Source organism: Aythya fuligula, chromosome 1 (assembly GCF_009819795.1).
Source record: "Aythya fuligula isolate bAytFul2 chromosome 1, bAytFul2.pri, whole genome shotgun sequence".
In the NCBI taxonomy this organism is placed as follows: domain Eukaryota; kingdom Metazoa; phylum Chordata; class Aves; order Anseriformes; family Anatidae; genus Aythya; species Aythya fuligula.
In genome coordinates, this window is record NC_045559.1 from 142,205,382 (window position 1) to 142,349,560 (window position 144,179).

The 144,179-nt window shown below is 40.8% G+C and overlaps 2 protein-coding genes across 3 annotated transcripts; one reads left to right on the top strand and one right to left on the bottom strand.

Moving 5' to 3' along the window:
* The first annotated feature begins 39,918 nt into the window (after positions 1 to 39,918).
* ECRG4 (ECRG4 augurin precursor) lies at positions 39,919 to 44,049 on the top strand. Its single transcript, XM_032197721.1, has 4 exons — positions 39,919 to 40,117; positions 40,560 to 40,607; positions 41,584 to 41,741; positions 43,665 to 44,049. Exons 1-4 carry the CDS (start codon positions 40,027 to 40,029, stop codon positions 43,824 to 43,826), a joined length of 459 nt encoding a protein of 152 aa, XP_032053612.1. The 5' UTR covers positions 39,919 to 40,026; the 3' UTR covers positions 43,827 to 44,049.
* Positions 44,050 to 49,432: 5,383 nt separating this feature from the next.
* UXS1 (UDP-glucuronate decarboxylase 1) lies at positions 49,433 to 105,041 on the bottom strand. 2 transcript variants are annotated; one of them, XM_032181109.1, is made up of 15 exons: positions 104,866 to 105,041; positions 93,480 to 93,507; positions 90,831 to 90,879; positions 88,803 to 88,846; positions 85,274 to 85,334; positions 80,509 to 80,689; positions 74,114 to 74,218; positions 72,635 to 72,694; positions 70,744 to 70,865; positions 61,271 to 61,390; positions 56,538 to 56,581; positions 55,283 to 55,343; positions 53,795 to 53,852; positions 51,660 to 51,763; positions 49,433 to 49,643 (listed from the first exon to the last, which is right to left on the bottom strand). In XM_032181109.1, exons 1-15 carry the CDS (start codon positions 104,960 to 104,962, stop codon positions 49,512 to 49,514), a joined length of 1,266 nt encoding a protein of 421 aa, XP_032037000.1. In that variant the 5' UTR covers positions 104,963 to 105,041; the 3' UTR covers positions 49,433 to 49,511. The 2 variants fall into 2 exon arrangements, with proteins under 2 accessions (XP_032037000.1, XP_032037008.1); XM_032181117.1 differs by having other exon boundaries at positions 104,877 to 104,906.
* Between the last annotated feature and the right edge of the window lie 39,138 nt (positions 105,042 to 144,179).

Genomic DNA, 144,179 nt, shown 5'->3' on the forward strand with positions numbered 1-144,179 from the left:
AAAGGAAAGCACTACAGTTACACATTTTGATTAAAGATAAATTGAAATACTTAAAGACGTGGTATTTAACTTAGATGCTTCAGGGCTGAAAACCTACATCCTGGTACCTGTTAAGAAATACCTCGCTCCCTAAATGATCTCTATTCCAGGCATTTCTGACATGACTAAGGACAGTCGTGGAATGTGGCCCGCGGTAATTACTGTTTTGAGACAAGGGGGACGCTTTCTGCTCACCCAGAAATAAATCATTTTGATGGCTCTTCTCCTGTCGCAGAGCTCTGTTTGTATAATTTAAGATGCACAGCACAGTAGGGAAGCCTTTTAGGGTTGGACCATGCCAGCAGCAAGGCAGCTAATGCGAGCGATGGGCGATCAGAGCAGCAGCGATGGCTTCTGGAGCCGACTAGCCTTGGGGATGCTGCGTGGTGCTGCACGCCCTGCATCGTTCAGGAACCAGCACTGATCCTACTGGAGGTGAGAGCCACCTTGCCCCCATGTGAGTGGGCTCCTGAAGCAGCTCAGGATCGTGGCCCCTGGAGTGGTCTGGGAGCATTGAGAGGAACCGCGGTCACGTCAAGAGAAACCGCCTGTTGTGTCAAGTGCCAATAACGGGAATTAAGTCATTCTGCGAGCACAGTTTTGAAGTATGAACACGTGTAATTGGTTCGGCGTCTCTTAACAGGCCTGTATGCCATGACTGAGTGCTGCTGGAGAGGCTTTTGGAGAGGAAGGAGAGAATGCCCCCTTTGAGAGCACATTTGCTGAAAGCTGTGGATGGATCCGCTCCATACACCCATGGGGTAGGCTCACAAGCAGAGCGCTTCTTGCTGAGGTATTAACCACCCCCTTGGGAAGGGTTTCTAAAAACAGCTTTTTTTTTTTATTACACAGAGAGCATTTGAAACAAACCGTTTAAGGCAAAAATTGCTGATGTGCTTGTATTGATTCCCTTTCTGGGGCTGTTTCTTCTTTCATTAGTCTTGAAACTGAAATGCTCTGGGAAATCTGAGGGCTTTTTCCTTCCTGCCTCGATACAAAGGAGTCAAGTGGGCACCCAGCATCTGCCACAGGCAGGATTACTTCATCGTCTTCTCTGTGTCCATTTGAAAAAGCAAACGTGTTTTGCAGGTAGTTTGCATGTCTAATGCAACTAAAGCAGGCAGAAAGAAAAGATCAAAAAAGGTGTCTTTCATTTCTGTTTCATTTCTGGAGCTAGTCTGCTATTGTGTAAAATTGTGTGATTGAGGCATTCTTATTGTAATTTTGCAGATACGTGTCTGTAATGTGAGGCATTCTACACCTTTTTTTTTTTTTCCTCTTATAAAATTTTTTGCTTTCAGTTCTGAAGTAAATTAAAGGTTTCAGATTGACAGTTCCCGATTTAGATGCTGTCTGTTTGTAACACAGGCGCTGTACAGTAGCAGAATTGAGCTGCCAGTTTAATTTCACTTGAGCATCTCTCCCCTGATCCAAAGAAACCTTCATGTCAGCAGAGGATGTTAGCAATTGTGCTTTCAGCGTGAGCATGAACTTTTATGAAGCAGAAGTTGTGCAGCTGACTGAAGCGAACTAACTGGTAGCATTGCTCTCCTTCCATCACTTGCTGGTCATAAAAACCTGCTTCTTACCCCTCTTCATAGCAGTTTTCTAACTTTCTCAATCTGGCTTCAGTAACACATGAAAATGTGAAAATTTTGTGTTGCCTAATTCTTAAGGCTCATGCATTTTAAGCATTTTTTTGGTTTTGGCGTTAAAGAGAGGGCAAGGAAAAAAAAGAAGAGAAGAAGGAGGAGAAGGAGGAGAAGGAGAAGAAGAAAATAATAATAATCATCATCATCATCGTCATCTTGGATCCTAACAGAAAGGTTTAAGCTGTGAGTGTAACTTGGGGGCTAAACCAAACCTTTTCCTTTTGAACCATTCCATGGGTTGTGCTGCTTCCGTTCAAGCACGTTCTGCTTTAAGTACACTTATAATGCAAAATTATTTCTAGCAAGAAGAGTGCAAATAGGGCCAATAATCAGTATTCATTTCTAGGCTCTTTCTATCTTCCCATGAGGGAAAAGAAAATCTTTCCAGAGTCCATTTGAAGCTGAGTATGATGGAAAAATCAGGCAGACCTTTTGTCTTCTTTCTGTCCTGACGCTGGCCATCATCTATGTCAGAACATGGGGACAGTGGCACACATCCAGCATGCGAACCAAGGTTTCTGCATGCAGGGCCTCAAGTCCTGCCATCCCTGGGTACCGGCTGGCACCGGGTCACGTGCATAAATCTTGATCTAGACCAGAGGAGAGAAAAAAAATTCCTCCTTTAAGGAAACCTGGAGCTAGAAGAGACCTCTGCTCCCCATCCTGAGGCTGGCTAGCCACCAGGCAGGCTTGCTGCATGGGGTCCCCCTGCCTCCTTGCCGGGTCGCTGGCAGCACCCTTATGCCACCCACTGGAAACATGCTGGGTCACAAGCAGAAATAACAACTTTTGGGTTTAAAAAAAAAAAAAGCATGTGTTCCATCAGATTAGGCAGGAACCGTGCGCTGTCTTCAGAGTCATTTAAAACCGAATTAATGGAGTGCACTTGTAAGCTGAGGCGCAGGGAGGCAAGGAAATCCTTTTTCCCCAGTCTCAGAGGAGCTGCTGTTTCCCTGAAGCATGTAGTGCCTCGTGCGTGCCTAAAATGTCCTGGATCAGTCACAGAGCTGCTGTTGAGATGGCACCACGGTAAGCATAAGGGTTTCATCCCTCTTTACCTAGTGATGTGTGCTCCCTGTCATCGTCACCTCCATTTTGGTTTAATAGGGACTAGGTTACGCCAGCAGCATGATAATTTGTTTCACAGAGGTTTCCACTTATCTGATGAAGACATTTAGAAAAAAATTGGGGTTGGATTGACAGAGGAGAAACTACTAGAGGAGGGTCTGGCCTAGCCCATCTAGCCATCAATGCTAGTGCTGCTGCTGCTTTTTAGGATCAATATCTGGCAGATGCTGCAGGCTGGAATGGAAAGAGGGCGAATGGAAATGAGGTATAGGGGGTTCCAAGGGGAGGCAAAAATAAAAGCAATTTCATTGTGAAATAAACGTTTGTGTTGCAGAAGTAACTAACATGTTTCAAGCAACTGTGCTTTTAGGATATAAACTGGAAGAATGAACTGTTTTATGGAATGAAAAGATTTTTGATAGATTCTGAGTGCGAGACTTTATGCTAGAATAAATTTGTACCATCTGTTTTGTTCAGAAAATGAGATTTTTGTGAAGGAACCAATAGCAGGACATTGTCTCTTAGAGACCGTGATGAAGGAGGGGCTTTCTCTCACCCTGGATTTACATCCAGATTTTTTTTTTTTTCCCCCCAGCAAGTATCTTGACCAAAAACCCAAACATTTTTAAGGCATGCTCTGCACACTGCTCTGCAGTATGCTGCACGGAGTAGGGGTAGCTGACTGAAGTAGACCGATGGGGAAAGCATAAAAGTTATTGTACAAAGAGAGACTGTTTAGATATCTTTATTTAGCAAGTGGAGGACGTTGCCAATAGGAAGGAGAAAAGTGGAGACTCAGCTGTGTTTACAAAGGCGAAAGAAATTTTCCTGAAGCGAGGCCAACTCTGATATGAGCTATTAAGTTTGCTTGATTCTGTGGGGCTAATTCTGAATAGGATCCCGACGCTGTGTTTTTGAGCAAGGGCATAACCGACAGACCTGCGGCTCATGTTGGCTTTGCACCCGAGCTTCTAAGAAACTCCTCTTGGTTTGGTACCTGCAGGGCAGTCCCGATGACTGCAGCACACCCTGAGACAGGTCGCTCCCTGCGTGGGATGCACCCATTCTGCGTGCTTTGGGGAAAAGCTGAGGTTGTGTGGCTGCAAAACATGCTCAATGCTAACCCTGCAAGTGCCAAATGCCTCGCTTTGATCACCTGCTTTTCCTCCTTCTCCTCTCCCATCCCAGTGAATGCTTTCCTTGTGGCCTCAATCCAACAAACCGTTTAAGTGCACGCAGGTGCAAGTACAAGACAGGATTACTAGCACATCTTACTGTGTAATAAACTGTCTTTCCAATGAAGAACAACCTACAAAACAACCCCTGTGCCCACCTGCCCCTGCCATCCCCGTCCTTTTTTAGTGCTGAGCTGTGAACATCTTCCCAAAGCACCATGCTCAAAGAGGCAAACAAGGAAATACTAATTTAAGGTACAAGTCCCTAGAGTGCTAGCTCTGACATCTGAAGGTGGCGAAGGCTGTTGGGAATCACTTTGGCTTTCTCCATGAGGGTGGCTTTACCAGGTGCTAGAGGAGGCAGACCTGTTCCTGGGCCTCATCGTGCCATGAGCACGGCTGTCCAAGCACAGTTGGGCTGGTCATGCAAGGCCACCTGCGATGCTTGCACCATCGGTGATCTGCATTGTGGAGGTTGTCAGCAGCAGGCACAGGTGGTGGTGACTTGGAGATTGCCATCCATGAAAAGCTAGATGAGGGTGAGCATTTTTTTTCACAGGGTTTCCTATTAATCACATTTTTTTTTCCTGTTACCTAGGATCATGTAGGTAGTTGCTGACCTTATGTAGGTGTGTGCGTGAGATACTGCAGCAGTATGGTGAAGATAAAGGATGCTATGTGTTTCTGAGTGAATTTTAACATTGCTTGTGCTCAGCCTTCTAAATGTTTTGAGTATGCAGTTTCTGATAAAGAAGTCATCCGCCATTTTATCTGCCATGAAAACCTGGCAAGTTGTTCCCCAATGGTTTAGATATCTTCGAACCCATAGGAGAGACAAAATCTATTTTTGCCTCCAGCCTGCCTCAGGTAAGTGCCAGACATGAGCATCCTAATCTTGTCACTCACACTTCTGACCCATTTGCTATTAGCTTGGGAGCCTCGTTCTTTGGCCCCTTTCCTACTGCAGATGCAGGTGAGGAGCAGCAGTGGTTCTGAGGGGTCTCCTCTGTCTCACACCCTCTCTAATCATAGCATCATAGAAAGGTTTGGGTTGGAAGGCACCTTAGAGATAGCTAATTACTATCCCTTTCCTTAAACATGAGCCCTTGGCCTTCTTGTTTCCCATACTGATTCCTTTCCTAATAATTTCACCCTCCGTATTATTCCCTCATTTCTCCTTATTCCAAAATTTTCTGCCAGGGAAAATTTATTCAGCTTCAAGAGCTTTTTGGATCTCTTGCCGTACTCAAATTACAGCTCCTTGAAGTAAGCCATGCCCCTCCTCACCACCTTTGCAGTAGTGCCAGACTGTAAGAGCACGCTATTATTTTTTTTTACTTCCTTCCACTCCCTGCTTGAACACGCAGCAAATATTGTTTAGGTTTCAGGGCTATTGAACCCTCCCAATGAAAGAAAAAAGTGGAAGGCTTCTCATGACCTACTCGAATACATGTGCTGTGGCCTGTTTTCTTGAATGTCTTGCACGTATGACTGCCCTGGAGTGCTCTGAGCTATAACCCAGATCAAGAAGCTATCAGGGGGAAGTATTTTTGCAGCCTCGCTCTTCAGCCCCAACTGGACTTCTAGGATTTGTCCCTCTCCTAACCCTAAATGCTGGCCTTGCCTTGAATGTCATCGAGGAAGACAAGCCACAGCAGAGATGACAGAGTTGCAAGTGGCAAAATCCTAATGAAACCAGTCCCTCCCCCTGAGGGAGTGCCTTGGCACCCCACACCACATGGAGCTTTAGGCTTTCACCTGGTCCCAAAATTAACCCCAAATCTGAGCATTTGCCTAGGAGAACAAGCCATTGCCAGGATAAAGATGTAGTCAGGAGAGAAAGCTCTTTGCAGCCTCCCCCTTACTTCTGAAGTGAATTGACAATCCCATGCCAGCTGGAGCTGTAGATCTTGTAGGTTTCCCAACTCTAAACTTAAGCTGCGGTGCAGGCTGCCCTGTAGATGTGAATACTCAGCCATAACAGACAAAAATTTACCAAGCGAGTAAATTCCTCACTGTTTAATCCAGCCTTTTTCCAAACCGTTTGCAGACCCATGCCAGATGGACCTCTAGACTTCATCCCTCCTCCATCCCTAGCCCCATTCTAGCCCTAAAGCCTGAGCAAGGCTGATCCATAGCCAGGCACCCTGGGGCAAAGTTCCAGATGAAAAAGCAATCAGAGGATGTCTTTTTGCTCTTGCTTTCAACAGCCTTTTAGCCTTTCTGAGCTCAGTGGAGCTTTAAACTTTGCCCCTTTCCCTACCTTTATCCCAAATCTAATGCTGTGGGGATGAGCCCTTTACCAAGGACCCAAACCAAGAAGCTGTCAAAGGAATGGAAGAACCTTTTGGAAGAACACCACTTCTTTGGCAGCCTGTGAGAAACCCAACATCAACTGAAGTTTTAGGGTTTCCCTCTCCTAAAGCAAAAGCCTGACTGTGATTTAACTGTAGCTAGGACAACCAGCCGTGGTCATGATGAAGATGTCAGATGCACAGTCTTTTAGAAGTCTAACTCATACCTTAACCCTAACACCAGACATGGAATGAGCCCTGGGCCAAGACCCTCAGCCATCATTTAAAGGAACAAAAATTCAGAACAGAAATATTTTTGTTGCCTGCTCCTTACTTTAGAAGACCCATGGCAGCCCCGTGCCTACTGGAGCTCCCCTCCCAAACCTACTCCAGCCCCATGCTCTTACCTGAGCTTATCTACAACCAAAGGCCTGCATCCATGGCCCAGATGAGAAAGTTGTCAACAGATACATTTTTTTCAACCTACACACTGCTTCAACAGTCCAATGCCAGCTGCATCTGTAGGCTTTGTCCCTCTCCAAATCGTTAGTGTTACAGTAACCCAAATTTTGACTTTAATCCTATTCTGGTGCTGAGATATTGACAATTTCTAGCCTTCATACTAGTTATGAGGTGACACCCTTTTACGTTTTAAGGCCTGTCTTCCTTTTGACTCTGTTTTAGTACCACAGCTATGCTATAAAAGTTATAGGTTATTAACAGAGCTGGGTGTTGGCAGTGCTTTTGTGACTGCTGTTTATAGTTCATTCTCTCTAATTAAAAAAAAAAAAAAAAGAAAAAAGAAAGCCATCTGCCAGGTAGCACTGTTGTGTCTGTGATTAATTGTAGGGAGGATGGGAGACTGGGTAGCAAGGATCATCCTGCCTGTTCGGGTGTGGGGCAAGCACCACTCACGCCTCTTGAAGACCCTCTCCTGGCATTCAACTGGGCAGAACAGAAGGATCTAACCAGCTCCGTGTCCTTTTTTATCCATCTCTCGTTTTTCCTACTGTTAGAGCCGAGAGGAACAGCCTGTTTATTTACACATGGTGTCTCCCACCCATCAGCTGGAGCAAGCCACGGATCCCTGCCATCTGAATCCTGAGAGCAATTTCCCTTTCTCCCTCTTGGGCTCTATGTGCCCGTGTTGGAAAGTAACTTAAAAATAATAATAATAAAAGAGAAGGCTTCCCATATTTGGAGAGAATTATTATTCTCTGCAGCTCCTGGTACAACATGTTCCAACAGGCTGAAGGCACAGCAGTTCAACAGGGGGCCTCTAGATTGAGCTCACTATTTCCTCTGCTGTGTTTTAGTGCTGGGAAAGCCAGGGCATCCATCCCAGTGTGATGTACTGAAGCCTCAGCACCCGTCTGCCCCAGGTGGTAGCCACACGAGAAGGCTAGCAGGAGGTGACACCAGTGAGTCATCCATGAACAAACACCCTAATCTCCCCCCTGCCCGTCAGGAACAGGGCTGTGGAGAAGTTTGGGCCTTTTTGAGGTCTACTTGTGAGCTGTGATCCCTATCACCAGATGAGAGGGCTGCTTTCCTCCACAACCACAGAGGTCTTCTCTCCTGTGCAAGCAAATCACCAAATCCTACGTACTTCTGCAAGCAAAGTCATCCGTTCCCAGGATGAAACTTGTAGGGCCATGAGTTACCTGTTATTCTGAAAAAAAGGGAACCCAGGAGATGGTGTTGGGCAGCCACAAGGCAAAAGTAAGCATTAAGAGAAGTAGTTTCCAGCAGGAAAATGAATGCATCACATGTAGAAAGTGGAACAGCAAATGTTAACAAACCCTTGCCCTGTTGGTGTGCCTGGTGGAGATTATTGTTTCATGTTTCTCCAAGTAAAGGTTATCTCCTGTGGCTTCTCAGATCCTTATCAAAACAAGGAAACCTGGTTCTCCAGATCCACCCAGCTGTATTTAAAGCTCTGAGTCCCTAAATCTGAGCCCTGACGCAAGGCTTGAGGACTGAACCTAGACCAACACAATGGAAATCAGCATAAGCCTGCAGCAAATGCAACTGCTTTTTCAGAAAGCTTGAGGGTGTGAGGCTAGGAAGGGAAAATGAGTCTGGAAGTTGGAGGAAAAATGGCAAAATTCATTGTCATGAAAGAAAAGTGCTTCATCAAGGGTTCCTGTAGGCAAATACTAAGTCAAGTAGTGATGAACGGTAACTGCCCACGCCTCACTCATGGGCTGTGGTGGGATGGAAATTAATAGACTACACGGAGCGCACTCATTCAGCAGGGAGAGCCCTGCTGCACTTTCACTAGGCACACAAGGGCTTGCCTGAGTGTTTTCGGTGGTGCCTTACATACATCTGTGATAAGTGAAGCAGGACAGCCCTCTGGCATGGGTGCAGTCACACTGGCAGCACCCAGTTCCCATGTGCCTAGCAGAGAAAGCTACACGGACACGAACAGCTCCCAGCTGATCCAGCTACAGCCCGCACGAAGGCTCGTACTGCGGCGGTGACACCGGCAGTAAATCACTGCTCCCTACCCAAAGGTAGTAAAACTGTTCAAACAACAAAGGAAACACAAACAACCCATGTATCACGGTTTGAAAAAAAAAAAAAAAAAAAAAAAAAAAAAAAAAAAAAAGAAAAAAGCAATCCTTGTTTTGCTGCATTTTTTTATCTTTTCAGCTCCTCGGAGCCAAGAGCCAGACTGATGCATGGATCCACACATGCCGTGGGAGAAGGGTAGGGTGCAAGGCAGGGTTGGAAGAGACCGGAGGTGCCGTAGGGCTGGCTGTAAGAGGCAGCGATGGGAAAGGCAGGGAGGGGAGTGATGTGTGATGGAGCAGGCGTGCAGGTAAACAGCTGGCAGGGTATTGGAAAGCAGTAAATCTTCAGCCCCGGCACGTGTCTGACTGTTTCATTTGCTCACTAGGTCGATGGTGAAAGGCTTATTCATCAGGCGGTTGCATCCTGAAATGTGCTGCGTTTTAATAGAAATAAGACTTTGGAGCAAGATGCATTATTTACTCCCAGTCCTTTCACCGCAGCCAGAACACTTTTTTGTATGATGGAAGTGAATTAACAAGCAGGCTGTGATCTGGTGAAGCAGAGATTTCATCCAGGGACGAGGTTCTCCTGTCCCAGGGCAGCTCGACACCATCTCTGTTGTGCTGACCCCACTGCTAGGGATGGGGCTGTGCTTTGACGGTCAGAGAGGGAAGGGAAGGGAAGGGAAGGGAAGGGAAGGGAAGGGAAGGGAAGGGAAGGGAAGGGAAGGGAAGGGAAGGGAAGGGAAGGGAAGGGAAGGGAAGGGAAGGGAAGGGAAGGGAAGGGAAGGGAAGGGAAGGGAAGGGAAGGGAAGGGAAATAGATGAGGCCGCAGCAGGAATAACATTTTGCTAATAGTTGGCACGACAGATTTCAGTTGTCAGCATTTGCAAATGCTCACAAAAGATCACAGCCTACTCATCGGACCAAATCAGCTGAGGAACATTTTGTCTAGAAGAGCAGAAAGGCTGAGGGGAGTGGCTGATAAACCCACAGCAAGCAACACGCCTGTTGTCAGTGCAGAGGTCAGGTGTATGTCCAGAGATCCTGCTGTATTGTTTTAATTATTAGGAAGCTTATAAATTGCACTTCCAGCGGGAGGCATGAAGGACTGATGACCACCACTGATAGTACAAGTTGAAAATGTGGTAACCATTGGGTTTGCAAACACCGACAGCTGCAGGGGTCACGCTGTCATCTGACTGCTTTTCTGATGTGTTTTTTTTTTTTTTTTTCTCTGAGGGAGCAGGAGATTTGACAGTCCAACAGCGATGGGTCCCCCAACTCCCTTCTTCTTCCTCTCCATCAGAAATGGAAATGAATGGGGAGAGCCTGTCCAGCCCTGCCTGGGAGAGAGCAAAGCTGGTGCTCACAGAATCACAGCATCAGTGAGGTTGGAAAAAACCTCTGGGATCACCCAGCCCAACCATCACCCCGACCAAGTTAGTGCCAACTCTAAGACATGTCCCTTAGTGCTATGTCCACATGTCTCTTAAATACCTCCAGGGATGGGGACTCCGACACAAATTTCAAATGCAGGGAAATGAGAAGAAGGGAATAATATGGAAAGGTGCTGGAAATGATCAGTTTTTTCAGGCACAGAAGTTTCCTGGAAGGTAAATGGTTGGGCTAAGATGGACGCTGAGCTGAGACAGCACTGGGAGTGAATGTTTTTCCAGCTTCGCACACCACCACCCTGGATTTGAGGAGGGAGCAGATGGGGAACATTGGCAGCAGTGGCTCTTACAGCCAAAAGCAAAACCAAAAGAAACCTCTTACAGAAGCCGAATCCTGGTCCTGCTCTCCCCCTGCCCTCGCTCCGAGATCGCTAACCATCGATCTTGGCTGCTCGATGTTCAAAGGGGAAAACGCTGAACTCAGGCGACTCTTGTCCCTGGAGATTTATTAAAATAACATCTCTATCATTCAAAATATTTGAACAAGTGGCAGGGTGGTTACCTCCCTCTCTCGGAGGCCTGCTGGTGCCAGCCATAACACACGAGAACAAAGCAGAGGCTTTCGCCCAGCACAACATTTCTTCCCTCTGGTGTTTCCTCCTGTGAGAAACGACCTCCGATCAAGGGCAGGTGAAGGCCGGAGCTTCAAAATAGATTATTTTGTTCGCCGCTGGAATTGAAAGCAAACACTCCTGATTCCCCTTTGATGCCAGCTGACCTGAATCAAAGCCCGGAGACCTCTAGCTGATAATGTTTACCAGATGCCGCAGCGAAGGAGGATTTCCAATTTGGCTTCTGGCTTGCTGGACACCCCTGCTGAAAAGCCAAGCGCCCAAGGACACGGGTGGGAGTTCGGCATTGGGCTGCTGCCACGTGAAATTCGCACGGGAGAGAGAACAAGTGCAAAACGAAGCGTTGATCCTTCTGCCCAGCCCAGCACCTCTGGGTACCTGGTTAATCCCTGCAATAGTGGGGGAGAGTGCAAAAGTCCTTGTGACGGATTTTGCAGCAATCGAGTTTACACTAAAATGTAGTTTGCCATTTCGGGGAGGGGGAGAGCTCTGTGCAGCAAACACGAATCGGCAAGAAAGGCAGAGCTGAGTGAGGGAAAGGAACAGCAAGAGCAGCACGAATGTTTCTGCTGACGGCAGCACAAGGAAATGGGAAGCGGCACCTGCGGGATGCTCAGGCATGGGCAGGGCAGGCCCTGGAGGAGCTGGGGTATCGACATCTCCATCTTCTGCTGCAGGGAGCAGGTGGTGACAGCCCCACGACTGCCACCGCCTGCTGAACAAAGCCACCCGGGGCAGAGGTGGCTTCAAAGCCAGCAGCTGCCTTCCCTGCTGCTGGGAGGAACAGCAAGACGGAGATTTTGGGGTAGCAGGAGAAAGCTGAGCGCTGCACAAGGGGATGAGGCTGCTGCCAGGAGGGCTTCTTGTGGAAAAAGGCTTCACACGAGCAAAGCACCCGTGCCCCTCTCCTCCCGTGTGTCCATGTCCCCTGAGGCTGTGCCTGAGCCCCAGGACATGAGGACTTGCCATCCCCCCAGCCACCTCTGTCCCCAGGCTCTTGGGGCAGAGACGCTTGGCCCCAAAACTGCCCTCCCAAAAAAAGCAGCCATGTGAGGGCTGCTTGTCAGCCGGTGCTGCTGGATGTCACACAGCTGGGGACAGGGAGCATGACTCAGGGCTGATGCCCTCCCATCCTCCTCCTCCCCGGGGCTTTTTTCCTTTTTTTTTTTCAGTGCGTGTGCACCAATTACAGATTAATTGTCATTCCCCAGAGAGCGTGTCAGGCTAGTTTGACCCAGGATACGACCTCTCATCTATCTTTGCTTTTTAAAGATTCGTCGCCTAACCAGCTCATGCAGCCGGAGGGCTTTACGCTGCCCTCCTTTCCCCTGTGCTTTGCTGTTTGGAAAATCATTAACTCGCTACAGCTGCTGGGGCACCCCGTGTCCCCTCCTGCACCACTGAAATGCAGGGGCTGTGTCCTCGTCCCCCTCACTGGTCCCAGGTGGGTCCTGCTGCCACCTCCCCCCAGAGATGCTTTTCCCTCGTGCCGTCCCTTTGCCTGAGCAGGATCCTGATGCTTTGGGATGGAAGCAAAAATGGCACATCAGTTAGAAACCACACACGACCCTGTCCATCGCAGGCTGTAAATCCATTCCTTACAAGTGCCAGGTGGCCAGACCCACTTCTCCTCTCCCAGGTGCCCACTCCTCTCACCCTCTGCAGTGAGTGTACTTCGTGATCCCTAGCATGCCGGTGGAAGGCAGAGGCTCTCCCTGATCCTGGAGACCTAAACCAAATCACAGATGAAAGGAAAAGCCAGGTGTCCTCGCCACCAGTGAGCAGTAGCACATCTGCTTTGACAGGGACTCTTAAAGGCCCCCAGTGAGCACACCCTTGCTCAAATTCCGATCAAAGGGAAATTCAGTCTCAGGAGGATTTTTTTTTCCCAAGAATTTTTCCAGCCATATGTTTCAAGTCTCAAAAATTCATGTCTGAATCATTTATTTTTAATAGGCAAATATCTTCCTTCTGCCTCTCCCTAACTCACACTTCCTCAGAGGGAGCAGAACAAAACGATAATACAATTTTCTTTCTGAAGCAGGAAAGACAGCGAGCCTCCCTCCCTGCCCCCTGCAGATGTGTGGATGGTTTCCACGAACATCTCCCCAGAGAGGGAAGGCGGCCGTGCTCTTCCCATCCCCGGGTGCTGCTGGAGGAAGCTGCTCCTGGCTGCCCTGGTGTGGAGGAAATCAGAAGTGGTGAGGGGTCAGGGGAGTCCAGGAGAAGCAAGCTGAGGCTGCCAGCCATGGTATGGTGCCCTACTCCTTTGGCATAAGCAAGGAGAACAGCAGGCCTGCATGCTATTTTTCCCCCTCTTTCCTCAGCTCACTTTTGTCCTACATCATTCCTGAGTGTGGGGTAAGTCCCTCAGAAATTACATTTAAGAAATAACATACTTATGCCACAATATATATCATTGCACTGTGTCCAGCTCGTGCAAAGTTCGGTGTGTTTTCTTCTGGCTGTGTTGCAGCACCTTTGGCAAACATGCTTCATCACTTCGGGAAGCGTGCTTCATCACTCCAGCGAGCCTATCTGTTCTCAAAGTTGCCTGCAATCATCCCTTGCTAGCTGGATGTGAAACTGTGCTTTCTATCTCTCCGTTTATCTTGTGGAAGCCAATAATGCAGATGCGTATGTGCTGGATGGGTGTGGTGGTGTAAAATGCATTGCTTCTGAAGAAGCTGAGCAAGACAACCATCACCGTGGCTGTCCTGTTCCTGCCCTTCTAACCAGGCTCTGACATTTGGCCCTAAAACACCCTCCTGTTGGGGGACTGATGGGAAGGGGCTGTTCATTCAGCCTCGTGCATTTCATCCAAGGCTGACAAGCTCAGTGGAGTTTCGTACAGTGCCCACTTTTGAGAACAAATCACCTAAACTGCATGTGTATCCAAATTACGTGCTGGAATCGGGTTGTCCTCTGCAGCAATTAGGTGTGCAGGAGCATGTGTAAGCAAGCGGATGCATCCAACCTCGGAAAAGATTTTTAATAGGCAGTTGAGGCAAAGTCCTCTGGCTTTCTCTCGACATCAGGATTTTCTGCTTTACTGGTTTATTTTTAGAAATGCACACTGCAGAAAAGGGAATTTTGCTAATAGTGGCTTGCGGTCTCATTTGTGAAAGTAACTTTTCAGAAGTATGAGAGAAGATTGTGCAGTTATATTTAAATCTATACATGTTTTGCTGACTTGGAAATTGGTACCATTTTTTTCAAAGACTTGCTCACTAAGCCTGATTTGTGCCCTTTATCTTTTGATGTTTAAGAAGCTTTTCTTCCCAAAGTCTCCTTTTCTTTCAAGGCACTTCAATGAAAGTCTTCTTTTGCCCACCTTCAGAACTCCACACAGGATCTTTCTATCCTCCCTGATTTATCTTATGTATTCTCTTGACTAGAGGCAAATCATAAATTTGTCCTCATTTCATAGCTTGTGTTCTTCTTTTTTTTTTTTTTTTTTTTTTTTTTTTTTTCCACAGTTCTTCCATTTTCTGAGACATATGTTTCACACTAATGAAATACTTGGGTGTAATCATTGCTCTGAAAGCAAACTACAAAACTACAGTGGTCTTTCTGCTACAGTAAGGACATTAAATCATTAAATGCATCAACATGAATCAGAATCAATGGATTCCTTGCTTTTTTTTTTTTTTTCTCTTTTCTTTAAACTATTACGACTTACATGTTCAAATGCAAAAAAGGGTGTTTAAAAATAAAGTGAAGGGTCAGACTCTGACCTTGTCTTCTGTGGGAACTGTACTGATGTGGTGTTTAAGTCCATGGGCTGCTCAGAATTCCACAGTAGAGAGCAGAATATTAATTGTTTTGGTGTGTTTTTGTTGTTGCTGGTGGTGTTTTGTTTTTGTTGTTGTTGCTGTTATTTTTTTTGGAAGAGGTTGAGGCAGTGATAGCTGCAGGGTAAAAGACCCACTTATGTCTTCTTTGGAGGCTTTAAAACAAACCAAGTGTTCAGTGACAGTTCTGGGACTTGTATATTGTTTCATTTCTCTATTTCTCTTCTAGCTTTTTGTTAGCAGAGGTATTTTTAGGAAAGGAGATTTTATCATTATTATTATGAATTATTAATTATTCTTTTAAAGAGAGAATCTGATCCTGCTTCATCTTTCTCTTTCTCCTGGAATCATTATTTTCTCTTTGTGACATCAAAATCATTGCTTTGGAAGTGTTTATCATCTCAAAAATAGAAGAACATGACATCATTCACGAAAATAACAACAGGAACTGAAAAACTTTTAAAGGTGACCTAATTTTAAAATCTGATGTAAACTGTTTTCCTCTCAATAAATTAATTTGGTGGGCAATAGGCCTCTTACCTACTCTGTCTCTTGCTAACGTGTATGACCTCTTAAAGCTTTCATGGTTAAAACTTTAGATGATCATTAATGACTTAAGACTTAAACTTCCAAATCAGGGTTAATTACAAAAATGCAACTAGATCCTCAGCAACAGATTCCCTGGTAAAAAATAAATAAATAAATAAATAAAAAATGTTCCTTTGATTATGACTCCTGCCAAGTTGGAATAAAGATGAATTTACTTCCTGCTTCTTATGGTCCTTTGAGGGACCCAGGGCACATCGTGGCTTCCCTTGACGCTTGATTTATCTGGGGGGAATAAGAAAAGTTTGGACAAAAGGCCATATTCAATGTTTCTCCACATTCTGGAGGTCAGAGACTGGCTACAGCAGGAGGGGATGGGGGGGGTGGAAGGCAAACTTCTCCATGCAGGACCAAGCAGTCTCTTGAATGGCTGGGTCACCTCTCTGGTCCTCAGACTCAGAACAGAAATGATCACAAAGTAAGAAACAGAAATCAAATGGAATAACAGTGGGGCATTTCCTTACAAAGGTAATATAAAATACAGTCCGCCTTGGATGATCATCTGGTTTTGTTTTGTTTTGTTTTGTTTTGTTTGTCCCCCTGACAGACTTTGTCTGGGATGGTCCTAGAACATTAAGACCCTTTTTTCTCTCCTCCTCCCTCTTGGTGGTAGTTCAAATTGGCTGTCATGTGTTTTATTTTTGCACCAAAGATCCTAAGTTTTTCGTGGATTCATGAAATGTTTTGTGGCAAAGCACAAAAGGGGTGTGGATCCTTTCATTATATGGTTGCTTGTGACTGGCAAAGACTGGATTTATTGGTTTCTTCCAGTTGCATTACTGATACTAGTGGTTCAGGCCGAGCCTGTAAAATAATTTGGACAATTGCCTTGACAATGTTTTACTTGCATTTAGGTCTGGGTTCAGTAGGGCTCTTGTAATGAGCTCTGAAAGTTGAGAGTTGGCCCAGGTAAAGTATCTGAGGAGAGAATTCTACTGTCTGAAGTTGGCAGCCTTAGTTTATTTGAAGACTCTTTACTTTAAATCTGGTGTTCTTCTGAATTTGCTTTTTTTTTGGAGAAAACCTTTATCATTCTCCATGCAGCAATGGAGTCCTTTTGCATATCACAGTCCTAAACTTGCCTGAGGCCTTTGGATGCTTTAATGATCAAGCAATAGTTCAAGATCCAACAGGAAAGGCTCTTGGCAGCCACCACAACCCTGCAGACCAGGTCCTCTCCTCATTTGGTGTACCTGCTTGCTGCAGAGTTTGGCTGAAATTGTTGTAGGACAACTCTGTCATGCCTGTTTTCCTTCTGGGGTTTTGGAGGCCTGCACAGAGTTCGTGTCTCAACTCCACCTTGAGCTTGTCTCATCTGTTCCACCGAGTAGGATCTTGCAGTCTCTCAGGCAGTGGACGTGCAGGAGCTGTGTGAGAAGCAAGATGCTTACGTCCTCATCCAACAGGCTTTTAATGAACCTGCATGGCTGCATCACTCTCCTGACCAAGCTATCAGAAAATTCACACTTGGTCACCTGGGCTTAGTGCCTTTTCTGATACCAAAAGCACAGGGGACCTTGATGCAGACTTCTCACAGAAGAGAGTTTCCATAGAGGGCCTAAGGGACACAGAAAGACCCACTCTGGTCCCACGGTGAACAGCCTTACTTGGCTTCTTGAATGATTTATAAGCAAGGAAGCCATCCCTGCCTACCAAACAAGAGAAGAAAATACAAGGTAAAATGTTGTCACAGCAGTTTTAGGGGTCTGCCTTACAGAAATCTTGATAGAAAAAGCAGTAAATAAATACACACAGGATAAGGGGAAATAGAAGATTTAGAAAATAACCACTGTTATGAAGAGATAAGGAGATGCCAGCAGACATGATTTAACAATGGGAACTTTATCCTCATCTTTTTATTTAATAGAAAGCTGATTACCTTTTCTTACATGTGAGAAATAAAACAAACAACTGAATAGGAGCGAGTGGTATATTGTTAGCTGCCTATTTAAAAACACAAGAGCTACAAAGAGATTTTCCAAACACATTTTCTTCGTGTGGCTCACTAACCCAACTCAACAGGAATAGCTAATGAATTTGAGGCATTCTGAAATGTGAAAGCATGCTTCACAGCATCTCTTATAATTGACCGCTCTATAGGGAGATGATTAATTTATCAAAATTAGAAGTTCTTGATAGGGCTGTTTCACATTTCCTCTACCTGTAGAGAGAAAAATAAAACAATGAATTTAACAAAAAAAAGAGATTTTTTTTTTTTTTTTAAAGATGTCTCCCCAGCCAAGTAAGATTGAACCCATCATAATAGTGAATTTATCTTGGCATTGGTAAGGAAGCTGGTGAGCTCAGAAGTAAAGCACCATACATAAACACCAGTGCCTAGAAAGTCTTAGGCTACGCTGGTATTACACGGCTGATGCCAGGTCTCAGCATTTCATCTCAAGCCATCCAGCAGCACTTTGAAGCACCTGCTCACTTCTAAACATATTGACTCCCTGATTAACCAACGAGGTGCATCTGCACAGAACTTGTGGCCACAGGTACTGGAAATGTGACCATCCACTCCCTCTGCAGGTTGGCATTCCCCACAGGATGTCCTGATGGTCCCAGTCCCTGCAGCAGCCCCTGTGGCTTTCCTCCTTGCCCCAGTGGAGTGGGAGCCACCAGGTCCGAGGCCACTCACATGTGGCTGGAGCATCACACCCAACATTTTGCAGACTCCTGCAACCAGTAGGTGAGTGTTTGCTGACAAAACCTGATGTCTTCGTGCACGCTTGTACTGAGTTAAGCATGGTGGGATCCTGATCTGGAGGCTTCTGAGTGTTACTACAGCTCAAACTCAGAATAATAATTCCTAAAAGTAAGAATAGGAAAATGAGCTAAACAAAAGCTTGGTTCAAACTTGACATCAGTAGGGCCTTTCTTTTGAACCCATTAGGACTCCAGTCTGGCTCTTTAGAAAAATTATACTTTTGCATGAAAGAAAAACTGTAAGTATATTTTTTGTAGTTTTTGTGGTCAGACTATGGGACTACCCCATGTTTTCTCTGCATAATGAAGAATTACAGACTTATTCCTAATGAGTTAACAGCAAAGAGTAAAGCAGAGATTCTATTCACTAGATATTATCAGAGAGAGAATGAAACCCAGGTGACATTTCAGGAAGAACTTTGAAATCCCATTTCCTTAGATGAACTATCTGCTCTGTAAGCAAAACTGTTGTGATTGTTTTTCCCCCTTGGTTTTCTTCAACAGAGCCATTTGCATAAAAAACAAGACTCTTGTTTCTGAAAAGTTCATATTCTCTTGCTGTTGTTCCCCCCTCCCCAAAGTTTTCTTTCTCTGTTAGCAACCTGATAAATCACTCCCACTAAACTCAATTACAGTATCACCAACGAGCCTTTATCAGTTTGGGTGATAAAGAATAAGCAGCAAGCACAGCCACAAAACCTGCAAGAATACAGATTATGTTTCCGTGTCATTTGTTCCATTAACAGCTTGTATGGCATGTTTAAAAAATAGGAACAAAAAAGAAGACATGATAGAAAGAGATTATATTCTTTACATATCTCAGATGCTTGCAGCCGAGGTAATGCATAGATTATGAGCCTCAAGTTAGGCCTTCTGAGACCAGTGGAAGGCCTTTCATCAGCTTCAGTGAGTTTCAAATATGGCTCTGCATTTAGAGTGAGGCAGAGTGCCACTGTGTAATCAACACTGACAAAAATTGAAAAGGAAAAAAAAAAGGCAAGCAAGAATAGAAAAGAAAAAAAGGCTGCAGGCACTTTTGCTGACTTGGATATGAAAGTTCACGGTGGAATCCATTGAAGCCTAAATAGATCTATATCTAAATGGAAATAAGGAAACCACTACTTCTGAATGAGATTTTGCTGATCCTGTCTAATTAACCTGGTAAATGTTCAGGTACTTCGGTAATTAAACTTTAACTTTAGAAGCTAAATTGCTTCTAAATAAGCTACTGGGATTTACCTTTGGCAGGGAGATCAACAGTCTTCTCATCTTCTACACTACAAGAGCCTGGAGCATCATTATGACAGCCAGCATTATAAACCAAGCCATCACCAAAAACAGATTTTAAGGAGACAAGGCTCATATTAACTACAGTCAAGAAGGCCTGTGAAATAAAAATCAAGAAGTTTAATCAGCAAAATTTCATCTAAGATTCAAATCATAGAGTGTTACAATCAACCATGCTGCAAAATGAAATGTGCTGTGGGAAAGTTAGTGGACGAAACTGTGATGATAATGACAGGTTAGGGAGAAAGAATAATGTCTGGTTAAATAATCACCATCCAAAACATGTTTAAATATTTCTAAAACAGAGGCAAAATGCAGACTGATAAAATATAAGGAATACAAGTAAGAGAGGAGAAAGGCTGCCAGCATCGTTATGAATAACCTTCTTGACACGACTTCCCGAGGCGAGGCTGTGGAAAGCCCCCACTGCATGGAAGGGGTGCATCACACAGCCACAGCCACATCACCCTGCCTCTGTTCAGCACTGGCAAAACCCTTCAGGAGTCAGACACCCAGTCTGGGGGCCCACACTGCATGGAGAATGAGGAAACACCAGGCAGGGTCTGCAGGAGGGCAGCCAGAGTGAGACACCGAGCCTTTACAGGTGTGACTTCAGGTACATGGACTGTCTTTTCTATTGAGGAGGCAGCTGAGAGGTGACTTATGTTCCTAATAATACATATAAAGTATATCCATACATATTCTTTCATACACTCTATATAAAGTCTAAGTCTAAACTTGCAGACAAGGGCATAAGAGGAGCTGGTGAGTAGAAGTTGAAGTCAGATTAATTCAACCTTGACACAAGATGTAATTTCCTACTGCTAAAATTAATGGGATGTCAGAGGACCTGAGGAGGGGAGGAGGGAGTTTAGTATGTTTAGGATAACACGTGCCCCCTCCAAAATGTTGCCCTTCTGAAATCAGCACCAGTTAATCTGCAAAAATGTCATTGAGGGGCAAAAGAGGCGAGAGGGAGCAAGCTGCAGGGAATCAGGTGCAGATTAGGAATTGGGACAGAGGAGGTCCTGGCACTGACACAGGCATATGATCTGCACTGCTGCGGGTGGCTGCAGCCACCAAACTGTGACATTTCCCCTCTTTTCTCTCTCTCTCTTGCTCCACAGAGGGGCTGGGGTGAGCTCCCATTCTCCTCAAGCCATCAGCACCAGGAACTCCCCTGCCTCCTGGCTTCACACAGTTGCCTGAGGGGCTCTGGAGGGATATTATTTTTCCTGCCAACATGTGACTACGAGATATAGAGTTCACGTGAAGGCAGAAAGAAGAAATATAACTGTAAGTGGGCGCAAGGAAGGACGACAGCACACCAAAGCCAGGAGGTGGTACGAAGAACAGCTTTTGCACCAGCGGCAGTTCATCTGATCCATCTCATGAATTAAACCAGGATAAACGTTTGGGCAGCTTCTGCACCCCACCTGCCTCCTGCTGCCCACCCCAGGGGGCCTGGGCTTTGTTCACGGCTCAAAACGGGGTGGGAGAGGCAATTCAGTGCCCTGAAGGGTCGCACCAGGCCTGGTGCCTTCAGCTGCCTGAAAGCTGAACCGAAATGAAAAGCTGCTGGTTAAGGACAGAGCTCCTCAGGCTTCCTGCTGAGCCTGGTTGCAGCCCTTTAATTAGAGTAGGCTAATTACGCTTGACGGAGGAAAAGAGGCTGTCAAGTAGCATGGGAGGAATGCTTTTTGATTCGGCAGAAAACATTTTAACTGGAGGTGTCCTGCAGGCCGATGGGAAGCCGCCGCGTCTGGGATGTGTTGTCTCCTCAAGAACATTTCCCCCCCGCTGGGGACACGTTGGGCAGTGGCCGAAGGACAGATGAAAGGCTGGTCAGGCCTAGGGCTCAGACCAACCTCTTCCCAGCTCCTCAGTTCCTTGGGCATCCTTGGCAATCCCGAGCCTCCTCACCCCTCCTGTAGCTGGGGAGCGGGGACTGGCTCTGGCTACCTGCTCGTGAATTATTTCCTAGCACAGTTAAATAGTTGTGGCGTCGCAGAAACCCCCTCAAAGCCCAACGATGCGGGATCTGAAGGGCTGGCGATCATAAATGGTTAACTAACGAGTGTTTACAGTTCCTGATGATAGTTGCTGGCACTAGGACAAGGGCAGTAAAAAGTGGATTAGATGAAGATAAATGTGAGACGCAGGCAGAAACAAGTACTCCAGCAGATGTGTGTGGAAATTAATGGGGTGGTGATAATAACAAATTCTGATTCACCACACAGTAAATGTGTCTCCTGATGATCAGTTTCCAGTACAATACCAAGTGGGTATGCATGGAACAGGAATCCGAGCAGGATGACATCTCAGCATTGCAAATGCATGGGGTAGACGCTGAGGAGCTTAACGAAGACAGCTGGGAAAGTGGTGCTTATTTCGTCCCCTGCAGTCTTTTCCCCCCTCAGCATTTTATCTTTGATGAGAGCAGATCCATGATCCGCCCTCCTCACAAACAGATCAGCTGGGCCGTAAGGAAAGACACCTTCCCACTCCAGCAGAAGGCTGGTGGTCAGGAGATCTTGGTCATGGTCCAAGTGCTGCCAAAGAGAGCCCATCTCAAGTCCTTACTGTCCCCACGTGCTTGCTCATCCACCAAGCTGGGACGGGAAAGCTCCCTCATGGCACACCGCTTTGCCAGATGTGTTGTTGAACTTAATGTGTTTATGTTTGCAAAGAGAAAATAGGATGAAAGGCATGACAGAAATGCAAGGGATGATTTGTTATGATTTAAAAGCCATTTCATTTTAGCAGTGCTACTTTAAAATATTTGCACCCTGGAGGCATTTCCAGATAAGGACGCGAACCCATCTTCTCCTTTCCAGTCCCATTTTTTAAAGAAACAGAGAGGTTTGCAACCCTTGGAAAATGGCTCTTTGCCTGCTGCAGCCCATGGGACAGCGCAGCACAGGCTGTGGCCCCACGCCATGATGTGCACTCCAAGGAGGTCAATGCCAGAGGACATTTCCCATCGGTCAGGGAAAATGACCTAGGACTGAAAAAGATTGCTGGCCTTTCTGCTTGTTTTTAATCCAGACCCTTTTACTTGTCCCACACTAAGAGCATAAGCTGCACGCCTGCAGTGCAGAGTGAGGATGTAGGTCTGCGATGCAATTTTCTTGGCAAAGAAACCATTCAAAACAGACCCATTGGTCCATCTTTCATGTCTTGCTCACTGTTATCGTGTCCTGAATCACAGCTGCTGCTGCCTGCACAGTGGGGATAAAAAAGTGGGCCTGTGCACCAAGACCTTGAGAATCTCCATCATTGCAATAGAAAATGGAGGTTGTTTTTTTTTTTTTTTTTTTTTTTTTTTTTTTTTCTCGCTTTGTTTGAGGAAAGCTTCTTTTCCTTCTTTTTTTATTTTTTTTTATGTTATTGTTGGAGTCATGTGGGTGAAGCTGTTCACAGAACAATGCTCTAAACACCTTCCCCAGTGGTGCAGTGGAGGCTGGGGAGATGAAATTCAGCTTGCAAAGGCCACCAGGGCTGCCCATACGCTCATTTTGCCAATTTGTCTGGAGCTCAGGCTGTATTTGGACAGGGACAGGAAGGCAGGAAGATTTGAGACCAGTGTTACCACTCAGGTAGCCGTGAGAAGGAACAACCTCATCACTTGTGTTTGGTATTTCTGCCCTGGTCCCCAGAGTGAGATTGGGTGGGTTGAGAATAACCCCCACAGGCATCACTGAGCACCTGCTAGAAGCCAGTGATTTGGAAAAGCAGAGGGCTCTAGAGACATTTACGAATTAAGAATTAATTAATTTTAGAATTTATGGACTTCTGTCTTCTGTCCTGAAAGAAACGTGATGCTTTCAGACCCCAGAGGCGTCCAGCAGATGCCCCACTCTTCCCTGCTAGCCCTCAGGCCAGGTGGGACGGCGCTGCTCAGATGCTCTGTGCCCTGGCCCCTCTCCATCTCTCCACCCTCAACTCTCCAGCCCAGCTCCCTTGCTTCTCCCCATTTCAGAGGCAGTTAGACCCCAGGATCAGACATCGAGGATGATTTTTCCTCCAGGACATGGCTCTAGAAGAGGGCAGCGGGTTTCTCCCGCGGAGCCCCCAAAAGCAGCAAGCAGGGACCTGCCAGGGCCAGGTGAGGGACGACTGAGCCCAGCTGAACGTGTCTAATTTCTCAGTCCCCACTTCATGTGCACATGACCTGTTAAAAGGATTAAATTAAAGGAATTCCCAGAGCTAATCTAGTGATGATATTATGAGAGACAGGAGCTCAAGTGCATCCCGGGGATGGCTGATCGGGTTGCCTGGGATGTATTATTTATGGGGCCATCTGTTTTAGACAAAGATTGAAGTCTGAAGGGGAGGAAGGTTTTGATGGAATTCAGGCATTTAATTGAGGCAGGGGGGTAGCAGCTCCCCCCAAATAAATAAATAAAAAAATAAATAGATCTGATGTAGTTACTTAGGGAATAAAGCTGGCAGCAGTGTACCTGTGTGCTGATCTCTTCCCAAAAAAATACTTGCCCACAGAAGGGGCATTCACAGTATGGTGTGTCAGTGCAGGGGAGAGAGGTGTGTAAAGGGGCTCCAGCCTGAGTTCCTGGTACACAGGCTGTGAAAGGCAGAGGTAGAAACAGATCTGCAACTGGAATGTGAGGAGACAAGGGGGGCAGCCAAAAGAGGCAGTGGCTGCAGGCAAACAGGAAGAATTTCCCCAAAATAGCCAGTTCAGTTACTGGATAGCTCTGTAAACGTAGGATCTGTGCCCAGCTATTAGGGGCAACACAAATCCAAATCACAACTGTGAGAAATAAAATGTCTCTCTTTCTGATTCAGGGTGACACGTTATTTAAATAATATGGGTCAGGAAATATGAAATAAAATATCTCAATGAACAGGATTCGAGTCCTTTCCCTTCTTGCCCATCTCCCATGGTGCCAGAAGCAGACACGTTCGTCTGAGTTTTCCCCATTGCAGTTGCCTCGTCAGATTTCTAAATATCAGCACTTCCTCGGGCTAATGTCTAGGCCCATCCTAGCGATCAGGAATGAAACTCATCTCAAAGCTTTGTTTGGAAAGGATCTGCTAAGCCTTTCCGTGGAAATTTGCTGGAAGCTACCTGTCAGTTTTCTGCCTGTTTTCCAGTAATTCAGACTAATGACTCGTCAGCCTCCTTTTTTCCTTCCTTCTGAATCTGTCTAGAAGGAGGTTTCTGCTCCAGTTACTGGTTTAATAACACAATGCTATACACCGAGGCAAAATTCTCACCCAGTCTTACTCGATTTGTCTCATGGCTGTGTTCATAATCCTTATTTTATTAGTTATTACAAAAATAAATAAATAAATAAATCTGAGGAACTGGTTTTAGTGCTCAAAAATGTGTGCCTCTGAGCTGGAACAATGCTTAAGACCTGTTGTTCTGCACAGGAAACTTTGCTTGTGAAAACAAAGAACCTGGTCACAGACTGTAAGAAAGACTGACGAGTACAAAATCATAAATCCTTTCATACACAATTTTATTTAGCTGAAATTTCAGTTTCTGTATTACAGAAGATACTGTCTGTGTTTTATCCTTCAGGGGAGGGATGAGGTTTCTGTCTGAGGTGCGACTTGTCCTATGACCCACATGCCAAAAGTTCAGGCACCAGGCAGGGAGACCCATCCCACAGGAGGAGACCGACTGGGAGGATGTGCCAGGACTGCTTGCACTCACCAGCTGCACAGTGCAGTGCAGCAAGCTGTGTGCAGTGCAGACCAGATGCAAACCTGCACGAAGATTAGTGCTTGGGGACACAAAGGGACACGTACCATCTTCTTATCTGAGTTAGCACAGTGATAAAAAGCAACTGAGCCACTAGAGTGCCTTTTTGTCCACTTTGCTGAAAGGCTGACAGCAGCAGCAGGTTTGCCTCTCCTCCTGTCAGCCCCAGAGCCTCATGAGGACTGGATCAACTCTCCTGGGACAGCTCTGGCTGACAGCTCTTGTCTTGCTGCAGGGAAATGACTGGCTTGCCATGGACAAGACCTTTGGGCAAGAAAAAGATTTCCAAGTCCTTGCAGGACAAAATGCTGAAGGGGATGAAATCAAGTGGCTTTTGAGTAGGTGTCTCTGCAGAGGCTTCTTCATTTTTCCTGCTAGCAAAGCAGAAGAGTCATGAGAGCCTCTTAATACCTACAAGCCAGAAGTCACATCTCCTTGTGTGTTGTACAGCCCTTATCACAAAGCGTCTGGCTGCTGCCACCCTGCAATTAGCTCAAGGATGGGAGCAGCCTGCTGACTACGCTGTCATTAGCTGCTGCTGCTGTGGCTACATGGCTACACGGGGTGGCAACACTTCTCAAGTTGCCTCTCCTGCTCAGGACAATGTCCTACCAGGCAGTTGACACAATCTAGAATAGCCCCATTGCTCAAGTTCAGCTCCTCTTTTCCATGTCCTCCCTTGTCCCGTGTCTTTTTGCATGTTGGGTGCACCACTGAGTTCACTTCACAAAGCTAGTGCATGGTGACAGCAGCTCCCAGAAGGGCCGAGGGAGGTGTCTGTGGTGGTGGTGAACCATCAGGGTCTCATCTAACTGCATCCCCATTCCTGCTCGGTGCCCTCTGGTCCCCTCTGCTGATGGAGTGGATCAGGAGGTGGATCCAGGTGAAGTGCTGGTGGGGTTGTTTGCCTTTTATCCCTTGGGGCACTTTGAGCTAAAGCCCCTTTCTGGGTACAGGTTGCTGTGTGGCTCCACGGGGAGCTGTGTGGGCAGACACAACACGAGGGGAAAAAGCTGGGCAGGGTCTGCTTATCTCATCACACTGTTGAAAGGTATTCACTCAATCAGAGCCTCACTTGAATCCCAATTTTAGTTATATGAGAGAGTAGATCTCTTAAAATGTGTGCTGATGTTTATTGTGGAGTCAGCAAAGAACCACCACCACCACCACCACCAAATCCTTTGGAGGCTTCCAGGTCCCATTCCTTTAGTTTTAGAAGCCTGCCCTAGGTGGACTGGGCTTTGCACAGTACATGAGCTGCAGCAGTGACATTGCTGAGGTCTGCACGATTGTGTTACTTGCTAGTGACTGCAGTAAGTACAGCCCCACATCTCAGCACTCCTGCATGAACATGGATGCCACGGGCTGCCTACAGGTGAGCCATGTGCAGGGTACCCAGGCTCTTACGGACTGCAAACAGACACAGTATGTACAGATACGGGCCATGGCTGCAAACATACAGCCTCATGTGGCCAGGCATCCTGAGGTGTGATCCAAGGGGCTACATCCATTTCCATCAAATCCCAGGGCATGTCTTGTCCTAGCTGTTCTGCATTGCTAACCTCCAAAGCACAGCTGTAACTGCATCAAGAGCTTCTTTAAACTGACTGTGATTTCCTTGGGCTGTTTGCAGTGCCACTGGGATGTCCCATTATAAGCCAGAATTTTTTAACATGTAGATGTTATGAGCCATGCTCATTGTCTGTCCCTGATTTGTAATGGATTCAGAGAAATTATATTGAAACTACTATTTCAATCCTGTTTATTCCTCCTGGATTTCCATATCAAGAAATAAGAAACTCTGTGCATAAGATAAAACACAGTTCTGCTGCTGCAGCCTTGTGATGTTTGGAGTCCATCTGGTATAAACCAAGAGCATAAGCCACAGAGCCACAGAATCAGTGGGGCTGGAAAAACCTTCAAGATCACCAAGTCCAACCACCAACCTGACCAACAGCGTCCCACCACTAAGCCACATCCCTTAGTGCCACGTCCTCACGTCTTTATAAGACAGAGCCCTCCATAACCAAGCCTGCCTAGCCCTGCAGGCCATTCCTTCTCCCTCTGCCCTCCTGCTAGCCCTCACCATGCAGCTCCTCCACACAGACCCTGGATGGCAAGGCTCAGCTCTGCAGCCCTGTGATACACCAGCCTCCAACACCTGCAAGGAATTAAGGGAGGCCAAAATACTCCTGGGAGCCCATGGCGCATCGCACAGCCTCCACAAAAGACCGAATTCCTTTTGCATGAGAACACGGGTACATCTGCTTGCGATCATCCTTCTCCAGCCAGCCGGCCTGCTGAAGCAGAAATGTGATTCTCCACACTTCGGTTGATGTTTGCAGCTGAGAGGTTGGGATTTGGGAGGAGCAGAATAAGCCTGCCTTTCACCCGCGGCTTCCCCAGCAGCCTGCCCACCCTGCCGCTCACAGTCCTGGGCGCCTCTTGCCCTACTTTCAGGATTTGAGAAATGATTAAATAAAGAGAAACTTGTTCTGTGGCAGAAAAAAATAAAAGGTCTGTTTTTCTGGCCAGGCACTTGGGATGGAGACAGGAAGAATATTATTTTAAAGGTAAAATGATAAAATATTTGTTTGCTGAAGGAATGGGACGAATGTCAAAAACATATCTTTAGGTATTACCATACAAAAAGTTATTTGAGGACTGTATAATTCTGCCCTGACAACAGCTGTGGGGTGTCGTGAAGAAATGTTTTAGCCTTCAGTTTCCTGCAAACTCATACAGGGTGTTTTCCTTGCCGTAAGAAGGCTCTTTGTCAGTGTGCGCATGCACGTGTGTGTGTGTGCATGAGTGTGTGAATGCACGCTCTGTAGCCAAGGAAATGGCTAAAAATAATGCAAGTAAAGGGCAGTGAGTAGACACAGAGGAATACCATCAGAGTCTCTGGTGATGCTACTGTTTATTTCTTAATATTTTCTCCATTTCAGCTGACCAACGAGGAAACAACTCGGATTCCCTACTGTAATGAAAGCTCCATATTCCATCCCACTCCAGGCTGTAGCACAGATGCATCATGGTTTAGGTACTTCTATAGATCTGTCAGATTAGATTTAAAAGTTTGCCTTGCATGCTGCTACACAAAAGGACCAAAAAAAAAGTAATTTATAAGTGCAATTAAGAATGTCATGCCTAGAGAATAAAGGGAAGGTATTTTTAACAAAAGAAACCTCAACTGTTGAGTAGCTCAGCTTTAGAATGATAGAATCATAGAACCATTTAGGTTGGAAAAGACCTCTAAGATCAGCTGGTCCAACCTTTTACCTAGCATTGCCTGGTCCTCCATTAAATCATGTCACTAGGCACTACATCTGCACATTCCTTGAAGTCCTCCAGGGATGGTGACTCAACCACTTCGCTGGCAGCTTGTTCCAATGCACCACAACCCTATCAGTGAAGAAATATTTCCTAATACCCAACCCAGAACTCCCCTGGTGCTTCTTAAGGCCATTTCCCCTCATCTTATCACTTGGGAGAATAGGCCGATCCCCACCTCTCTACAACCTCCCTTCAGGTAGTTGTAGAGGGCAATAAGGTCTCCCCTGAGCCTCCTTTTTTCCAGTCTAAACAACTCCAGCTCCCCCAACCGCCCCTCGTAAGACTTGTTCTCTAGACCTTTCACCAGCTTTGCATCCCTTCTCTGGACATGCTCTAGCACCTCGATGTCCCTTTTGTATTGAGGGGCCCAAAACTGAGCACAGTATTTAAGATGTAGTCTCACCAGATCTGAGTACAGAGGGACAATCACTTCCCTAGTCCTGCTGGCCACACTATTCCTGACACAGCTGTATGGGGGAATGCTGTAGTGGGCATGGTCTTGGCTCTCCACAACTTCTTCATGCCCAGTGCTCACCAGCCTTTTAGCTCTGTGCTTGCTAAGGGACAGAGCCTGCTCTTCCACCCTGCCCTTACACGACTTTCAGAGCTCTATCTCTCTGAGAGAAATACTGCTGTGAAACCCATCAGAAAGTGATTCTGAGAAAGAGGACGATCCTGGTATCCTTTGGCAGCTCTGCTAGCTGTAGTCACTGAAACATAGATAACAAGGTATTTAAAATTTCAACACATTTGAAAAAATTGGAAGTCTTTTTGTAGCAGTTTCTGGTGGGGGAATACCCACATATACACAGCTCTATGGCTGGCCTCTAACATCTTGTACTTTAGCCATGACTTAGCTGAAGGGAAGATGAGGTGCAAGAATATAAGTGAGAGCACGTCCCTGCAGTCTGGCAGGAAAGCTTTGCATATGGGGCAGGTGTTATTCCTAATTCCCTCTTCAGGAGCCTGTCACTGCAAATATCTGTTTTGTGCGGCACTTGTTCAGCTCTCCAACTTGACTTCCTTATAAGAACCATCCCCAGTCAGTGGGGATGGTGGTGGACAGGCACCATTTAAAAAAATGTGCAATGCACGTACTTATTCACTGGTATGCATATTTAAACATTGTGATTTATCCACATGCACTCACAAACACACAGGCAGAACTTTTATCTACCAGCAGAACAATCTATGTTAGTGCATGAAGATCCAAAGGGAAACATCTGTCGTTAAAAAAACATTAGGAAGAAACATTTATTTAGCACAGGCTGAAATGCAGAAATGTTTTCATGCTGTGTTTGGCTTCACTTACTGCAGGCAAGACGTAATGATGTACAGAAGGGTTGTCTGAAAGAAACTGTGTGGGATCTGATGTTTTCTGGGGCTTCTCCCTATTGTCTGTTCCTAAACGTTCATTCAGATGTTGCAGACCACTGGCACTCTGTAATAAATCCATTCTGGTCCTATTTAGAGATCTCGTACTCGATGCTTTTTTATTTTAATACAGCTTCATGCCTTGTGAATGCTAATGCCAGTCTTCTTGACCGACCTCTTCCTAATGATGATAGATAGAGATGAGGACCTCTCCTGTGACAGACACAGATGGGATTCCTTTAGCTGTGTCAATAGCCTCTGAAAGCATTGATCACACAGTGTGGAACTGCCTGTGGAAATGATCAGTTAACAGAGCGTGGATTTTCAGTTACAGGAAGGAACAGCCCTCATGTCAGTGCATCTCCATGTCAGACAGCCAGAATGATGCTTGAATCTCAATGTAACAATGGGAAAACTCACCTCCATTTTTCTCTTCTTATTAAAGGCTGTTCTTGTAGAGGCTGTTCTAACCACTTGCCATGCAGAGTTCATCCTCAGCAGGCGGCACAAGCACAAGTGTTTTACTTCTGGGAATAAATGTGCTTTGTCAAGACCTTATGCAATTGTGTCTTACTCCCGCCTCTCGGTCTTCATGATCTGCTATGCCCTTTTCCTTGCTCTGCTGCTTACCTGCAGGCCCTCAGTTCCGTGTAGCCCTGTAATCAGCCATTTGTCCTTTTCCAGATAATGCCTGAAGCCACTGCTGTGCAATCGATGGGAAAATGGTAACAGCTAGGTGGAAGAAAAGTTGGTTTCAGCTGACATTTCTGTGTAAATTTGAAACAAAGAGTTTCTATAGGTGATTTGTAAATGTACAGAGTCTTGGCTACCACCTGGCTTTTCCTTCCTTTCACATCAGAGAGAGGTGCATTGATTTTAAGACTGGAAGACATATATCTGGTCTGACCACCTGCATAATTCAGATCCTCTGACATCCCTGTATAAACACATCTTTCAGGATCATGAGGAGTACTTCTGACAGAGATTGTCTTTTAGAAAGAAAAATAATCTCCCGTTGATTAAGAAAGACCTACCTACTCCAACACTATCCCTCTTAAATTCTTCCTGTGTTGTCCAAGAAAAATGCCTTATACTTTCCACATGTTTGTTAACCCTCATCTGATATTTTTTAAACTGAAGTTAGACTCTGAAGCTATTAAACAGCCACTTAAATTGTATCTTCTTCTCCATCTGCACATACCTCACCAGTGCACAGAATTCTAATATCAGTGAAAAAAAAAAAAAATCTGACACATTTCATAACTGTCATTGTTCTTGTCACAAACTAATCCTTAGATAATTTTAGATAATTTATTCCTAAAGCTGTTCACATATTCTGGGAAGGGAAAAGACAGATATATTTTCCCATATAATGCTATGAAGAGAATATGCTAGACCTTTGAATAATATTTCTATTTTGTATTTATATATATATATATATATGAGAGTTTAGTCCTCTGTATGTGACAGCCTACTTTTAAATGAAAATACATGACATTTCAATGGAAACCAGAGATAAATATGGGAGAAAAAACCTCTGACGAAACATGAGGAGATTAAATTTGCCCATAACGAATCCAAAATGTAAGTGTTCTGTTGGCCTTTACTTTTTTCTCTTTTAGCCTAGTCTAGAGCTGTCTGTGCTCTTACAGGTAAATTAATCTGTGCCTTGGGCAGCAAGGACTTTCCATGGCTAGAGGAGGCTGATTGATTGTCTCAGATATTGAGACTGTGGGTTTGATGGGAACTGCACAGCAAAGCTGACAGTAGTGGAGATTTGTGGATTTTGTCTTCTTTACTAAAATGTATACCTTACAACAAACAGTTTTGTTTTTTTTTGTTTGTTTGTTTTGTTTTTCAGGTAAAAAGAAAAGACATCTCCCTGTTATGTATTTCTTTCCTTCCTCTCCAAAAGTTTCAGTATGATTTGTCTTAAGCACAAATAATAAGGCAAGAAAGATTACTGCTATGGAAAAATTTTCCATATTTTTTTATTTAGTGGCTTTGTAATGATTCAGTGATTTGTTTATATTGTGTTGTGGTTTTCTTTTTTATTTTCTAAAGTGTAGAAGAATTTCTCATGAAAGGTCTAACCCAAACCACACAATAAAAATTTCATGTAAAATTGTCAAGGATAAAATGTTGACCTTATTAAAACTAAGGGCATTTAAATCAGAAGGACCTGGATTCTTTTCCAGGTGCCTAGAATTTTCTCAGCAGAGTGTCAGGCAGGGAAAACTGTGCTCCCATATTGGGTGCTTCTCACCTCAAAGGATGAACCGCCTGTGTACCCCTGTTTTTCTTGTCACTGAGAAAAGGCATTGAGCATCCTATCTTCCTGTCTCCTATAAACATGTGATTACCAGCAACAAGTTGCATTGCATCTAACTTGCTGTCACTGCTTCTGCATTAATCAGTAGCAAAAATAAAATTTTAACTGACCATCTTTGAGAAGATGTTCCCATCCCAGCTACAACATGAACAAAAATAATCTGGGACTAGATGACCTTCAATGTTCCCTCCATCCCAAGCCTTTCTATGATGCCATGAATCTCATCCTACTGCACAGCCTCTCCTGCACCACTGTACAAATATCCTGCTCAAGTCCTCCCTAGCTTCCAGGAAATTCCAATGTGTGTTAGAGCTTTCAAAGCCTCCAAAGTAGTAATTACCAGGTGCAAGTACCTTTCTGTTGCCACCATTAGATGGTAACATTATCTAATAGAAAGACAGTATTTGTAATCAGAGGAAGGTATGGGGCATTAGAGGCTGGGTATTGCTGAAAAATGAAGCCACTCTCATTTGCCTAGGAAGGGTGTTACGGATATGCAGTGCAGGATGTGCAACAAAAAGATATGTTTAAGGAGGCAGATGTTTTCTAAGAAACTATTATTGCAGTTTCATGGAAAAGGCGGTTTTTATTGAGGGGGAATAAGGAAGTGAAAGGGAACACAAAGGTTTATAGTAGCAGATCTGAAGAAAGGAGGAAGCAAAATATTTTGGTCTTGGTTTTGGTAGCTGTAAGCTATTGAATTACTCACCCCAGAATTCCCATTTCTGAAGCAGATTAGCTTTCTGGTTAAACTGTATTTGATCTGGCCCAAAGTTGAATGATCAAGCCCCAAATTGGTTTGTTTCCCAAGGGGGCATTTTTGGTCAAGAAGGAACAACATGTTGATGATAGATGGTAGCTCTTCAGTGCAGCAGCCATCCCCGAGGGCAATAGCTCCAGCACATAAGAGCAATTATGTCCATGCTTAGAGGAGCTAGCAGAGACTTTATAGGCTTGTCTACATGAACAAATGTGGGCAGGTTCTTCTGCCTGAGTGAATGAGAGCCAGCTTTAGTCCAGAAGGTGTGCGGCCCTATTAGCACACATTCATGCACCCAGTGCAACCTCAGGAGAACAAAGAGCCGGGGATGAAATGCGTGCCTTCACATGGCAACTACATTTCTGTACAACAGCATTTCGCAAGACGCAGGCATAGCAGCAGCAGACTGGAATTTAATCGCTCTGAGATGAATGGGATGCCACACTGCTCTTATGATTCAAATTGAATATCTGTGTGGCTATTTGCAGGACAAGCACTTAAATGATCGCAACAGGCAAAAATGCCCCCTCAAATGCTCATAGTCGGTGGCGGTGCAGCATTGCGCTGCCAGCTTGGTTAAGATTGCCTTTGAAGCCGCTGGCATCCAAGCGTGGCTTGCTGCAGCGGGATTTCATGCTGGAAGATTAAAGATGCCATGATCTCTTACTCAGCAGCAGCACGCAAGGAGTACAAAAGGTGCACTCTCCTGGAAACAAACTGAACTGTAAATCAGAAATGTAATCCAGCTTCAAACGGGCAGAGGCACAGCCTCCATCACAGGGAGGGCTTGGGCAGGGTGCTGGTGAAACAGGAAAGCACGGACACAAAGCAGAGCTGGTGAAAGTGGCTGCACAGCAAATCAAGGGGGGCATTGGGTCACACCTGATAACATCAGAAAGACAAGAGCAGCTTCCACTCCGATAACCTCGGAGTTGTACTCAGAGCTGAGATGCTCCTGCTGCTGTTAAGGCTCCCAAAGCCTCGTGCTCAAACCCAGGGGACAGAAACCACCTGTTCTCAGTGTCAGGTGACTTTGCCTTATTTCTACTCTTTGTGCAGAAATTTTCCATGCCAGCCTCCTGTCTCAGTCAGGCCTCTCCACACTGTCTGGCTGCTGTCTGCCTATGGAGGAGGCCTGACCCTCGACTGCTCCTCGGGGTGGGGTGGACATCATACACTTCCCCAGCAAAATGGAGAAGTTCGGTTTGACCAGTTTCATCCCATTCTCTCTTCTGGACATACCGAGGAGAGTATACTGACTTCTGGACAGCCTGAGGACAGGCCAAGCAAAAGTAAACCTGAGCACAGCCCTGCTGGTTTAGCAAACACCAAATTGGATCCGACAAGTAGCAGAGACAGTGCTAGTAAGAGAGGGGAGAGCCAAATAACATGGGAGGAGAAAGGGTGGTAGCAAGCCACCACAAGAAGTTCAGCTCTTAAGGATAGGACAGCTGCCTGGAGAATACAACCCAGCCTCCATCCATCCTCCAGTTTGTGCCAGATTCATCATAACATGCTTAACTGTGTGCTGGAAAGGCTGACTCCTCATATTCTGTTTTTTGGAGGGGGAAGGACATGTGTGCTGCTCTGCAAAGAGTTGTAGGGGGGCCAGTGGCAAGTGGAGGGAGGATCCTTCAGCATGAGAAAACTGCCCCAGGGATCTGAAGGTGCCGGGAGCATGTTCTGTTGCTTCCCCTGATCTAGCTGTTGCTGATGTGATGGTGCTGTGCCCCCGGACCAGCTTTCTGGTGAAGCACAAAGGAGGAAATAATGATCTCATGATGAGAATTTGGTTGGGGGCCTCGGAGGACAGGAAGACCATGGCAGGTGGGAATGAGCAGCTATGTGGGGAATGGTTTGGTCACCATGAACAGTTAACTGGCAGCATCAAATAGCTGTTTTATTATAATATATATATATATTATTATTATTATATGAGTACCACCCACCCCATGAGTAAGTCCAGAGTTTTGGGGAAAGAGCGGAAGGGTGTACAAACCATTAAGACAGCATTATAGTGTGGGAAGGGGATGCTAAAGGCAAACTGCTAAAATTAAGACATCTAATACTTTGCATTTACTAATCTTTGAGGATTTGCAGTGTCTCTTCTTTTAACAGTGTACGTGCATTCTGGATGGGTATAATAAAAGAAGGGAATGAATATAAGTCAAAAATAGCTCAGAAATATGAGTTCAGAAAAAAAAAAAAGTTCTAAAGCATTAAGAGAAGAGCCCTTGGAGACAGCAGTAAAAGAAAGAATGATTTGAAAGAGATCAGTCTGTGGTAAAAAGACACATTTAAATGTACTACAGTCTCTCTCCTTTCCTGTTAGACCCAACTTGCAGACTTGCTATATGCTTGCAAATATGTACTGGAGGCAGTGGACGAGAAAAAGGAGAATGATTTCTTAGGGAGAACATTTTTTGTATCTCTCTATTGTGTGTCACCTAACGAAAGGAGGCAGTTGTGGCCAGATAACATTGCTGAACTAACCTGTTTCTCACTGTGCTCATCATGAGAGCAATAAGGTTAATTTTATAGTGAGGGAAGCAAATTACTGTCAGTAAAGGGGGAAAGACAAACAGACTGACAGACACAACCTCATATCTGACAGAGTCAGCCAGAAGGTGCAGAAAGTACCAGCAGTAACCAAGGTCGGGGGGATGGGGGAGAGGAATGAAATACTTTATTTTAATCTATTTTCTATAGAAAATATAAAGGTTAATGTTTATTAATAACATTGATCAAAGTACTGCTGCTACCAAGCAAGTTGCAATAGATCAAATGCTCTTGTTCCTATCAGTCACAGACCACGCATCAAGGCCAACAAAACTCGTAGCCAGTGAAAAATAAAATTTCCCTGAAGCAAAAGGGTTTGTCCTGGGACTTGGGGCTGGTTCTGTCACTGTTGGGAAGACCCTGGAGCAGGAAACGATTTAGTGTGAACCTCAAAATATTTTGGGAGTAACTGGATGATGACTTAAATGTTCTTCCTTCTGTTTGGCAGAAAAACACGACTCCTGTGGTTTTCTTGGAACAGGCTCCAGAAACAATTTGGAGTGCCAAGTGCCTCCATCCTAAGGCTAGCTACTGGGGCAAGATGGTTGGGATGTTTTGTAAAAAACTCATTAACAGGAAACAACAATTTTCTCAGTGTTGGAAAACTTTGGCTCTGCCATGTTCTCAATCCAACAGGTCTTGTCAGTGGACCATCAAAATTTTCATGGTGCTTCTCTGCATGAGAAGAAGTGTTGCCTCCTGCAGTCCTTGGCCAGCGTCCACCCTGTCTATTTACCTACTTAGTTATGCTGAAGCCAGGTCTCTCCATTTTATCATGTCTCATTATATTTATTGGTTTTCCTCCTTGAAAATTCAGCCTCAGGAGTCCTTTGATTATAAAATAATACACTATATTTAAAAACATAACTGTGTTGAAAATCTAGAAAACATGGAGCCTAATAAAGGAAAAAGGAAGGAAACCAAGATCAACCTTTTCACATTTTTTTTTGTGCATTGTATTTCTGGATATCCTTGAATGGCGATACTGATGATCTCTCTTACATTTTAATGAACATAACGAGTTCTATCAACAGCTGCTGTGATGAGATACAAAAGCAGGGGTGTCTCTCTGTTATTCATGAATCTGTCTATACTTAATTTTAGTACAAATGTACAATAATAATAAAGGAATGTAGATGCTTTAAAACCCAATGATGCTTCATGACAGAGATATGTCCATGTCACTTTAGGTAGAAGCCACTGGGTATAAAAACATTAAGCATAAATGTAGAGGTCACACAGATGAAACAAGGTCACTCAGACTGGTAGCAGACTTGTAGTGAGCTGCAGAACCATTATAAAAATAAACAGAAAAAAATCAGATGGGATCTTATTTGCTTACCTCCTGAAAAGGTACACGGTGTGCCACAGGCTCTGAAGAGAAGGCAAGCTGGCAGGAGGCAATTGGCAGGAGTTCCTCAGACTCCAAACCATAAGCTGGGCTGAAGAAAAGGGCAATTTAAAGAGAGCAGTGCTGTTGTTAATGAAGAGAACCCTGAAGAACACTGCACTGTCAAGGCAGCATGCAGAGTGATTGTGTTTTTAAATGGCAAATACCAGAAAGGGGCACCACAGGTGCATCAATAAACTTGAGTACTCATCTGAAGGTACACAATTCCAGTAATGTTGCAGTAGTCACAAGCTCAGCAGAAAAGTGTGTCTTACTGCAACGCCAAGACAACAATGTGTTAGTCCTTAAAACAACCTGGGAGAGAAATAAAGATTGCTGCTGGAAAAAATAGTGGTCACCTTTCAGCACTGGCTTTGAAAAGAAACTGTGTTATATTTTTAACAACTTTTTTTTTTTTTTTTTTTTTTTTTTTTTTTTAATGTTGAAAACTTCTATCCCCTGAACTGAGAAAGTGACTTTTTCTGGAAAGATGCAGCATTCAGTTTAACCTTGAGCATTATATTCTTCTGTCAATCATTTCTTCCACCAATGGAGCAATGATTTTCTACAATAACCTTGTACTCAAGTCAATGCATTCTCTGAGTTTCACAAGATACCATTTCATCTGGGCAGTTTCTTGAGCCACGGTGATATATCCAGTGCACTGATGAGATTCACTGCATTGTATTCCCTTGCTCCAGATGCACCAAGTACCTGAAATTCTGCAGAGAATCAGCTCACACGCAAGATTTGTTGTGAACTGACCAGCTGGACAAAATAGTGGTTTGCCATTATCGAATATAGCAGCGGGATGTAAATGATTGCAAGTTATTGCCCAGTTTTTATAAATTATCTACTTCATGTGTATTTCATGCAGCCCTGCATATGTACTCTGCTTGTTGTGCTCCTAGCTATTTTCTGCAGCCAGCTTTCCAAGAAAAGCCAAACGGTTTTAGTAAAGAGACCATCAAAGTTAAGCTACTGAAAGAGCACATTGATGCTGAAGAAGAGGCGCTTGCTGCAACACGGCCTTACACGCTGAGAGCACTGAGGCTCAAAACATGGAGCAATAGGGAAGAAACACTCAAAGGCAGTGATAAAATGGACAATAATTTTGATTCTCAGCTGCACAGGAGTTGGCCCAGGGGACCTGGCTCCTGTGTCAGCACCTCGGTCACTGGGATCGCTGCTCGGAGGAAAAGCTTTAGCCCTGCTCTTCTTGCTTGCCCTCTCCTTTAAAACCTCCTGTATTCCTCCCTGTACCCTGGCACGGCTTCAGCAGGCAGTGAGAAGACCGTGACCATCTCCTGAGAGCTGTGGGTCTCTGCTGCAAGTCAAGAGAGAGGTTTCTGTCCGGGGCAGACAAGGATTTCACCGCGGTTAATCTGACGTGTTTTGGACATTTGTAGAGGAAGATGCTGAGAGAAGCTGAATTCACTGAGGGGAACTTAAGCCTGAAATGGGAAAATGCACAGTAAGCTTAGGAGCCATTACAGATCTGGTCCTGCTGAGTGGGGACTTCTGGTTAGTGAGTTTGGATTTTGGACCCCCAGTTCTTATTACACGCTAAACCTGTCTATCTGAAGAAAAATAAATCCTAATGGTTTTTAAAGCAGCTCAGTTTAACTGAACTGCAGTCTTCCATGGACCTGGGAGGAGGAAGGGAAGGAGGACAGGAGAGGACAGAAAGCAGAAAAAAACTTAACCTTTGGTTAATTCTGATTTATTTTCCCACCAAGACAAGCTCTCAGTTTCATCCAGTATTACAGGCAAATGACAAACTGACTTAATACGTAGAGAAATATTAAATGACATGTTACGGCCATTTTTTTTTTCATTTCCGCTGTAACAAAAAACCTGTATGAATAGCTGAGAAGTCTTTGTCTGCTAATACTGGATTACATGTAACCACAAAAATAAATGCGGCTGGAAACTGGCAAGCTGTGCAAAGCTAAAAAGAAGAGTGCATGCCTTGTGCTACTGAAACACAGTTAACTACACGTTCAAGCACAAAAGACACAAAATCACGTAAGCCCTCAATTACGGCTAGCAGCTGCTCGCACAGGCTGGAACAGAGCCTGCTGCACACAGAGCAGGCAGCTCGGTATGGGTGAGGGGGGACTTGGAGTATGGCTAGGGGAGGATGTCCTAAGTGTTGCAGTGAGAGTAGCTTTGGTTAACAATTCATTGTTTTTAAATTAACCTTCCCTTCCCTTCCCTTCCCTTCCCTTCCCTTCCCTTCCCTTCCCTTCCCTTCCCTTCCCTTCCCTTCCCTTCCCTTCCCTTCCCTTCCCTTCCCTTCCCTTCCCTTCCCTTCCCTTCCCTTCCCTTCCCTTCCCTTCCCTTCCCTTCCCTTCCCTTCCCTTCCCTTCCCTTCCCTTCCCTTCCCTTCCCTTCCCTTCCCTTCCCTTCCCTTCCCTTCCCTTCCCTTCCCTTCCCTTCCCTTCCCTTCCCTTCCCTTCCCTTCCTTCCCTTCCCTTCCCTTCCCTTCCCTTCCCTTCCCTTCCCTTCCCTTCCCTTCCCTTCCCTTCCCTTCCCTTCCCTTCCCTTCCCTTCCCTTCCCTTCCCTTCCCTTCCCTTCCCTTCCCTTCCCTTCCCTTCCCTTCCCTTCCCTTCCCTTCCCTTCCCTTCCCTTCCCTTCCCTTCCCTTCCCTTCCCTTCCCTTCCCTTCCCTTCCCTTCCCCTCTTTCTTCCCTCTCTCTCTTTCTCTTGCTCTTTCTCTTTATTTCTCTCTCTCCTTCTCTCTCTTTCTCTCTTTTCCTCTTTCCTTTTTCCCTCTTCTTCTCTTCTCTTCTCTTCTCTTCTCTTCTCTTCTCTTCTCTTCTCTTCTCTTCTCTTCTCTTCTCTTCTCTTCTCTTCTCTTCTCTTCTCTTCTCTTCTCTTCTCTTCTCTTCTCTTCTCTTCTCTTCTCTTCTCTTCTCTTCTCTTCTCTTCTCTTCTCTTCTCTCTTCTCTTTTCTTCCTTTTCTCTTTCTTTTTCTTTCTTTTTCTTTTTCTTTCTTTTTCTTTCTCTCTTTCTCTCTTTCTCTCTTTCTCTCTTTCTCTCTTTCTCTCTTTCTTTCTTTCTTTCTTTCTTTCTCTCTTTCTTTCTTTCTTTCTTTCTTTCTTTCTTTCTTTCTTTCTTTCTTTCTTTCTTTCTTTCTTTCTTTCTTTCTTTCTTTCTTTCTTTCTTTCTTTCTTTCTTTCTTTTATTATTTTTTTCCCCTTTTTCTTTTCCTTCTCAGCCGGCGGCGGGGCCCCGTGCTGGGGCGTGGGCGTGGGCGCGGCGTGTGCCGGGCGCTGCCTCCCCTCGCTGCCTCTCCCCCTCTCCCCGCTCTCCCCTCGCTCTGCTCCTTCTCGTCCCGGCCCGGCGGGGACTCCGCTCTCCGCTATGCCTCCACCGTGTCCCCGCGGGGCCCTGCCCGGGGCCTTCCTCCTCTTCCTCCTCCTCCTCCTCCTCCCGCTGCTCTGCGCGGCCCCCGGTGAGTGAGCGCAGCTTTGTGCGGGACGAGCATCTCCCACCAGCACCTTGCTTTTGGGGCTCATTGAGGGTTTAGGGGACTGGCCACGAGGACACGCTCCATGACAATTCCCCAGGCTGATCGTCCCAGCCCAGGTGTTGTCACTGCTGGAGACCTTCTGCTGGAAAAGGCAAACTTTGTGTCAGGCAGATGAGGTATTGGGGCTCCCTCCCCAAAACTGCTGGGGAAAGGGTGTCAGAGGGTTGGAGGCTTCCCTGTAGCTCGCGGTGCACCAAGGCACGTAAACGGGAGCACTGGTGGAAACTTTCTCCAGCCTTTCCCTTGGTGGAGGGGAGTTACGGCATCTCTCTGTGTGCCCGTTGAGATACGACTGTTTTGTTGTTGTTATTTCATTGCTAAATAGAGTGGGTAGCTGAAACGTGTTTTATTTTTGCTTCTCCAGACGTTTCGAGAGGAAATAAGCTTAAACTGATGCTTCAAAAACGAGAAGGTAAAGAGACAGCAAATTGCTTTCCCTCTTTTATTTATTTAATTTTTTTTCCCCTCTGATTCAGCTGTCATCAATCACAGCTCTAAAAGTGTCCTCACTGCTCTAAGAGAGCAGCCAGAGGAGCGCTGTATGAGCACCTAGCCCAAAGCTGGCCGTGCACAAGTATGTGTGATGTGACTCCTGAGAGCACAGCGCCAGCTCTGTGGTGTCTGTGCCCACAGGTCCCTGTGGGTCCTGCTGCTGTCCCCTTGGGACACCTTCCCTAGGTGTAGGTCCTTGTGTGTTACCCGTGAATAGGTGACTGCTTGTAGCAGCAGCCATTCCTGCACTCCGGCATCTTTTGGCTTTTCTTCTGTCTCCCAGTGAGAGGAACAGCCCAGGGGGAAGCTCCTTGCAGGCAAGATGTTCCTCCTACCTCTATGCACGCTCCTGGTTTCTCAAGAAGCCCACCCTGCCATCACATGGCACTGTGCCACTTTGATGAGAGGATCATCACTGTGCTTAGCAGGGGAGGGGCTGTCCAGCCCTCACCAATGCACGTTTTGGATATACTTGCGCTCCTCCAGCAGCAGCAAACCCCTTATTTGTGAGCCTGGCATGCTGAGAGCATTCCCCCACGTCCCCTGAGCTATGCGTTTCTCCAGCTGCTTCTGGCTCTGTAACTTCACCTCCTGTCTTCCTTCCCTCTCCTGTGGCTGCAGCACACAGAGGCCAGTCTCCTGTTCTCTGTGTGGGTTATTGAGTTAAATTCCACCCTTAACATGTCTTCGGGCTCAGAATAGCTGTTACAAAGTCCAAGAGAATAGGAATAGCTGTGAAACTGTACTGTATCGCCAGTCCCTGTTTTTATTACCGCTACATACTCTGCACTGCCAAGGACGGAGGTAATGAGCACAACGAAATGTTTACAGTGGGGTACATTTCAGGCTGATTAAAAATTTTCCTGGCGTGTCTTTTGGGGGGGAATTAATTCCAGCCCCCGCCGCCGTGAAGCCCGAGGTGTCGGTGAAAGAGAAGGCGGCCAAGGAGTTCCTGAGCAGCCTGAGACGCCACAAGCGGCAGCTGTGGGACCGCAGCCAGCCCGACGTGCAGCAGTGGTACCAGCAGTTCCTCTACCTGGGCTTCGACGAGGCGGTGAGTGAGGCACCCCAGGAACGTCAGGGCTCAGGGTGAGCTGTTCCAGGGGCTGCCCTGCTCCTGGTCACGAGTTGGATGCTGAGATTTTGTTCATCTGGTTTAAATAGCAAACGTTGCACAGAAATATAAGCTCGGTATTTGTTAGAGACTTCCACGTAGTTATATTAACAGACAAAACAGTGTTAAAATCCTGGCAGGAATTCTTGCCTTCTACCGAACTTAAGCTTAACAGGTTACAGACAAAGCTTGCCTCGAGAAATAGTCGGCCAGACAGGGTAATCAATTGCGTCTCAGGAAATGAGTTTGGCAGGCTCGACTCAATCAATTTGCTTCTAAACACGCTGAGAAAGCCACACCAGGCTGGTCCTGGGTGGTGTTCTTCAATGAAATTGCACCACCGTCACCTACCTCGCATGGCTTCCGGCCCCTGCCAGCACTGGCAGCTGTGCCTTGACTCTAAATGCGAAAGGAAACCTGCCTGGCAATGTGCTCCCTTCAAATGATAAGGATATATTTCCCTACAACAGTTAATTTGTATAAACACTGGAGTGGAAGCAAGAGTTCCCAGCTGATATGCACGCTGCACAAAGCCCCGCTCAACAGACACTGAAAGAGAGTGGAAAACGTGCATTTACTTGCAGTCCCATGTGTGGAGTAATTTGTACATAAATAAGAGGTAAAAATAGATATAGACTTTGAATTCCTGGCTTCTGTCAGCTGCATGAATGTGTTTAATGAGACTGCACGGGCACAGGCAAGCTGGAGTACATTTTAGACCTTTGTGTTACGTGGATTGCTTAGAAGATGAATGTACTCATTTTCAAAGCTGGAACAATTAAAAACAATCCTTTGCTTGGACTGCAGTAATGAAGGCTACGTTTCTTTGTTGCTCCTGGACATTATGCAGATACAAGTTACTTTTTAACAGCATGGCCGTACCCCTGACACAATAGGAAAAATAACAAGCGCAGCATTGTGGATCCCCAACTGGAGACTGGGTGCAAATCCCAAGAGGTTAAGTAGCAAGGACAAGCCATGCAGATAAGATGTATTCCTCGCTGCACGTTGCTGTGTGCATTGATGAAAATGAAACGAGGCCTGTTGTGGGGCACAATGAATCCACTTAGGAGCTTTTCTGGAGTATTAAGACAGAGTTTTAACAATGAAATAACTGTTTGTTCCAGCCGTGCTTTAGCAAGGACTTAGGCCATACTTACCCATTGTGTATTTTGCAAAACTTTTTTTTCCAAATTTTGGCCAAAAATATTTCCAAAGAGTCATTCATATGGAAAGGCTTTGGCTTGGCAAGTATTTGATATCCTTGCATACTGTTTTTCCACTGCTGTCGTGTACAGAATTGAACTGCCTACTGCCTATAGCTGTATGTTTGATTAAAAATGGAACATGAAAAATAAAATAAGTGAGACATCAGAGCCAAAAAGTGAAGGGTTCTCTCACTCATTTTGCAATTGGAGGCCTTGTAACTAAGGACATAGGGGAACAGAAAGACAAATTTTCATATTTTTAAGTGCAAAACATTGAAATGTTTCTATAGTCTGCTGTTGAAAGGGTAGCAGAAATATTAATGGTGCTCAGCGTGTGTTCCACTGGAAGATGCTCTCAGTTTAAGCACTGCATAGAGGGCAGGGCTGTGGGGTGGTGGGTCCCAGGCGGGGCTGGTCAGGACATCAGGACCACATCAGGGTCTGGATATGTCCCATAGAGAAAGTTGGTGCAGTCATAAAACCTCTTGGACACAGGGATTTAGTTTTGTCAGATACGTGATGGATCTGAATTTCTGGAGGAACAAAAGAAAAAAGGAATCTGTCACCTTTTTGTTTCCTTTTATTCTCTTCATTGTAAAGTTTTATTCTTGGACAACAAGTATTTATATTTATTTCTTTATTATTTTTCTGGCAGAAATTTGAAGATGACATGTCCTATTGGACGAGCTTAGGGCGCGGTGGCAACGAGTACTACGGTGGGTACTACCAGCACCACTACGATGAGGATTCACCAATTGGCCCGCGGAACCCCCACACCTTCAGGCATGGGGCAGGCGTCAACTACGATGATTACTGATGCCATTTCTCCTCCCTCAGCTGGTATCTATAGGGCTGTGATGGGCAAGTTGGGTCTAAGTGGCCCTGCTTCCCCTGCTGTTTGTATAGAACAGCAAGTGTAAAGGAGCTGCCAGATTTTGAAAAGAGAAATATGACTTTTTAAAACTATTGTTACTTAGTAGTACACTATATATAAAGTGTTATAGAAATAAAGTTTTTTTTTTTTTTTGATAAAATAAACAATTTTTCATTATTTAGTAGAGCTGAGTAGAGTGAGTTTCATTGAGCTGTATTACTAGAGATTAATTTTTAAAAAGGCTTTTTCATTTGCTTTCCTACACCTAATTGTAAAATTACATTATGTCATCTAGCTTGGCATATAGAGAATATAATATATGCCAATACGTATCAGATGTGCTTGCTGATTCACATTTGTGTGAACAAATACATCCAATTATTCCTAGGGGAAAAGAAAAAAGAAATCCTCTCAAATGAAAGCTGCCATGTTGTCTCCTCTGATATTTCCATACCTACTACACACAGCCTTACAAACTTGTGTGGTACGGCACCCTTACAGCTCCTGTTGGGGCAAGGAGAAAGAGGTTCACAAAAGCTAATTACAGCATAGAGAAGCTTGCTTGCCTCCAAAGCTTGTGCAAGCAAAGGATTCTCCAGGACAAGGGCTCCAAGGAGGAACCCGACTTCAGCCCTAGCCTAACATGCTCCAGAAACTCCACATTCCCCTAGATCTTGGAAGACTTAGCAGACTCCTGGCCAGTTTAATCGGTTTGAACTGGTTTGTTTCCTAGGGTAGAAGACCCTTTACTCCCAATCGGGAACAATCCTGTTCTGAGCCAAGCACTCCTTCGCCCAGTTGGAAAACACCTATTCCTGGAAGAACGCTTCCACTTTGTGTCCTATCAAAAAAGTGCAAAGGAGTTGGCAAAGTTTGAACCCTGCTGATGATTTCCATCATTTCCCAGAATTTAAAACAACTGGGAATTCAGACCTGCCGAGTAAGAAGAATTAAAAAAAAGTGCTGTAAATAAATACCATCCCTCCCTAGGCCTTTGCAAGCCGTGTCCATTCCTGCAGGCTGACTCAGTCCAGCAGCTTTCCGTGTCTTGAATGCTCCCAGTAGAGTCAGCAAGATCTGCATTCTCTAGACAAAAAATAAAATAATCTTTTCCATTACATTGTGCCCATACTGGGCAGGCTGGAGCAGTCTAAATCATGTTCCTAAGCGCCACATCCAATCTTTCCTTGAACACCCCTAAGGACGGGGACTCCACCACCTTCCTGGAAGAAGCAGGAGTGGGTTTTTTAGTCTTCCAGAGTAGCTGGGCTTCAGTTGACTTCTTGGAAACGGTGCACGGTCTTTGCTTTACATTTTTTTTTTTTTTTTCCCCAAGCAACAGCTCTGAGGGGAGGACACTGTCCTTCTTGCAGAGGACCCACCTGACATGAAGTTCCAATGTTGCAAAAGTGCATGCAATAAAATAAGCAGCAAAGCAAGCAAGCAGGCGTGAGCCATCACAAGTTTAGGAAAAAGGAGGAAAAATATTAATAACAATTTGTCAACAATGCATGGAGTGCTTCACAGTTAAGTACATTAGTAAAGTCAATTGTTTCCTTTGAATATTTCTCTCCCCAAACCCAGACAAAAGTCTCCACCCTGTCCCAGATTTCCTATTCCACTGCACAGACAGTGCAGGGTATGCATCACTTCACTGGGACAGAAGAGAAAAAAAAAAGTGGGAAAAAAAATATGAAATTTGCTATTATGGGTAGGTAAGTAAGAGAAGGAAAGGGACTGTGAAGAGGAGCAGGGAACCAGAGTTTGATTTTTGCAAGAAATATGAATTGTTATTTCAGAAAAACCTCCGTGTTGATGCAGCATCACATTTGGGAGCCCCCTGCCATACAGAAGGAGCTCTGCTTAGGTCCAGAGCTTTTGCTGCCGTTCGTTGTAGCTCTAGGGAGTCAGAGCTGCCAATAAGAACTTTGACATGTGAGATTTTTTCACGAACATGGCATAAAAATGGGGTCTCGAGGCCACTAAAGGGATTCAGGTGGAGACAGGGAAATCTTGGTCACCCTGGCGCACATGAATAGTGTCTGCATGCCAAGTCCTATCGCAGTCCCGATCTTTTCCATGCCATACTCTTCTCCCACCACTTGTGATCCCAGCACTGGGAAATATTTAGAACAAAGCCACTATGGATTTGTGCTGGCTGCATTTCCACTGATTTCAGGGGCAGGATGTATGGATGTTAGGAACCAGCAGTGCTGAGTACACGCTTCCCTTACTGGTAACAAAGCATCCTTTTTCTGTGGACAAGTCTTCTCTGATCAGCCTCTGACAACCTACAGGGACTTCTTGGCCTCGAGTAGCATTAAACTCAATACTAATGAAGGCCTGGGGAGCAGCTCAATCCATCAGACTAATCAAAGCCCTGTTTTGCCTTCTTTAGCCTGATCTCTAAGGGTAAAAAAATGTATGCAATTGCATTTGTGTCTTCCCTCCTCCCCTGCTTAAACTCTGAAAGACAATCCCAAACATATTCAACAAAAGTGAACTTTAAAAAATATATATGTGTTTCTAAAAATTTCTGGGAAAAAAAAAAAGGGTAACAAAGACATACGTAGATGCCCAGAGGTGAGATCAATGGTTGCTAAATCAGAATCTTAGAGGAGCTGCAAACACCTCAGACACAAAAAAGGGGGTTAGATGACTCTCCCCAGAGCAGAAAATCTAACCTAAAGACGTGAAGCTTCTCTAGACTATGTTCACAGAACTACTTACTTAAAACAACTGTCTGCTAGGCTCTCTGTAGCTGTTTGTGGACCAATAATGTGGTTTACGGAGCTTCTGAGCAGCACTGTGTGTAGAAATACGTGTAGTCCATGCGGGGAAAAAAAGTCCTACTGTGGACCTCACACTGTGATAACTTCCAGGCAGCAAGGGTGGTCCTCCTGGTGAGATTCAAGGAGCCCATGACCCTGGATGCCTTACACACCTCTCCTTCTGTAAAACTGACCTCACTTGCCAGCACTGAGCTATCCAGTTCACCACACACCTCTGCTAGCACTGCATGTTCTGTACTGAGCCAGGAGGACTCGCACCTAATGCCAGCGAACTGCCCTCTTGTGCCACTGTGTCACTGCCACTGTGACTAAATAGGGACCACGTAACATAGGTCATGTTAGTTTAACCCTGCCTGCTTGCCTGGGTGCCAACAGGAAATCCCAACTCCCAAATTTCCTATTAAAAAAAAAAAAAAGCAACACGTTGTGCTTGGGCATTGAGATGAGAACATGGCTTGGCTTACCGCTGTACTCCACCGTCCTCTGTCAAAAGTGGCTCTGCTCAAGTGGCAGCAGCTGTTTCGTACCTGTGGTTCCCTGCACACCTGATGCCTTCCTCCTCCTCGGATGTGTAGCACCAGGTGGGGACAGAGAGCACCAACACACAAACCTACATGGCTTTCTTGAAGTCTCAGACCAAACAAAACTTGAAATTATCTTAGATTTTCAGTGTTCAGCACCAGCGGACTCTGTTTTAACACCCACGACTCATGCTTTTCAAACTGTCTAGAAAGCCAGCCACTGGCTTCAAACACAAAGGGCAACACCACCTCAGCTGCTGTTTCTAGAAGACAGCATACAGAAAGGATATGGGAACTGAACCAGGAACCACTGCAACAAAAGCTAGAAATGGCACAAGAAAAGTGACAGATCAATGCAGTCTGTCACTCAGTCCCAGCGGGAGGCGTACCACATACTGACAAATGGGTTGTATCAGCACCAGGCATTTGCCCTCTGACCAATTTGCCCCTTCTGTGAGGGAGGTCAGGCTGTGAAGTAAAAAGCTTTTAAATTCAGATCTGTAGCATCCAAACATTCAGAATTCCTGAGGGACTTTTTTTTGAAAATGCACATTTTCTGCCAGTCTCCAGATGCACGTTTGTTCCAGTGCAGTTTACGTATTTCACACTAAAGTAATTGAACAAAATGAAAAGCAGTCCTGGAAACAGCAGCTGGTACCCAACAGTTCCTGTTTCTTGCTCAGTGGCTGCTCTAAATGCAACCCTGCATCCAGCAATTCTTGTGCACCACCTCTTCATAGATGCTTTGGTGTCCAACAGTGCAATTTGAATGAGAAGTAAATATGAGGAGAAAGAATACCTTTGCCCCAAATTGTTTCTGGAGTCCTGGGGAGCTTTGTCAGTCAGCCTGGATGACCCTCCAAGCCTTGCAAGCACCAGGAGGTTCAGACAGCTTTGGTGGATGGCATGCTCTGACAGGGGGACCTAAATACCACACTGCCCCCAGAGCCCTCCCTGGGTTTGGGTGCCAGGTCAGCCCAGCAGGTAACTCCCACCTTGACCATCAGTCTGCAGACCTCAAAAACGTAAAGGAGCTGTTCCTCAAAAGCTAACGAAACATCAAGCTTTAATGAGATAAAGTCAAGTCACTTTGCTTGATGAGATTTAGGATTTTCGATTTTGAGTGGCGCTAAGCCAAAATACCTTTTAAAAGCCCTCTGCCAATTCTTCCTTCTAGGTATTCAGCCTTTGGTGTGTTGCGCTGCGGAACTGGACAATTTAATTATAGTTTATTTCTTTAGGATGACAGGCATAGTTATTGAAGTTGTAAGCATTTACTGGCAATTCAATAAATGCTTAAAATAGAAACATTTCCTCAATTAGGGAGGGTGAAGTTAGCAGCCATGGCTTAAAGAAAATCTTATACTACTGCATCACTATCAACTGCCTGAATTGAAATAAATCAGGATGTTTTTTTTCCTATCCGTTTCAACATCCCACATCCCCTCCTGTGTAGCTATTAAGAGATGAGCAATGCAAGACAAAATGCTATTAACCTTGAGCCAATTATTTACAATTATTTATGTTACTTCCTAATTAATTACACATCTGCGTATATATTGTGTATGCCAGAGATGTGGCCACAGTGAAACACAAACTAGTAAATAGAAGTTTCAATATTTTATTAAAATAGCATATTCAACCACTGTAACCAATAATACATTAACTTTATTCCCAGAGTACGCACAACACAGTAGTGATTCAAAATATCCTTATCCATGGTAATCAATGAAAATATCTCAAATTCAAGTGTACAACTAAAACTAAACCTTTGAAAAAATCTCTCATTTAAAGAATACATAAAGCTCTCATACAGAATTCTCTTAAACTCCTCTATACTAGGCGTCAGTGTCTCTCATCTGACAATACCACTAGCTTTTTTCTTATGCATAGTAACATCTCATATTTTATAGTACCCATTTTATAAATAAATTGGTATTTTCCATCCCGTTTGTGTTTATCTTCAGCTTCACAAAGAAACCAGTAAATAAAACTGTCAAGGACAGTCACAACAAAATGATCTCACAGCAAGATATAAAACTTGAAGATACTAAAAGATGTTTCTACTCTATTTTACATAAAAAGACAGATTTAAAAAGTGCAAGGCAAGATTTGCAGGGGAAGGGGAATATTTGTTTGTTATTTTTAGGCACATCCACTTCTTTAAAGCAAGCTTCAGAATGAAATTCCAGTTTGTTCTTCATGATACCTGTTTCAAAGTCTCTTTCAAAAAAAAAAAAAAAAAAAAAAAAAAAGAAAAGAAAATTACATCCGTCAAATGTCAAGCAGGGCATTTCCTGTTCAACCAACAGTCTTCAATTATGTCTTGTTCTTCCTTTTTTCATCCTTGCAGGTTTTGGTTTGGGAATATACTGATTGTTCGCCTGATATTCAAGTTCTTTACGGAAGTAATGAATTGCTTTATTCAAACCTTCTTCCAATGGGACCTGTTCCCAAAAAATGAGAGAATCATTATTACTCTGAGTTCACAACAGCACCTTCTTTAATACAGCTATTCAAGACCGCTAGAGAGTCCTTTAAATCTTTGCCAATATAAGTATTAACAGCACCACATACTGGTTACATCTCTGCACTGCTAATGCATCTGTTAACTTTCAAACATTAGATGTATTTTCTAATGTTATAAGGCAAAAAAACTAACAAACTTAAATCGTATCAGACAGTTATGTTTTGACAGATTTACAGAATTTGAGCATTATACATTAAAAAAAAGAGAAGTATACAGAAATCTAAGTCCTTTCTGTTTTTAATAATTAAGGACCACCTTTTGAGAATCTCACAGAATGGTATATACCCTAGAAAGGTATAAAGGTGGAAGGATTTGTTGTTTGCATCGATATAAAGAAAGAAGGGATACAAATTAGCATCCAGTGTCATTTGATATCCTTAAATCCTATTAAAATAATTATATTTTTTCATATTCTATGCCTGTATTTAAACACTGTGATCTGTAGAGCAGAACAACAGAAATATTATCCACTTTTCTCAGGAGTCATATGCTCTGACATGCTTGCTGATACCATCTTTGATACAGGAGGATAGAAAAGCAGCACAAAAACTATGTGCCTGAAACTCAATGTACCCATACCGTGCTGCTACTTCAGAGTCAATGTTGGTGCTGACGGCACCAAAGACAGGTCAGAGGTATAAAAGTCCACTGCTTTAAGCCTTTTATGATCATAACACCTTTCACCCTCCTTGTGCTTTGAGGCACGGTCTGTTAATATCTGGTGTCTCTGAATAATTTCAGAAGGGTCCAGAGCTTTTTCTATTAATAGCCTTGTACTTACTAAATGGGTTCACAGGTTTCCTGTAAAGATTTTTGTCTGAAAAAAATCCAAAAAAGCTTACAAATCATTATGCTAGCTAGAATGGGGAGCTGGCTAAGAAAGTCATGCTCTTTCTATGGATTGAATAGGCCTTACCTCACCACCAAAACAGCTCTTATCATCAACTCTGCTTCGCTATAGATTTGCACAATTAACTTCACCAGAAAGGTTGAGAAGGAAAGTAACAGTGATCATGGGAATTTTGCAGTTCTTACATACCAGCTGTGCAGAATAATCACTATCATGGCCACCTCAGATAACTAATAATCAAGTTTCAGAGATGGACAGACAAACTTTATTATGGATGGTAAGACAAGTTCAACTAGCCCCGAGCATGTTCCAAGCTTATCTACACTGAGAGCAAGCCCTGAACATCTCTACATATGATACCTGTAGCCCAAAATGAGAGCTTCTTATTCTGGTTTAAGTTCTGTCCACCAGAACTTCAAACAATAAGGAAGAAAAAAAGAGCATCAGCTCCCTCTGATTAGGTTCATATTTTGCTTTGCCCGAGTTCCACATAGTTCCCTTTAAATGAACTCAAAACTAAACAGAACATCCAATTCTCATATTTCTCCCCACTAATCCAAACAAATGTTTTGGTTGCAATGTTGTTATCAATCTTCTTAAAAAGAGTCTTACTCTGTAGATTTTCTAAAAATATTCTAATGAAGTTAAAAGCAATCTTTTCCTTCCATAATGCACGTTACTCCAGGAAAACAGGAATGAAGGCAGCAACAGCAAACTCATTAGGCTCTCAAAACTATGTACAATATATTTCAAAGAATATGTCAGGCTTACAGGAGGCAACCACTTTAGAATATACATATTAAAAAGCTAAAATGCCTATGATATTTTGTTCCTACTTAAGTTTGTTAAAAATGCCAGTACTAATATGCTCTTCTGCATGGCAAAGGGCATGCAATCTTACCCAGCAGTTCATCAATCATGAGCAAGGGCAACTTATGACAGACTGTAGGCACTGTACAGCCTTTAAAGAACTGTCCTGGAGATTGCATTAAGCAAATATTCTGAAAACTGAAAGATATCCTTATCACATGGTACGCCTCCTTGTGTTTTCGCACACAAAGACAGTAATGCAGCTGTACATACCACAGGTTCCCAGCCAAGCAATAACTTTGCTTTTCTGATGTCAGGTTTTCGTTTCTGAGGGTCATCCTGTGCTTCTGAGAGAAACTGGATTTCACTCTCACTGCCTATCAAACAAGAGACTGTGTATTATCATCTGCAATTCACGATGCTTTGCATTTATCTTTTCTACCTACTGAAGCATTAGGTCTTTCTGCCGTTTTCTGCTTCATAATTGTACCACTGAAATGCCTTCCACAGACACAGCTGCATTGTATGCAACAGCTGGGTAAGCCAGCTGCCCTACAACAGCACGGATTCACAAAAACATTTCACAAAGATTTCAGCATGGTTTCACAAAAGGGAAGTCATGCTTGATCACTTGAATAACCTTCTTTGATGAAATAACTGCCTCTGTAGTTAAGGGGAGAGCATCCACTTTGACCTGTGAGGCTTTTGCTGTTGTATCCTGTAAGATCCTTCTAGACAGGCTCTTGACGTACAGCTAAGTCGCCAGATCCAGAGGGTGCTGGTGAGTGACACAAAGTCTAGCTGGAGGCCCGTAACTACTGGTGTATCCCAGGGGTCAATACCGAGTGGCTGGTACACCAATACCGGGACTGTGCTGTCGTCCAGCATTCTTGACACACTAGAAACAGGCTGACAGAAACCTCACAAAGCTCATCAAAGGGATGTGTAGAGTCCCGTATGGGGGAGGATCTGATCAATGTGGTTAAGTATCTGAATGGAGGGTGCCAAGAGGATGGGGCCAGACCCTTCTCAGCCGTGCTGAGAGAGAGGACAAGAGGCAGCGGGCACAAACTGAAAACACTGGCGGTTCCTTCTGAGAATAAGGAAACACTTTTACTGTGAGGGTAACTGATGAATGGAACAGCTTTCCCCAAGAGGCTGTGGAGTCTCACTCCTTGGAAGACTTCAAAACCACCTGGACACAGTCCTGAGCAGCCTGCTCTAGGTGGCTCTGCTTGAGGAGGGGGGTTGGACCAGATGGCCTCCAGAGGTCCCCTCCCACACCTCAACTGTTCTGTGATGCTGTGAGCGCTTTTGCCTTGTGAAAAGACTTCACTTGTTCTTTGCCCATACTTCTCAGTCTGATTGTTAAACACCCACAGTACTTGTCTTACCTCATGACAACACATATAGGACAATTTATATAATGAAATCTAGCAAACAGTTTACATGCCACTTTACTGTGAGGTTTTACGGATGTAGAATTAAATTGCCTCTCCAGGCAGATTGAAACAAGTCAAGCTGTTTGTGAACAGACAAGGTAAAGATTATTTCATCTGCCAGGTGGGTTTGGTGCTGTGATTTTCAATTTCCCTCCCTGATCTGTAAACTCAAGCATTTTCCAGTGGGGATAGTCCTCTATTAGAAACATCACATGCATCAGCTTCTGTACTGCATGTTTGAACCTGTTTTTTTCAGGCACCTTTAATAGATCCCTCAGAAAGGCTGGTAGAGTCTACAGATAAAAACCCCTTGGCTAATGGCACCAGCATGCTTCATCTCACGAGGAAGCCACATTAGAGGACTGCACACAGCCATTTGCTTCCATTCTTGAGAGCTCTGATTCACTACAGATATCACAGCAAGTCTGAAGAGAAAGCCACAGTATTTTCTTCCAAGCCACAAACAAGGGAGGAGCTGGCAGTGCTTGCACAAGCCACTGGTAGATCAAAGAAAAGTAGAGAAAGACTGTCACCACAGCATGAAGCTTTTTAATAGTAATTGAAGGAGAACAGCCTGCATGATTGTGAAGAACCACCTTGCTGAAGTATCCATATTTCAGCTAGGATGTAAGATGTTTTCACAGCATGCAGTGAGGAAGACTTCACTTTTGGGTAATTATCTAGTAACTTGCATAAACATTATGTAAAATTACTGGTATAGATCATACAGATACACAAAGAATGTATTCATTCAACTATTCATGCAGTCTTTTACATTCAGTTGAGAGGATTTGGATTATCTAGTTAGTATTTAATTATATGGTCAGGATACGATTGACTTTGATAAAGTTATTAAGAAATCCAGAGCCCAATTAAATTATCCATATATTACATATACTAATCAAGAAATAATAATCTTAACAATGAGTGCTTCATGAGCTTCATTGAAGAATTACTCATACTCACCAACAAGTTTTTTAATTAACTGGGCAAACTCTAGGATAGTGTGCTCTTCTGGGTTTCCCTAGAAAGGGAAGGAATATTCATTAAAACCGCAAGTGAACACCTTAAGACACGTTAGCTTTCTGATATTACACATTTCTAAAACAGGTCGTGTTAAAATGGAAAAGCTCAACATTATAACTCATTTCTATTCTAACCTTGACCAGCTGAATATTCATTAGAAAAGCTGCCCTCCATCACATTTACCTTGGTAATTCAATGTGTGAATGGAGGTACCCAAAAATCAATATGTAATGAAAGGGCAAATGCACCTCTTAATCAGAGTAAAGCCATGTGCCCCAATTCTGGAACCCAAAGAACCACATCATTGTCTCAAAGTATGGACTCAAGAACTTTGCTGAGTTGAGGACAGACAATATAATGAAGACTTCATTTAAAGAAGAATACCAAGTTCTCAGTTCACCCAAATTGGAAAAACAACCAATTTCACTGCAAACAATTGCTTCTTAATTCACTGCATCTTGCATAAAAATAATTATATGATCTACCTGCTTTCCTATACAATGCTGCCCTTCTTAACTCACATTTTTTTTTTTCAACAAACCTGCACATAAGAAACATCTCAACATTTCAGAATAAAACACTGAAAGCTTCCTGCTAGCATTAGCTCATCTTCATCAGACTCAACTCCTTCCATTTCTAGCATTCCTTGCTTTACCACTCCTTTACTACATATTGTTTGATCGACAGCTGAACAAGTAGCTACACACAGATCTAAATGTTGATTTTTTTGGAGACAAAACTTGTGATGGGGCTAAGGAATATAAAAATTTGGATAGAAACACACAAATGAACCTAAAGCCACAATTAAAAGAAAAAAGAAAAAAAGTAAAAATCAAGTGAAAAACTGCCCTGCAGAGTTGAGTACTTGATCTGGCAAAAATTGACATACGTAGAAGTGATCTGGTATATGCATCCTTTTTCTACTGTTACATCCACTGCTGAGGATAAGGTGATAACAAATGGCACAAAGCAAATTTCCTATTTAAAAAAATTAATTTCTAAGCGACCTTAACAATATTAGAAAATTACACAATCAAATACTATCCCATTTTCCTCCAATCAAAGCTAGTATGAAGTGATTTCCATTTGTTCAGAGATAAGAGCTTCAGTGTTTTTAGAGTTCAATTATTTTCTTGGTTGGATTTGGCATCCTGCTCTATTTTTTTCTTTCATATTCTAATTATGTGAATTTTCTTGCTAAACCAAAAAACAATATAGCAAATTTCTCATCTTCCTGAAACTATCACATCTCAACACCTAGGTGCTCATTCTTCATATTTATAAAGCGAACACAGGGTTTATTCATAATGGAAAGAGATTTTTTGCTTTGTTTATTTCTTCTAGAAATCAGCATCAGTAACAAGGAGGAAAACAGAGGATGTTGGCTCCTGTACAGTAAACACAGAAGAGTGGAGATCTCATACTCACCAAGTTGACAGGGCTGCTGACATTGCTGTTCATCAAGGCCACCAACCCATTCACAAGATCACTATAAAAAGGGAAGAACAGATTGAGGCAATTTCCACTTCCCTATAAATAATATTCTTGTCTAAAAAGAGAGCTGCCTCCACAGAGCTCCAGTAAAGCAGATCAGTCAGCTGAGAAATGCTGAAATCAGATTTACAGCATATATTTCAAGGGGTGCATGTTTCCTTAGTTATTTATTCCACAGCCCCTGTTGTAAAATATGCTGAATTACAGGTTATTTTCAAAGGGTGATTATGTCTCTGATATAATGGCTACAATTCCTCTGAGCACACGAAAGAAAAATCAAGAAAAACTACGTTACTCAGAAACAATTAATACCTTCTCTTTGCTCCAGTACCCAAACTTCTTAGAAGCCTATTTCAAACAGAGTGAGTTGTTAGACAGTGGCACATGACAGCACCACTACTTGCTTTGCAGTTTGTTTTTTGAATTGTCTTCTCACAAATTTTAAGACAATTTTATTAAGAAGAGTATTTTGGTGTTACTTTCCCCCAGAAAAATAACCCAAAGTTATTTTGGATTATCAGCTATTTATCAGCTTGTTCCTTACAGCTTATAATCACGAAAGGAGTGGACGCTTTGAACTGATACGGGTTTCCATAGCTTCTATCAACACTGTTACTACTTTCAGCAGAGGGAAAGAACAACATTTCCACCGAGTGCAGCATGATGAAAGCAACCCAGAAGCCTGGCCCTGAAATTTAGCTAGCGAGACAGAAGATTCTAAGGCCTAGATTCACTTTTCATTAGTTCAAGTACATTCTGGCCTTGCTTATGCTACAAATGTTATCTACAGCAATATCTCCTCAGCCTGTTCCTTCCCTCAGAAGGGAATAATAAAGCATATGTAACACACATATAGCACGCAGAAAAACACAAGGTGGCAGTATTGCATTAAAACCCAAGGACTTGCAAACTGCTCAGACTTTAAGTAGCATCAAAAACCTACCTACCAAGTACTTGCTCTCCCTCTATGGGAAAACACATTAATATTTTAACTCAAAGCTCTGAACCAACTGATGTGTTATTTCCTTATAGTTTAAAAAACTTCAGTGTCTCCCTTCTAAAAAGTAAAGCTTGCCTAAAACTGAAAATAATTTCTTTTGTCGATTTAAATGAAGTACAAACTATGCAGCCAAGCTCAAAGAATCATCAAGTGAAGCAAATAAATACCAGCAGCATAAACAAGGCTTACCTGACGTACTGGAAAGCCCTTGTCTGAGTTCCAGGTCCATAGACCTAAAGCCAGATGAAAATTAGAGAAGTTACAGAAGTATAAAAGTCCTCTCTAGCACAATTATCTTTTCCTGACTATCCTAGTAAGAAGTCCAAAGGAAAAGCACCTGAAACACAAGCTTTGTGTTTCAGAAATGGAAAAAGATGTGTTTGCAGAGTTTTGGCAAAGCATCAATTCTTTGAAGGTCTTTTTGTTCTTGGAAGAGTCTCCGGTAAATATACCCTTCTGCATCTCATTAATGCAGACTTCGGCATGTAGGAAACATTCTTAGCAGTTGAGGACAGAGTGATGCTTTGTCCTCTGCTGGAACGCTGAAAGAGGCTGTAGCATGCACTCAACCAGAAAAGAGCACCAAATATTTAAAGCAAACCTCAGAATACTAAGATGTGGTTATGACAAGCAATTTATTTGCTCTTTAACAACGGCCAACTTCAAAGAGACCACCAAAACATTTGTGGTCTTAAAAAAAAAAAATAGTAAAGAAAAAAATAGCAGTAAGTGTTTCAAGGAATCAGGGCACCACCAAAAAAAAAATCACGCAGCTCTCTAAATATTACTATCTGGAGGTGGAATAATTTCTAGTGAATATGACTCCCAAAATCATCTGTACCGATTTTTTTTTCCCCCCAAACCATGGTATGTGTGTATGTGTGTGTTTGTTCTCTGGTTATGTGTTAACACTTTGTTTCGAACTTAAACAACCTTCTTGCTCCAGACATTAAAGCATACTTAAAATGCGCATAATAGTATCAGACTTTTTTTTGTTTACAGCTTAATTGTGTGCTGTACTAAACATAAATAACAAACATACTTAAATTCTGAAAGCTATGTGCAGGCATACACAAATGGCGAAAACACTTAATTTTAAGTGAGGACACATACATCTCACCACCAAACTGCTACAACAGAAAAGCTTTTTGGAAGGACAGAATTGAAAGCATGTTTGTTTTCTTAGGGGACGGGAAAGACAGTACAATTGGTATACAAGCCATCATTTGTTGCTTGTTAAGCCCACTGTCTGAGGCAGATTCAAAGTCCAAAGAATTCACATTTTGGTAGGCACTGGGTAAGATCCGGAGGACTTGGGGGTTTAAGCATTTACTTAATAATCCATTGAGAGAAATATAGCAAGAGAACACACCAACAGCTTGGTAGCCTCTCAAAGCAAACAGGAGTTACGTTTTGTGTACATATAAAGCTTCCTGTTTGCCTTGTTTTGGCTCATGGGGTAAGTTTTATACAACTAAGTCATTTGTGCATGATTTGTGCAAAGTCACCCAATGTGGCTACCTCTCCTACATGCAGGAAGCGCCTGGAAAATACGATGCAGTTTTCCCTTTTTAGTTTCTCTTAATAAATCCTTCCTTCACAACAATAAAATGCAATGATGGGCATGTCTGCATAGGCTGTAATTTCTTAAAGGCAGGTAGTTAAAAAGACGCAGTTAAAAAGACTCTCACTTTGTGACATCAATTTACTCCACTTGAACAACTGCTTTGAACCAAGAGATTGAGTACATGTGGTTTCTGAAAAGGTCAATACTAGATATTCCTGTCAGCCAAATTCTGTGATAATACAAGGGTATACATATTTTTTGGTCTCAAATACTGCTCCTGGATAATAATTCATTTTATTTGACCTGGTTAGCTAAACAACTCTTCCCTTAGCTCTCTTCTCATGTACAGTCATCCCAAAGATTGCATGTTTTAAAACATGATAACTGCTCTATATTTAGTAATGGAGTAAATTTCTAAAAAAACAAACAAACAAAAAAAAACCCTTCCAGGTAGTGTTTTCACTCAGTTCTGGTTACAAAAGATTACAGGCTTACTTTCAATAAAAGCTGAGCAGTTTGAATAAAAAAATGTTTTAGAGGCCAAATACAGCAACAGCTCACTACATACATGCACTACGGGAGCAAACATAACAGATGGAAGTACCTTCTGATCCTTTACAGGCTAGATAAGCTTTCTAAATATCATTTAGTAGCTCAAACTTTATGCCCCAGGACGTTATCCTGGAAGCATACAGTACTGGCAAATAAGTATATGGTCACACACACATATTTTGATACAACCAAGTCAGGAGTTGGACTCGATGATCCTTATGGGTCCCTTCCAATTCGGGATATTTTATGAGTCTATGACTCTAAGTCCCTCAACGATCAAAAGTCTCAAAGCACAAAGCTCCATCTTCTTGTCTGCTTCCATTTCATTATTGTCTTGCAACAAACAGAACCACCCTCAACCTGCAGCTTTTTGGAGATGCCTGAGTGGGTAAGAAAATTAAACTCTCTACAGGAATTTTTTGGATGAGGGAATTTTTTGAGAGGGAAAATAATCCCATGTGGATTTTTGTATTGTGCACTTGCTTTGGTTTAAGTTACTGTGATAGATGTGGGCAGTTTGATATGAAGTCTGATGGACTGCCTGTTGCACTGTAACGTCAGAAGGATCACATCAAGAAAGGACTGGTTCAGGGACTTGCTTTTTACATACATTTCTCCTATCCCACAAAGCATTACAAATCAGTCCCAAATCTAGGGCACCATCAAACAGATGGAAAGAACAAAGCAGTTTTCAGGCAACTAATTACCCTGGTGGTATGGTGGCTGGCACAACATTCATGTTTGAAAAATGTATTTCTGTCAAAGCCTTGCATTTTTCATCAATAACTAGTTGTTCCTGAGACACAAGGAATGAAATTTTGAATGCTGCAAGCAAAAACAAAAAGGAAGCATCCCTTTAATTTCTTCCAGACAGACAGCCTTGCTAACGGATCCTCCAATCCCAAAGCTTACTAATTAATACATACCCTCAGTCTAAGCAAATTTACTGCCTGGAAAAACATTTATTCCCAAATAAATTACAGCAGCTGTGCTAATGTACAGAGAGGAAATGGAGTCTCACTATATCATAATTCACTTAATTCTTGCCATGATCTGAGGTGTGTGAGGGGGATCAGAATTTATTGTTGCTGTACAACACTCACATATTTCAGATCATATTATAGTGCAGTTTTGCCACAAAAAGAGCCCATGGGGTTGCTCTCTTGACATGAGCTTTCAGTAGTACAACATGTAAAATTCCAGCCAAACAAAAAAAATATGTAAGAGTTGACTACTTATTTTTGATGATTATTAGCAAATAACATCTCCTTCTCTGATTGCTTAAGATCACTGTCCCAGCACATAAACAGCAGAAATTATGTTGGCAAATGCTTATTTCCAAATAGGTAGGGCATAAATTTATGTGGCAGACTCATTTCCCCAGCACCCATACTACACGTGGTTGTGCAATCAGCCTATTCAGTGCTGAAAAGACTCCTGTCAGTACAGGCTAGGCACGCTGACTCACAGGTTTGTCACCTACCCCAGACTGAGCCCTGGCATCCGCAGTCTCAGTGCTGGCTTATACGATGGTTTCAGGTTTTGCTCTACAAGAACCAAAGTAGCGGGAGTTGCCACAGAATTTTCATCCTTTCCCTCCTTGATTGTCTTCAACTTCCTAGAGGAAGTCCTGGTTGAACTGTGGATTTTATAGACTCCAACAGAAGGAATGCTATCTCAATCTCAAGACAGTTGTCTGGTGTGTGTGTGTGTGTATAACTTTTTAGTTATTTATCAGACATTTATCAGTTAGCAGGTATTTTCAGTGATTAATCAGAACAAGAGTTCAGAAGCCTTTGAGTGGTGTCCTGGCACTTCACTCTTCTAATCTAGGCAGTAGCAAGAAATGAGTGTGAAATTCTGTTGTATGTCTCACACACTGCAAATGTTTCCCTGAGTTCACAGCCTATCTCAGATTCCAAATTACTTCTCCCTATTTCAGGACGTCTCCTCACATTTATTTTACACATATTTAAGACTTTATAATAATAAACTAAACAGGATTAGGACAAAGAATCATTTAGGTGGGAAAAGTGTTCTAAAATCATTAAGTCCAACTGTTAACCTAGCACTGATAAGTCTACCACTGAACCATGTCCTGACAGAGGTCAGGCACTGTCTGTATTGCTAAACTACCAGCAACATCTTTGGCAGAGTTCTGGCCCGTGCCAGCTCTTACTCTCCCAAACAATGCTGTGATATAGTTTAAATATTATCAAGAGCCAAGAACCATTCATTGTAAACAGTCTGAATGTGGCAACTTGTTTTGAAGGCATGAAAATTCAGCTCTATAGATGCAGGCCATCTATACCACACCACTTGTCAATGGTAACAAAACCCAGTTCTGGCCTGCTTTCGTGATGATGTAGCTTGAAGGCCTTCAATGTTACGTTACTCATAGAAAATTTAGGCTGATATCCGAGCTTCCAAAAAGACATTTTGACGCCTAACTTCCAGAAATGGTTCAGATACAGTTCTTCAAAAGGAAAAAATATAAAACCATGACTCTTTAAACCTGACCACATGGAAGAGTTGTGACAGATAAGAGATTCAAGTTCAGGATGAATAAAATACTTTCTCAGATTGTATCTGGTAGCCTTGTTTTTTCCTGGGAAAGCAATATCAATACAGAGCACACCCTTACACGTACAGTTCTATACGCTCGAGCTTGATATATTGAAGATTTGTATATTTGGGGGTGGGGTAACCTCCATGTTTTCTAAAATCCAGACTCCCTCACAGCACACCAGCTTACGATACACAGACACAGAACTCTTCACATCACTGACAGGTCATTACTTACTGTTAGTGCTTCTCCTTGGAGGGCCTGTAGGATAAAATTACTGACGACTCTACCATCATTCATATGCATTCGAGGGCCAAAGGTATTGAATATTCTGGCAACCCTGACTTCAACTCCTTCCTGTGGGCAAAGAAAAAAGAAATTTAACTACCTTCATAAGAGTCTCTTTCTTCCTAAAATGCAAATTTACTCTCCCCTATCCAAAAGATTTCCTAGAATCCTTCCTACAGTTTTAAAACCCATTGTTTTTTCACAATGAAAGACTTCTAACATCTCATCAGGTCTACTGGAAACTGCAGTGCATACAACAAGACAATTTATGCTAGTTCTCGGTATTTGTAATGCAAATTTTAAATCAGTGTTAGAACAGCTGATGATTTCAGCACAAGCATTTTCTTCTAACAAGAACTTTATGATTTTCATTAGTACCCGTCCAACAAATTATTCCACCTGGGTCTTATGTAGTTGTTGTTTTTTTTTTTTCTCAGGTAAGTGAAATCTCACAATCATCAGATTATAATACCAGGGTAGCATTTCCAAAGATTAGAAAAATTGTGTGCCTCAGCTTAAGTATCCTTACCAATACTATACAGTGGCTTTGTAACCACAACCATAATGTTGCTTAACTCCCTGCTACTTATTAAGCTGTGTAAATACATGCATTATAATCCAGGTCTCTTCGATACCTTCGTTTTTTTTTTTTTTTTTTTTTTTTTCCCTCCTCCAAAACACATTTCTATTTCCCACCTTTCTGGAGGATATTGGAGGATATTTCGCAAAGCTTCAAAGCAAAATGCAATAAACATGAAATTGGAAACCGTCTGGACAAAGTGTTTTAACAACGGGAGACTGCAGGTGAGAAGTAATCTCTCTCCAAGTATTTTCTGTTTATTGACACTTACTCACTTGGACAAGACACAGTTCATGATAAAGCCTACAGGAAGGATGCTTGGCCTTTGTGAGCTAAAGCAAACTTTCTGCTGCTGATTCAACCAAACCAGTTGCACTCAAAAGCACAAACTTCTGAGTTACAAACACTCAGTTTTTCCTTCGGATGATACACACAACATTTTGTATTATCTTTTGGAGTTCCAAGTGATTCATAACCAAATTAACACTCAAAACAATTCTGTGAAAGCAGTAGCATTAACATTTTACAAATGGGAGAGTCAGAGGGGCAAAGGCACGTTCAGTGCTTTAGATATTACTTGGTGTTGACAAATGGGAAACACCAAGTAGTAAAGGTAAAGCCCAGCATCCCTGGTATGGAGAACACCAAGCAACATCAAGCTCTGCTTACCTGCAAATAAGGTTTCATGAACAAATGTTATTTATATTTGCAGGCATATTGTAATCTAACACTAACCAAGCAGATAACTTGTGCCATACGAAAGGCTGCAGTCTTGGGTCTTGTTACATGTCAAGCTTGCATCCACAACAGAGCCAAAAAAAATAGCCTCACGACACCCACTTCACCCTGCTGAGATACCCTGGGAAGAGCAGAGTCCCTTTCCACACAAAATACGTCTGCTGGGAACATGTTCTTCATTTGCAATTAATAAAAAAAAAAAAAAAATGTCAAAAATATACCTTCAGCAGCATGTTACAAAGCCATTGCCTCCACTGTATCTAAAAATATACTCTGATGGAGTTTCTTGTTCTTCTGCTTTCCCCAGCGCTCAGTATTAAAAGGAGACCGACTCCTCCAGGGAGGGATTGTATTTCACGTAGGTTTTCCAGATATTGCCATTACTACCAAGTACTGAAAATGAGACACTTGGAAGCTAGTACTCAAGATAAAAATAACTCATTAAACAATGCTGCCCAAAAAGCCTCTCTTGTACAGCACAAGCTACAGAAGCAGCCTTGTTTTCCAGTATTGGCTGGTAGCTAGTGAGGGATCTAGAAAATGAAAACAACACATGCCATATAGGCACTTACTCATAGTCAAAGCAAATCCAGTACTTCCTCTCCCTTCTATTTATTTTTTTCTCCATAAAAAGCTGTAATGTCTTTTAAAGTGAGTAACTTTTTATTTATAGTGTCATCTCATAAAGCTTTTCTCAGCAGCATACGGCTCTGAAAATCTCTTTTCTATGCGGCAGAACATTCATTTGTGCCTGTAAAACTGATCTGTCTTCTCAAAAGAAACTCTTCCACAAATAAATTTTGGAGTCAATACCTTAATAATTGTCCTAAATTTTCTTTTCTCCTTTGACATGATCCTTTATTCATGTTGAGTACTTTTTAACCCCTTTTTGTATTAATTGCCTACAAATACTTGTGGTACTCTCTTACCTATGTGCTGTTACTTCGAATAGCAACAACATAGTAATTTCAACTGACTACCTCCCACAGTATTCCCACCACCAAAGTCAATCACTTCCCTGGAGTTCTGGCAGTAAGTCAGGTATAATTTTTTATTACAGCCTAGAGAAAGGAGGAAACTTCGTTGTCCCGTGTTTATACTGCTCAACAAAAGAGAGCTTGAGACTAATCCCTGACACTGAAATCAAATGTGGTCAATTGGCTTCTGTCCTCACTGCTTAAGACCACGTCTTCTGCCAGCAGATTATTCAGAGAGCAAGTTCCCTGAACAATCTGGAAAGAGCCTGGGAGCAAACTTATCAAATGTAGCATTGGGGACTATCAAGACACTTCAGTTCACTGTATTATTTACCATCACAGATGCAATCACAGAGACCACGCCTCTAACAAAGGCAAGAGAAGACAGAAAAAAATGCAGTAAAGACTGTTTTGGCTGACAGAAATTTCTCCACTGAATTGATGTAAAAGCAGTGGAATACAGAAAACCAGGTGGGTACAAGCTAATCATACTGAAGGACCCACCCCAAACCAAACCTCAGACTGTTTTACAGCTGTCAGTCAAAAAGCAGCATCAGTTATGCAGTTCCCCCCAGACACGAACAAACTTTTCCAGTCTTCAGCATGAGTCTTTGCCAGTTAGTTCTGGAGAACATTGCCCCAGAAAGTTTCAAGGTATCAAGGATGCTATGATAACAATTTAAAGAGGCCTATTTTAGTTTTACAAGCCTTTTAAGAAAAGTTATCTCCCTGCATTGACTGTCTCAGAAAACAGATCAATACAAAATGTAACTGAAATGCCAAGAGGTTCTGTTAACTGAAACAAATGCTGTGCCCAAGTTCATAACAGGCAAACTTTTCCCACTAAAAATGTCAAACACTTTCTTCTTTGTGAAGTCTGTGGATGTATCTGAACAGCAAGCATTAATTAGAACTCCCTGCATATTAAACCAGGGGAAGGAAAGCTGAAATTGTCTTCTCTCCATCAGACAATGAGATTCACTGACAAAAAAAATCTCCCAGGGAAGCCTGTACAGTTGCACAAATACCACTGTGACCTGACAGAAGTCTTTACCAATATTTCAGTTAAAATTACTAAAATTGCTGCCTGCATCCCTTGTTTTATTAGTCGCTTTCTTAGCGATTCTTTTTCTCTCTCATGTGTTTCAGAGATCATTAAACAACTCTGATTTTTTTCCCCAAGACCTGAACTGTAATCACAGCACAGTAAGAGAGCTCACCACAGTTCATCCAGGATGTGGTTTTTAACTTCTAAGCTACCTTACATGTACGTATTTATATGTATTGCCTACTGCATGAACAAAATGAGGATTGTTCCTGGGTAACAGCAAGATTTTTAACTGTTTTGCAAACATATACTGATTCTGCCATCTGAATTTAATAAAAGGTAAGCTCCTAGATGAGCTAGGAAGGGCAATCACAATCATCTGACTTGAACACAACCAGGGCACACCTTCGGTACGGTTGAATATTATCATGTTTATAGATCACTTCCCATACTAGAGAAGCTACTGCATCACTTCAAGGTCTCTTCATACCATTATTTTTTTTATTTCCCTGATACATTTTAGCTTTAGCCTCAGCTTGCATACCTTTTGTATGTAGTGTACACGGCCAATGTAGACACAGGTCTGTTCTAACATTTGGATGGGAAAGATTGCCACTGAGAAGAGATGTGTACCCACTGAAGTGCATTTATTTAGCATATTCCCTTCAGACAAGGATTTTAACTTTAATATTTTGCTGAACAGCGTGGCTTTGGAATGTAAGGAAACAGTTAACAAACACTGAAGTAAAATCCAGTGAATGAGAGCTTGAACACAGCTGCCAATAAGGGTCAGAAATACCTGCAAACAAGTAACACTACATATTCCAAACAACTTAATTTTAGTTTTCTGCTTGATGGAGAGTTTTGCAGAGCTATGTTCATGAATTAGTACAACAAGGACAGTTAACAGGTAAAAGGCTTGTCCGTGGTTTCAGAACAATGGTGACTGAAAGAGGAAGATGCATCTTATTGAAAAAAAAAAAAAAAAAGAAAAAGAGGTGTACCAAATTGAAAAAAAACACATCAGAAACAACACAGTTTGCATCAAAAGATGAATGTTGCCACGGATTTATTCTTATTCAAACATTCACTAAACCTATTGATGTGAATAGATCTATAAAAATAAATAATAAGAAAAAGCTTAAGGTTTTCCTGACTTCAAAGTTCAGTTTGCACAACAGTGCAACAATAGCAGGAACAAAGGACTAAGTTCTCCAATTACCTGAAGGAAATCAGAAAATGGGACTTCTTACAGCACAGCAGGGAAGGGAAAGGAAAGAAAAAAAAACACAAACTTTGAGCACAGAGACCACAAAAAGCGTTCAGACTTTTCTTAGGAAACTGCTTTGTATTTGTTTAGTCCATGGCTTTGACCTTGTCTATGGCACAAAGTTATTTTGTAATTTTTACCAGCAAAGAGCACATACAAACAATAAGGATACCACAGCACTATCGAAGCCATTTTATGTGAACAGGAGCAAGAAGACCAGACAGTTTTTTCCTGCTTTATTTTCATGTAATCTGGAAAAATGGTGTTGTTGCACTGACAGAAAAGAAACTCCTACTGTATACATGCTGCCTGTATAACAAAGTTCTGACAACTCAGATGGACTACTATGATTTAGAAACATATTCAGGAAGGAATGTAAGACGGTGACATTAACAAACAAACAACAAACTCTTAGCATTATTTAATCTCTAAAGTATTACTTCCCAGGACTTGTCTTTATTGGAGCATAGGAAAGTTATGATTATTTGTGGTTTCTCTTTTGCAAAGTAGAAAAGCCTATTTGTGAATCACTCAGTTACAATGGTTGAAAGCAGCAGTTTCCTCCTTCACCATGTAGTTGGTTAATAAAGAAGACAGAAGCAACCAACTTGAAAATTTTCAAAGGAACTGCTGTGCTTATTGAGAATATTAATACAACCATGAGTGTGTGACCTCTCAAACTTTGCAAAGGAAAGGAATTGGGGATTTTTTTCCTTTATGAATTTCATTGACTTGGTAGAATATAGGACGGTAGCTGTAGTGATGACACCTGCACTTTGGGGGGTCTATCAGCAGTGAGAATAGCTGTAGCATTTCACCTCTTCTTTCCTACATTTCCTTCTTTCCTAGAGGCAGTGCCTGAGGTGGCTGATTGCCTGTATCACCTTATAGACTGCTGCGCCAACCTTTGCCTCACTAGTGTTCCTGCATGTGAAACCCTTCTGCATGGCTTCTAAAAACGTAAAGAGATCCATGATATTATTTATCAATACAGTTCAGTATTGGCCTAGCATACAACCACCAGTAACCATCATCTGTGGTATTAAAGGACGATTCTCTGGGCTTTTAACTGTTGACCTGATGATATCCAACGATTTCTCTTCTCTTTCTGTGGCCGAGGGGAAGCCTTTCTCTTTGGCAAGCCATAAGTCCTGAGGAAGACAGCCCCAGAAAAGGGGCCCTTAGACCCCCCAACCCTCCTGCTTTTACCACATGAGGGCAACAGATGGCAACGTGGAACCCATGGATGGAAATCAACCGGAAAGTGGCATGGGACCTCGGTGGGGAACTGGACGACCCCCTGGCTCAGCCCCCTGGCCCGAAAACATTCCCAATGGAAGGCATCCCGTGTGGGCAGTCCCAGGCAAGGACTGGCTTGTCCTTCTGCCAAACACCATAGAGCCCATGGAGATGGATCCACCAGCAGATGTGGACGAACCAATGGAAGTGGATCCACCGCTGCCAGAGCAGACCTGGAGCTACCCCGGCACATCTTTGCTCCCTACCATCTGAGGGCACCAGCAGCGTTGCGGCAGAGCCCGGGCAGCTCCCTACTCGTTGCGCAGGCTCCATCACAAGCACTAGCGTGGAGCCGTCAAACACCACAGACATCCCACAGGCTCACCTGCAGGATGTCCCGGCAATAAACAACTCTTGCCAATTCTCAGGGGTTATGAGTGTGCTTCTTTCCCAGGGTGACATGTGGCATTCCTCCTCTGTTCAAGGAAAGGTTGGATGTGGTGCTTATGGACGTGGTTTAGTGGGTGACATTGGTAGTGGGGTGATGGTTCGACCAGAGGATCTTGAAGGTCTTTTCCAACCTTAATGATTCTATATCCCTACGGTTCTCTCTTCCCCTCATGCTGGCAGAACCACAATTTCCTGTAAATCCAACTCCATCATTCCACAGAAAGCATCAATTCTGCATTTTTTCTTAAGCAAACTGCTAGCAAACTTCATATGGCAACATAAAAAAAAGAATGCTGAATGCTTTAAAAAAAAAAAACAAAACAAAACACTATAATGAGTATCAAGGAAAGAAAACAGCTAGCAATAATTAGAAAATGTAGGATAAACTCCCAGGATACATTTAGAAGAGAACTTCTTTATTCTAACATAGCTACGTGTTTTCTATCTAATTACTCAATAACTACATGGTTATTCACTATTGATTGCCTTTTCAGTTGCAATTCAATCAACAGTTTTCATTACCCCTACATTTCACATCAAGGCTTTTTATGATTACTAAAACCAACTCATTTTGTGAATTAAAGATTAGAGAAAAAAGTGCAACTCAATATACAACAGGAAATCACCCTAGAGTTGCAATTGCAATGCACTTCTATAATTGATTTCAACATCCGTTTGTGTGCATTATCCTCTCACATTACTAAAACAAACTTTACCTCTAGTTTGCCTTTTTCTTCTTGAATCTTCACAGTCCTGACTAGAGTATTATATTAAGTAGACCATAGCCCTCAACCACTTAAAGAAGGTAATACTTAATATTTGGTTATCATAATTCAGTTCACTCTATACTCTGAGGAGGGCGTTTGACGGAATTCTTAATTGGAATTCTAAGTTATTCTAAGGCAATTTGGAAACTATCATCATATCTTGTAAGCTAAGTCCATCTGCTACCACTGAAGCTTGTAAAGTTGCAGCCAATATGCAAAAAAAAAAAAAAAGGAATGAAACAAATGGAAGATGATTAAAATTTTCCTGCACCACTCTACAGTGAGCTGAAGTAGAGCTTCAGATCTGGAGAATTTCCTACCATATGAGTAATATAAGAGGAGGTATTAAATTTAGTTCACAAAACACCCTTAATATATTAAGCATTTAAAATGGTACGTGTTTGTATTTACAACATGTTTAAGCAAATGTACCAGATTCCTGCCATGTAGATAGTGTCAGATTCTGACTAGTATTTAAGTCACAGAGTTGGAGCTTTCACAAATTTAGGACTTGTAGGCAGATCCATAATTCTAACCATATTTTTATAAAAAAAGTTAAATGCACACTGAATGACAACTCCTGAACAAAGGACAAAATTTACACTGCAATATTATGTGCTTAAACTTCCCCCTGGCCTCTTCCCCATCCATATTTCATCCTGAAATCCTGTAAATATGATTGTTTTGTGCTAGGACACTCCTACCTGACACTCTTCCCCACAAAAAGCAGAATGCTCATTTTTCATAGTAGAAGTCAGACCTTTCCACTAGCGAAGGATATTTCCAAAACCAGTAACAGTGTATTATCCAAAAAAAAAAATCAAAAATACTTCAGAATATTCAGCAGGTGTGACATGCTTGGGCAGAGTGCTAATCTATAATAGAGTACAAGCTGTATCTCACAGAGCTAGCCACGGGGTAGAGAACTTAGGTCATGAGTTTTCAATTCGTGTCTGTGCACACTGCAGTTCCACTTTACAAACCTTCATAACTCTTTATAAATCCTGCAAAGAACTTTTGGGATAGTATTATTACTTATCCTGTGGCTTTAAGATGCAAGACCCATGGTTTTATAAATGACCGACAGTCTTGCCCTTCGAAAAAGAATACTGCAGTTCATACCACAAACTCACAGAAAATTCAGTACCTTACAGAACAAGAATTTCTCGTTAAAAACTGTAATATTCATCATTTCCAAGCCCATGAGGAACATTTTTCTACAGTGAAATATAGATTCTGAACACAAGCAGTACAACCACACTGTACTTTGATTTAATATTTTAAAATGTTTAATGATTTAAAAGAGAGCAAAGTAGACGTGAACCTTAAGAATTTCCTTTTGTCTGGATTAAGAGTTAAGTGAAAATTGCTATATCCTCTGTACTAAAATATCACCTTTAAATTCTTAGCTTTTAAGTTTAATCCTGTTTTCAAGGTGTGTGTTTGTTTTTTTTTTTTTTAAACAGCACTTAGAATTTTCTTAATTAAAGGTTTAGGACTCTAAAGAATATACTCTGATTGATTATTTTTACCTTTGTATATTGAAGCTGCAAACACCATGAAACCGGGGTACAGTTTTCTTTAATGTGCCACATTTTCTAATTGAATAATCTCCCAGAGAGCAGTAGAATAGCAATTAAATAAGATTCACATGCACGTAAAGAGTCAATGCTGGGTTGGTTAGTTAGGAGTTTCTACTCATTGAGTATGAAACCTAGGAAAATTGCCACATGTCATTTCAAAAATATATTTTAAACTCCATTTTAATCCTCATGTTACTGTATTTGGCTGAAATAAGGTCTTACATAACTGAGTATTCATATCTTTCATTAAGGGCTATATTAATACCTACCTATTTTTAAGGCATTTCTAAAGCAATTTAGAATATACCGCTCTTCTATGTGTACCCATTAAAGAACTTCCTAATTTTTACCCATATATTCTGATTTCAATTATGCTCACTAAACGTCCCACGTTTATCAGTAATTGCCCTATTCAGCAAAGCATTTCAGCACAAGACCAACTTAGAGCCACTCTTATCTGGCTCCCAAATTAGTAAGGTCATCTTAGTTTAATCTGTCTAAAAACTATTATACTGAGAGACATAATAAGTCTATCAAAAAGACTAAAGCACATTTTCTTGAAGAACACTGCTCATCTGAAATAATAGAATATGGAAACAATAAAGCTTCTGCGTTAAAGAAAAAACAGATTTTGTAGCCACACGATGAACATTCCTGCTCAAGACATTTTCTTTTGCGCTCCTACACCTAAATACACATACTGGAGTTTTGCCATACATTTGGTCTTCATTATTATAGAAAGTCCACCAAATCTGATACAAATTTAATACCTGCTTCATGTACGCATAGCACATGGTCTCTGCAACACGCTTTCCTTCATCGTAGCAGGCTCTTGGACCTATTGGATTCACGTGGCCCCAGTAATCCTCATTTTGAGGGTGAACTTCAGGATCTACGGAGGAAGAAACACCTTAAATTATCTTCTACCAAAAAGGTGATTATATATAACAAAACTTCTGGTAGATCACTGATGTTAGACAGTTTAACAGATTCTCTCTGAACTATGCATTAAAAAATATTAAGCTTCAATTAAAATACACTCATTAAAAGTGTATTCACTAGAACCATGAAAGATGACAATTACAGAACATGCAAGACTCTAGTAAGATAACCAAGCATAAGCAAACAACAGCCCTGTGCTTTTCGATAGAAGAATGAGAACAGAGGGTTAAATTTAACTTTTCTGTGCAAAGATTACCCACCTCAAAGGCACAAATAAGACCGTAGAGAATTCCATTAAAACTTTATAGGTTATACAGAGAGAATTTTTTTACTGTATTTGCAAATAAATAAAGCAAAGCAACTTCAAGTTTTATAAAATAAGAGAAAACACGAGAAACAAAAAATTGGCAAGATGGAGAAATATTACATTTTCTAAAGAATGAGTAGAGTGATATATCACAGGGTACATGCTATGTTTCTTCTAATTTATCCTAAGCACTTTTTTTATTTTTTACTAGCCATCAATGGTCACAATCAGGCTAGACAATCCTCTGGTTAGATCCAGTGTAGGAGTCAATTACAAAAAAAAACAACCAGAGTGCCCTAGGAGGCTCCCAGCGTGTGTCTGCCTGTAGGCTCTATATATTTGAAACAATCCAATCACTTTGTTCCATTTCCCCACTTTGCTATCTATTACTGACTTACCCTTTTGACTGGGTTTGAAGTTTGCATGCATTACTACTGAACTTTCAAGTCTCGTAGGCCATTTTGCCAAAAAGAAAACTCAAACAATGATGGTCAGTTCTGATTCTCTTCAGTTCTGATCTCTTGCTTAGGTATATGCTTTGATTCTTCTTGACTGAAGTTATTCCACCCAAAGCGTACACCTTGAGGTATGTTCTTTCTCCTGCTGTTTTTCCCCCCAAAATCTGCACTTCATCGTTGCATCTTGTTACAGAGATGAGTACTTTTTGTTTGCTTGGCTATTTTTTAAAGTCACAACTGCTAATGTTCAGCAGGTGCCTGTGCTTGGTATCTCCATTACCCTTGCAACACTGCTATTAGCCATGAAGCAGGAGTTCACAACAGCAGGAAGTTTTTCTGTTAGGCATACAGTCTACTGTACAGTGTAAGAAATTAAAGATTTTTGTTGTATCCAACTAGCAGTTCTATTGGTAATTCTCTCACTACTTTACTTCTTAGTAACAGCAAAAGGAAGAAGAAGAGATATGATACCACTGCGGAATATTTTAGGAAACACTGCAAGAGCATGTGCACAATCATTGTTTTCTCAAATTGGAGTTTATACCCTTGTCTTTTGCACTAGGGCTGTTGCTGAATACTAAGAATATAATTTGTAAGTACACTGGGAAAAGAAATGCAGGTTTGCTACTGAAATGATCTTTCTTCACAAGTTTTCACTATGGCATCTGGATCTTAATTAGGGTTCAACACTCAAAATTCTCCTACAAGCCCCCTTGAAAAAGAGCCATAAACAAAGACATAGGAAAATTGCAAACAGCAGTCCAAGCCTTCCTCCACTGCTCTTACTAGAGATATTTAAAGCAGGTACTAATGCCCACATTTTAAACTGATAAGTACATCTGATGAAGAATTCAATCTAAGACAGTGATAAATATTTATCATTCATCAAAAGATCTGTAAATACTCTTCAGTATTTGCATCTCAAGAGCTCTGATTTTTTTTTTACTTCCTTACCTCCATACACCTCTGATGTAGAGGCCAGTAGCAGTCGTGCTCCAACACGTTTGGCTAATCCTAGATTTTGGGAAACAGATAAAGAAGAATGCAATTTGAGCAAGCACAGGAATCTTTCAGTCATGTTAACTGCTTTATTGTGATCCCAATTTGCATTGTTTTTAAAGAGAATTCGATTTCTCTCACTAGATAAGTCTAGCTGTAAAACACATTTACAGCTCCCGATCTCAAGCTAGGAGACTTGAGAAACAGCAAAGCATCCACATGTGATGGGTTCAATTCTGGTTAACTAAAGGTTACACCAAGCTAAGATCCAAGAACTTAGTATATCACACCTAAATGAAGGCCAAGGAAGCATAAACCATTCCAAATATGAAATCAGAATCTAGAAATATAACACGATTAATGAAATTGAAAGTTAGGCTACATAAATTATCTTATACAGAATAACGTTATAGAACAAAACCTATCAGTTTCCCTCTTCCATTTAAAAAAAAAATAAAATATACATATATATAATTACTGCTCCATTAAACAGCCTGGGTGACCTTACCCAGCTATTCAGATTACTCTGCATTCCATTTCAATGGCCTTATGGCCTTCAACTTGGCGTGGCCAAAGATATCTTTCATCCATGCTGTACAACAGTCCAATACCACATAGCATCTAAATCATTTAATTATCTTAATTGTACCCACTAGCATATCAAATGTGAGATGGGCTAGGGCCCAGCAGTCTTTTTTGTCTCACTCTCAGGATCACTGACAGCCAGTTCAAGTTGCAGCACATGCCAAATGGATGAAAGATGGGAGGAAAAAGTAGCAAAGGCTTGATGCCTTCTTTTTACAGGCCCATCCCCAGCATCAAAACCAACAGAGAAAGCTGAAAATGTTGCCTTGCAATTATCTAGTATGAAGCTAGACATTAAATGTCCTTTCAGTATTTGCTAGCCAAGATGTGCAGAAGAGGATGCAGCTCTCTTGAAATCTGGGGCTTACAGAGCAAGCGCAGTTCCACCTACTTCAACCTCTGCTGTGGTGGAAAGGTCCAGTCACTTGTGGCCAACGTGGCACTGTTCTGCAGTCACCAAGGTGAGAACTGCAGTCACTGGCACAACTTCACTACAAAAATCCCACGCTCTTAACTGCACTTTTTGTAATTATGGCACAGGTATTACTCCATAGCCAAGTTACAGGCATGAAGTTCTGTTGCTCTGGCAGCTGAGCTTGCTTGTTGTCAGGGTTCATAGAATCATAGAAAATCCCGAGTTAGAAAAGACCCATAAGGATCATCAAGTCCAACTCCTGGCACACATAGGTCTACCCAAAAATTCAGACCATGAATTCATTTGCAGATGCATTTAAAGGAAAAGCACAAAAGTCATGTTTGACTCAAGTGTTTCATCCTCCCCCTAATACCGATGTACAGGTTATATTAATGCAATAATCTTAAGTAGGAAGAAAAAAGATTTCCACTTACCCAGCATGTTTAATGTCCCAATAGTGTTGGTCTTTAATGTCTTTATAGGATTATACATGTAATTGGGAGGAGAAGCAGGAGATGCTAGATGATAGATCTGGTCCACTACAGAAAGTCAGAGAGGGGAGAAAATATTATTATTTTTCCGTGTGATATATTAAATGAGAAAGCATTAGAGTTGAAATACAAATACTTCTTTCTGCATTTCCTTACATTGGAACTCACCATTTCATATGTTGCTACCTACAGATGATGTGTTTGCAAACCTGTTGTACCACATCAAGACTTAATTTTTAGTAAAACAATAACATATAATTCATACCAACATTGTTGACACAAAAAACAGATATCTGTTGAGATTTTTCACTTCACAATTTTAGCAATGAGTACTTAGTAACATTTAACAGCTGCAGAAGTGAATGCATTATTTTCTTATTCTCAAGTTTTTAAGTGACTACCAACTTCGGATTTTTTTTTTTATGTGAAATCCCAAACAAAGATGGCAGAAACATTTTTTAATACTATGAGGAAATTCTGGGGAAAAAATATTTTTTGTAAGCCACTTGTCAGTGAAATATTATCGGAATTAGTATCACACTTGTATTTTAATAGTTACACAGTGAGGGACATGCCTAGATATGGGCATTTATTTTTTCCATTTTCCACTATCCACTGCGTTTGTTCCACAAGTATTCTATGCTGTACTATGGATAACACAGGATTTTAGATTACATTACATTTAGATTACATTAGTATGTGATTAACATAGATAATGATGAAGTCTTAGCCAAATCTCCTAAACCTGAGACCAGCTTCACCACACCAGGCTGCAAATTTCACTGCTGAAAATAAGAACACAAGGTTGGAGATATTACAGGGGTGAGAGGTCAATTATAATAAAAACAGAGAAATAAAAACTGGACTCATTCATACAAATACTCATTCATACCCCATAGTCAATAAACCTCAGTCAGCAAGCTTTTCACAACACAGCTAATGTAAATAAAAAGTGTCTTTCTGTCGTCTGTGTAACATGAATCACAGTTAATTAGTGCTACTTAAAAGAGAGAACATGGATAAGCAAATGCCAACAATATTATGATCAAGTGAGAGATAGTGATGCTTAAGAAAGAAAAGTAAGTCCCCTACACCAAGCTCATCCAAGTAGTCAAGAAATGAAGTAAGAATTAGAACGGAGGATGGAAAAAAAGGTAAATAATCCCTTTTGTGTTACAAAAGGAAAGGTAGGTTTGTTTGTTTAAAGAGGAGCCAGCAGTAAAGCACTCATTTTTTTCAAGCAGGTACCACAAAATATAATCATTTCTTATAGAATTGTAGAGTGGTTTGGGTTAGAAGGGACCTTAAAGATCATCTAACTCCAACCCCCAAATATGGTTATGTTGCCATGTTTTGATTTTTTTTTTTTTTTTTTTGGCTACAGACTGTAATATTTACAGGTGATCAGCTGCCTACAAGATGGCAAAACAGACCAGAGAACTAGAAAGATGGTATTTTGGCAGATGTAGTCACAATTGTGAGGACTTATTCTCACATTAAGAAGTGGAGAAAAATACAACTTCATGTAGCAGAGCTATTTGCTCTCCTGTCAATAAGTGTTTCCATTCACTAGCAAATCCGGTGCAGTACCAAAAGAGAACTTTCCACAGCATGCAGCCTCCAGCAGCAACAAGGATAACAACCAAAGATGGCCTGACACAGCAAGTGCTGGGAGACAGCGAGCTCCCACTTCAGGCTTGATTCAAAGCCCTACTTGCGCTGCTAATGCTACTGATGTTTTTCGGATGCTGCCTGCCACGTGCATTACTCCCTGAATACAAACAAAATCCATGAATGTCTCAGAACATAAGCATCCCCTCCATGCAGTGCAGTACCACTGCAATACCAAATAAGTGTAGACTGAAAGCTTATGAAAGAAACACCCAGAGAAGCCATTCACTGCTGCTCTCAGCAGCATGCACATTGCTTCCAACGAGGTGGCTTGGAGAAATGAAACCAAGTGACAACTAAAGTCACCACGAGACTTGACCTCTCACCTCAGTTTGATGCCATTTCTCTCCACCTTATTCCTTCACAACCCTTTCTAAATCTTTTCGACAGGTTTGGTGATACTGTTGTGGAGGGAAAACATCATTTCAAAAGCATGGAAGTCCCATAACTTACTGCCCAGTCCTATTTTGTCAAACAAGTAGTAAATACTTTCCTGCCTCCCTACCTCCATATCGGTAAATGCTTTACAACATCCAACTGTGTGGCTACAAAGCCTCGAGATGACTTGGCAATTAATTCAGTGCATTTAATTGAAAATGACTGGGTGAAAGAATATGCAAAGTTTTACATAAATGGGTATGGACCAAAAAAAAAAAAAAAAAAAAAAAAAGGAACAACAAAAAAAGTTAAGTTCTGCAAGTTTTTTGTAACTCACATCAGGCGTTAGAACTCTGTCAGCAACTGTGAGCACAGCAGCAAGAAGTATTTTGGCAAGCACTTTACCCGACCAGTGATAAAGAAACATTGACCAGGAAAGGCTTAAACCGGAGAAAGTATGTTTACAAGGTTAGTTTGAGTTACTTTGTGACACATGAATTCTAAAGGGCAAGTTTTGAATTTCTAAAGACCAGATTCTTTTCAAGCAAAGCAAGATATTGAAAAATAGAAATACCTTAGTTACAAGTGTGCCAACTGAATAAAAGCTTCACAAAACAGAAATCTGTTGTGAACAGGAACTGCACCTACTCCAATTAAAGTATCTAGAAACTTAAGCTCTTTCAGTTCAACTATATGCTTGAATTTGTGTCAATTTTTAATTCTCATTGATTTTAATATTTATATAACACAGATTTGGGGAGACAGTGTTGGATTCAGCCTCAAAGTGTCATTTTTTTTGCCTTGCCTCTTCAGGGCGAAGCAGAATATGTTGGTGGTCACTGAACAGAGGACAGTGTTGGAGTCAGTGCAGGAATGACAACCCCAGCCAGCACAAAATATTCTGCAGCAAAAATACGTTGGTGGCACTGGTTTAATAATGTGGGCTAAGATCAGAGCCCCACAAAATCATTTTGCATCTGATGCTTGTACAGTAAATACATGGCTCTAACCAGACCTGTCTGATTCATTGTCAACATTAAGAAAATGAGTTGGAATTTCTAGCCATTTATAGTTAGCTGTAGGAAGTTGTTTGTATGCTTGTTTTAAGGCTTCCAAAGGCTGCTGAGGAAACAGGAAGAAGAAAAGCCAGTGGGAGAAGGATACAGGTTATGCATTCCTGTCCGATGTTTTCTTATTAAACTCCTATAGTTACTGTCTACAATGTGTGTGTACCTAAAGGCAGCTGATAATCAGACCTCAATCATGAGGATGGAAATACCAATTGCTTTTAGGTGCCCAGTCTGTGGTGGTACTACCATCTTTTAACTTCACGTTGAAATCAGCTGCCTCTGCCCCATTTACACAAGTAAAATGACATTTCACAGCAGAAATACATACTTCAGAGAATGAGTGAAATCATTTTAAAATTACAATATTTTTTCCCCTGCAGACACGCAGTCAACCCTAATGCAAAGATGAGTATCAACAAGACAGCACTAATCCTCAAATCCCTGTGTAAACTAATTAAGTACATTATTTCTGTCCTATACACAATTAATCTAAAATTTGATTTAGTGGTTTTTAATGTAATTCTGTTACCAGGAAGTGGGATAGGTCGCAGTAATACCAGCTCATGCATTCATTCTCTTTTGTTCTCCAACTAACAGTTATGTCTCTTTACACTAAAGTTTACAGGAAGATGATCCACAGTGCTCTCAAGTAAACATCTTACAGAGCCTGTAATATTAATGAATGTAAAGCGTAAGAGGCAAAAAAATTAAACAAAGATGAATTTCTATATATTTTTTTTCATAGAACAGAGAAGATTCCTTTCTTTATACATAACCCTTTAGAAAAGGCAGTTGTCATCTTTGACTAAAAAACCCACATTTACTAGTGGATTAAACCTTGTTATAACAGTTCGGCTGAAAAAAAAGTCTCTTTATAATTCCCAGGTACTTCATGAGCACACAACTCAAGTACAATAAAAAGTGTTCACGCAATTATTATGCAAAGCTTTACAAATTTTCTTTTCAGATTTTGTTTTTGATTATTTCTTGCCTTTCAAGATTCTTAAACTACCTTCATTACGAAATTCAGCACCTTTGCTTTTCTCCTTGAAAAGGTCAAGTGAAAGCTACATGGTCCTTGTGAGTTCTCTGCTGACACCTTTCCCAAACACTACAGCAACAAAAATTCTACTGGAGGAATACAAAGTCATTCAGCACTACAGTTAACAATAGTTATCACAGGGCTATGAAATGAAACATGTATCTTGGTGGTTTACCACTTTGGCCAGCCCAGATCAAGATCCAAGAACACTAAGTGCCACCTCATGTATCATGGATCAAAGATAATGACTTACAGGTACTACGTAAGCATCGCTATGAAGCTAAATAATTCATCAAGATATTTAATGAAAGCTACACATCTTGAAACTAAATTCACTTTCCATGTCAACAGCACAGACATTGTTCTTTCTAGATCAGAAATGAGGTCTCTTTCCAAAATAAAGTACCGATTACTTTTTCTGGAATTCAAGCGTTAAACATCCTTATATAAACTTGTTCAAACAGGACAGCATATAAATAGGAGTTCTTTAGCTGAAAACCTTCAAGACTTCTCACTCATTCCAATTTCTATTTCCAAGTGAAAAGGACTACCAAGGACTAAAATAAAAGGTATTTATCCATATGTTAGAATAAAAAGAGACGACTTTTTAATCTGTGACAATAACTATTCCTCATTGCCTCAACTTGTTTTTTCCCCTCCTTTCCTATGCTGGACACCAAACCCCGAACTGTTTTTAAACTTGAACAAAAATTTATCAAGTTGCTATACTGATACATTGATGTTAATTTTATCTTATTTTTTAGCCAATTTTATTTTAATATTTAGCCACACCAGGTTTAATTTATGTTGTTGGAGGATAAGAAGAAATTCAATAAACTGCCTACTGAATAATGTTATAACTTGTTATCACTGCAACATGAAGAATTAATACTTCTTTATTACACAAAGAATGGGACATGTAGCAAAAGGATCACAGAACTCACACTCAGTGCCCAGTAATTGAGCATCTGATAACTGATAGTTTTCTGAAAAGTTCTTGAGTGTAATCAGTTATAAAGAAGGTAACATAGGGGAATTAGGAAAGCCATCTGGCTGAGGTATAAACCACAGTGCCTGGAGCCAATAATATCCTAGTCCCATTATCCCACCAGTGGAAACAAAACTTTGAAATAAAGTAACAGACAGTAACTGAACCAATGTGTTATCAGAACAGAGAAGGAACACGTTTGCAGAACTGTTTCAGTAGTGTTGTCAAGAATTCATCACTAGCAGTAGTACAAGAGATGCAATTACTAGAGGTTTTTCCTGTGAAATTTGACCCATTAGACTACAGCATGAGTAATAAGTGGGGAAAAAAACCAGCCTCAGATCCATTGTTTTAACAAATGAAACAATTACATTGCTACAGAAGTCTAAAGGAAGGGAAAAAAATCAACAGATCTCCAGCAGAATTACAGTAACTTTCTCGTTAACTTGCTATACATTGATATATTCCCAAAGAAGACTACTAACACATATCTTTTAAATACTGCTGTGTTAGTGTCATCTTACAATTTGGCATAATAGTTTGTGGCTTATAGTAAGTTTAGGTGTTGAGTTACTTCTACATCTTTGAAGCACCACATTTTTACATTTTTTGTTGAAAACTGCAGGAATTCAGTGCTGTCATTTTCCTATTCCACAAGCTGTGGAATGCTCATACCTAAACTAGAAACACTATTTTCCATAGAAGAAACATAAGGCAACTAATAAAAACAAGTCGATTTGCTCTGTGAAAGAGCTTATGGTTCCCCTCAACTGACCATTCACAGTTGCAGATATATGCAGTCTACAGTAACTACGCTCCTGAATTAAGCTTCTCAGCTCATGAGACAGAGACCCCAGGTTCCGTGTAAGCGTCTGCATGCACACAGGGACATGGGGCAACGGATAGGAGAGACAGACTGACCTATTGGCATCTTGTCTTCTCACAAAATCAGTCATACAAAGGAGATATTAAAAACTTCCTCTTCCCATCCAATTAGAAAGGAAGGACTGATTTCACAGACAAGTGTTCTTAACCTCTCACCCCACACTGGCCACAAAAATCAGGCTAATAAGAAAGTATACAGGTAACAGAGAATCCAGAAGTCAGTGCACAAAATTAATTTCTTTACAGGCATGCTTATCATCATAAAGCACAGCCAAGAGCAAATACCAAGGCAGAAACTACTCACCTTCAATGTACAGGGGCTCAACGACATCGTGATTTATCAGTTCGAAGTTCTCATGACCAATCCAGTGCTCCACATTTCTTTTCCTGCCCGTAAAGAAGTTGTCCACAACTGTAACCTCATGGCCATCCATCATTAGTTTGTCAGTAAGATGAGAACCCACAAACCCTGCTCCTCCAGTTATCTGCGTTAGGACAGTTGGTATAAATTTCTTTTTCTTTTTACAGAAACACCAGACAAAGTCTACAGCATGAAAACAAAAGAACAGTAGCTTTCAGATCCTTGCTTACTCCAGGGGAAACAACTCCATTTCCATGTTCTTTTTTTTTTTTTTTTTTTTTTAAACCCAATAGGGCATCTAGAATTTCAAGAAATGCTTGACATGCTTCATCACTGTCAGCCTACAAGTTCAGCTAACTATTCATATCAACAAAGTCACTTTTTGTCAGATTAGAACCTTTTCCTTTTTTTTTTCCTTCAAAATGGATTGTGCCCTTTTTATGAGAAAGAAATCTAAAAAGACACCAAAAGGTAAGAGAATTCTTTACTATTCCCATTTCTGAGAAAAAAAAAAAAAGTCCATGCTATTTTTTTGTGAAAGATCTATAATGTTAGAAACATCAAATCCAGCTTCTGTCTCCTTTAAATGGAAGGCATGTTGGGTGTTTTAAGTACTACAAATTCTTTCACCTCTCAGAGGCGCAAAAAAAAAAAAAAACAACAACCAACAAAACTATTCCTTTTCTGTTCTAAGGCATCCACAACCGTATTATGACAGAATGTGTATGCACATCCTATCATTCTATTTGCAGCCTCTCATACCACTTAGTCCAACATACAGCACTTGCCTGTCTTGGAACTTTATGATATTTTACTGTAAAGAAATAAGCAGAAATAAAATATTTTAAATATAGTGGTCTTGTTCCATACCAGAGCTAAAGTATGCAAGTTCTTTATTTTTCCCCCCCTTTCTTTATTAAGAATAAACAGCAACAAAATCACTAACAGAGTAATCAAGCAGTCAACATTGCAAGTAGTAGGCCTCTGTGTTGCATGACACATCCCAACAGACATAGAAGCAATCACTTTCTCTGCACTTCATAAACTGTTTTTAAGAATACACAGAGATAACAGACAAACACTTTCAAAGAATGAAGGTAAAAGCTCAATGTACTATCAGCTATATTATATGACTACATGATCAAATTTACATTTTGAAAAGGTGATTCAGCTGTTCATTTCCACTCTTCAGTTGCAGTGACAACTAGCCAAACAAAAGGACACGGTGAAACTGTCAAACAGGTATCTAATGCACAAATGGTGTGCTACAACAATCAAGCCCTGTGCACATGATTATATAAATGCCTTAAGTTCTTAAGCTTTGACTATTGCAAAGTGAAAATGTTTATCCTGCCCACTACCCCCATCCACTGCTGAAAAAGCCAGATGAGCAAAATTTTTTTAATTTTATAATAAGGAAAGAAAAAAAGGCAGATAGAAAAGTAACAAAATGTGAAAAGGAAAAAAAGAGATTGACATCTGTTTTCTTCTCGAAAACTCAGCCTTCTACTTCTTATTTTCCCACACTTGTTTTTTCATATTTACACCAATAGCCCTGAGTTTTTAAAGACATTTTAAGTACCCATTAATAAAAGAACCACTTAATTGGCCTATTTGGTATTCTTTTGGGTTTGTCAGTGCTTCCAGATTCAGTATGTGATTTCAGTTCCTTAACAAACCTGAAGGAGAGAGCAGATTCAGGAGAAATCCTCCTTAAAACAAAGCAACAATCTCAGAGCTCCCACAAACCCATAACAGGGATGAACAGGTCTCTGGTAGAATGCTATAAGCACAGGAAGGGCTGTAACTGACAGAGAACAGCCCTTTGCCAGGTACTACCACTTACACTTACTAAGGGAAAATGCACAGAAAACCTACTGCCATAAGCTTGTTGAACATTTCAAGGGGTTTGGCTTTTTTGTGGTGCCCAGGACCAAAGTTTCTTCTAGAGTTTATGAACCTATTCCTTCAATCGAGACCAAACAAAATTCCCTGCTGCACTTCTATTTCCAGTACTCCAGAGAAGACAAATTTAATGTTTGCTATATACCTTCAGTGTAGCAAAACATGCTGAAGGTGTCTTCTTCCCCGTCTCCTAACCCAACCAAACACTGCATGTAGCAGCACTCTTCTGTTATATGCAAGCAAAAAAAAAAAAAAGAAAAAAGAAAAAAGAAAAAAGAAAAAAAAGCACAAACCAATTTTGTTCGGAAAGAAGTTTACAATTATTTTAAATCTGTAAGTCGTTTTTATGATAAATCTGTATTAGCTTTATTAACATGCCAATTCCATAGGTATTGGTAATGAACTACCTGGAAAAGGAGCTGAATTTCCCCTGGAAAAGTAAACAACTGCACAGATTAATTTTTATCGTTACTTGAGGCTATGTTAAAAAGATGACTTTTCACTGAAGTTCTCAACATAACCTTCCTGTAATTGCTTATAAAAGCAAGGTCAATGTACTTCATTTCTAAATATGACTTCCTGCAAATTACAATGACATTAATCTCCAAAATCATATACTGTACATGAATCATTTCCATATCAGAATTGAAATAGCAGCACCTAGGGCTTAAATGAACATTCTTTAACAAAACTTTATACAAAAATATAATTATTCAATAGTGCCAATATGCTTTTTAACTTCAGCATCTGTGGAAGGGCACAAACATTACTAATGATTTCCTGCAGTAGACGTGTTTAAATACTTGTCTATTTCCTAGACAGGTTTATTTTTGCTCTCCGCAATCAGATTTAAAACATGTAGTGTCCCATATGGAAATTGCATTAATTTTGTTGTTGTTTTGTGTTTCTACTGGTCCACCATATTCAATTCAGAAAAACAAAAAAAAAAAACACAACACACTGAGCCTGCGCCCACGCTTTCATCCATAATATTACCAGAAATCCTTCTCTTGCATAGGAAAGCCTGTTGCCTAGTCACTTCAGAGAAGTGAGCAATCAGAATAAGTGCACACCCCAGGACAAAGTTCAATAAACTTAAGATCTTTTGAAAGAAAGTGCCGGAATATCCAGTCTTAGCTGAGATACCACTGCTACTAGCAATCATCTGCAAATAGATTCAGAATAAGCAGAGAACTCCTAGAACTGCTCACATCAGTGTTGCGGGTATCTGCAGGTTTGCAGCTGGAGACTGCATTCAGGGAAAATACAAATTTAGGATAGTTTAGGAGAAAAATACATAGCATCAACAAAATATGAAACAAGTCATCTACCAAACGTCACTTGGCTCACCAGTTCTTTCTGTTTACTCCTGACAAAGTTTGAAGTGCCATGCAAGGTCTACACAAGTCTTCTATATGCTGAATTCAAAATTCAAAATTTTTCCTACATGATGACACGAACATTATAAATGAATGAAACTGCCAACTTGAGCAGGTTTGTGAATGCCAATGAGTGCGCATTGAACTAATTCCCAACTGCAATACATAAGAAATGACTATGCAACTCACTCATCCTTTTGGCCAGCTCTCTCTTTAATAATTTAATCTCTACAGAATGCAGACATCAAAAAGCTGTTCACCTCCAGGTCTGCAGAAAACACTCCTGTTCCAACTACTTGCCATCTCTGTTGAATCAATGAACTTCAGCAAAATATGGAATATCTTCAAGTGGCAAAGTTAAAAAATAGTAAAGAGCTCCATAATCCATAACAGCTTGCACTGATAATTTTCTTGTAAACACCTTATCATACCAAAAACAGTACGTTGAGGTAACATTGTTACAGTTGTATGCATAAGCACACTATTTAGGACTTTTCAAAATTAAGGCTCTCTGTTACTTTCCTCATTACACCTTTCAATTTCAACAAGGAATCAGGGAGCCTACAAATCTAACCCCTTCAGGCAGTCATAAACAAAGGAAATTAAACTAAATCAATAAAATGTAGTAACACATTCTTTATGAAGTTTTGCAATAGCAATTTGTCGTAGATTCTGCTCTCTACTACAGAGGCAGAAGCTCTTAATACATATCTTAGGTAGCTATACTCCCACTACCTCTCAGAAATGAGGACATTCTTTTTTTGCCCAGGACAGACAAAAACAAGAAAAATTTTAGGATGCTGCTAACTTCAAAAGTGTTTGTAGACAAAACTGCAAAGCTGATGTCACAGCAGTTTACTGAATTTAAAGATGCCTTGTCCTGACTTAAAGGATGCCTTAAAGATTCCTTGTCCTGACTAAACCTGTCCTCCTCTCCAACCTCCTAAAATGTCTGTGATGATTCAAAATATCAGAAATAGGGAAGATAAGAGATACACACTCCCTCAGTCTAACTGCTTCTTCTTAACAGTACTGCAGAGCAGCTACTCTTCTAGCCTTATGACTTGTTCAATTCAACCATACAAACTTTCTGCCAAGATGGGCCTGAAGTTTCCTAGTCTGCAAGTTTAAGCAACCTGGGAACAATAGCAATGCAGGTCTAAGTTGCTAGAAGCAGAGAACAGTAGCTTAATCAGCAAGTCAAACCCCTAAACCACAGCCCAAGTCTAAAATCTATATGCTGTGTTTGAGAACATCAGCACAGGGTAAGCGAAGCACTAGCCTATACCCTGTGCAGCACATACAACATCCAAAATAATTTACTTTAACCCTGCTCATGGTTTTAATTAATTCTGTAAGACTGTATGTAAACACCACCAAATGCTTATTTCCCAAGCACAACCCTTGAAAAAGTTCAAACTTACCAGGATTCTTTTACGATCTTTTTCTGATAAAAATTTCACCGGTGGGTATTTCTGGGTGAAACTAAAAAAAAAACAATTCAAAACAAAGAAGAAAAATTATGTAAGTTTCAGCATTGCTTCTTTGAATTATGAAACATTATTCTGACAACCCCCAATACTCAAGGTAAGGTGATGCTTACTCCTTTTATTTAAGGAAGAATCTAGACGAACATGAGAAGTTACCTATGTTTTGTTAAAGCACCATGAAAAGATATAAAAACTGATCTGCAAGAAGTGCCTTTAAACTTATGCTTAAGTGATTTTTGAGTATGAATCACTTGGCTTCTTCTATCTGTTGAGAACAGGACTACAGCCAAGCATGACATCACAAGAGAATACAACCATAAAACGTGAGCAATTAATTTTTATTTTTTGAAGTTTTAAAAAGCAAGTAACTGTCTAAAAAATAATCTGGAAAAGAAAGTAAATTCTATTAATTTACCACATTGATTACACAGAAACTTTAAGAAGAGTTAAGTCAATGTAATGTTTACAAGCAGAACACTGATATAACTCTTTAAAATACTTCAACTTTTGTTTCCAAATGAGTCTGAAAGCTAATCTTAATTTTCTTCTCAAAAATTACTAGACTGATGTTGTTTTAATGGTCTACAAGCTATTTTCACTTTTTTTCCCCCCACAATCTTTAGAATAATTCAATCAAAACTAAAATATTCTAAAATAAAATTATGCGACCTATGAATCACAGGTGATCTTTTAATTTCAAAATGAATGCTCAGAACCTTAAATGATTTTACGGACACAGTAACAGAATTATGTTCTCCCACGCACCGGCATTAAAAAAAGTTAAGTAAATTAATTAAAGTTAAGTAGCATTTTAGTCCCAGCAATATTTCAATAGCTCATGTTATTCTTACTAAATACCAGTGTGACACCTGATAGAAATCAAACTGTGGTTACTCTTCTCCAGGAAGCCCACGTGCTAGAGATACAATCAGATGTAGCAAGCAGGAGCCACTTACATCAGAAGTTCACACTGAGATTATATTTGCATGCCCTCACAAAGACTCTGATTGAACTGACTCTACCCTTTCTGATTCTGAAGCATCTCCTCTGGTTCTAGCTTGCAGCATTGGCCCAATGGAAATTCTTCAGTGAGAGCACAGATGCTTTGGTATTTGTGACAACTTTTCATCCCAGAGTTAAAGCCATTTTCAGTTTCGTGAATAGGTGACATGTAGCAGAATCTTCCAACATTACCCATACAGGAAAACTGAAAGAAGAAGCTACCTACACTTGCTTTGTACTGTATCACTATGGAGGTCAATAACAGCAACCTTATTTCCTTTATTTAAGGTGAAACAACGTATTATGCTTATGCACTGCTGTTTCTCAGACATGTAAAACAGCCTCCTAGTGAGAGAAGGGCAAATCCACCAGTAATGAGAGTTGAAAACACCTTGAAAATTTACCAGTTTTTTTAAAAAGTTAAGTGTCAAGTTAACTGGATGTGAGGTACAAGTCGGTCCCCTCCATTTTTAAGGCCAAGGTTACATTAGCCTGATGTGAAGTCACACTGCTGCCAAAGGAATGTCCCAACCACTCTTGCACCTTCTGTTACACCAGGAATGGCTCAGGGGCAGCATGCAGGAGTCTGGAACTGATCCAGCAGAATGCTCATCTTTTGGCAACAGCTTAAGTGTAAGATTTACTCTGATGAATACACTAGGCCTAGTAATGCTTTTTGCTGTGCAAGTTATTACTAAAAGCTTTCCAACTTTAGCTTGTTAAACAACCTTTTGTCATGAGACTAGCATTAAGGAATTCTTGACTTTCCTGCTTCCCAAATGCATGAAGATGGCTTGCTTTCAGATTCTAATCAGCTTATGAGGTAAAAAAAACATTGACACTAGAGAATAAGTTCTGCAAGCAGGATCAGCCTTCGGGCATCTATTAGTGAATAGTTGCATACCACCTCTTTATGTAGATACAAAATTTGAAAATTAGTACCAGCAACATCTTACATGCAGTTGAACCAGCAGATAATATAATTATATAAAAATAATTGTTTATTATTATAATTCCCAGATAGTTCCTGCAGAGGTAAAAAACATTTTCATTCTTTCTGTTCATTGCTAGTGACTTGCTAGACATTTGAAATAAGAATAATTAATGCACTGCACACGCTACTCAAAGTGAAAAGAGCATTAAGATGGCTCCTGACAAAAGCTTGAACTTAATGGTTTTACCCATTGCTCACTTTGAAAAATGCAACAATTACAAAATCAAAAAAAAAGCCAACCAGGATACCCCTACCACAATGGCAGAAGGAAATACCTGAATTACTAACAACTGAAATTGAAGATACACTGGGCTGTCAGTAAAGATTAACCAAGTCAACTGAACAGAGACAGTGCATCAAAAATTTAATCCAAACACAAAATCATTTCTCTCTAATTTCACCACTCACTGCATGAATTGTTTTGTTTGACCCATAAAATCTATGCTTATATAAAGAGATCAATGATCAGGTGTTCTTACTGAAATGAAACAGCAGATAACCACCAGTATGCCATATGTAACCATCCAGGCTTACTGGCACTGGTTTAGATAAGGCCAGACCTGGCTCTTTGCAATGCAGCATTTTCAGCCAGCTGGTTGTTTAGGATATGGAGGGTGCCACCCGAGAAACAGTATCACTGTCAAAAACACCGGTGTCCTGCTGCCAACAACTGCCAGTTTTCCCAGACTGGAGAACTCATCTGGCTGAAAGGCAAACAGGTTGGGGTGTGAGGGACCTACTTGTGAAGAGACGCTGAAATGCCTAGTTTCCCCATCCAGTTTACTAACAGCATTCAAATGGCTCTGGTGCCACAAGAGGGAGGAAATGGTATTGCAGAGTGGACACAAACAGCACAAGAAGTGGTGGAACTAGAGCATAGAAATCTACCACATTTACCATCTGTGGTTCACCAAAAAGCTTGTCTGCATTTCTCAATTGTATTATCTAATTTAATTCAAGATATCACATTCCTTTACAAATCCTAAAAGAAGTCAGTCTGTTAGACTCATCCAAAACACATGCACAGAACAAGATTCAAAAGCAAATCGTTTTACGTTAGCTGAACCATGGTAAGTGATCACAAGCAAGAGAAATGTAAGGTAAAGCATCTCCAGTTCTTGTAGTTGAAACCAATGTATTTCAGCACATACCTGTACAAGACTTACTAAACCATGGTAAACTGTTCACCGGTAGCACTAAAACCTGCAAATTCCTTCACAGGATTTGACCTGGACAAGAATTTAGTACTCACAGCTGCTTTGATGGGATTATTCAGCCCTGACTACCCAAAGCATTAATGTCCTTTGGCATTCAAGGGCCCATCCTAACGTAGATATGACAAAAATCCAAAAGTATTGAGGGCATATGCAAAATATATATCTCAAACCTACAAGGTACCAAATTCAATTGTACAAAGCAGAAATTATGCTTTTAAACTGATTCCCAAACCAAGAAAAGACCACATACCTTTTTTCTAGATCTCGGATTTTCTCCCTTAGAGGTGCAACAGCCTAAAAATAAAGGAATGGTATTTAAACTTCAAAGAAAAGGTAAGATTTATATCACAAAACATTAATATAGACTTTAGAGCAAAAACCATGGCAGTCTTTTACAGAGAGCTTCACAGAAGATAATCCAATGAACTTGAATCTTAAAGCATTCTTTATGTCAAAAAATCCTTAGACAGTTTTCACCAAAAATCAAATCACCTAATACCCTTAGCTTACCACTAAAAGCAAAGCATCTTCAAAGCTAATGCAGCTGCTCAAAAGAACATCTAGAGCTATGAGTACCATAGCCTTGTGATATGAACATCCAACATTATGATTCCTATTTAAGTGGATGTAAACACAGAAGCAGAGACATTAGCACCATTCCAAAGGTTACAATTCTCTCAGAGCATGCGAATTTAAAGAAATATCACGTTTTACATTACAACTTGAGGAAATGTTTTTAGTTTATTAGTCATTTAAAAATGTTAATAAATGGAAATTCATTAGAAAAAATAAAATTCACCTAACAATACTTCTGTTTGTATTTTCATTGCTTTGAAAGAGGGAATCTTTAAGTCAGCATCAGTTTCAGGTTCTTTATTACAGGACCTGAATTTCTAACATTCCTGCCAAATATCAGCAAGCCCCTGTACTCCCATTATTAAGCTTACTGAAAGTTTGTCACAAAATTTACTATGCAGGGACATATGTAAATTGATAACTATCAGAGGGTTATCATTCAAAAAGGTATTAAATAGAAACGTATCATCCCATTAGTTTTCCACAGATACTGACGGTTAGAGCTAGGCAACTCAGGAAATTCATGAACTGAAATAATCTGCATATTCACGTTAAGAGGAAATACTGCATGGTGATTTAAGCTCCTCAAGCATCTGGCTCTGTGGAGCAGCAAACAGCTCCTGAAACAGCCATACTTATTTTGACAGTTTAAAGTACTGTGTACAACTACAGCTTTAAAAACAAGATCCAGACAAGCCTGACTTCTCAGAGAAGTAACTCTGATCCCCAAAAATGTCACCCACTAAATTTCAAGCATTTCACCATTCTCAAACAACTGAGATTTTCAGAATGTTTATTGTAATATTTACCAGAATTAAAAACAAAACAAAAAAAAGGAATGCAACAGACATGACCTAAGAAAACAGTCCTTCCCCAAATTTTAAGCAATTTCATTAGGCTTCTTTCTGTATTCAGAGGAACAATTGCTATATAAAGCTGTAGGAATACAAGACACTACACAGACCAGACAAGCATGGTCACACCCACACACGCAAAAGGGGTGGCAAGTACTAATCTCAAGGTGAGTATCACCAAGATATATATAACACATATAACTATCTGTGTAATACTTTGTTTTGTTATTATATTGGAAGCCTAAACTCACCTGGAGAAAGATCTGTTTGTGAACTTTCATAGTATTTCACAGCAATCTGAGGTTGAAATAGAACTTCAGAGATGCTGATGAAGAAGTTCAGAACCACCACCATGCTCAATACCCATGCCTATTTTAGTACTTGTATTGCCAGTACTTGTCCTTAAAGCATTGTCAGTGTAAACTAGTCCCAAACACAAATACAGCCACATTTGTTCATGAGTTGACAACAAAGCAACGTATGTTTGTAAGGTTTCAAATTTTGACTTAAACTTACATATAGTTAATATTTTGGAAGGGTGATAGAGGAAAGAATCTCTGCATGTCCTATACTCAAGAAATTCAGTTCTCAGGAGGTCTCTACGAAGTCTCTGCAGCACACAAGACTACCTCTAGAGCTATAACTTCCAGAAAGATTTAGAAGGACCCTTTTTATTTCCAGGAAGTCATATCTACATGAATCTGTAAGAGTTCAAAAGCTGTTATGCATAAATCTAATGCTTTGATTGGTTTTAATGGAATGGAAAGTAATGACAGAAATAGTCTCTTTCAATATGACATGAGAAATTGAGTCTTCAAAAGAGAACAAAAAAATATTAGAAAACTAACCTCCTCTATCTTACTTTCCACTTTCTGATCCCCATTTTCTTGGAGAGACCTGTTAGCAAGAAAACAAGAAAACATAATTCATACCAAAGCAAAGTTAGCTCCACTGCACCAACATCAAGCTTTTCCTGTTAAAACAGTATCTTCAGAGCATCCTAAGTTAGTATTATTTTATAGGCATACTAGGAGTAAATGGAAGTGCTTGGTCCAATTCCCACTGAAAACAGCTACAGTCTTGTCACAAAATTTGGCAGAAACAGAACCAAGCCCGCAGGAAAAGGTAATAAAAATAAAGATGACATTCATTTTACAGAAAAAATTAAACTAGAAAAGTGTCTAATCATTGCATCAAGGTAGCCTCAGCAGAAATGTTTTCGTGTAGTTTTACAATCTGAATGCCTAAGATGTTTTCTTGAGGGTCCAAGTTTACTGTATGCTAACAGAACATTTCCTCTCAATGCCACAACTGCAATTTCAATCTAAAAGAGAGAAGGGGACATGTGCCTAGCTTTGACTGAATCTTCACAAAACAAAAAAAAACCTATTGTTTAGGTTTTTCCTATAGGAAAAAACCTATACTGAAACTTACCTTTGATGGGCAATACTAACTTTTTGCACATGCCACTCATCTGAAATGAATCCAAGCTTATACTTTGACATCCTTCAGTGTAAGTTGTGAAAACAGAGCATTGCCTAAGAAGTTGATGTCTTGCATAAAATTATGTGGTCTTATTTAGCACATAATTGTGTAAAATATCTTAATTAGTATATCCATTCTTCAGGTAAACTTCAACAACTGTAGAATATTTTACTTCTTGCATCTAATCTATATAATTTTCCTTAAGTTTGCATAATTCCTTTTTTTTTCCTCCCCCAAACTAAACTTTCTGAAAGGGGAATTATTTATCAAGCCTTACAGTAGCAATTTTTTGCATACTAGAGGATTCATGGGCATCCAACATAAAATGGAGTTCTTTCAAATAAAACAGAGCTCCTTTACTTGGGACCTGCAGTCATAACACCTAAGGAAACAGAAGGCCCTTTGTTAGGCAGATATATATATATGCCACACCATTAGAAGTCGGAGCAATGATTCCCTTCATAACCTTCGTTAAAACTCTGTTACTAAAGTCAGTTCAGGCTATTACTAAGGCAAAAACCTCACTGAATAGATGTCATATCAGTAGAGTGCATTAGCAGGCTGAGACAGTCCCTGAATCATATTTTCAAGATGTTTCTTTTCAATAGCAGCAAATAATATATTCATACTGTGTTACCTGGAGTGTTTTTATAAATTCATGTGAATGCTTCAAATGTTTTCCCAACGAAAAAAAGGTACCCAGTATTTTTTATTCAGAAATCCTGTAGCTTAAGGATTGGCACTCCAGTTTAGTTTTTAATAAGCTTTTCCCCCCGTAACAAAGGCAATGTTATTGACTGAGTCCCAACATTAGATCTTATAGAAATTTTTCTATAAGGGACTCCTCAAATAAGAAGGCAGATGCAGATAACTGCAGGATTTCTGAGGACAGCTTGTCAGGGAATCAACACACTGGATCCCATGGCAGCCTGTCCTCCTCAAACCGCAGAGGTTTTGTCCTTCCTTCAGAAATGCTCAGCTGCTCACCTAACAGCTGCTAAGCTGCCATAGTTGGGTGACCATGAGTTAACATGGTAATCTAAATGATATCTCCATCTGCAAGCCACAGCAGCTCAGCAGCTGTTTGACTAACAGCTGAACACTTCTTGTAGCAAGGGTGGGAAACTGCAAGAAAAGTAAAGTTGACAGCCTGGGACAAGAACAAATCCCACAGCAAGTTTTCCTGGGTAAAGCAGAGTCCACAGAAAACTCACTGATTTTCTTAATTCACCTCAAACTTCCTTTATTCTCTGCCACGAAGCACAGTAACTGAATAACTAAGCCTTTTAATAGCAGAAAAGCGCATTGAAATATTCTGTCCCCTGTGCGCAAAACTTTGCTGTAGGGAATGCAGTGTCCTCATATCCTCTTCACCTTTTCCTTTTGCATCTTCCAAGAGGACGCCTGCATTCAAGCAGCAGTACCGTGAAATCTGCATGATTTGCATTTGTATGTTATGCCTTCCTATTTCTAAGGGCATAAATTCTGAGGGACATAGAACAGGACTTTTTGTTTTTCAGCAGTTAAACCACCAGCTTCTCTCCCCAGTAATTATGGAGGGGAGAAAATCCTCAAAACTTAATTTCCAATTCTAGGCACCGAATTATGGTAAACAGTGGATGACCTGCTACTTTTCCATGCTTAAGCCTGTATTGTCACTAAGATATCAGGTCTATGATGAAGGAAAGCAGAATCCCAGCCTATGTGCCTAGCTACGCTCATCAACTTGCCTGAAAACATCTCCCAGTTCAGAAAATGATCTCATGCAAAGGAAGATGTTGAAATGTGAGAAGACCCTCGGTGAGGTTTTCAGCAGACATGCACTGCACCCCTTTCTGAGACTGAACACCCTGTATTTAAGAAATGGTATCAGTTGCTTAGCAACCATCCAACAACAGCCTGAGCTGCTCTTCTGTTTTCTCCCTGCTTGACATTAAGTGACACATTTTGATGGGAATGGTACCCATTTTATTTCAGTTAGGTATATTAAATACAAAAATAATAGACATTACCTCATATTGACAAAGTTTCCCCACACAGCTGGAAAATAAAAAGAGGGAGAACATTAGTGTCATGTAACAGTATAAGGTAGTTTTTTCCTATCATCATCAGAAGGAATTTAAAACAATATTAAGTGTGTTCACCGCATCATCTAAGTAAGTTACATACATATGCAAACCAAGTGACCAGAACACAGTTTAGGAGTATGGGAAGAATTCTGATGATTTCATGAGACTACAAAGAAGGAAAATAGAATATAATTTAAGAGGACTCGTCTATTCCAGTGCACACCTGGAACTGTCTGGCCTACAAATCAGCAGATACACTTATCTGATAGTTTTCCCCATACTGTATTAAGTAGACAAAATATACAAGAATTCTCTAATTTGTCACTGCAAATGAGAAATATGTTTATTACATATATTGAAAGAATGGCAACAGCAAGAAAGAAGTCCCATAAACCTGAACCACGAGAACTGGAAACTGCAGAATGACAAGGATAAAAGGACTGGCCACTACAGGCAATAGCTGAACCAGTTCAAAGAAGTAGCACAACAGTCCTGCACTAAAAGTAGTTGCAAGTGCTAATTTTTTATGCTCATTCACTTTCAAAAAACATCTAATAGTCATGCAAACTCAAAAGGGACATAACCAAATGCCTCACTATGCAGTAATGCTTTTATTACATTTTTTGTATGGAAATGTTTTAAGAAAGACAAATCATGGTATAAAATGATGCAACAAACAAGTATCAGCTGTTTCTCCGTGTTCATGAAAAGATTCATTTGCTGAATCTATTCCCTACTAGAAAACATCTTCTGAAACTATTCAGGGTTTAAGCGATTACATGACCACTATCAAAACACAGACTTTCCTTTTCACTTCCAACTAGGACACAGAATGTAGCTTAAAGTGGGAGGAAAAAAAAAAAAGCTATAAAGCAGGCTACAGAGCTGCCAACTTCAGAATGTCAAGACAAATAAGGTTAACGTGGGACAGTTACATAAGGGACTCTGCAACAATAAACAACACAGAAAATACACCCCAAATATCTTCAGAAATTCATTTCACAATTGTTGCAGCCTACATGCAGTTATGGTATTAACATACATATGGAAAGCTTCTGAACTGACCTCAGTTTTCGCAAGCTCTGCTTCAGGCCTCAAGTAGCAGCTCAGTGAAGTACTTTGCCTAGATTGTGGCCTTGCAGATACACTTTCATGCTTATTATTTAGCGATCTTAAGCAAAGACGTGTTACAGAGATGAGAACAAAAATACAGCTACAGTCAGAGGTACTTTCTGGGCAACAGAAGGAACAAAATATACTTGGGAAAGAGGCACAGGGGAGGACACAAGTGAGAATTCAATAATGCAGTTACTGTTCCACCCTTCATGGGATGGCAAAGCTACTGGACTGTGTTAAACTACTGAGAGCTGCCGAGTAATTCAAAGAGAATTTCAAATGAATTTTTGACCATCAAACTATAGGAGGGCACTATTATATCACTGGTGGTATCATATCCCTCCTGTCTTCTTTGGGGGAAGAGAGAAGGAAGCTTCATATTGGAACAGGTGATCAATACAAATAAAAAGCACTGTGGATTTTACATTGATTAGATAGAGTAAATTCTCAGTGGGAAAAGAGACAGTTTTGGGCACTAATGTTAAATTCAAGTTATTTACTGTGTGGCTAGGATTTTACAATTATTCCTGATAATATTAAAGGCAAAGCTTTTTTTTTATTTATTATTTATAGTGAATGATGATAACTCTAATAACTATAGGTACAGAATTCTCAAGCTACACATCACTCAGATATACTTATAGTTGGTTATTTTTCTGGGCTACTGAAACCCATACAAGTAATATAAGGTATTGTTTGTGCAATGGCAGGAAACACCTGGGCTTAGTTGGTGAGGCAGGAATTGACAACAAAAAAAGTCACCAACTGCACCACAAATACCATCCTGCTGGTTTTGTTGCAGCAAAAACAGTGCAGCTACACTGCATACAAGAAACTGGCTTCATAAAGAAACCACGTTAACTGTGCATGCTCGGTTTCCACAGCAGGGAATGGGAACTCAGAAAAGCATCCACCTACTTCCAAAAATACTACGCTTGATATCACAACTCCGTAGGACTAAGTGACCTTCTTACAAAAATAATCAAACTTCCTGGAAGTTTTAACACTGAAACAAAAATAAAAAATACAAAATGAACTACATAAAGGAAATTCCACGCAGAGGGATCTGAATAACACTGAAGCATCTCTCATGCACAGAGCTGCCACAGAAGTTTGTGCGGACCTACCATCCTCACAAAGGGTTCTGAATGTACGGCTCTACAGAGATTTTCTTTTGCTGCTGGGCATTCACATCTAGCTTATGTCAAGTTTGAAGAGAACACAGGTATGGTTTTGCAGCATGGATTTATTTATTTTTTAAATGCACATCACAGATGTTTATACATCAGTCTTTTACGGCTGCAGAACCAGCAGTATGGTTATGGCTTCCAGAGGATTTCCTGGACTTGTCACTTCCTTGCCCTAAAGGTTACTCCAAGGCAGGTCTGACATTCAGCAAGGAACGTATTCTGAATGAGGAAAATATAATAAGGCTATGGGACCCAAATCCATGATGCAGAATTACAAGCCTAAATCTGAAACAAAAATCAAAGTCATCATAAAACCCATGCCAACCAGGTTTAGGCACCAAAAGCTGCAGATGTGGATCATTAAAAACGCTTCCATACCAGGTCATGAATCAGACAATATGCACAAACCTAGCTTTCAGAAGCATCAGACTCCTAAGGGACATAATCTGAGCAAAATCTAATGTAACTGAGCACTTCAATGTAAAAGCCAGCCTAAAACAAAACAAAAATGAACCAATGCCACCACACCACAAGAAAAATCTAAAGCTAGATCTCTTAATTCAGGATGTACTTATCCAGGATAACAGATGCCAATTCTCAAGCCGTAGAGATTTAATATCCTCTCCCGCAACAGCCATGCACTCTGTGAAGAACTTCCCATTCATCCAGCCAGAGAGCATTCATAGTCTTCCTGCCACCCTCTGAAACTCTGACAGAGACAAATTCATGATTCACTGGACTAGATAGACAGGTGCATGACTTGTAATCAGTGTCTTAATTACTTGGTTACAAGAGAGAAGAAAAAAGTTCCGCTTATTTTCTCAAAAGTCCATTTTTAAACCTCGCCCAACAACTGATTGAGGCAATAATAAGCAGCCATTAGGCAAGAGATCTGAGTATTTGTATTGCTCAGAGACGCATGAAAGCTAGGTTTAATGGTCTGTAGGAGAAAGGTGCAGTCCTATCTTGATTCCATCTGATCTGCAACATTTCCCCCCCCGCCACTTCCCTTCCATAAAACAACAACAATCACTCTTATTGTAGGGGTTTTGCAAGGATTAATTACACGTACCATGAAAATTAGAAATACGTTGGAGGCATTAATCACCCCCACAGATATTACACTTTTAAGTCACAGCTTCCAGAGAAGAATGTCATGACTTGGATGCGATAAAGAGTTATAGTTTTAGAAAAATAGGATTTGTGTTTTAAAGCCTTAATCACCATATTGTTACTAAAGAGGTCAGCTAGATTTAAATATTAACATTAATCACTTGTGGTCCCCCCCCCTCCAGCCCCTTTTTTCTCATCCTGCTGTTGAGAGATAAAGCTGCAACTATTTGGCAAGCTTAGCCTTATGGTAAAAACTGTTGAATATCTCCAAGGCTTCTTGAAACTACCTTAAACAAAAGGCAGCCAGTTACAGATGAATAAAGAACGGCTTTCTTCCTACTGTGTACAAGTGTATTCCTGGAAATTTAACAATTTGTTTAGTTTTCCTGAAGAAGACCATTTCTGAACCTACACTGGATGCAGAGCAGTGCAATGATTGGGCTGCTTTCAAGAGCCATTCTTCAGACACATTATGCAGGCAGCGTTAGCTGGAATTGAAAAAATAAAAACCTAGTAAATCAGGCACAAAAAAAGTACAACAAATGCCAAGCATTTTATGTACAGCATCCAACACTAAATGGACGCTTCCCTACCTATCATAGCCTTTTGGCTCTAACCAGTTGTTTCCCACAGCTGGCAGAAGTCATTCTTTTAGATCCTGAGAATATGGGAACAGGATGCACATTATGATTTGATTGTCCTTTGAGTCTGTCAATTGCAGTAATACTTACTGTATACGTTCTAATAAAACACAGATTACTACCCTGAGAACTTTGCATGCCTTAATTAACTCATGGACAACAGGCTGAAGAGCCAGAAGAGTAGCACTAACACAATCCGAAGGCAGGAAAAAAATCTCAAAGGAAATTTGTGCCTTCACCCCAGGATGATCTTTCTTCCCTGGGTCTCTTTAAGTGACATTAAAATCAAGTCATAGTCTATCACAAGGCACCAACAGTAATTAACACTCATAATCTTAAATTATTAGTGACAGCTTTATTTCAGCATCATGTGCATTTTAAAATAAATGTATTTAAAAGTAGGGGCCATAATGCCTGTGAAGATCCATTTGCACTACAGAAAACAACATATGCAACCCTTTCAAAACCACTTTCTTCACACTGCTTGCATTTTCAAGACACTTCCCTAAAAAAACTTTTATATGAGCTTTAGCCCAAGTAGATTTAGCTGAAAACACGAGAATTTTCCCCGTATTACCCTCCTTACATCCTCTGTTCTTCAGAATAGGAGTACAAGAGGATGTTGGTTACAAAGGGATTCTGCAATCAACAGAATCAACATGTGGGAACACTATGAACTGATACTCAGTTGTTACTTGAATTTCTAGAGCAAAATCTCAACCTTTGAATGTCCAGAGTGAATTGCTTCAGCCAAATTTATTTCAGAGAGATGCAATGACGTTAAAAACAGGATTTGTTTCTTAAATCATTCTCCATAGTTACTCAGCAGCTTCAGTCTCCTGGTAGAAACAAGCTTTTTCTTTATATAGGAATACTAGACAGAATGGAAAAGTATGCACAGAGCTCATGAAATGTTGATTGTTGCAGATGCTTTGAAAAAAAATCTTAATTATTCTGCAGATCTCAGTTACATGTGGAATGATATAACGGATACAATTATTTGGCTAATGTATTTTGAACTGCATTTTAGAGTCAATATTCTGTAACAATAAAAAATTGCAGTCATATCCTAACTGTAATTCCAGTAGTTTTTAATTTGCTGTAGGAAAGTATCATATTGATGAGGATATGTTGCAATATTAGTAGATATAACACCACACAATTACTAGTCACAGCTTTGTATTAAGAAACGTCACCTGGATGAAATTTAGGATTATGCTTTTGGGGAACGTATGATGTATTTTATTTTATTTTTTTTAATTCAAGCTATTTTAAAAATCTACAACTCTAGTATGTCTATACAGATTTCTGTACAGCAAGTAATTCTTCGCGCTAGATTCCCTGAACCAAGGTCTTGTCCAACATCAAAGTCCCTGCCCCATATCAAAGAGGGCGGTTAGGAACTTAGCTTTCCCTACATGGGAAGTTCCCAAGACAACAGGATAGAGCATACGGCTCTTCAGGGACTTTACCTTCACTTGGGTAACAAACATCGTTCTATGGCATTCCTCAGCTATTCATCCCCCAGCAAAAGAACTCATCACAGTTACTAAGTTTCCATCAGGATCTTCCATTTCAATCACTACATATATTTGAGTGTACCTGGACACCACAAACTTTTCCAGATCTGAAGTTGTTAAAAAAAATAAATAAATAAAAAGTGGTTTACAGATACATTGGTTGCCTCCAGAAGGTAGGAATTCCCCAGGGAGCCAACAGAAGGACTTTCACCTATACCTAACTGGGTGCAGTAATTACATTCCAAGTAAGGTCAGGATTGTTTTGACAATATGAAATTTCAGTGATCTAAACTGCTAGTGCTCCTGTGCCCCCTTTTCATCTAATACTAGAGAAAGAAATGAAAACCCGTCTTTCCTCAAACAGCAGCTGCAGCTCAAAAAAAAAAAAATCCCTATGAAATGACATTTACCTCTAGATAAATCTGATCTACACAATTCAAAGGCATATTTTTTTTTTTTTTTGATAAAAACAGTTTCTCCCTTTGCTTTAAAGCAACATGTCTTAACTGCAGGTTAAAAGCAAAACAAACCACCACCAAAATCACCAGAAAGGATAAAGGCTAGCTTTCTGTTCCCACAACACTCTACCTGATACACTTTCGAATTTGATGAAATGCTTCCTAAACTGTGGCAACAGTTTTTATGAACTGTACCTGAGTAGGATCATTGTCTTCCTTGGTAAAGCTTGGCAGATCTAGGAATAACTGTTTTATACACCTGAAATATGCTTAAATAAATGAAATTACAGCACATCTAATATAAATGTGTGCACATGTATTCAGTGCATTTTAGCAAGTTGTTCCAGTTATTTGAAACTGCCTTCCATCTGCTTTCCCCCCTGAATTTCTGTGAAGGAGAAATGCTTGCTTCTTTTTAACATTGCTCATTTTCCTTCTTAAAGGCTGATTGACCAAAGCATAGTTTAGCTTAAATTGGTGGTTTTCAACTTCTGGTCTCCCCTATGGAAGAAGAGGTGGGGGTCACTGTGTCAGCTTACCTTAACTTACAAACCAAATTCTGCTTTGGTCAACCAACCTTCAAGAAAAGAGATAAGCAACATAAATGACAGGGAAACACTTTCCCTTTGAAAAACACAGAGAGAAAAGAAGATGAAATTCCTAAGAGTGTTTGTCCTGGTGTAGAACAACGACAGCATCACTCCTGCACGTGCCATGTAAAGACAAATACTAAATGGAGATATGTGGGGAACTGTACGGGTAAGTTTCTCTGAGATACCAAAACAAACAAACAAACAAACAAACAAACAAAACAAACAAAAAAAAAAAAACACAACACGCTAAAACCATCACGGCTAGCAAAGCAGAATAGAAATCCATCTATTCCTGACTTAAATTCACAATTGCTACTGGACCACAAATACATTTTTGTAAGGTACACAGCTACAGCTTGCTGGAAGCCTAATGAGCAGGGAACTGGAAGCTGCTGAAGACAGTAAACTGATTTGCATAAACCCATAGATGAAAGGCCGCTCTGCCGGACATAAAGCCAGAAAGCAAATGTTTATGGTTTGTTTTCATTTGCTGAAGAATCCGTGGCATGCTGACACAAAAAGCAGGCGAGCCTGATGTCACATCAGACCACTCCTGAATCATCCTCGGCCTGTCAATCCTGCTGCCTTGTAAAACAGCTGGAGGAAGAAGAATGGCTCCTGCTATTCTCAAAAGCAGCGCTAAATAACTTTCAGACAGCTAGCCAGAAGCAGTAAAACAGGACCAAATTCACAGCTATTCTTCTATCACAAGAAGCGAAAGTAACAGCTTATCAGAATAGAACATTAAGTGGCATTTCAACTTCATTTTGAACAAATGCTATACACACAGCACACAAGAGCCCAGTAAGATTTAAACCTAGAAGCTCCCCCACCCCTTGATATTCTGAGAAGGGGACATTACGCTCTTCCTAACTGATGGATATCTGACAAAAACAAATGGCTAACCTTATAAAACAAAGCGTAACAATCGTGGAAGAACACAATGATGGAAGAAGGCAAGCTACTACACCACAAGATGCACTTTACAATATTTTGACATTTTGTTTTTGTTTTAGTAGCTGTTCTTTGATTTATTTTATAAAAGTAGCGAGGTCTTAATCTCAGATCTCATGACAGCACCCTACTATTCATTTTTTTCCCTTGAAAAATGAGCAAGGCTACTGACATACTTCCAAAGAACTATTTGATCTGTGAACATGCAAAGAAAACCTGCTCTACTTTAACAGAGCTCTTCCTTTATTTTCAGCAAGAACATGCAACTCCCTTGTTATACCAAGACATCAGTGGACTATTTACAGTAGCATCAAGATTAAAGCAAACCACATAGATTGACAAACTCTGGTCTTTAAATCCTGGCTACAAGATTTTAAAGTCTACATCCACCAGTTAAATAAGGGTCTGATTCTATGAAGACAGCCTCACTGAAGCACCTCAGCATGCCTGTATAAAGCTGAATGACCATTTAAAACTTCAAAGGAAATGAATTTAAGGTATCTATGTATTGACATACCAACCCACAAAAAGGTGGGCCTTTTTATTTTATGGGCCTTTTTATTTTATTTTTAAATTCAGTCTGCACATAAATAAATTGCTCAGTGGTTACACTGGATATTTTTCCAGTACCTTTTTAATTGCTTGCTGTTTTATGATGTGTACGTTTCTCTTGCTATGGACAATAAAAATCAATTAAATCCATTTCACTTGCATTTATAATTACCTCATGTTCTTAAGCTGTGGTTTCACAATGGCTTCAAGATGATGCAAGTGCAGCCTGTGACTGAAAGGATTCATTCTGGGGCCACCCCCATATTCCCCCCCCTCCTCTCTCCTGGCTGGCACTAGCACTCCTCCAGTACCTTACAGGGGATCAAATAGGAGCAAAGATGTAGCAATAAAATTTTGTTCCTTTAAAAGGGCAAAGACAATTCAACCTTCAGGCAAGGCTTCCCATTATATTTAGCACAGTATAGCAACACTGTTCACAGAAGGAGACAGCAGTGCAAGTGATTCAAATAAGCTAATTCTGAAATAAATAAATAAATAAAGCAACATTCTACCAGATTCCAGAGTGATTCAGACAGCTCAGTAACTATAGGATCTCCAGATTTATCACTTGTGTGATAGGGAACAAAAATCACTTATTTCACTAAGGACCTACAGATGAGATAAAGTAACAGCAGTGTTAGTTAAACTCTGTTCACTTCAGTTTTGCCAGAGAACACTTGCTTAAGCTACAGGTTTTTAATGCCTGCTGCTTAGGAATGCTCCATTTGGGTTCTGTTTTTATTTATACACAAAAACTGTGTACAGCAGGCTGTTTCAAATGAACAATGATTTTTTTGAATTAAAAGAAATTAGACTTATAAAAATGAGACATCAAACATGACTAATTCAAACCCAGATGGAAGGCAAAGACTGTTCTTGCTTAAGTGGCATTAGGGAAATCACTGCAGTCTGTAAGAATCCAAGGTAACATTGGCCTGACTGTGCACCTCACATCAAGGTAGTACTTTAACCAAATTCAACCAGACTCCTTCGATAAGACACTAGTTGTAGAACCTGCAAGGTGTGTGATGGCAACACTGTCTATCACTGCTCCCAGCTCCCCATTTTCCCACTGCACCACCTCTCAGCTGGGCCAAAACATCTGTCTGAATGTCCACTGGGAGCTGGTTATAACATAAAAGGAAAGGCAATGCTGCCAGGTGACCTTACCCAGACCAGTTCCTTTACTTGATGCACAGGACAGGAGTTTTAAGCTCTTGTACATGGAGGAGACTGGTGGGAAGTGAGACTGGCAGTAGGGTGGAGGAGACTAGAGCAGGGACACCTAAACCAGCCCAGGCATCCAACACCACGAGCTGTGAACCCACCAAGAGAGCCACCCGACTCTTGACAGCGAGAGAGCTGAGAGCCTTTCAACCACCTGTAATAAGCTCTTGCCATAATTTGCTAGCTCCCATGAAGAAGTTCTTCAAGCACATTTTTAACAAATTTGCATTCAAAGCAGAAGCTTTATATGAAATAAGGTGCTCTTCCAAAATACACTCTCCAAACACTCTCCCAGGTTTTCACACACAAACTAACCAAATGGCACTGTCAGAGAACTACCTCCTAGTTCATAAAAAATTAAGGTACTTCCAAGTATTTAATTCCCTGAAACATAATGTGCTCCAAATCTGATTCCCCATGCGCTAACACTGAATGGAAAATCATTGGAAGGATGTGCACAGCCTGAAAACACTTAGTCATTTGGAGAGCACTTGAGAAAAGAAGGAATGTATGAAGTGCCAGCACATACACCTACACCACGAGCTCAGTTTTCTCAAATTCTATGCTATTTTAGCCTCGCGTTATCTGACAGCATGCAGAGAACAGCGATGATTCAGTAAGATTGCCAGGAGTACACTGTCAGGATAGGGGGCTGGGATCCCACTCATTCCCACAGAAAAGATAACAGAAAATAGTCTCTCTACAATCTATTAGATCAGTGGCATCTCTGCCAGCATAACATACTATGCTGAAGGCACCAGAGCCATAACTAATGATTTTACTACACTGCGAGTGAAAAGATGGAAAAGCACAGCAACTACACGGTAGATTTGCAAAAGCAGATTCCAGCCAGACACCAATCTACTCCCTTTTTAAGCTACTCTTTGCCACGCTGATCTGCAGTCCCTCTCCTGATTTTTAACCCCAAAGAATCACCAGAAATGTGCACTGAGAAGACTTCTATGACGTACAGCAAAAATCAAATGGCAGTGTTTCCCTTCCTCAAGGCTAGCTTTTCCCCAGAAAGCAAACGTTGTTACTGTCCACAGATCTAATCAACAGCCAGGTCCCAGTGGCCATGCCAATTGCCACTGATCCCCGGTATTTTCAGAGCAGCCTACTGACTTTGTTTTCATATTAAGTTTCATTTCTGGCAAGATATCAAACCTTTTCAAAATAAGAACAGACACTGAGCCGTTCCGGCTTTAGCATGCAGGGAACCTGAAGTCACTCGGACAAACTGTCCTAACACTCAGGTCTGGCGTATAATTGCAACAATTACAGCCGTAGGTAAATAACGAGGTCTGGCAAACAACGGCAACATATGGCAGCAAAGGGAATTCCTGTCTTGTGTTTGTGGGGTAGAAACAGCACCTTTTTTTCCGAAATGCTGTAAGTTGTAGCTCTCCATGCTCCCAAACGTGCAGAGAGGGTCCTAAAAACACCCCGCAGGCACCCACCCCCGTTCCAATGCACGTGTTTGAGAGCATCGGGCAGGCTGCTTGGCTCCAGCCACGCTGCCAAGGCTCCCCAGCTCCCTCCCCACAAGGCGCTGCCTACCCCAACCGCCTGAAAACACCCGTGTTTGGGGCCAGCCCCAAACGCCACGAACCGGGGTGGAAGGCGAGAGAGCCCGAAGCCTGACTCCCGCCTCGCAGCCCCCGCCGCCAACAGCCCTGTCAGCGCTGCCCACAGCCCCTTCCCCAGCACTTTCTGCGCCTCCCCTCGGTCTCCGCAGCCAGGCAGCCAGCGGCCAAGCCCCTCGGGGTGTGTGTGGGGGACAGGACACGAGGCACGACCCCGCCGCCTCCCCTCAGCCCCGCGGCGGACAAAGGGCGACCTCCCCCCCCCCGGCCGCGCTCCCCTCAGTAACGGCTCCCCTCAGTAACGGCTCCCCCCAGTAACGGCCGCCCGCAACGGTCGCCCCCAACGGCCGGCCGCCCGCTCGCCCTCCCGCTCACTCACAGGCGACGTACGCGACGAAGGCGAGCCCCGTGAGCAGCTTCATCCTCCTGCGGTTGATGGCGGTCAGCAGGCGCAGCAGCGGCCCCTTGCTCACCATGCCCGGCGGCGCGCAGCCTGCTCGGCCGGGCTCGGCTCCGCTGCCCGGGAACCGCCCGCGCAGGCGCAGCGGCGCCCCCCGCGCCCGCCTTCCCCTTCCCCCGCTCTGCCGGCCAACGGCTGTCATGGCGCATGCGCCGCGGAGCTGAGGGGAAGGAAGGGGTGGGGGAGCCCCCGGGTGCCTCATGGTGGCCCCGTGTGGGTGGCTTCGCGGCCCTGTGGGTGACCTGGTGGTCGCTGACGGGCCTGGATGTGCTCAAGCATGGCCCAGCTGTGTGGCACTCTGTTTCCTGCAGTGTATTCTGAAAGCTGCTTCATGTCTCCTCATCATGTTCTTTTCCTATCTCCACACATCTCTCGTCTGCGGTACATGTAGAGCACTCTGCATTTGCTTTCCCCGAACAAACAGTTAATACTGAGTTGCGTTTGTTCAGGATAATGAGATTTAAACTACCCTAAAACAGCCTACATGTCCCCCTCAACTTCCACCTTGCAGCCTGTTGCAAAGTGCTGAGTTGTCTTTGTCTGTAATGGCAGGCACCTTTCTCGCATGTCAAAATACATTCTCTCAATAAAATACACTTAATCTGAAAAAAAAAATCTAACAAAAAACAGCCTCCCCACTCAGTGATATGACCTTCAAGCAGTTACTAAGGGATATTCTTTCTCACATTCATCACCCACAGGAGAAGACTACGAGAATGAGCGTTCTTGAATTCAGTGATTAGTTTCAATCATTTACTGTCCATGTAGAAATGCAGCTGTTTGCACCAAAGGAACTATGACCTCTGTCAAGCAAAAACCCACCCAGCCACTGAATTAGAGTTTAACCCCTCCTTGTTACGAAGGGTAAAAAGTGTGAGAAGTTGAGCAGATGTTTAAGACTTTGAAGGATAAGCGCGGTAAGATGCTGTTCAAGGTGACAAAGAATATCACCCTGTACCACAGCGAGGCAGTGACTTTATTCAGGAAGCCTCAAGAATCAAAATTTCCTAACTCCTAACCCTGGTTGCTGTTAGTATAAAGCCACTCCTTTCCTCTTGGCTTTTGTCTCCTCTGATTTCTATTTGAAATACTTTACTTGCATGCTTATTCCACTGCTTATATCTATGTGGAGAAAAGGGTGTAAAAATAAAAATCATCTAAAACACAATCTAGGGCTGAATTTATCCGTAGAGCAATCACTCAGATAATAACGCAGCTTTATACCAGGAGTAAATTTGGCCATCAAAAAGCTGTAGCTGAACAGTGCTGCATGAAAGCTAGAGAATATTACAGGAGTATGACTGCATCCATTTTATGAGGTGAGCCCGGCAGCTCAGACTCACTTTGTTTTCAGACAGAATTTTGAATAATGGCATCCACATGCACAGCTCCTATTCCACATACCTTTAGGGATAGGCGAGACGTTTTTAAGTGCCTTGCCTGAAGCTCAGCTGCACAATCCATGACTCTATCAGGCTGCCTGCGTAAGGCACCTTGTTTGGCACCGTGTGCAGTGTTCAGGCTAATTCTGCTGCAGAAGCGTGTTGAGACTGGCTGCAGTCCGTGAAGATGGGAAAAGGAGAGTAAGGGAACAGAATGTGCTCTGTGGAAGCTCATGATGGAGGAGACTTGAACCCCATGGGAGGCAACCTGACCGTGCTCTCTAAAGGACAAGCTTTTTGTCATGCAATGCACCAGGGCCAGCTGTGTCCTTGTCATTCCCCAAGTGAGACAGAGCATGTCTAACTTAACATAGGCTGCAGGAGAGTGTGCTTAAATCCCTCTTACCTCAACTATAACTATAGGCACATGTATTATTAAAGCTATAAAGTTCTCCATCCACACAATAGACAGCAGCAGAGATGCTTATTTCAGGATACAGCTGGTCACAGTCACAACCTTGTGGCAAAAACTGGCACCAATAGCAGAGGTCTTGGTATATAGCAGCTGCTAACTGTGCCAAGAGAAAAACTGAGGGACGATACTCTTTTAGGTGCTGAGTGTGCTGTGCATCATGAAGCAGGCATCCTTCTGCCTTAAGTCATTATCTTTGCCAGGCTGACAGCATGACCTCAGCTAATGGCAATCCTCTCTTGGCTAGTGTGCAAGCAATAAACCCTGTCTCCTACACTGCAGCTTTCATCTTTAGTTCTTAAAATGCTTTATGAGAGCATTTTGATTTTGCACTAAACCGCAGTCTATAAGAAGATGGTCTTTAAAAAGAAAAAAAAAAAAAGTCTTTCTTAATAATTAAAAATGTGAAGGAACAGTTAAATCGATGTCAACAACTGGTGAAAACTTAAAATTAACAGCACCCCTGCAACATACTTTCATGCCTGACACAACCAGAACTGTTCGATTTCCCAGCTGCTGTTTCACAATCAGGGAAAAAAGGACTGCCATCATATGTACAATTTCAACATGATGCTACATGAGGGAAACTGTTCTGCCATGTGTAATATAATGAAGATCATGTGTTTCTGTCCCAGTCATGATTCTGCAAGAGATAGCATTTGACAATATGACCTGGCAAACAGAAATGAACCCTGGGCAGTGAGATCCAAGCAGAAAGACCTACTGTGTGTGAGAACAGGAAATGAATTGTAAAGCACTGCAAAAATAAAAAAAAAAACGACCCATTCCGACTACACTGCTATCATCTCTGGTAAATTTGTACTCTAATTAAGGCGGAATGTAGCCAAGAAAGTAAGACTGAGTTGCACATTATGACGTGCCTCCCAGTCTGGCTGCATCCCACAGCTAGTGGTGCATACCTGGAAGGAATTATTCTGGTACTTTTATCCTCCAGGAAATCTACGCATTATTCTATGGAGTGACACTATTGTACTGCACAGGCACAACAGTCCAGTTATACAAACTCCTAGATAAATGTGGAAAAAAAAGGCATTAATCCATGTACAGATAGTAAAAAGACTAATGAAAAAAGAATATGGTTCTGGGAATGGTGTCAATTCTTTTAACATTAACATCTCAATAGAGAAAAAAACAAAACAAAACAAAACAAAAAAAACCTTCAGTGAGTTATTATTTAATATCTGGGTAGTGATGGCAATAAACAAATTAAAATATGACTGGATCACAACTCCTTTAGTATTTAGCATGAATACAGAATTGAGTCAGTCCCAGGCCTTGAAAACATACAAAGTAGGAGGCTGATCATACTTCAAATATGAACAAAAACAAGCAAGCAGGTGTCAAAGCAGAGTATGGAAATGACTATTTAAATACAGATTTGCTGAAATTAGATGAATCATTTCATGATTTAATCAGTTATTTATAAAGAATGAATTATAAAATAAAAGCAAATAATCATACGTCAAAAATCTTAGTGATCCACCTATTTTGTTAATCAGTTTCCTTATGTATCATGTTAGTCTCAAGATTTCATTCTGTAAAAGCTGAGATTCCTTTTCACATCCAGAACATAGAAACCAAACTCTCACGGACACCCAGAAATGTTGCCTCCAGATTCAGTTTTGAAATTGGTTTGGTGACTAGACAGAAAAATAAGTCAAGTAGCCATGACTGGATGCATTACTTACATAATAGACTTGTTCTCTATGACACATTTTTCCTCTGAGGTAACCAAAGACAGTCCTGAACATTTTCAAAGTTGGAAACAGATTTTGAGGTACTGCTACCTCTTCTGAAAGTGCAGAAGGTCATGTGCAAAGTTCTCTGGCAATTGGGTAAGAATGAAATAGCAGAGAGTGGCTAAATTGTAGAAACTTGTGAGCAGTTGAAGCTGCTGCTCCTGAAAGGCCTTTTATCACCCGTCAAAGAGGCTACTTCATTAGGCTAGGTCAGCAAGTATGTTAATAATTCACCACTCTTTCACATTTCATAATTTACCCAAGTCCTTTGGAGATTTTTAATTGGCATAGTTCTACCCTACAGCATTTGGGAAGTAGTGACTTTGAATGGCTTTATTTCAGGCTGGATTCAGTTCAGATCGTGCTGGAATTAGTACCTGGCCCATGGCATCTTTGCATGAGGGTATGGAGTAGTCACAACTCTGTGCCTTTATTCCCCAGTGTATCACTGGCCCAGAAAGTGAACAAAACCTAACCTGTTTTGGGGTCGGACGAGGATGTATGTGCATGTGAAATGCACTTGATGTAGTCGCTGAGGACTGCTTTTTCTTAAGGTAACCCCCGTGGGATTTATACTGGGAGGCTGTGCTAGCCACTGCAATACTAGGGAGAGGAAAGCTGGTTTTCTTCTGCTGCTTTACTTGCAATGATGCTAGTTGGATGTGACTTTAACCATTTTAGCTGCATGCTATATAAAAGGCCTGCTTCTCCTTTCCTCACACAAGCCCCAGGCAAAAGATTTACAGGTCACCTCAGTGATAGTGATTCTGCGTTACACGAATGTGAGGATTATCAGCTGAAGTGCCAGTAAGGGGCTGACATTGAGTAACTGGAGAAGGAAGACTGAAAGATGTTGGAGAGCACATCTGATTTGCAGGCTAGATTTATCTACTAGTATCTTTTTTTTTTTTTTTTTTTTTTTTTTCCCTCTGAGGAAGAAGATCTTAGTGGTGTTCAACTACTCTAAAGCTGTCAATAAAGCAGGAAGTAAACAAGGTCATTAAAGGTGTTAGAGAACTTGTAAGGTTGATGGAAAGGCACTAGTCAGAAGAGTCTGTGTCACAGCCCAGTTGAAATGTATTGGGAGTGCACAAATTCACACTCCTTTTTGATGTTACTCCTCTTCCACAAATTTCCCCAGCCCTAGTGTCAGACAGGTAGGATGACTGACAGAGAGAGCACACACACTCACCCATTCTGGAAATGTAATGTAAAAGCATTGTTAAGTTTCTGTAGTCCACAGCTATGAAAGCCCATGGACTTACGAAGTAAGATCTCTGACAGCTGCAAACAAAGGAGCCTCCTGTTGCAGGCTCATCAACGTCCCATCAGCAGAGGGCCATGTGAGCCGGGGAAGCACAGGCCCTGTGCACAGATGTGCCTGTGTGCTTCAGTACTGGGATTTCATCGGGACCAAATGATTCATTAGGACCAGCCTCATTCATTGCCATGGGAAGAAACTAGGCTAAGTCTGAACAAGCTGATTTAAGCATGGGAAACAGAGCAAACATGCTATTGGAGTGCACCATCTAGGTTCATCGTTTATGTTCAAACACATAAGGCATTGCTGCACATTGCTGACATTAAATTTGCCATGACTATGTATATATACATGTGTATGTGTGTGTTTTCATATGTGTGTGTATAAGATTTAACCCAAGTGCCAGATGTCTGTCTGTCTCTCATTGTGCAAGCTTGACTGCTTTGTTCTCTGTAATGACATAATTGTAATATCATTTGTGAGGAGTGCTTTTCTGGGAAACTAAGAGAGAAAGAGAGAAAGAGAAAGAGAAAGAGAAAGAGAAAGAGAAAGAGAAAGAGAAAGAGAAAGAGAAAGAGAAAGAGAAAGAGAAAGAGAAAGAGAAAGAGAAAGAGAAAGAGAAAGAGAAAGAGAAAGAGAGAGAAAGAAAGAGAGAAAGAAAGAAGGAAAGAAAGGAAGGAAGGAAGGAAGGAAGGAAGGAAGGAAGGAAGGAAGGAAGGAAGGAAGGAAGGAAGGAAGGAAGGAAGGAAGGAGGGAAGGAAGGAAGGAAGGAAGGAAGGAAAGAAAGAAAGAAAGAAAGAAAGAAAGAAAGAAAGAAAGAAAGAAAGAAAGAAAGAAAGAAAGAAAGAAAGAAAGAAAGAAAGAGAGAGAGATTAGAAGAGCTTAACTTCTAATATCAAATTAATTAGAAGCATTTGTGTATTATTACCCTTGGTGGAAGAGAATCAGAATAGGGAATATCTAAGCAAACTGGACATACATAAGTCGATGAGCCTTCATGAGATGTCATTGTGAGGCCATTTTCAATTATCTTTGAATGATCATGATGTCTGAGAGAGGTGCCTGAAAATTGGAGGATGGCAAATGCCACTCTTGTTTTCAAAAAGGGCTAGACAGAAGACCAAGGGAAATTCAGACCAGTCAGCCTCATAGAATAGAGCCACAGGATGCCCTGAGAGGGAGGGATCATTGAGTGACTCCTGGATCTGATCAAGATTGCCCCAAAATCAAACCATATGTCTGAGAACAATGTCCAAAAGCTTCTTGAACTCCATCAGGCTTGGTTCACCTCAGTCTGTGGGAAAGAAATGGAACAACTAATCCTGCAAACCATTTCCAAGCACATGAAGAACAAGGGGATCAGAAGTAGTCAGAATGGATTCACAAACAGGAAGGGAAGTGCAGACTCCTGCACATGGGGAGGAACAACCCCAGGCACCAGGACAGGCTGGGGACCACCTAGCTGGAAAACAGCTTGGCAGGAAAGGATTTGGGGGTCCTGGTGGACATCAGGTTGAACATGAGACAGCAATGTGCCCTTGCCCAAATTAAGTGTCCAGTTCTGGGATCCCTGGTACAAGAGAGACCTGGACATACTAGAGAGAGCTCAACAACAGACTAGAAAAATGATGAAGGGACAGGAGTGTCTCTCACATGAGGAAAGGCTGAGAGAGCTGGGACTGCTTAGCCTAGAGAAGAAAAGGTTCAGGGGAGGGTGCCTGAAGGGAGGGTGCAGCGGAGACAGAGCCAATGGTGCCTAGTGCCAGGACAAGGGACAATGGGCACAAACGGGATCAGAGAAGGTGTCCCTACTAGAGTCAGGGTTGGATCAAATGACCTCCAGAAGTCCCTTCCAACCTTAACCATTTTTTGATTCTGTGTTTACAAAGCAAGCAAAAGCAGTGTTCCAAATATGTTGCTTTGTTTTGTGTCACTGTGTTACTCTTATTCTGCTCCTGGATACCGCTGAATAGATACAAAACCATGCAAGTGAAAGTACCTTTGTATGAACTGGCATTAGTCATCTCAATAGAAATATTCATGTGAGTAAAGACACTAATGAACAGCCTTATATGTAACCTTATTCTCTTTTGCAATTTCAACGTTTAGAAATATAGCCTATGGTCAAGGTAATTTTAGTATCAAATTTCTTTTTTGAAGTAAGGAGGATTAGTAATTTCCAGATAAGTTTTCCAGTAGCTAATGAGATTTAACCAAATAAACTTTCATTGCTGCCTTCCAAAGTTAAATTATGGTCTTACATAAGTAATACATTCCTTCCGTGAATACCTGTTAAATGAATTTGCAAATTGCGTTTCATCCCAACAAACATACAAACAAACAAACCTAACAAATGAACCCTTGTATTGTCTTGCTATACACAGTATAAATTCATTCCTGGTAAAAGCAATATGTCCATAGATTTCCAAGTCATGTACAAGCAGTGTGAGCTTTTGGGCACGAAACTGATTCATAGAAAAAATGTGGTAATTCTCGTGTGCATATTTTTACCTTGTGCCTGTCATTGGAACTGAAGATTTATTGCTACAGTGCTTATTAAAAGCAACCAACAAAAGACAAAAGGTCTAAGGCATACAGTGTTTGCCTCATTAGATCAAAAATAATTACCAGAAATTTATCTTTTCCTGTTATGCCAGTGCTTCCATGGGAAGGTTTTATAAATGAGCGAGTTTACATTTATCATGGGCTTCCAACTTGGCAGTCAAGCTAAGTTGATTAGGCCAGTCCTGGACAATAGCATATGACCTTACTGGCTCATGCAACCATCTTTTTTTCCTGTGAAAACAATACAGTGAGGTGAATGGTGAGTTGAGGAAGGAATGTGATGAAGACAAAGCCAAAACATACACCTGAACTACTTCTTGGAAGTACTCCTAGATCCTGAGGTTTCAGCATCCTGAGGGCTGTTTTGAAGGATTCTGCAAAAGGTTCTGAGAAAAGTAAGCCTTTTATCAGGAGACTTGTATCTGACGTCTGGGGATCTCTAGATCAAAAAGTATTGGAAACTTTTCTTCTACACAAAAGAGATAGGCTGACCAGGTAGGAACAGAATCTCGAACTCCAGCACCTGTTAAAATGAAAATCATTATGCCTATTCAAATTATTAATAATTTCAGCAAATGCATGGCTCAGGAGCTTGCCTACTGTACATACAGAAGGATTTCTCAGCCAAGCTGTACTGGATTCACTTCCAGACAGCACAAATGTGCCCACAGAGATTATATTGGAAAAAGACATCTCTTGCCAGGATAGCTGGCATAGCTCAGTATGATGAGCTGTTAATAGACATTTTGCCTTAATCTGTGCTGGTGATGGCTGTGAATTTTTTACCCTGTGTGCATGCATATCCATGTCTCTTGATGTCTCTCTCCGTGCTCCCTTGTCTCTCTGGTCCCTCAGTAATTTTTTAATCACTAGTTTGTTTCATCTGAGATAGCATATTTCTCAAAGATATTAAGGTTACTACACATTTATTGGTGGTAGCTGGATAGAAAAGATATAGGTTATGCTCAAGTCTTATTAAAGAATCCATGCCAGACCTAGAAACACTGTGCCTGAGAGCTTTAATCATAGCTCGTCATTTATTAGGTATGAAACAATCCAATCACAAGACACAGATTCTTTGGCAACTAGACTTCACTAGCTCTTCTGTTCCTGGAGCTATTAGTTGTTGCAAAACTTAAGAGTAAAGCCCACAATATCAGCTTCCTGGGGAAAAAAAAAAAATTTAATGTGGCCCCAGAAGCAGAGCAATCTACAGGAGAAGGAGGAGAGTAACGTGGGAAGGGAAAGGGAAAAGAAAACACTCTTGAAATTAAGAATCTATCTATCCAAATATCTTGAACTACCTATGTTTCTCCCCAAAAGATTGAGGACAATACCAGGCAATATATCTACAGTACAATTCTGAACCCTTTTTATCCCAACACCTGGTACTCCATGGCATTTACAAAAGGAAGAGGTTGTTTGTATGAGGAGAGAAGGAAGGAAGGGTGTCATCCACACAAATGGCACTCTGGTAGTGTACACTGGCTAGGCCCACCCACTCTCACCCAAAATGAACTTGGCTGTAGGCTCAAATTACTCATGCATGTCATGAAGCCTTCATTCGCTAAATCCAGCCAACTGGAGAGCAAGTACAAGTAAAACCTGTTTTATACTCCATCTGTCAGGCCATTCTTTGTCTTCTGTGTGGTTTTGTCACGTCATTGGACATTTCAAAAGAAAATGCATTTGAAATACATAGTTTCCCATTTTATATATATATTTTTTTAAAGAAAATGACCAAACTGAAAGGTGATATCAGCAAGCTCTGTAGAGAGATTAAATATTAGGGTGTTGTTCTAGACCTTCAAGAAATTGTTCCATCAAGAAATTCCTGATTGTCTGTATTATTTATTTCAATCTTTAGAGCCAAGTAGACTTAGTGTTCATAGCATCAAAATTAATCCTGTGTGACTCTAAAACTTGTAATACTCTTACAGGTGGCACCCTTCACATTCATCTAGCTTCAGTAAAGGCTGTACTTGTACAGTTATGGGCCATGGAAATCTTTGTGGTCTCTGAATGGAAATAACTACGGCTGAACAAAAACCATATTAAAAACCTAGCTATTAAGGACTTTTAAATGATGCCCTTCAACATGGTCATGCACTTTGGGAAGTAATTACAGTTTACTACCAGGGACAAAGAAATCTCTCTTTTTTAACAGTAGTTGCAGTCTATCTTGCATCCTGCAATTAGGTAAGATGCTATCTATGGGACCATTGTCCTTCACTGGCAGCTGAAGGACTCCCTAATACCAAATTACTGACTGTTTTCACTGTTTTGGTCTCAGACCACACATAAAATCATTGACAGAGTGCAATAACTAATACAACAACTCAAAAATCTTTGTATTTCCCAGCTTTTACTAGCCATTAGTACATCCCCCTGACAGTCTTGATGACTGGTAAGGGGTTTGAGCACTCACAGCTCCAGCTCAGGGTTGCTAAATGCAAGTCCTGGGGATGCCATAGTCAAACAGCAGGGAATGCAAATAGTCCAGGGATTTGTGTTTGCACCTGAGAGAAATTTTCTTCTTTCCCACATATAGCTAGGCTAAGGTTTGGGGCAAATATGGGGAGAAAAGCAGGGCTCTTTAAGTAAAAGCAAGACGAGGAGCTGACATGTGCACACAAATGAGGGCAGGAGGGTGCTGGAAAGGTGTGGGATATGGTTTGGGTTTGTAGCATAGGCATCGTAGCCCAGAACGTTCCAGACTGTATGTGGGTATGATGAGAACACCCAGAGGAAGGAGCTGTAAAAACATGCATGACCTTTCAGCTGGCATTTACAGGCTTACATGCAACAGGGACGTGAATGCAATGCCTGGCTAGAGCTGGGGGTCTGGTCGGGCTTTCTGCACACCTGTGTGAAATGGCTCATTGCTCTTATAAGTGCTTATTTGCCATCTATTTGTCCACTTGGCTTGAAAGCTCACAAGGCCATAGATATTCATTAGTTAAACAGGAAAAAAAGAAGGCAGAGCGGAGAGGTAGAGTGTGCTAGGGACCATTATACTGTCCAACTTGTGTTTTCAATAGCTTTGTTTGTAAATTTCTACTGGCAGCACCGAGCCTGTCTGTGAGTGTTGCTTCTGCTTGAGACGATTTTTATTTTTTATCAGCTTTTACTTTATTCTTCAGTTTTTCAAGAGTCACTTTTCCCCCAAAGGCACAGATGCTTTCTTCCTCAAACACCTTTCCTTTTTATAACCCTAGACAGCATGGAAAGGTAGAGCCCTGAATATAGTGAAGCAACCAGAGCAGAATTTATGCATCCCTCCAGCAAAGCCAGAGCAAACACTCAATCTACAGCTCTGATCTTTGATTTGGCCATTGAAACACTTTGCCTTGAACCGTCTCGGGTATATTATTTGAAATCATTCACTAGAAGAGAGGCAGTTAGGGAATTTTTTTTCATCCTTTTAATGTATATGGTGCTCCCATTACCACCACATGAAAGATCTTCCCAGTGTACAGATCAGACAATTTCAAGAAGGTGAGTAAAACCTTCAGAACAATTAATACAAGTCACTGAAAAAGTGTTCTTGCCTGAGATCTTTTTAGACTTCAGTAGTTTAATTGCCTTTTGAGCTTGATGAGGTGTTGATCTGTACTAGATTGCAATAGCTGAGCCTCCTCTTGTAATAACTTAGAGATGGAAATAGGGTAATTATCTTCTGGCCATCCAGTTTTCCAAGTAAAAGTGGGAGAAATGTTATTTAAAAACTCTTCCATCAGCAGAAGGGATCATATAGTTTATATAATTCTATTTCAATCTGATAGAATTAGGAAAGGTCTATTTATAATCTGCTTATTCACTGCTTGCTCTGGATACAGAAATCATTTTTTATTTATGATAGTACCGTCTCCCTCCAATCCTGCAAGAGCAGGGTAATTCAGGGAGAGGGAAGACAGTAGCTAAGGGGCTGCTATTCAGTCAGACACATCAATATTTAATGTTTCCCCTCCTCCAGAATACACTTCTTAACAGTCTTGCTACTCCCTGTGAATTTAATGGGATCTGCACATACAAAACACTCCTTTTATGAGTATGGATGAGTGCCAAGTTAGTGAAGAGCCTCATACAAGAAATGAAGCGAATTCCTTGAGGTGCAAGTTAAAAGCAAGGAAAAAGAGGAAAGTAAATTGCAAAAGATCCACCCACTAAGAGTGATTGTTAAAAAGGCAGCATTAAACCACATCTTTAATGATCAGATGAGCTGGTGTAGGTCCCAAACTGTACTCTGAATTGGACATTAAGACCAAAGGGTCCATGGATATTGAAGAGGAGTCTTTTCTGGCTGTCCTGAGGGAAACTGCAACACTTCTGTTCAGACTTCTTCCTGTTGTTTAAAATACACATTAGAAAACCCAAACACTAGTTCCAGAAAGTCCTAGTCCCCTGTACTTTCTACTGAAAAATGGAGTTCCTGAATGCTAGTTGTATCCCATTTGCTAACAGCTATAGCTGCAATTCATATCTAAGCAAGTCTTGAGACTGTTTTATATTTTGTGGCACAACTTCAGCTATAACCATTTGTGTTGCAGCATTGATTGGAATCTAGTAAATTGAAAAATGTGAGTGGAATCTTCATCCACTTTACAGCATTACATCAAATGAGTGTGGTATAGGGGCACCTCTAGAAAGTCCTGAATATAGTGGGAAAATGACTTACCTGATTCTAAGACCACAGAAGACAACTTATAGTTTACTGTACAAATGGATTTTACTCAGAGTTAGCTGATTATCTCATATATTATATAAAGAACTGAAGGCACAGGACTGTAGGTTCAATGCTAGGGTCAGACATCTAAGTATTAGACTCTCTAGGGTTCAGCTTTTAAGTGATTAAGTCTGTTATCAGCTCTAGCTCAAAATACCTATCAGGTTCCCAGAGGAATTGGTTCTTTCCTGGACATCCTTACTTCTACCTGTGCCTTCCCTCTCTGGCACCAATTATTGTTATACGACTAGATCAAAACTATCTTCACCCTTGTTTCATGAAAAAGAAGAAAACAATGGGGCAACCTAAAGTACCCTGGTGTTGCAGGTTGAAGTGGTTGCACAATGGCTAGCAAAATCAGTGTTACAAGACTGAAATACCAAAGGTGGCTTCTGTAAATCAGGAGGAATGACTAATTTATACGTTCATGGAGATTTTATAATGAACTTCATAGCAAGGCTATTATCTTGGTCTTTCACTAATTTTGTATATGAATTAATTTGGTGGCTTAACTTTTATTCTCCATTTCTAGAAAGTAAAGCTAGCTAGCTAGCTAACTATACATCACATCCCAATCCAAAGTTTTTAATTGACAAGGGATCAGTTTAGTTTCAACACCAAAAATAGAGACTTGTCTGTTTTAGATGGTGTGAATGAATATTGTTTCCATCTGCCACTGATAAATAGGATGGGTATCAACTAAACAGTAACGATCTCTATCCACTTTTAAAGACAACCATATGGCAGTTTGTTTTCCTGTTTTTCTTAGATGGAATATCCTGTGTGGTTTACAAGACTCCTTAGAGCTTTTTATTTTTTTTTAAATTATAGAGCAAAGGAAATACCCAGAATCAACATTGCTCTTAAAGTACAATACAGCCTTCCTGAAGAGGTGTGATTCCACTTGTAAGTACAGCTCTATTCTCATTTCTTCTACGAGTTTGTCAGCCTTTAGAAGGAGAATCCATGTTGAATGCTGATGTTGGAAGTCCAGAGTGTGTCAGTGCATCCCCCCTCTCCTGCTAGGATTTTGCTGGCCTGGGCTTAGGGCCAAGAGCATTCAAGGTGGGCTCACTGAGCAGAGCTCTTCTGAGGAAAGAGCTGGAAGATGCCTTGGCTAGGGGTTCTCACTGCTTCTATTCGGAGCTACTTTTAAGCTGAGGGTATTGCCTTTGTCTCACCCTCAAGCTACCTTGCAGTTTTGCCCATCCCTGGCCATGGGCATTGCTGACCCAAATCTTGATCATGACTCGTTGGCTTGACTCCAAGATTTGGTCCCAGTCCTGCTTTATCTCTATGGCCTTATGTGGTTATATGGACTCTCAGCCTAAGCTGATGCCATCACTGGACTTCCTCTCGTTGCCTCACTCAGTTACTGTGGGACTCAGTCCTTGCTGTCCTGTATCTGCCAACTGTTTCATTATGCTTGGCTCCCCACTGCCTTTTCCTTATGGATCAGCTGGACATTGCTTCTCCCTGACAGGGAGATTCATTAGTAGTAGCCTTGGTATTGCACTGTGCAATGACTGCTTGAAGAAAGAAAAGCAGTTGAATTGCTTGAAGTTGAATTGCTTGAAAAGCTTGAAGAAAGAAAAGAGGTGAATAGGGTCATCTTGTGGGATGAGGTACAGTCACACTATATAGCTGACAACTTTTATTCTTGTAATTATTATCTTCCCTGGTGATGCATACTCTTGGGCTTATTTTGAAAAGCTGTGTTCTGGATGTGTTCTGGGCTGTATGAAATGCGTGGCACCTATAATTAACATAGCAATAAATAAATAAATAAATAAAAAGTCATCCAACCTCTCACCACCATGATTAAAATTGAAAAAAAATTATTTTTCTAGGCTCCAATTTGTAATTTTGATGTAGTTTTGCTGCAATTTTAGTTACCAGAACTATATTATTGTATTATTCATATCCTGAGAAGTGTGAAAGCTTGCCAATAAAGTATATAAAGATGTTTGCAGGTATATGCAGGATCTCTCTTTTTGTCTGTGTCTTTCTCTAAGCAGTTTTCAGCCATGCCTGTCTTTATGCTGCAGGAATACGTGACATGCAGGTGGTACAATGACACTGAAGACAATGTGCCGGAGGGGCCCAAAAGTAGGTTACACAGATGGGGATAATTCAGGACTAGTGGTTTTACTGCAGCCAGCATGGCTCTTTTCTACCCTTTTGCACAATTCTGTATGACCTTGACCAGCCTGTTGGGACTGACATTTTCTCCTTTTAGAGGTTTGTAGGTTTCACATGGAGCTTTTCTCCCTTTTAAATTCTCATTACCACTACATGGTTCTTCCACTTTTTTAAAACGTGTATCTTGGTAATACCTTGTTACAGCTGAGAAGGACTTTAATATCTTCTGTGCAGTGTTCACGCTTAAAGGACAAGATTGCCATTTTCAAAACCAATTTAGCTGCCTAGGGCTAAATATGTTTCTGACCTTATCTGGAAAAGGCACATTAGTGATCCGTCAACAGTTACTGGATTATGCTTCCACAGAAGATCATTCACATAGAGAGAGTTTTGATGATAGCAGCTTTCCAGAAATAGCCAGAACTCACACAAACCAAATCATCACAGTAACAAACTGCAAGAAAATCAGTACCATGGCAGAAATTTCCCTGTCTGACACTCTCTCTGAATTATGTATTCTTTATATGTTCTGTGTACAGAGCTGATATGGAGCAGGAGGAAATAAAAGCAGCAATACATTTGAGACAAAAGCAGAAAGAAACTGCAGTGAGTGGAAAAAAAAAAGGAAAAAAAAAAAAAAAAAAAGAGTCATTTTCCTTTGTTTTATTTGTTCTGGTAACTGTAATTTTTGGAAGATTTTACAAGGCTACCCAGAAACCTCATCTATGTGTTGCAAGCCTTCCCTGTCTTCCAAGAGGCTCTGGGACCATATCACATGAGGGTATTGGCTAGCTCAGTGAGTTGTGCCCACGTTTGTCTGGAGGGTTCTCCCCTGACTATCTCAGCTCACTGCTCTCATAACTACTGCTAATAGCCTGTATTCACAGCTAACTCAATTGCAGACAGCATGAAAGTATGATATCAGACAATTCAGATAAAGAGTGCATTAGGCCTAGAGATGCTGCAGGTCAGCCTGATGGGATTGTGCCCATAGAAATGTTGTCCCAGCCTAAGTGTTTTAAGAAAGATTGTTCAATGAACACATTCACAAGGTGTTCTCTCATCTGCCCAGGGATGCTGTCTATGGCAGTGATGAGAAAACAATGCTTGATGTTAGTAGCTTCCACACAGTTTATCATTATTAATGCAGACAGTTCTGACAGCAAAAGCAAACAATATTTGGCAGCAAGAATACAATAAGGATGCCATTAAGGAACAGAGTCTGCCAACCAGCAAGTGCTTTGTAGTACAGTGAGCTGATTTCCCTGCCTCTTTTTTGGCTGCTAAACATAAAAATGTCATTGTAAGTATATTTGCCCTCTTGATATGCTTTACGGGTACCATACCACAGCTTACCAGAAGATTGATGTCAGTTCCTGGAAATGTGTTTTCTGTGGGAGTCACAGAGACGGAACAGAAATATGTGAAAAATCCGTAGTACAGAAGAAATTCAACAAATAATTACAAGCCTGGTAATAAATGTGTTTGAACTGGAGGACTAGCAGTACCAGAATTTAGTTTCCCCACGTTTATTGAATGTAAATGGATGGCTAGAATCAGCAAGAAGGTCCAACTTTTCCAAGCCTGTTCTCTCCAACATGTTTTATAACACTCATCTGAATGGGCTAAGAAGCTTTTCTGTGTGGGCTGAACTGGCACAGTTCTGACTTAGTTCTTTTATCTCCCATCCCCTGTCTTGCTGAAGCTGCTGCATAAAACCAGAAAGTGGAGGCTTTGGAAGATGCCTCTGTACATTTTGACTCAATTTGCTACATATAATTTACATGGAGAATCTAAGTAAACTCTCTTTCTTTCAGAACAATGTTGAAAAGAGAGATCTTGCTTCCTTGCCCAGGAACATCTGACATAGAAATGTGCTTGATTTTCGTTGAGAGATTATTAATTATGATTCCCCCATTAGAGATTCTCTTAAAATTAGCTGTTCTTCTGAACTACTCTGAAGTGAGTAGAAGTGACTTATAGCCATGTCATGCACTTTACAACAGCAAAAATAAGTTTCTTCCTGTTTGCAAACAACGAGGTCATCAGTGGCACAGGTACTTTTGCATATATTAACATGTGCGGAAAAAATAACCTATAAGCATGATCTCCTGTTATTTGCTTTATTCACACTTATTCCCTGTCACAGAAATGAAATATGCTTAAGATTAAGGGAATTAAGTAATTTTTAAAACCCTGGACACAGTAAAACATTTCCATCAAATGGATGGAAGAAATTGGTGTAACAATTACTTTGGAAAGGTTAATCAACAAAATAGCATTGTTTTGTGGTACCCAGTCTTGGCATGCAGAATACCATGCCATGTGGCCATATATATAAAGAGAAAACAATGTAGTGCTCTGCTCTTGATCTAGATTCATCTGATTTTGAGCCAGCAAGTCAGCATGTATCTGCTAGTCCACTACAGGTGTTCTACAAAAGAGAATAATGTTTATCAGTTCTCATTAAAAGAAAACAAACAAACAAACAAAACCACAAACAACTAACCTACAAAAATAAATAAATAAATCACAGTAGAACAAAGTGCAGAACCATAAAAGGCCTGGAGAATGAGAGACACTTCCCATATTTTCTTCCTGCTTCACTTTCTAATGCTTGAAATATCAGGAATTGAAATCTTGTCTCTTATAGCCGTGCTGAAATATTGATTCAACATTTAGTTGAAAGAGCAGATGTGTTGAATGATTCACATGGATTGTATTTCTGAGGGATAATTTAATTAAATAAATGTAAACTAACTCTAATTAAACAACAACAAATTGCACAACTGAAGTGTTTCAAGCAGTACAAGTAACTATCTCATTTGCTTTACTTCAACCTATTTCTTGTTTTTCGTCATATCATAGGCCTTCCATTTCTCCATTTCTCCAGCTCAAGATATATGTCAGAATATGACTTGTCCTGCCTGAAGATGCTTTTAAACAAGCACAAAATCTGTCTTTTATTTATGTATTTATTTATGTATTTATTCATTTCCCAAGCAGTTACTATCTGTAAAGATCACAGAATTACAGAACCACAGGATGGCTGAGGCCAGAGGTCACCCTGTCCAATGCCCTGCTCAGGCAGGGCCACCCAGAGTATGCTGCCCAGGACCATGTCCAGATCTCTACCAAGATCAAGAATGCACAGGAATATTATTAGTGGATGCTTTTGTATTAATTCTGGTGTGAAAGAGTTTCTCTTAAAACAATATCCAAACCTCTGTTCAGGTTTGTCCTCTGTACTTCCTTTTATCAGGCCAATAGGCCTGACAGCCTCACAGACACCACTAATTTACAGTAACCCCCGCAGAGTATGAAGGTGCTCTTATTCCAATTTTACAACTAGGGGACTGAAACAGGAAGGAGAAAAAAGGCTATAGCTTTGGAGAGCTGAGCTCTTTTACTTTTGTTGTATGCTCTTGGGTAGCATTTGCTGAAAGAAATAATCCTGCCTTTCATGCAGCTGCAGTGAACTAGACTGGGAAATGACTTGGTTGAAAAAGCACTTTTAAATAGTGTGTTATAATATCTGAGAATTAGCAGACAGCTTTCATTTAATTATTATTTTTTAAATTTTTATTTATATTTTTTTTTCCTTCACTGAATGAAACTCAACTTTGGAGTTACAAGTAGTTTGAAGAATTGTTGTTTACCAACCCAGTTCCAATCCCACCAAAGGACAGGATGACTCTGTAGGAAAGCAATGTTGTCTGTCTTAAGTACTGAATGATGCTCAGGGAGCTACGCCTTCCGAGTAGCCTCTGCCTATTGCCAGTTACCTCTACCATTCATTGATGACCTTACTGCAGCTCACAACTGTTGCAGGAAATGCTGAAAGGCTATTAAGTTAGGAACACAAATGCAGGACTTTAATACTGAGCAATCTGATTCCTCTTGCAACTGTGATGTTGCTGGTTTGATAAAGACACCTCTGCAGACAGATGAAAATTCTGGGCTAGCAGCAATATTTGAAGTAATGTTAATGATGGCACTGACAGTTCTAGTCAACCAGAGAACAGTTCGCTGAAAGTGACGAAAACCTTCAAGCCTGCTCGCCAGTATAGAGAGTTGGATTGACATTGTATTAACACAGTAAACGGGGTTGGAAGAAGCCTCAAGGATTTGCCTACCTGGTTCTCCTACCTGTCATTCCTGGTGATTATTTACCTAAATTCTGATGGATCTGATGGATCTTTGAGCTATTAGGCAATTTACTGAAGTGCTTTACTAGTCTTAGTATGAGACATTGTTTCCTGCTGTCTCAATGAATCTTCCTCTGGTTACAACTTAATCCCATTACTTATTACCTCATTCAGTAGAGATGTGGAAAGAGGATTTTATTTTTATTTTTTTTCCCCAACAGTCTTTCATATTATGTGTGGACAATTATGCCTTCAATTTTCTCTGCTGCAGATAACAATTTTTTTTTTTCAGTCTTTTTTTTTTTTTTTCCCCCATAAGTCTTGTATTCTAAATATATGGTTCTTATTGTCTTCCCTTCCTGTTCCTTAACCCATGAAGTTTGCATGATTTCATGCAAAGAGGACCCAAAATGACAGACAGAAATCATTTTTTTTTATCTAGGGGGTTCATATTGCCACATCATAGGCATATCTAAATATATTCCATGTGCACAGACTCTATTTCAAACTTGGAAGATGTTTTAGAGTCTATGAAACTTCTGTCTTACAGGGAAGGATTTTTTATTATTGTACTTGGTTTGGCTAGGATGGAATAATTCTTCATAGCAGCCTGTATGGTGCTGTGTTTTGGATTTGTGACTAAAGCCAAGTTGATAACACACCAATGTTTTAGCTACTGCTGAACAGGGCTTTCACACCATTGAAGCCTTGTCTGTCTCTCACTCTACCCCTATGGTATTGGCTTGGGGTGGTCAAGAGGTTGGGAGGGGATGCAGACAGGACAGTTGACCTGAAAAGACCAAAAGAGACCAAAGAGAAGTTCCCTACTATCATCATCACTGAGCATCATGCTCAGCTATAAAACTCGGGGTGGTGGTTGTTTTCTAAGGTAGCTGTTTTTTGGAGACTTTTGGGGCATTGATCTATTGGTGGGAAGTGGTGAGTGAGTTCCTTTGCATCTTTTTATTGTTTCTGCTGATTGGGGTCAGTACACCACAAATATTTAGGTTTATTATTTTTTATAGGCTATGTGTCTCTGTACATAAAGCATATTTACAGTGTAAATTTATTTTCTGACAGAAATTCCTAAAGATCTTTTCCTAAAGATAGACATATTTAACTGGTTGGAGACTCTGCTAGCCCTAGGTGGGAAGACAGCATTATTTCCAAATGTTATTCCTAATCCAGATTATCCCAGGATGACTGTTGTTTCCCTTGAACCAGCTGCTTTCCATCCAGGATTGCTTTCTGTGGAGGGAGCATTCAGAAACTCCAGTAGTGAGAGCAATTCCATCAGCACAGAATGACCCACACTGCAGCAGCATGGCTAAATTCGCGGTTTCTTATAATTTATGCTATGGGAAAGAAGTGAAAACAACAAACCCTGTAAATCCCTAGTGGCAAGAATTTCAGAGAGGAGACAATGCTCTCTTGCAAACCTATTTGAGTTCTGTTGCAGAGAAAGAATTGAAAGCTGTTGCCAGGTCCTCTCCTCTTACTCTGTTTTATGGGCAAATTAGAAATACCCAACTGGTGAGAAATACCCAGTTGCTGAGGAGCTCAGCAAGGTGGACACAGAGATCTCCAGGACCAACAGAAAAATGTTTTAGTGCACTAAGACTCCTTTCTCCTCTGTACCTTCACTTGAACTCTCTCTTCAAGACACTCAGAGCACAGGCAGCTATTACATATAATTGCAGCTTGGCAATTACTTCTTATTTATTTATTTTGTCCAGACACTGGATTCTGGAAGTTCTTGTGACTGAGTAGCACTTAACTAAATCTTGTCTTTTTCAGAATGAGGTGATGTACAGAATTTTTTAAAGAGCTTGGTATTGGAATTGCAAAGGGCAATTCTTCTATTATTATTGCAATAATAAAAGAGATGGTACCCACAGAAACTGTTGTTTGTTTCCTCATGGCATGTTTTCCTCTACAGTTAAGTCTCCTTGATTCCAATATAGACCCAACTGTGTTTTATGGTCTCTTATCTTGATCAACCATCTGAATAAATGCTGGGTGTACCCACATGAAATATATATTGGAAAATAGAGTCATGGTTGGGATTCTGACACAAGAAAAATAAGAACACAGTGACTTTCCATGAGGCTTTACATTCTGTTTTCTTGATTGCTAAAATATTTAATTTCTTGAAAGATAACACAAACAAACAAATAAAACATGTATTTTGCTTTTCAGGACTTCTTCCTCCCCCTTCTTCATACAGTTCTTTTCAGTCAGCAGGAAGCAGCTGTGAAGATTAGTAGCACTTACTTTTTGATGTTTCCTAGAATATTTTCTTCCCAGCTTCTATGCGAACTATCTTGTATTTCTTCATAAAAGGGTTCCTCTATGTAGTCTGTTAGTTAAACTGAAAGTTTATCTTATGTTCATAGATAGTTGGAGAATGTATTGACCAAGTATAAGCTTGACACAATGATAACACCTCGCTTTTTATAAGGTAGGTGATAAGAAGAAAATAATATAGAAGAAAAGACTTGCTGCTTAGTCATTACTTTCCACTTTCCATCTTGGCCTTGTTTGATTTGGCATCAGTTTCTCAGCACATTTGGCCATGCTGAATCAGAAAGGAAACAGAAAACAACGAAGTCCACTTGCTGATGCAGGAAACTATTTTGCCTAGTTTCCCAGCTTCTTCTGCTCACAAAGCAATTTTATCCTGGGGCTTTGCAGATAATGGTGAAGCAAGTTTGAATATGTATTTCAAACTGTAGTTATGTGGGACTGATCATCCAAATTAAAGCAGAAATTATGAAACTAGGTATATGTGTGTTAGTCTCAATTGTAGACTAGCATTATTGACTGGTTAAGACCAAAATTAATGTATTTTTTATATAACCTAAAAAAAAAAAAAAAAGTCATATATTGAATATGAAAGGAAACATGACTCTACAGATCTAATAATACAATCTGATCCTGGATTCATACAAAAGAAAAGGGAGCTTGCAAATTTGGGTTTTGAGATGCTGTCTTGAAGAAAGAAATTGAAATTCTGCAAGCTCTACTTAGAATTTGAGAATTTTTGTTTTATTCATTCATGCAGCTTTCCAGGTGTATCGCAGGAGAAGAAAAATAGAAATCTTTTTTTGTGGAATCAGTAAAAGGAAGAGTGGACCACAGTTTGAATTTTGAAGACAGAAAGTTCTTATGGATGAGAAGGTATTTATTTACTTTTTAATGTGACAGATGGAACTAACATGCACAGGAAATAACAGCTAAATCTTTTCAACAGAACACTGACTAAAGAAATTATGCAGTTCCTCAGAGATTCTGTTCATTCTGATTTTAAAGAAATTTCCTGGCAAGCTGAGTCTCCTCCTCCCCTCAAAAATTTTGCATTCTCATATGAATATTTTAAATTCCTGTCAAATATGGAAAATGCATTCACAACAAAAAGTTATGTTTTGATCTCCAGTTTTTCAATGGTTCTGTACTAACTATCCCGATCAAGTAGATCATACAAGACAATACTTGATATTTGCTAAAGTGTGTTATGGGGATCTACAGCTGCATCTACATTGGACTTTGCCTTCATACATTATTGAGGCTTTGTAGGGAATTTCTCCAACTGTACTCAGCTGTATACTTACCAGTTTGACCTTTGGAATTGTTGGCTGTGTGCAAAATAGGTTCTTTTTGAAGAATATTAAATCAGAAGCTGTGCTCCTGTTGTGAATCAAGTGCACCTCAGCCCGTAGAAGACTTCAGGGTCTGAACCAATGATGGTCCTTTGGACAACTTTGGTCCACAGCCAGGGGAGCAGCTAAAATCTGATCTGAAGTAAGAGTCCTGCACCACCTCAGATAGCTATATAAGACAAGCATTGATTGCTTTCATGCTGAGCTGCTTCTCTTACAACAAGTACTTGCTAAAGCTGGCATTGCTTCTGCTTCTCCACTTTTGATGACATATTTTAATCTCCTTTTATTTTCATCTCTTACATACCACTTTATTACCCTTTTCTTCTTATATAAACCAGTCCCTTGCCATAATAACACATATTTTTTCATTTTTGTTCTTGGAAACAAACCAGTGGTCTGAACAAGTTCTACAGTTTCAATTTTATTTGTGCTGTCTAAACATAATTTATCAATTTCCATTTTCTCTATTCATCCTTCCTGGAAGGTTTTCCTTAATACTTTTGTGCCTTTGAAATGCCCATCCTCCTGTTAAGTGAGGTGGCATGAAGATGGGGAAGCTGCTTGCTTATAAATTAGCTTTTTCCCTTGACTTACATTTCCAACACATTTTTCAATAGCTAGTGTTCAGAAGTTCTCTGGGAACATTATTACAAGGACTCTCAGTGGATTACTCATGGAGCTTAACACATTGCATATTCCAGTAAAGCAAAAGCATAACAAAGACATAATTCAGTAAATGTTATTCAATGTTAATATGCTTGAAGTGAAGCTGCAGCTAGCCTTCATCTGTGCCCCTGGCTGGTTTTTGTTTATATGTCACTCTGGCATGGTTATGGTCTGGGTAAGATATTTGTTCTCATGCCTATTGTACTTCTGCTCTAGTTTCTTTCCCACAGTATTCCTTTAAGATTATCAGTGTCATTAAGTGTTAGAGTTTTACTTGGGCTCAGGGGAGGGCTGGATTTATTACCAGATGACAAATGCAAAATATGGGATGGGGTGTGATAACTGGGAGAGATATTAACACCTGCTCAGCCTGTTCTTATGCACTCTCTGGCATCTGTTTCTCATCAGCCAGGACCATTTCAGCCAACTTCTCTGTCCTGTGGATGTCCGAGGTCCCATGACAGTTCTGGGCTCTGCCAGTAGCTCTCAGCTGAATCTCCATCCCTCTAAGTTTGCACTTCCTCACAAACAACTTTTTCACTCCATTTCCTTTTTTTCAGAGTATCTTTAAGGATGCCCTTCTACCCTTCCCCCCCCACATCTTCAGAAGCAGATAAATAAAATCCTTGTAGGAAAGAGATGTTCCTTGGATAGGATGAGGTTGACTTCATTTAGCAGCGAATCCCTTTAAATATACATATATATATTTATACATATGCTGTATGGCTAATTTTTAAGTTCTTGTGACCGTTTTCCCATCAGATGCTCTGGAGCTTTCATATATTGTAAATATGCAAAAGTTCCAGTTTTGTATGTAGTGTTTGTATAGTGATAACCAGCCACAGCACATTCAGGCACTGAAACAGCCCCGTGTCAGACAGGTTGTCCCTGATAGTTAAACTTGCTCTGCAGGTCTTAGATTGATCTTGCAGCACTATCAATATTTGTATTTCCAGGTATGCTGGGACCTCCCTGTTCTAGGATTTTAGAAATGTGCTGAAAAGAGAAAAAACTCTTTCTTCCTCGCTGTTGTGTTGGAATGCACAGTAAACAAATGATCAAACAAAACTAGCCAAACAACTAAACAAACAATATACAAGCCCCACTGCACTATTTTTAGTGCAGATCCAAGCTAAAAATGCTGGCTAAAAATCCATAAATCATATGTGCAGAACTTTTGATGGAGAGCTTATGGTCTTTCTATTGTTTGGTCCTTGGGGTTTTTCTTATGGGAAAATAGGAACCCTCAAGTCCCGAGTGCAGATGCTGAGACAGCAGCAGTAAACAGTTGTTTTACTAAGTGCCTGCTGTTTCACTGAACACCAACAAGGAACAGGAGCTCCCTGAGAGCACTGCACTGCCTCTGCCAAGTACACTGACCTGACAGCAGTCTTCCCATAATATGAGTTAGAAGAATGACATTATGATGGCAATGTGGAGGAACGGGGCTCTGTTCAGATCCTCTAGTACAGGTGCCAACTTTGGACACTGATTTGGTAGAGCCTCTATTCACACGAGTGGTCAATACAGATGGTCTGTTGCTCAGGGCCTATGCTCTGCATGAAGAGAAATCACTGCACAGTGGAAGTTAGACCCACAATGTGGTACTTTGAAATGTCTTTATTTTTTTTTTTTTAAGTTCCCCCTGTAGTCCAAGGAATGAGACAGTGACCTCCTGTTGTATTGCACACTCACACAAACCTCTGCAAATGCCTCCTTCCCTCTGTTTGCAGTAAGGGGAACCAGAAGGACTACCTTTGATGCTTAAGGAATTCCCACTAATGGGAAAAATGCTCACCCTCATAAAGATGGGGGGATAATAATATGTGAACTTTAGCATGGAAGTCTCTAGCAGAACCCTTTTGTTACTGGGATGGCAGCTGTGTACCTGCTGTCACGTTCCCTCATTTAAGGTGCTCAATTTAGACACAGCAGCTAGCATGGTGCCAGTTCAAGAGGCATAGACCCAGTCAGATCCCTTCACTGGCAGGCCCTGACTTTGTGGGAAGAGAACCAGCTACTAATGTGAGTATTGGGAAACAGCATTTTCTGTCATCTCAGCAACATCATGGACAATTCCAGGATTTCTTTGAAAAAATAGTTGGGATTAGTAATGCAACATTCACATCCAAATTAAATACTGCCAAAAGTTTTGAGGATCAACGCTGCAACAGATTGAGTAACTCATCCTCATGTGGTGTGAGCAAAATGCTTCAGAAAGAACTTAAACCCCATAAGATTTCCTAACCTAGTAAGCTGTTTGCTGAATCAGCACACCACCTGCTTTGCCACCTTGTTGAGATATTTAGTGTTCCAGTTATCTTGAATAAGATTGCCATAATCTCTGTGACAGAAGCAGATAATTTCATTATAGGTAGTGTTTTAAGAACCTGCTTTCAATAACCAGACTGATAGAGAGTGAGTGCAACAATTTATGGTTTACTTAGTGAGTTATTGTTGAGCCAAGTACAATGTGGCATATGTGTTCCCTTTAATCATGTCAGTGATATGTTGACAGTTAACCTTTGATAATTCAAAAGCCCTTTCAAATAGCTAGTGCGCACTATCAGTCTATATTTAGATCAAATTAAAACTTTTGTTCTGAACATTATTTTCCCTTTAATGCCAACTGCATTACTGTATATGTTACACATGCAATCATATAATTGAATTGAAATAGTAGCTTAAACAGAACAAATGGACAATCTGAGTGGGAAAACAATTCAGGAAAAAAATAAGATGGTAATTAGTTGGCTAGCACAACATTTTTGTATCATTTTTTGAAAAGCAGAACGTTGCCACATTTGGCATTTAATTTTTGCGATGTCACCTCTGAATTTTCCTATTTGTTTCTTGGATTTGCACCTTTGCTCTTTGGATTAATCTAAGTCATAACTTTTTTTCTTTCCTTTTTTTTTTCTTGTTTTTAAAGGATTTTTTTTTTTCAAATACGTCTGCATGCTAATCACCTTGGAGTGTAAGTGACTGGTGGGTTGAAGCTGTTCTGATTGAAAGCAATGAAATGCTCATTTTGGCATCAGTGTTTTCAAGATATGCAGAAAGCTTAGCTATTATTTGAAACTGTTACAATTGTTAATTGTTTCTTGTGCTCTAATCTTATCAACTCTCTTTTTATTTTTTAAGAAAGATAAATTCAATTCAATGACTAAATTAAACAATATAATTTATTTGCATATTTTATTTGCTTATATGCATGTAAAAACTTCAACATACTCATACATACACCTCCCCCTTATTCTACATCATGAACAAATAAATGCTGTAGTTATCTGATAACTATAATTTAACAGTGGCTGTGGGACTTGCTAAATCCTGTTGAGGGTAATTTTTGAATGTGCATTCAATTGCAAATATTAGCATCCACATTTCATTTAACAGAGCTAGGATAACAAGGAATTAATGGAGCAGTGACTTAAAATTAATTGCTTCTGTCTCTCAGACTGGCAGAATCGGTCAATAAGAAAGCTGTACATTCATCATACTGCAGTGAGTTTTACTCACCCTGAGACATTGGTCAGTGCCAGTGGTTGGGAGCCCCAGCAGCTTTGTCCCAGCCAAGGGTGGTGAGACTGGGCTGGGTGGAGGCAGCAGGAAGAAATGCATTTGTGACACCCCAGGAAAATTATGTCAGAGGACTGCCAGGCTGAAGCACTGGGGTTTGGCACCAGGAAAAGTGAGGGAAGGCGGCATGGTGCTGAGCTGGCTGCTGCTGCCTCTTGCAGCATCTCCTGGTGGGTAGGGGTCCATTCACTCAAGAGATGGATCATGGAAGATTTCCTTCCCCTGCCTCACAAGAAGACAAATTTTTGCTCAGAGAGGTGCACAAAGGGCAGCAGGTGGACTTTTTCATCCTGGTGCTACTCACGTTGGAACAACTAAACTTAGGGAGGAGCAGAGAAACAGTGTAGGCCCAGACAGCGCTTTGGAGGTGGAAATAGATTGATTTGGGTGCCTTCTCGGACTCTGAAAATCTACTAAAACTAATGGCACCCTGAAAATCTACTAAAACTAATGGCACCCAAATGAAAAAGGCAGAAAATGGGCCTAAGTGGTAATGTGGTGAAAGGATGTTTCCTTTCACTGCAATGGAAAAGGAACTGTGTTAAAGTTGCCATAAAGATGAGAGACTTATTTGTCGCTCCTTTATAGATGGTATGACTTTTCCCATATTGATACTGTCCCTTTTGTCTTTCTGTGCCTCCTGTACTTGGTACTTTCAGACAGGGAATTACTTCATGGGGATGGTACTCTGAAAAGGGACTGGGTATTTTCCATGTTTATGAGTGGGGGTTCTTTGGGGTTTGCAAATATTAAGAACTGTGGTGCACCTGGAAGCTGGCAAGTTTTTCTGGCATTGACAGGAAGGCAGCTGCATTTCTAAGTGTGTTACAAAGAGTTTGTTTCATCAGTAACGCTGTTATTTATTTATTTATTTATTTATTTATTTATTTATTTATTTATTTATTTTTTATTTTGTTTTAGTGGAGGCAGAATGCTTGTAAAGCAGAGCAATGTGAATGACTTTAGAGTAATCTTAAAAAAAAAATCTTTGTCCTTCACTTTAGGATACTAGTTACATAGACCTTCATGGTCTACAAATGTCTGTTTGGAGGTCTCCAGACTTCTCCTCCAACAGGGGACACTGCTGAGTCAGTCAGGAGGCAGGGAGCATGGCTGGTGAATGGTGGCATGTGAGGGGACAGATCAAAGCAGCCTCTACCCAACTGTATTGAATAAACAAGCTGCGCAAAAAGATGACTACACAAATGTAACATGATATTTGAATAATTCCCTTACAGGAAGCCTAAGCTTTTATAGGACATAAACCATTCCAGGCAGATTGTGGGGACAGACAGCCACTTGACTCCAAATTGCACATTACAAATGGTTTTCCTAAGGTGTCAGAGATCATCTTTCAAAGATTAGTCTTGCTTGACTTTCACTGTAGTGACTCCTTTACCTCAGCTTGTAGAACATAGCTACTTAAGGATGATTTGGAGGTGTAGAAAGCTTCAGGAGGAGAAGCATGTGGATGTGGTCCAAAGGCAGCCTTAGTCATTCAGTTCCCAAAGAGGAATTGGACTTGCTGAACATCATTAAGTTCACATGGGCCCACTTCTCAAGCTTGTCCAGGTCCCTTTGGATGGCATCCCTTCCTTCTAGTGTATCAACTGCACTGCTCAGCTTGGTGTCATCTACAAACTTGCTGAGTGCACTTGATCCCATTATCTATGTCATTGATAAAGGTATTGAACAGCACCAGTCCCAGAACAGACCACTGAGAGACACCACTCATTGCCAGCCTCCATCTAGACATAAAGCCATTGTCCACAAGTCTCTCTGTCTGGCCTTCAAGCCAATTCCTTATCCACTGAATGGTCCACTCTTCAAATCAATCTCTCCAATTTAGAGATCAAGTTGGATAGATGTCCAGGTAGATGGCATCACTTGGTCTTCCTTTGTCAACTGATGTGGTCACACCATCACAGAAGGACACCAGACCAGTCAGGCACAATTTGCCCTTGATGAAGCCAGATCAACTCTTGGACCACCTCCTGGTCTTACATGTGCCTTAGCACTATTTCCAGGAGGATCTGTTCCATGATCTTTCCAGGCATAGAGGTGAGGCTCACCAGTCTGTAGTTCCCTGGGTCCTCTTTTCTACCCTTTTTAAAATTGGGAGCAATGTTTCTCTTTTTCTAGTCAGAATGTGGTTATGCTTTATGACATTTTTTCTTCCACCTCACTCACAATCTGGAGTGCTAATGCTCTGGTATTTTGCTGTAATTCACAAAATCATTAATTATATGACACTTTTGTACTCCTTACTTCTTGCAATTTCACTGCTTATGCTATTATCCTAATATTGTTTTGAGAACTGTGGGAGGAAGTGTGTATTATTTCATTCCAAAACTTAATCCCAAAACTCATCTTTCAGGGAAGCCTGAGGATTATCATGGTACAGTCCATTTCCTATCCAGTCCTTTTTGCCCACTGAAAGAATCAGACTGGCTGAAGAGAAGGTAGAAATTTTATGTCAGACTAGGACCAGAATATGCATTATGTATAGAAAAGTAAAGTGCAGAGTGGATGCTTTTAAGGGAGCATGTGCCAATGAGAATGGGGAATGGAAGCTCTGTGCTAGCTTCTCCCACAATATTGTTCAGCCTTCAGCATCAGTCACCAAAATGTCTGCTACATAAAGTAATTCACACTGCACTGAAGTTATTTAAATCAGTCTTATAAAATTCTGCTTCATTAGCAATGCCAGACTAAACACTGGCTAATGATTTTGGTTTTCTCCTAATGATATTTTTAAATTTATTTTCTTTTTCAAATTAATCTGCTTCATATCTAAAGGGTAAAACTTAAATATCTCTTGAGTTATTATGGTTGATTTGAACATGTATTATTTTAAGGTACTTGCACAGCATCCTGAAAGCTGTGAACAGTACTTATAATTCAGCAACGTGTCATCAAAATCTATTTTTGCCTGAGATCTTGAGCGCATTTTCAAAATCCCCATCTTAGTCAATCAGTTGCAATCACCCCGAGTACAAATGAATGATTGATTTAGACATCTGGAATGGTAAGGTTATTATAATACAGAATAAAGCACCTGTGCCATTAGTGCCTTGAATGGCTGTTAGGGTAATAACATTAAGTAATGAACTAACACAAATGGTTAATGTGAACAGTTAAGCTTTCACAGTCAAAGCAAAATGGTCTGAGAGGAGCAAGATTTATGAAAAGCTTGTCTCACAGTGCATAACATCATCATCCTGTATAAAGACCTACATGATCATGATCCTCACTTTCAGCTCATAATACCCAGCACTGTATTTTGCATAATTAAGCTAGCACAGACTAGCTTAATTTTAATGTTGTTCAGCTGGCATATATAGTAGTTACAAAAAGACTTACTGTATTAAGAGTTCCAATACTTGAAAATTTTGAAAATAACAAAAAGCAAGTAGTTCATATCTTGAAGTGTAAGTAGTTTCGGTCAGTCAGTGGAGCTGTACTCCATTGATATCAGGTCAGCATATGGACCATGCTATTAGTACTCCTCATAAATATCAATGAAGTAGTAATTATTATTATCATTATTATTATTTAGAAAAGCATGCCCATCATTTCAGCAACTGAATCCAGTACTGTTTGAGTCTTTTTTTTTTTTTTTTTTTAATTGCTGTGCCTGTTCTTTTACAGTTCTCTCAACACCTAGAGTTAATCTGGAGTTCATAGAAGCATTTGTAATAATCTAGAGTTAATAAAAGCGTTTGTTCTATATCAGACGAATTTCATTTGTTTCCATTGTTGTCTTCACCCTTAGTGTTAGAGTACCATCTTGCTGGAGTCATATTTACAATCAGCTGCAACTTAGTTCATTTTTCACATCCCTGAATGTTCCTTCTGTAGGTGCAAAGAGGAAATGCTTTTCATGATGACTCTTTTCTACACCAAAATGTCAGTAAAAATGATAATTTTCTATAAATTTCTATATATTAGCATCTCTACAGAACCTCCTGAAAAACTTGCAATGTAATTGCACTAACAAAACACTTCCAACCAAATCTGTTTAATGCGTCAGAACTGCCTCAAAAGACAACAACTTAATTACCATTTATTCAGAGATTGAACGGAAACATTTATTGATGTGTTGATGTAAACTGCAATGGTACAGCTCTGGGCAGCCACATATATATAATAAATATATATTAATTTTCTATCTTCATTTTCAGTTCCATCACTAGGTGTACTTTGGACACACAAAAAAGAGAACATTGTTTTGGGAGCTCTAGGCATAGAGACTTTTGCGACTTAAAAACTGGATACAATATGGATAAAACCTTGAAGTATATATGTTGCTAGGACTATATGTGCTTAAAATTAATTATATGCTCACTGAAGGGTCACTGTCCAAAGGTATTTCCAGATAGTGAGGGAGGCCTGTGTATGGCTAATTACTTTATTTACCTTTAACAAGTCTTATTCAGAAGAAGAGCAAGATTCAAATATATTGGAAGTGACATAATTCAGTATTTGCTGAATTGTGCCCAGGCAGGAGCAGGTGGGGGTGCTATAGGTGGGTTCTGTCTATCATCAGCTAGGTTGGCTGGACATCATGTTTTCTGTATTACTGGATATAATCTGTTGTCTACCCTACTGTGCCAGGGTTTGTCTCTCTCTGCTGAACGTAAAACCAAAGTAAAAAAAGATCACAGTTTTAACTAACTCTTTTTGTGGGCTGACTGTCTGACTGGTGCTCCACATTCTCTGTGCAGCATTTTCTAAATATCTTTCTCCTCTCTAAGGCAGTCTTTCTCTTCTCCTTGCTAGGCCCATCTGAATTGTTGACAGGCAGCCTGACCAAAATTTGCTTTGCATATTCACTTACATCCCTTCTTGCAGTTTGTTGAAACACCACCATAAAACACCCCTTGTCAAGATGTTTTCCTTTTAACAGGTTATTATCTGTTAATTGTCAGTGATTTTTTTATTTTTTTATTTTTTAGAATACAGTACACATTGGGGGAAAGCTGTCTGTCATTTCCTTTCCTTAAACTGCAAGGCCTGCACCAAACTGTTATCTTGCTAAACAAGCAGGCAGCTCCAAGCTTCACACAGAGGCTGTCTGGTAAGGCATGGTGTGACCACAAAGCTGCCTTCCAAGTTTCAGCATATGAGAAAAGGGGGGATTCGTCTCAGCTGGACTTAGACAGCTAATTTTGTTTATAACAGCAGTTCTAATCATCTTATGCCAAATATCTAAAATAACTAGGAGCTGTCCTTTGAAGGTGCTGGTTTCTCTCTCTGGACTAGAGAAAGTGTTTAGACTGCTAGTTCAGACTGGACACCTATTTTTTAGACAAGGAGGTTAGGTGATAATCCACTAACAGCTTCTTATGTCATCTCATATTCAGTTACTTCAGCTGCTTCACCTTGTTTCAGTCCTCCACTACCTTCTTCCAGCAGTGAACTCATCTTCAGATTCCCCTAAACCTATCTATGTCTACAAATGCCTGGTGTTACCGTCAGTGTTATCCTCACACTTGTTCTTGAAAACCACAAGGAATGAGCAGCAAAGGTCTGCAAGATCCTTACGTGCATTAGCCATTGTGTTATTCACGCTATCACAAAAAGGGCAGTTTTTGAAGATTTATGCTGCATAACAGCCTTCTCTCCGATGTGATGCCACTCTTCATCTTCTGATGAAGATTGCTGGATCATCTCCTGATGAAGATTAGTGACTATATTCCCAGCTTCAGAAAGGAAAAGAGAAATTTCTCACATCTGACAGAAAACAGGGTACTTCAGAAACCATTACTCATGACAAAAAGATAATTCAGGGTTATGTGACAGGAAGGTGATGGGAAAATGTCTGATTCTAGACTGGCTTAAGGTATGAAAACAGTATCCTACTGACAAAAACTGCTGGCTACGCATGACTATTGTCACTCATGGAGATCAACACAAGAAGGTTAAGCCAACCTGCAAGTAAATTGTTTATTTCTGGAGACTAGTTCTCCAAGTAAATGTTATTTTTTCAAGCTTCTTTTCACCTGGAACATGCAAGTCTGCCATGGCTGTAAAATATAAAAATATTATATATGCCAGCGTTGATTAACTTCAGTGATGGCTGGACATAAATATAGGAACAACTAGCAATAGATAATCAATAATCAATAATCAATAATAATAAATAATAATCAATAATCAATAATAATAAATAATAATCAATAATCAATCAAATTTTAATAAAAAAAAGTTCAAATTACAAACACTTTTTTTTTTTTTTTTTTTAGATCTTGCTATTTAAAAATCTTTCAATGCTTTCTATTATTTGGAACAATTTTCCTTTGAAATTACTTTTTTTTTTTTTTTTTTCTTTATTCCTAGCATCTCTGAATAGTGTTCTGTGCAGTCAAGGAAGGCTCACTGGGAGTTGCATCACTTTTATGACAGATACCCCAAACTCTGCCTCTGGGTCAGTTTTCCAAGAAAGACGCAGAACTTCTAAAAACTAGGCTGAGATTTTCAAGAGTTCCTAGGGGATTTACATGCAGAATACTCTGAAATATTGTGGAAGCTGGTCAGCAAGCTTCTGCAACAATTGTGGGAAACTCTCCACATGACTTAGAAAGCAGTAAAGCACAGCTCTTCCCAAAAGCACATCTGAGCCTCTTTCCTTATTAGATATCATACTTTTAAATGTTACCCATATAAAATTACATATTTATCCTTTTTCAGAGGTGTGCAGGAGAATTATGACCTGTTTCATTGTAGGGTACAAAAAGATGTAAAAACAAAATTATTTCATCATTAATCTGAAAGGAAACAGTATGTCTTCATTCAATATATTTTAAAACAATATGACAAAATAGATTTTGCCAGCAACAAAGTAATAAAGGGCTGTCAAATCTGTGCTGCTACCACTTCATAAGTACTGGTATGTCTACCTTTTTATTTACTAAAATGTCATCTTTTTAAAGAAGTGACACTTAGATGTTATTAAACTCATTTTTTACAGCTTTTGCTTTTCCAAAATCATTCTGCTAGATGACAGTTGCAGAACTCAACTTTACAGTTATACAAAACTCTTATGTCATTAATTCCAGTGTATAAATTCAATTAATTTATATATATATATATAAAGATAGATTGATAGATAGGTAGATAGATAGATTAAATAATTATATCTCAAAAGTGTACATCTTCAACCATTTTTTATATATATATTTTTTTTCATTTATGATTTTGAACATCCTTTCTTTTATTTTTCTTATCTTAGGCTTCTATTTCACTTTTCAATCACTTAGAATCTTGTTTCTGTTCCACTTTGTATATTAACATTTGTATTCATAGTTTCATATTCGTAGAATACACAATGTATTATTCTGTATGATTGTATTTAATTTTATTTTAAAAATATGCAAAATATTGGTTTTCCCAGTACTAGAACAGAAGCTGAAGAAAATCTTGACCAATATTGTATATTTTCTTAGCTTAAAAGCAGCTCTTCATTTATTTCTATTCAGATTAGCTCTGAAATATTACAAGCCTTGTATTTCTCTTCTATTCAGAACACAGTATGCTTGCATTCCTTCTACAACCCTTTTCAGGCATGACTGAATAGTCTTGAACACCTCCAAAGATGGAGCAACCACAGCTCTGTTCCAACATTTACAGCCCCTGTTCCAGTATTTGACCACCTTCATGGATTTTTTTTTTTAATTCCATTTTTAATTCTTAATATCTAATCAAATCAGAATTTCCCATGTTCCAACTTGTGTCTGTTGCCTTTCATCCTATAGCTGTGAACTTCTGGATGACCTTGACTCCATCTTCTCTCTATCTTCTGATCAGGTGGTCGCAGACATCAATAAGGTCTCCCCTGAGCCATCTTTTCTGTGTTCTGGGAAGACTCAGCTGTCTCAGCCTCCCCTCATATGTCCAGTGCTCCATCCCTTGAGCAGCTGGTTGCCTCCACTGGACTTGCTTCAGGACTTCCATGTTATTCTTATACTTGGCAGTCCAAAACTGGACACATGCATCTGAAAACATGCACATTTTCCCTTGGAAACATTTATTTCAATCTCTTTCTCCATAAGCTACCTAGGAGCACTCAATAACAAGCCTCATCTTTAGCTAGCATTGCACTAACCTCAGTCTTACATGTATAGGTTATGCTGGACTTCTAGTGGAAAACCTTATTTTGTAGGGCATTCCTTCTGCTATGTCTATTTTCATTTCTGCTGACTTTCTTTGACTTACATTTTTTGAATAATGAGATCCTGCTGAGATCTTTCCTTCTCCTGCTTACATTCTCTGGAGGTAACATATCCAATAATATACTGTCCTGACAGCCTACTAGTGAGTGATATAGAAAAGACTACATAACATTACATGAAGAGCTGTGTGGTAAGCAAATCCCGAAGAAACAAGGCCAAGGTGTACGAAATACGGCAGGCTCATTCCAGCCTTGTGTACTGAGTTGTACATTTATAAGTGGAGAAACAAGAACATCCCTTACAGTTTCACATTTTGCCATACTCTGGTTTACCATGTAATAGAAAATGTACTATCTGGGAAAAAAAATAATAAATAATAATAATAATAATAAAAAAATATATATATATAAAATAATGAAGCAACCAACCAAACAACAACAACAAAAAAACAAACCTTCAGAGGGACATGATAATTTGTCAGTTGGGTTTGCCCAGAGAGTGCAAGGACACTATTGTGTCCCTGGTTATGGCTCACACAGAGAGACAGACAAAATTCCTGCCATGTGCTCATCAGTTCCTATTGTGATGCATTACTTAGTGGTATGGGTGTTAACCCAGTGGATGCATACAAAAATTAATAGAAATTTGCTTTAAACCTTGTAAATACGAATTGTCTCTGGGCATTGTCTCCATATATGTGTGCCTGCATACGTGCTTTCTGTTTCCACACAGATTGCTCTTTCCCTGATACAACTGTGTACTAGTCTATCAGTGAATGAATAATACTTTGAATATGACTGAGGCCTGAATTTTCCTACCAACACCCTCTCACTGAGGTGAAGCAATATAAAGTGAGTTTCCAATTTCCTGCCATCAGATTTCATCACATCCATCTCCATTACTATTCCTAAGAAAATGCCCAAGCCCTACATCTTTGTTATCATAAGATATTGTACATTTACAGAATTGCTTAATGGCTTAGGAAGTTTAGACAATCAACTTTTCTCTACTGTTTGTAATCTCAGTTCTGTGTATAGGATACTCCTGTCACACCCTAGTCAGTTTTCTGTTTGGCTTCACTTTCCCTGCTTGCCTCAGGGAAGAAAAGCTATTGGTTCTGCCTTTCTGGAAACAGACTTGGCTCCTTCTGCATAATGTAGTCTTGTGCTTATTGGTGCCATGTCTGAAACTGGTCTCTTAATTTTTTCCCCTGTGCTTTCATTTTGTCTTTACAAACTGGTATCTAATGTGCAAAGTGAGGCTTGACCTCCTGAATGCTGTAAGTCATTCAGGATTTCACTCAACGAACTGAAGAGAACCATTGTGCCTCTTCATTGTCTTAGAAGGCAATATTTTACTGAAATACCTGACCATATTGACCTTGCACACTGAGTATGCTATTCCTGTGCCAGTAAGGATCTGTTTCCCAAGCTCCTGAGAAAAATCTGGACTCCTGAGGACAGAAAACAAAACAAAACAAAACAACAACCTTATTCATAGTATCATTTATTTCTTCCTTTCTTGTCATTTCTTTTTTTTGCAGCAGTAACGAAATGTAACACTGAAGGGAGAGAGCCCTGTGGAAGGTAGCCTCTGCTGCATAGGGAGGAGGCTCTGGTGGACAGATGATGTATGATGCAGAAAATGAATGTGGTGAAGGCAGGAGATAAAGATATTGAAAGAAGAGAGAAATATGTCACCTTTGGTTTGAACATGCATAGTTTGCTGTGGAAAGGAGAGGAGAGAGAAGTGCCCAGGGAAGAGAGAGAAAATAAAAAGGAAAAGGAAATACAAAGAAATTGAAGACAGGAAAGCAATAGGAAATTCCTCTGACAAAATGTACCAGCTAGATTTCTACTCTGAGCTTGCTTCCTAGCATCCCATTAAAATAAAATAATTAATTAAATAAATAAAAAGTTGGCATTTTTGGAACAAATTTAATTTATTCTCAAGTAATTGCTTAAAACAGCTCATACTCCCACAGCCCTTTTTTCTTGCGATTGCAAGAAAAAAAAACACAACCTGTTTAGGTATGGATGCTATCCTGTACACATCCAAAGGCAGATACAAAGAATACACATCACACCCTCAACAAAAGACTGATACTTTTTCTTGTGTAGTTTTGAAGACTGATGGCTTGAAATCCTCTCCCCTCCCCCTCTACTCTGCCCTGGTCAGGCCTCACCTGGAGTACTGTGTCCAGTTCTGGGCTCCCTGGTACAAGAAAGATAGGGATCTCCTGGAAAGAGTCCAGAGGAGGGCCACAAAGGTGGTACGGGGCCTGGAACATCTTCCTTATGAGGAAAGGCTGAGAGACCTGGGTCTGTTCAGCCTGGAAAAGAGAAGACTGAGAGGGGATCTCCTCAGTGTATATAAATATCTGAGGAGTGGGGGACAGAAGGATGTAGCCAACCTCTTCTCAGTGGTTTGTGGGGATAGGACAAGGGGCAATGGCTGCAAGTTAGAACACAGGAAGTTCTGCACTAACATGAGAAAGAACTTCTTCACGGTGAGGGTGACGGAGCACTGGAACAGGCTGCCCAGGGAGGTTGTGGAGTTTCCTTCTCTGGAGATATTCAAGGCCTGTCTGGATGCCTACCTGGGCAGCCTGCTCTAAGGAACCTTCTTTGGCAGGGGGGTTTGAACCGATGATCTTTCGAGGTCCCTTCCAACCCCTACAGTTCTGTGATTCTGTGATTCTGTGAAATAACTGCCAGGACTGGGGGCAGTTGCTGCTGAGAGCCAATTTTCAGGGTGCCTTTTGAAGGTAATCAGCCTACCAAAACATGGTGGGCTGAGACATTGGAAAAGTACTGTAGAAAGTAAAACAAGAAAACAAGCAAGCAAACAACAAAAAAAATCAAGGCAAGCACAGAAGGACTGCACAGCTTTCTGATGACCATTGACTAGTCTTGCCACTGTTTCTAAATATGTTGTAAGACACTGATCTGCTCATTAAGACTTTTAGAAGGGTAACTGTAACTCATGGAAACCAACATACATTATGGAATAAATGACTGTACCTGAGGTGGGGATGGAGGAGCAGCACAATGCCCTGCTGGACAAGGTGACTGATGGGTACATTCCTCAGAGATGGTGGTATCTTAGACCTTATCTGTTTGATGTATACAAGGTTGAGCAGTGAGAATATGTTAAATTCTATCTTACAGAAATTATATGTATGTAAACTCTACATGCCTGGATTTCTACCAACCAGAATATGGGATTTCCTGTTTGACTCCAATGACTATTTGTATTTAGTAGCTGGTACAACAGTAACTGGGTTAAATTTTATGTTTTTGTTTGCAATCATAAGAAATCTTACTCATTTTGCTTTGAGCTGCTGACCTTTTTTTTTTTCTTACCTTAAATTGTGCCAGAGAAAATGCTCAGAGAATATACAGCACATTCAATTAGGTTCAGTTCTGAAAGGCATAATTCCAAGCTATTTTAGAATACAGTTTATAGAACTTTTAAAGCTCTCTTGTTTATAAAACCATACTAGAATATAGTTTTATAAATCTCTGGCTTGGATTCAGAAAACAAAATTGGACTGTAAACTTCTTTTAAAGTGTTAAGAAAAAAAAAATGTTGTTCAATTTGTCATTACTGTAGTGAAAAGTAAATCCCTTGACAGCTAATGGATTTGCAGACAAAGTTGTTGGTTTTCTTTGGTATTTGCTCCGAACTCCTGATTGCAGCTATACTCAGGTAACCTATTGCAAATTAAAAGTCACACAAAGTTTGTTAAATTGTTCTTTCAAAGAAGAATTACCGATCTTGTCTATATGACTTGTAACAATAGCACAGATCTCATTTGGATTGGTGAGAGCACGGTGCCCGTATCAAGAGAAGAGCAGACCTTACAACATTTTCTTAATCCTGTTTATCAGGTTCTTTGAGCACTGTGATGAAAATTCATTCTGATAAACTTAATTACATTTTTCAGAAAGAGATTTTTTTTTATATTGCTTATAATAGATAGATTGGTATATCAGAGCTGACATATTAACTGGTCTACTGCCACAATGACATAATTCAATATATATATTTTACTTCTTTTTAAAATATCTGGAACAATGATGGTCCTGCTTTTTGAAGCAAATTGAGAACTGGCAAATCAGCAATTCACCTGTTCGGTTTCATCTTATCCACAGTGACTTGGTGTCCTACATTCTTGTTTCTAATCCTGCAGCTCTCTTTTTGCTGATGAATACTATCCATGACCAGCTTCCCTAGGGAGCAATAATGCCAGGTACGGTGAGAAGCAGAAGAGCTGAATGCCACAAAAAACAGAGTTGTTGAATTATTTCTTGGCTGGGTTGGTAGCCCCTTAATTTCATTGAGAGGTTTCCTTTTGTAAGCCCAGAGAGACTGATTTATTAGAGGATATATTCCTGTGCCCACAGCTGCATTCAGCTTGACCCATGTGTGTTTACTGTCCCGACTTCATCCAGATTTTTGAAAATGTTTGGGCATATTAACCACTGACATGGTTTTGAGTATCTGTGGTTCAGAAGCATGAAATGTGAAAGAAAAGAGGTATCCTGCCATAAATCCCGTTTTGCCTCTGTGCCAGAAGAGCTGAGCAGAAGAGGAGCATGATGCAGTCCTGAAAACAGTAACTGTCTACCACAGGGTTCCCAAAGCTGCCATCAGAAACAAAGTTTAAAGAGCCATAACAACAAAGGGC

Coding starts and splice junctions, on each gene's coding strand:
- UXS1 (XM_032181109.1), bottom strand. CDS start 104,962: ATGGTGAGCAAGGGGCCGCTGCTGCGCCTGCTGACCGCCATCAACCGC. Junction 80,690..85,273: donor AAGATCGTAAAAGAATCCTG/GTAAGTTTGAAC, acceptor GTCCTAACGCAG/ATAACTGGAGGAGCAGGGTT. Junction 49,644..51,659: donor TGCTTGGCTGGGAACCTGTG/GTATGTACAGCT, acceptor TTTTGGGAACAG/GTCCCATTGGAAGAAGGTTT.
- ECRG4 (XM_032197721.1), top strand. CDS start 40,027: ATGCCTCCACCGTGTCCCCGCGGGGCCCTGCCCGGGGCCTTCCTCCTC. Junction 40,608..41,583: donor GATGCTTCAAAAACGAGAAG/GTAAAGAGACAG, acceptor AATTAATTCCAG/CCCCCGCCGCCGTGAAGCCC. Junction 41,742..43,664: donor ACCTGGGCTTCGACGAGGCG/GTGAGTGAGGCA, acceptor TTTTTCTGGCAG/AAATTTGAAGATGACATGTC.